Below are 121,896 nucleotides of genomic sequence, written 5' to 3'. Positions count from 1 at the left end.
AGTACTATTTTTTTGTTGTTGCTCAAATTATACAGAATCAAGGGTTGATTTACTCTGATCAAAAGGGCAATTAATTAAATTTTTAATAGCAAAACTAGTCTCAGAATCTTCCTCAGAAATCTTCCTCATGCTTTTTGAATGCATAACATTGCTTTGACTATATGTATTTAGCAAGAATGCAGAAAATGTTGTAAGTGTTTTCAATCTTCAGCTGTTACATGTTTTTTTATTAACTTGTTCATATATGCATATGACAATAACTGCTGTATTTCTGCTTTATGAATTATGTGTTACATAACAGTTAGAGATGGTTAAAGGGCACTTTTAAGCATAAATTATATTGTACAATCACTGATTGCAAAAGTTATTATGACTAGTCATGGTTATGAGAATACACACATCCCATATCTTATCTGTTCTTTGGGACGAGTACTCCCTGTTTTCTTTAATTCGCATTTTATCTAATCTGTTTAAATACAGTAATTCACGTTCAGTTTCACTTGAGGATGTTCGTCATATCCATAGTTTCAGAACTTTAAGGATATGATTGCTTGCAGCATAAAAACATAAACAAGCAGTTCATATACTCCAGCAACAGAGAACTAGACACTTTCTGTTGTATGTTCCAGGAAAATGGTGCAGAAGTCTACTGTGTTGGGCCTCACATTGCTGCTCCTGGCTGCAGTCGGGACATTTTTGGCCATATTCTTTTCCGTCCAGGGCAAGAAAGCCTCTCCTGAACCCGAAACTGGTTACTTCAAGGCAGCGGTGGCAGCAGACGCTGGGACATGCTCAGAGATCGGCAGGTTTGAGCTCCGTTCTCCTTAAATGCACATTCACTTTTTGCCATCTATGAATATTGAAGCTGAAGTCAAATTAGTTCATTCAAATCTCATTATATCAGAAATTATATTATTGTAAATAAATAGCAAAGCTGTTGAAGGTCATATGAGGAGCACTAAAAGATGTTTGGTTTGTTAACCTAAAAATGAACACGTTTTATTTACGTCAGAGATTTTATTTAAAGGCACAATATGTAAATAAAATATCCAAAAACTACTATCAATGTTATATATTTTGTTGACTTGTGTAGGGGAGAGCTAACGCGGGGTTAGGGTTAGTTGTAACACACATTGGTTTAACACTTTCTACACATGCCAGGATGACGAAACTTGGTGTATTTACTAGTTGCCATAGCAACTTTATTTAGAGAAAAAAATTGCGTCAAAATTAAACACATCTTTGGAAGATATCTCTGAACATTTATTTAACCTTAGCAAAAGTAAATTTCTGCATTACAATGAGCCCCTATTAGAACTACGCTATTATATTCTATACTTTTATGAATTCAAATGAGAGAGAAAAAGGTGAATAAAGACAGAGTCAATGTTCAGAAATGCTTTATTACTATTATTATTTTTTAACTATGCTGTATAGCTGTGTTTTGAAGTGTTTGTTGTCAAACTCAAAATTGAGATTTGTTTTTAATTATTAAAAAATGGAATTATTTTATTTGAAAAAGTTAATAATTGTATTTTATTGACAAAATATTTTAGTTTGTCTTGGATATTTTTTTGATTATATCAGATAACATTTTAAGCTGTCATTTGGTCATGTTATAACGTTCCCCTATGGGGCACGTTGTCACATTTCACTTCCATTATATCTGGGTAAATCATAGGGATGGGACGAAATATCGTTTGACAAAATATCGCGATACAAAACGTGATGAAACGCATCGAGGTCGAAAAAAATGGATCGCGAAATAAAGATAGATGGCACTGCTGCATGATTTGCGTAGTATATAAATAATTTAGTGTGTGTGTGTATGTATATGGGGCAGACATACAGTCTATGGTGGCAGGCTGGCAGCACCATCTGCTGATCAAGCAGGGTAAAAAAACTGAATGAAAAAAAAATTATATCCGGGGAACGGTGCGGTACGTCGTCACGTCAAGACAGCGCATGTTGCAACAACAACACTGCAGCGAGCTAACAAATATTAGCATTAGCACCAACTGCCTTGCCCCCAAACAGCCGACCATGGAGTCAAATGAGGTCGAAATTGAGGATGCTCCGCCTGGATACAAGTCATATGTCTGGCAGTATTTTGGCTTTCTCATTAAAAAAGACAAAGACGGCAATAGAGCAACTGACAAGACTAAGACTGTGTGTAAGCTATGCCATGCTGTCATTCCGTACACCACATCCAACACATCAAACATGAACCACCACCTTCAACGTCACCATAAAAATGTGAAGACGGCCCTGGAGAAAACGAGCCTACCGAAGGGACAGCTGACCATGAAACAAGCGCTGACACCAACTCTCCCTCCGTCAAGTCCGCGTGCAAAACAGATAACCAGGCTCATTGGCGAATTCATAGCGGACTATATGGCTCCATTTAACATGGTAGAGAACCGAAAATTCATCCTAATGTTCAATGTGCTGGAGCCCAAGTTTAAGATGCCATGTCGAGGAAATTTTTCAGAGAAGGTAATCCCGGAAATTTACAATGAAACCAAACAAAGCGTGAAAGAGTATCTAAAAAATGCCGACTGTGTCACCCTGACCACCGACAGCTGGACCTCACGTGCAACACAGAGTTATATAACCATCACGGCAGAAGTCATCAGAAAAAGCTTTGTGTTGCAAATATTTTCTTCTTTTTTGTTCTTTTTTGATATCGTATCGTGACGTATCGTATCGTAACCCTGGCATATCGAGGTGCATCGTATCGTGAGTTTAAGTGTATCGTCCCATCCCTAGTAAATCAGGAAAAAAAGTATACACTGTATTAATGAAACAAAACCACATATTTGTACTAGACACGTGTGCAATTAATGTGGGAAAAAATAAATAAACAAGTGGATTTACACAAACTGAGAATGTCAAAAAGCGTGCCCTGCCCTCCCCTACAATATCCCAAATGTTCTCAATAAAGTTTTAATCCAGAGAAGCTATTTTAACCAGAACATGCATCGTGTCCGTGTGTCGCCTCAATGACATCATACCCGCGTTACCCTCGATTTCTTTAAATATTGTAATAAATATAGACACTTTAATAACGTTTTATTAGACAGGCGAGCAAATGTTTGGAGACATTCATCGACAGAAAACGAATCATTGTTATATAGCTCAACAGTCTTCTTGTTTAAATCTAATTTTCTTGATTTACTGCGAGTACCATGTTTTATCATGCTTAATATCGATCTAGCTTGCTGCAGTGTGTAACAAGTGTCTCATAGTATCCGCCGAGTGAACACACAGAGTAGCATTATAACATAACTTTCAACACACTCAAATGTATCTAATATGATAAAACAGTGCTGCGTTACCCCACATACGCATAACCAGAAGAAGCGGAGGAGGTAATCTGAGGCATAATAAAAGCTCCACTGCTCTCAAGCCGTGTGTCGCACAATCGCTCCAGCGGCCTCGTTCCGCTCCACCCTGCTTCATACTACAGTAACGTTTATAAATCTTTAATACATTAGCTCATCCATGAATATGATTTCTGCCCGAGTCCCATAGGATTCTTTTCCACCGGCTGTAGAGGTGAAGACAATAATTCCGCGAAATCAAGGCGTCATCAAGCTATGCCATCCATCCATCCATCCATCTTCTTCCGCTTTATCCAGGGCCGGGTCGCGGGGGCAGCAGTCTAAGCAGAGATGCCCAGACTTCCCTCTCCCTAGACACTTCCTCCAGCTCTTCCGAGGGGACACCGAGGCGTTCCCAGGCCAGCCGGAAGACATAGTCCCTCCAGCGTGTCCTAGGTCTTCCCCGGGGCCTCCTCCCGGTTGGACATGCCCGAAACACCTTCCCGGGAAGGCGCTCAGGAGGCATCCGGAACAGATGCCCGAGCCACCTCAACTGACCCCTCTCGATGTGGAGGAGCAGCGGCTCTACTCCGAGTTCCTCCCGAGTGACTGAGCTCCTCACCCTATCTCTAAGGGAGCGCCCAGCCACCCTGCGGAGAAAACTCATTTCGGCCGCCTGTATCCGGGATCTTGTCCTTTCGGTCATGACCCAAAGCTCATGACCATAGGTGAGAGTAGGAATGTAGATTGACCGGTAAATCGAGAGCTTCGCCTTACGGCTTAGCTCTTTCTTCACCACAACAGACCGGTACATCGACCGCATTACTGCAGAAGCTGCACCGATCCGTTTGTCAATCTCCCGTTCCATCCTCCCCTCACTCGTGAACAAGACCCCTAGATACTTGAACTCCTCCACTTGAGGCAGGAACTCTCCACCAACCTGAAGTGGGCAAGCCACCCTTTTCCGACTGAGGACCATGGCCTCGGATTTGGAGGTGCTGATCCTCATCCCAGCCGCTTCACACTCGGCTGCAAACCGTCCCAGTGCATGCTGAAGGTCCTGGTTAGAAGGGGCCAACACGACAACGTCATCCGCAAAGAGCAGAGACGAAACCGCATGGTCCCCAAACCTGACACCCTCCGGCCCCTGGCTGCGCCTAGAAATTCTGTCCATAAAAATTATGAACAGAACCGGCGACAAAGGGCAGCCCTGCCGGAGTCCAACATGCACCGGGAACAAGTCTGACTTACTGCCGGCAATGCGGACCAAACTCCTGCTTTGGTCGTACAGGGACCGGACAGCCCTTAGCAAAGGACCCCGGACCCCATACTCCCTGAGCACCCTCCACAGGATGCCGCGAGGGACACAGTCGAATGCCTTCTCCAAATCCACAAAACACATGTGGACTGGTTGGGCAAACTCCCATGAACCCTCCAGCACCCTGTAGAGGGTATAGAGCTGGTCCAGTGTACCACGGCCCGGACGAAAACCAGACTGTTCCTCCTGAATCCGAGGTTCAACTATCGGCCGAATTCTCCTCTCCAGTACCCTGGCATAGACTTTCCCGGGGAGGCTGAGAAGTGTGATCCCCCTGTAGTTGGAACACACCCTCCGGTCCCCCTTCTTAAAAAGAGGGACCACCACCCCGGTCTGCCATCCCAGAGGCACTGTCCCCGACCGCCACGCGATGTTGCAGAGGCGTGTCAGCCAAGACAGCCCCACAACATCCAGAGACTTGAGGTACTCAGGGCGGATCTCATCCACCCCCGGTGCCTTGCCACCGAGGAGTTTCTTGACCACCTCGGTGACTTCAGCCCGGGTGATGGACGAGTCCTCCTCTGAGCCCCCAGCCTCTGCTTCCTCAATGGAAGGCGTGATGGCGGGATTGAGGAGATCCTCAAAGTATTCCTTCCACCGTCCGACGATATCCCCAGTTGAGGTCAACAGCCGCCCATCGCCACTGTAAACAGCGTTGGTAGGGCACTGCTTCCCCCTCCTGAGGCGCCGGACGGTTTGCCAGAATCTCTTCGAGGCCAGCCGATAGTCCTTTTCCATGGCCTCACCGAACTCCTCCCAGGCCCGAGTTTTTGCCTCCACAACCACCCGGGCTGCAGTCCGCTTAGCCTGCCGGTACATGTCAGCTGCCTCAAGAGTCCCACAAGCCAACCAGGCCCGATAGGACTCCTTCTTCAGCTTGACGGCATCCCTTACTTCCGGTGTCCACCACCGAGTTCGGGGATTGCCGCCTCGACATGCACCGGAGACCTTACGGCCACAGCTCCGAGCGGCAGCTTTGACAATGGAGGTGGAGAACATGGTCCATTCGGACTCAATATCTCCAGCCTCCCTCGGGATCCGGTCGAAGTTCTGCCGGAGGTGGGAGTTGAAGATCTCTCTGACAGGGGGCTCGGCCAAACGTTCCCAGCAGACCCTTACAGTACGCTTGGGTCTACCGGGTCTGTCCAGCTTCCTCCCCCGCCATCGGATCCAACTCACCACCAGGTGGTGATCAGTTGACAGCTCCGCCCCTCTCTTCACCCGAGTGTCCAAGACATACGGCCGCAGGTCAGATGAAACGACCACAAAGTCGATCATTGACCTACGACCTAGAGTGTCCTGGTGCCATGTGCACTGATGGACACTCTTATGCCTGAACATGGTGTTCGTTATGGACAAACCGTGACTAGCACAGAAGTCCAATAACTGAACACCACTCGGGTTCAGATCAGGGGGGCCGTTCCTCCCAATCACGCCCCTCCAGGTGTCACTGTCATTGCCCACGTGGGCGTTGAAGTCCCCCAGTAGAACGACGGAGTCCCCAGTCGGAGCACTTTCCAGCACCCCTCCCAGAGACACCAAAAAGGCCGGGTACTCTGCACTGCCGTTCGGCCCGTAGGCACAAACAACAGTGAGAGACCTATCCCTGAGCCGAAGCCGCAGGGAAACGACCCTCTCGTTCACCGGGGTAAACTCCAACACATGGCGGCAGAGCTGGGGGGCTATAAGCAAACCCACACCAGCCCGCCGCCTCTCACCATGGGAAACTCCAGAGTGGTGAAGAGTCCATCCTCTCTCGAGGAGTGTGGTTCCAGAGCCCAAGCCGTGCGTAGAGGTGATTCCGACTATCTCTAGTCGGAACCTCTCAACCTCACGCACAATCTCAGGCTCCTTCCCCGCCAGTGAGGTGACATTCCATGTCCCAAGAGCCAGTTTCCGTGTCCAGGGATCGGGTTGTCTAGGCTCCTGCCTTCGACTGCTGCCCGATCTTCTCCGCACCGGCCCCTTACGGTCCCTCCCGTGAGTGGTGGGCCCACGGGAAGGTGTCCCCACGTCGCTCCTTCGGGCTGAGCCCGGCCGGACCCCGTGGGGGAAGGCCCGGCCACCAGGCGCTCGCATACGAGCCCCAACCCCAGGCCTGGCTCCAGGGTGGGGCCCCGGCTGCGCCATACCGGGCGACGTCACGGTCCTCGTTGTCATTGTCGTCATAAGGGGTTTTTGAACTGCTCTTAGTCTGACCCGTCCCCTAGGACCTGTTTGCCTTGGGAGACCCTACCAGGGGCATATAGCCCCGGACAACATAGCTCCTAGGTTCATTCGGGTACTCAAACCCCTCCACCACGTTAAGGTGGCAGTTCAAGCTATGCCTTTGTTTTTAATAAGCGACCTCTAGTGGCATAAATTACATATTGTGCCTTTAATAGCTGAATTCTCCTCACTATATCCTCATTTACAGTATACCAACAAAAGTTATGAAACAAGTTGCAAAAGTCTTTTCTTCCCTGTTGAGGTGCATATCTGAGTGAAACGGCTTCTCGAACAAGAAAAAATTTAGGGTGGGACTTGGTTTTTTCCATCAGGAATTGATTGGATGGTTGTGGTTTGCTATTGGCTGATCTCATGTGAGTGACAGGTTGTCCCACCCTTACACCAGTAAACACATCATCAATGAAGATATTTGGCTGAAGAGGGAGGGGAAGTTAATTTGATTAAAGATTATGAGGGCACATGAATTAAAAAATGTCCATGGACAAATCATTTATAATAAAGACTGCAATATTCCATAGTAAAAGAAGAATGGTCAATTTTGTTTTCATGGTGATCTTTCATGGTGATCAGTCTAGGCTGGTCCCTGGAGAGTACGATCACACCAGTGTGATTTTAGTGGTCAGTGCATCACGTGATCAACTGCTAAATTCAAATGAGCTATCGCATGGTCATATATCACAACTATTCAGTGTTTACAGCCACATAATGTTTATTTTAGGCTTCAGACATTTAAATTAACAAAACAATACATTTAAATGGTGTAAAATTGGAATCTATGGAAGCGGCAATAATAATCCTTTCCATTATATTTAGACGACACGTTTTATTCATAACAGATACACATTGTGTGAGTAACTTTAATGAATTCACGTGTTGTCATTTCAATAGATCCGATTCTCTGAACTGGCGACGCCCATCACGCATATAGCACTAACGCGATCGTTATAAAGGTGTTTAAACAACAAAAAACATCCACTTGCCCATATTTGACAATCAGAATATCAGATATTTATGCTATAGTTAACCAATTTGTGAATGTTTTGAATAAAAAAGGAAAAGTGAAATAAAAGCAGATCATCGTCAGTCAGCACTGTTGTGGCTGCGGTGTCACATGACAAGCATGACACGTCATTATGGAAACAATAAACTGGGAACTGGGGGTCAGCCAGTGTGAAAGGGTTAAGGATCAAATCATGTCAAAATGTATCATTAAGCTATCAACTGCAAATTTTCACTTTTTGCAGTGCATAAAAATACTTTTCTTGTAGAATTTCTCTGTTGCCAGAGAGTTAATAGTTAATATAAAATATAACAAATGGTGCCCCAATTTTTTTCGGTCTATAGTCCCAATCCGTGCACTTATGCAGCATGCACTATTCTATGATGTTTTGTAGTATAAATAATGTGAATAGTTTGTTCACACTGAAAATTCCAAAAAGAAAAAGTAGGAAATACCCATGATGCACTTAATTAACTGAAAACTGTGCAGCTTTAATTACTAGTGGAGGGGGAGGGGCTTCAGACTCCAATCCCAGCAAGCAATTTTGTGTTTATAGATACCTAATACCCGTCCAAACCAAGGGGGTAGCCCAGCCCCCGGAAAGCGTACCACCCATAGGTGTGGCCATTGCTAACCAAGCCATCCCCTGTTGTTAGCATCCCATTGACTCCCATTCATTTTGGCCTCACTTTGACAGTGAATAACTTTACATCTGAGGCAATTAAAGACTCCATTCATCCATTGTTTATTTCTAAACAAACACGACAATGTATAAAAGGCTCCATTACCTTGTATCTTACACTATCGCCCCGTTGAAGCTGTTTTTGTAAAATATAGGCTAACGATTGCGTCATAACCACGCGACTGTGTCGCGTTATTGAGCAAATTACCATATAGACCCGAGGAGAATCTCGCAGGCAATCTTTTACTGTCTATGAGGCAATCGGGGGGACGTGGAGGCATAAACGCAGATAGAGATGTTGCAGATCCTGCTTCATTCATCAAAAGTTGCTCCTGCTCACCCTCTCTGTCTCTGCAAGATTCGCTGATTCAGATTTTACGTTGCACAACTACTAGAAGACTTGCCACTGTCAGACAGGTTGATCACGTCACATCTACGTCGTCAAGCTCAGTCTGAGGCTGCGCAGTACATCAGCCATCAGGAAGTGAGTGCTTCTATCCGACTTCAATTCTCCCCGTTGAAGTCTATGGAGTCGCTCTGTCCATTTCTTTTACTGTCTATGGTCCAAACACAACCCTGACGTCTAGGCTAAAACGCCGAAAAATTTGGACTGTCAGAGAAAATAGAATAGGCGTCTAACCATAGCCCAAGAGTAGACAAGTCATCAACAGATAGAACATGTCAAAAAAATGAAACAAAATGTCTTGTCATCATTGTTGACTTTGCTTAAATGATGGAATATCATACATCTGACAAGTTTTTTTGCCAAAAACCGCATGTAACCAAATTCAAGGTTATTTTGGCTAGAAGTGGGTTACTCCTAGCTGGACAATATCGGGTCTATAGTTAACCGAGATGCTGAAATGACGGCTATTGCTTGCTGGAATGTTGAATGACAAAATAACCTTATAAAATCCATACACTACACAGTTGAGTAACTACCGCATCAGAGTGTACTTACATTTTTTATGCATTTGGCAGACGCTTTTATCCAAAGCGACTTACAGTGCCCTTAATACAAGGACAATCCCCCTGGAGCAACATGGAGTAAAGTGCCTTGCTCAAGGACACACTGGTGGTGACCGCTGGGATCGAACCAGAAACCTTCTGCGTATCAGTTCCATGGTTTAACCCACTGTCCCACCATCTCACCATGTGTATAAGTGCATAGTGCGTCAATTTGGATACAACTGATGTTTTGTCAAGTAACAACAATTAGTCAGGTGAAAATCTGCTGCATGAAGTAAAATATACTTTAATCCTCATCCTTCCCTCGGGTCATTTTGACCAAAAACTCCATTTTTAATTTTTCAGTGTTCATTGGAGTGGTCCAAGATCCTAGGACTTTTTTTTTTTTTTTTACCACAAATGACTTGAACCACAAACCACAAATGCACCAAAAAGATTGACTGGATTCGAGGAGTTTTGTGGATTAAATTTTAAAAAGTAACAAATTCTTCCCTCACAATTTGACTGGAATGCGAGGAATGCTTCAGTACACCTAGATACAAAAACCTAAAAATGCTAAAAGTTTACCAAAGAATTATTTTATAATGTCTACATCTGTATCTGAATGCATACTGAAGAGAAAGAGACTTTAGGACCCAGCGGAACGGCTCATTTGCTCCAGCTATAAGGCCATATAGTGGCATGAGTCCTGAAATATCATGTTATATTCTTTTTTTTCCACAAGAGGTCGGAAAAGTACGGACACCCAATGTAAGATATTTTGAGCTGAATTAAAAGGATTATGCATGAAATTTTTAATTTAAGTTGAATATGCTTAAATTACTATTAATTTATTATAAATAATTATAAATGTATTGTTTATATATTTATTATAATATTTATTATTATTTATTGATAAAATCTAGTCATTTAAAGGTAAAATTTTTTTTTTTATAATAAAACTCAGATTGCATTAAAAATAGAAAAAAATATTATCAAAATTAAATTAAATAAGCTTTCTGGATGAGTTTTAGGGCTCCAGGTCATTCTGACCTGCGAGGGAAGGATTTGTTACAAAGTGCGAGGGAAGGATGAGGGTTTAATTGGTTTTATGTAAGTGAAAGATATTATTTAATACTGAATCAAAGAAGATTAACATCATTTTAAAGGTCATGTCAGGTAGTTATAAATCTTCATGATAATAACGGCACATTTTTACTTTTTACAGTGCAGAAAAACTGTTTTCATGGACAATTGCTTGGATTTAGGAGTATTGAGTAGTGAAAACACACACACACACACACACACACACACACACACACACACACACACACACACACACACACACACACACACACACACACACACACACAGGGATGGACTGGGACAAAAAAGCCCATCACACCTGCTCTGCAACACCCCTCACCATAAACCCACCAGCTCAAAAGTCAGCTTTTACAGGAATACATTTCATTTTACAATACATTCTCATAGAAAACAACTATGCCTATTGGAAATTGTATTAATATTTCTTAATATTTGTGGTTTTACTGTATTTTTGATCAAATAAATTCAGCCTTCTTTCAAAAACATTTTTAAACGTTTTTTCATTTTTTTTTTAAAACATTTTAATTATTTCAAACTTTTGATTACCAGTGCGTAAAATAATGCACGTGAACTAGCAAATTATATATTTATTTTAATATATGACACTTTTCTACACTGCACATAGGCTACTTGAATATGAAAGTTGCCAGTTTTACGGTTTTACCATGTATGTGTAGGCTAAGCCTATGAATCATTTGAAAATTATTGTGAAATTACTGTAGAAAGCCTGGAAACTGAAAGACAAACATTCCCTCTGATAACCTATGCTGAAAACTGCGACACCTGCGTTAATGTTTATTTGTGCACTGTGTGACAAATAACGTAAAAGGCATTCAAATCTGAGAAATTCTAAAAGCAGTAGTTTACATCCCTGGAAATTAATGTCCATCGTTTAACATTTTTAAAATCGTTAACAGTCTGGAAATATTGCTGTAGCCTATTGACTCATATTCAGCTGTTTATCTTACCTCAGATTGGATTCAATTGCTGCACTGCTCGGCTGCTGTGGACAGTAAATCCCGCCTCCTTCAATTTGATTGGATATCGCAAACATTTTGACATTGACGAGCGCTTTTGCACCACTGAGACTGATCAGGCTAAATAGATTAGAATTATGCCTCAGGTGGGCTGTGCGGGCCATTGGTCTGGGCTATAGACGGAAGGATATAGGCTACGTAATTTTACTATATTATGTCTTCATATATATTTACGTAGCAACGGGCCGGCCCACATTGTCCAGCGGCCCACCGGGAAAATGCCTGGTACGCCAGATTCAGTCCGCCCCTGCACACACACACATACACACACACGCACACATGTTTGTTTTTGTGAAATGTGAGGACATTCCATAGGCGTAATGGTTTTTATACTGTACAAACCGTATTTTCTATCCCCTTACACTGCCCCTGTCCCTAAACCTAGCCCTCAGGAGACTGTGCAGTTCACTTTCTGTGAAAAAAAACTTGTTCTGTGTGATTTATAAGCATTTTGAAAAGTGAGGACATGGGGAACGTCCTCATATTTCACCTTCTTTTTGTAATACCTATGTCATACCCATGTCATTATACACATTTGTGTCCTGATATTTCACGAAAACATGCCCACACGCACACGCACACGCACGCACGCACGCACGCACGCACGCACGCACACACACACACACACACACACACACACACACACACACACACAAAGGAACAGTGTTGGAGCAATTGGTTGTTGGGTGCCTTGCTCAAGGTCACCTTAGTCATTTCATCTTGAGAATCGAACCTGTGACCTTCAGATTACGGGTTCAAGTCAAGTCAAATCAAGCATTTTATTCAGTGGAACCACCAAATTAACTATTGTGTTTCATAAATGGCTTTTTTTGTCAGTGCATATTTTGTCACTTTTCTTGAAATATATATATAATTTTTTTTGCGTTCTGATATTTAAAATGATATACGCAGACTTGCATGCCAAATGCCCTTTCCGTGTTAACTCCATCCAGGGACATCCTGAAGAGAGGCGGCTCTGCTGTAGATTCTGCCATCGCTGCTCTGCTGTGTGTGGGATTGATGAATGCCCACAGCATGGGCATCGGAGGAGGGCTCTTCTTCACTATTTATGATGCCAAAACAGGTATGCAGTCACCATTATCTGTCTGATTCAACCTGACACACCAGTCTGCAGTGTCTGTGTGTATATGAAGAATTTGCGCACATTTTTTTTCTATAAAGATCTAATTTTATTACTTATGTACACACTGCCTACCCTCGACAAGTTGCTGTTTGGATTTAAATAGGCAAATGCGGAATCATTGAGCATGAAGAATCATTTTCACACATTTTTGCACCTCTGAATCCAGACCTTACATCACAACATTTATTTCCATCAAGCGGTGCATCAATTTTTGGTCAAGATCTTGTATTGACAATGCAAGAGTCCAGCACTCTGTAAAGTCTCCTCCAGCACATCCCAAAGACTTTCAATGACTTTAAAGGTCCTGTTCTTCGTGATCCCATTTTTCAAACTTTAGTTAGTGTGTAATGTTGCTGTTAGAGCATTTATAAAACCTGTAAAATTATAAAGCTCAAAGTTCAATGCCAAGCGAGATATTTTATTTAACAGAAGTTCCCTTTCAAAGCCTACAGCGAACGGCCGGTTTGGACTACATCCTGGTATTTCCTGCTTTAATTACGTCAGTAGAGCAGTATGTCGACTAACCTCCGCCCACAAGAATGCGCGAAAAAGGGGGCGTGGTCTTGTTGCTCCCACGTGGAGAAGAGGAAGTGTTGCGTTCGGTTGCGTTCGTATAGTTTGTTTGTTGCAATGTCGTCGAGGCGCTGTTATTTTCATCCCGGAGTCAAGTCACCTTTGTTTGGCTTTCCCAGGGACGCTGTACTTAGAGATCATTGAGCGCATGCATCCCCGTTATGGTGAGAGGCGTGACCTTTCCGGTAACGTGCGCTCTGCGTGCGCTAAGCTGCTGTCGAATCACAACACGGGAACTGCTGGCACAATCAGAACTCGTTACATATTTCTGAAGGAGGGACTTCATAGAACAGGGAAATCTTTCAAGCCGTTTTGAGGACAGTGAAAACAGCAGTATACAGATAAGTAAATTGTGTGAAAAATACTGTGTTTTTTTACACGCGAAACATGAACACATGTTATATTGCACTCTGTAAACACAATCAAAGCTTCAAAAAAACACGAAAAACGGGACCTTTAAGGTCTGGACTCAGAAGCGCCAATTCATGTATGAAAATGATTCTTCATGCTCCCTCCCAACCACTCTTTGCATTTAGGGTTAGAAGAACTGTTGCTAAACATACATCCATCAGGCATAACATTAGGTGAAGTGAATAACACATATTATCTCTTCATCACAGCACCTGTTAGTGGGTGGGATATATTAGGCAGCAAGTGGACATTTTGTCCTCAAAGTTGATGTGTTAGAAGCAGGAAAGAGGGGCAAATGTAAGGATTTGAGTGAGTTTGACAAGGGCCAAATTATGGCGGTTAGACAACTGGGTCAGAGCATTTCCAAAACTGCAGCTCTTGTGGGGTGTTCCCGGTCTGCAGTGGTCAGTGTCTATCAAAAGTGATCCAAGGAACTGTGGTGAACCGGCGACAGGGTCATGGACGGCCAAGGCTCATTGATGCACCTGGCCTGTGTGGTCAAATCAAACAGACGAGCTACTGTAGCTCAAATTGCTCAAGAAGTTAATGCTGGTTCTGACAGAAAGGTGTCAGAATACACAGTGCATCGCAGTTTGTTGTGTATGGGGCTGGATAAACCACAGACCAGTCAGAGTGCCCATGCTGACCCCTGTCCACGGCCGAAGCGTCAACAGTGGGCACGTGAGCATCAGAGCTGGACCACGGAGCAATGGTAGAAGGTTGCCTGGTCTGATGAATCACGTTTTCTTTTACATCACGCGGATGGCCGGGTGCGTCGCTTACCTGGGGAACACATGGCACCAGGATGCACTATGGGAAGAAGGCAAGCCAGTAGATACCACAGCACACCTTCAAGTGGAGTCCATGCTTCGACGGGTCAGGGCTGTTTTGGCAGCAAAAGGGGGACCAACACAATATTAGGAATGTTATGCCTGGTCGTTGTATAACATGCTAGAAACATAATCACTGTAATAATGATCCTAGCATAGACTCTTAAGAATTTGCCAATTTTAATCCTTTTTTTTTTGGCCGGGCAGTGTATAATTGATTTATTTCTTTTTGCAGGAAAAGTCGAAACCATCAATGCACGTGAGACAGCACCTGCAAATGCAACCAGAGACATGTTTGGAAATAGTACAGACCTTTCCCAGAAAGGTATACATTAACTACATTACATAAACTAGGGGGAATCATTGGTGAAACAGGATTCGCACAGTGGGTGGCCTTGAGATACGATGCCAGCATGCCAGAGAGATAAGCATCAAAAACTATCAACACAATGTCGACAATCAATAACTCAAGAGTAGAATGGGCTCTGCATATGTTTATGACTTTTCGAGGAAAGCCATAAAACTGTATCTCTGTAGAGTGTGCATATGGACATATGTCACAACAACATACTGTCATCAAGTGCATTTGGTGACATTTTATATAGTTTGGAAACATTGCATTTTTTTATTAATTATTATAGCTATTCTTATCATTCAAATAAGTACACTGACTGTCTTTTTAGATAATAGCACATGGAATCATGCCGGTGAAAATTAATCCACAGGTGGTTTGTCTGTCGCTGTTCCTGGAGAGATTCGGGGGTATGAGATGGCCCATAAACGGCATGGCAAGCTTCCATGGAGAGAGCTATTTCTACCAAGCATAAAACTGGCCAGGAACGGCTTTCCTGTTGGCAGCGCATTGGCCAGTGCCATTAGATCAAACAGAAATATCATTATGAATGATAAGATGTTATGGTGAGCACACGTGGATATTTTTAACCAAGATATTTAAAGGGGGGGTGAAATGCTGTTTTTTACACTGTTAAAGACTTGGATTTCCATGCTAAACATGGACAAAGTTTCAAAAAAGTTGGCCGTTTGATGGAGTATTTCTGTGCCAAAAAATACTCCTTCTGGTTTCTCACAAGTTTCGGAAAGTTTTTTTTCGAGTATGGGTCTGTGTGACGTCAAATGGGGCGGAATTTCCTTATACGGGGTCCTAAGGGCACTTCTCCTGGAAGGGCGCGCGCACCCATAGACCAGAGTGAGAGAGCGAAAGCAGTACGCCCATCAAAGCGCTTCGCTCAGCTGTGCTGCAGTCACAGGACTTCACGACATCAACAATGTCACCAAAGATGTGTTTTTCGGTTGTCAGGGCAAGACAACCCTGTACAGCTTTCCAAAGAACCCAGCGTTAATGGGACAGTGGATGGAGTTTGTTTTTCCGGAGCAGCAATGGAGTTGTGCCAGTGTTTTGTTTGTTCCCTGCATTTCGGCGACGATTGTTTTATAAACAAGGCCCAGTTCGACGCCGGATTTGTAGCTTGTCTAATGCTGAAAGATGGAGCGGTCCCAGCGATTAAGGTTCGCGGTCGTGACTCGTGTTTTGGAAGCAGGCGGTGAGTAAAACTGCTTCAAATGTCTTGGTGTTGTCAGCTATCGACTCGTTCATTCAAATGCGCTACTATTCCATTGTTTTTCTATGTAAACACGCACTAGTCTGACGTGCAAAACCGTTCTGCTTGCTACTGCTAACATTAAATCACATATAATAGTCCATAAACCAAATTATATCCTCATAAACCATGAGTAAACACACACAAATGTTGTAAAACTCGCGCATCACAAGCCGCTAAGCATATATAAATTACAGTACATACCATAGAAACGTCCTGCTGTAGTCGTTGCTGCTTCTCCTGTTCAATTTCAGTCTCTAGATCTGATTCTGGATCATATATGTATGGCTAAATCGGATTGATAGTCATGATTTATTTAGGATAACGTTTTTTTCCTCACGTTTAAGGATGTCAGAGCTTTCAGACGCACTCAACACAATAGCTGCGTGTGCTCGTGACTCTTTAACCCCGCCCACACGACACGCCTCCAGCCGCTCGTTTTTTTTCCGGAAAGACTTGGTACAGCGTATCTTTCTTTTATAAATATAATAAAACTAAAGACTTTTCGGAGATATGAAGGATGCAATACTACTCTATAGGTACTCAAGATTGACATGAGATTGACTGAAACTGAGTGTTTCACCCCCACCTTTAACATTCAAAAAAATATTTTTTGCACTTTTAACAAGGTGCACTGTCATTTTTATTTTTATATAATGTAATGTGTGATATTACCTACTTTTATTCACTAGCTTTATACATGAACATTTTCTGCTGATTGTTTGGTTTCTTAGTTCTGTGTACTGCAATTCCACTGGAAACTTCCTGCAGGAAAATGACACCATCACCTTTACAAAGCTGGCAGACACTTACGAGGTCATAGCAGAGAATGGGGCCGATGCGTTCTACAACGGACCGCTTGCTGAGAACCTTGTGAGGGACATCCAAGCTGCAGGTTTTTTCTATTCACACATATGTCAATCCATTATTTGGTATCAACAGCTTATGATATAATCTGGACCAATGTTGGGGAAGTTACTTTTAAAAGTAATGCATTACAATATTGTGTTATCCCCTTATAAAGTAACTAATTGTTTTACTTAGTTACAACCCCAAATCAGAAAAAGTTGGGACAGTATGGAAAACGCAAATAAATAAAAAAAGAAGGGATTTCTAAATTTACTTTGACTTGTATTTCATTGCAGACAATATGAACACAAAATATTTCATGTTTTGTCTGGTCAACTTCATGTAATTTGTAAATATGTATCCTTTCCTGTCATTCAGACCTGCAACACATTTCAAAAAAAGTTGGGACAGGAGCAATTTAGGGCTAGTATTGAGGTAAAATGGTTAAATAATGATGTGATTTGAAACAGGTGATGTCAACAGGTGATTGTAATTATGATTTGGTACAAAAGCAGCATCCAAGTAAGGTCTAATCCTTTAGGAGCAAAGATGAGCCGAGGATCGCCAGTTTGCCAACAAATACGTGAGAAAATTATTGAAATGTTTAAAAACAATGTTCCTCAAAGAAAGATAGGAAGAGATTTGGATATTTCACATTCAACAGTGCATAACATAATTAAAAGATTCAAGGAATCTGGAGGAATTTCAGTGCGTAAAGGACAAGGGCGCAAGTCTAAGCTGAACAACCGTGATCTCCGATCCCTCAGGCGGCACTGCATCAAGAATCGTCATTCATCTATAAGCGATATCACCACATGGGCTCAGGACTACTTTGGCAAACCTTTGTCAAGTACCACAATACGTAGTTACATCCACAAATGCCAGTTAAAACTGTACTGTGCCAAAAGGAAGCCCTATGTTAACAGTGTCCAGAAGCGCCGTCGACTTCTCTGGGCTCGGAGGCATCTGGGATGGACCATTACACAGTGGAAACGTGTACTGTGGTCAGATGAATCAGTATTTCAGGTATTTTTTGGGAGGAATGGACGCCGTGTGCTCCGGACCAAAGAAGAAAAGGATCATCCAGACTGTTACCAGCAACAAGTCCAAAAGCCAGGGTCTGTCATGGTATGGGGTTGTATCAGTGCCCTTGGCAAAGGTAACTTGCACTTCTGTGAAGGCACCATTAATGCTGAAAAGTACATAGAGATTTTGGAGCATAATATGCTGCCTTCAAGAAGAGATCTTTTCCAGGGACGTCCATGCATATTTCAACAAGACAATGCAAAACCACATTCTGCTCACATTACAAAGTCCTGGCTGCGGAGGAAGAGGGTACGGGTACTTGACTGGCCTGCCTGCAGTCCCGACCTGTCTCCAATAGAGAATGTGTGGCGCATTTTGAAGCGCAAAATGCGACAACGAAGACCCCGTACTGTTGCCCACCTTAAGACTTGTTTGCAGGAAGAATGGGACAAAATTACACCTGAAACACTTCATCACTTGGTGTCTTCAGTCCCTAAACGTCTTTTAAGTGTTGTGAAAAGGAATGGCAACATTACAAAGTGGTAAATGCTTTACTGTCCCAACTTTTTTTGAAATGTGTTGCAGGTCTGAATGACAGGAAAGGATGCATATTTACAAATGACATGAAGTTGACCAGACAAAACATGAAATATTTTGTGTTCATATTGTCTGCAATGAAATACAAGTCAAAGTAAATTTAGAAATCACTTTTTTTTTTTTTTTTTTTGCGTTTTCCATACTGTCCCAACTTTTTCTGATTTGGGGTTGTACTTTTTTGGGAAATAATGCAATATTCGTTACTTTTTTCTCACCTGGACTGGGCTGGCTTGTTTTTTTTTTGGATAATAAAAAAAAATAATTGGCTCTTTCACACCAAATGGTTGGTTGAATTGGATCATGGAAGTTCAGCAGCAAAGACATTGGTTAGTAAAGTGAGATTAAATACATAAAGTATAAATGTATTATTTACATATTAAATTATTGCAGTTAAAAAAAAAAAAAATCTGCAAGTGCTGTCAGTCAATAGCAATGAAAACAGTAACTTGCATTACTTATTTGAAAAAGTAACTCAGATATTTTGGTGTAAATTTAAAAGTAATGCGTTACTTTACTTTACTTTTGAAAAAAAAGTAATCTGGTTACGTAAACTCACGTTAATTGTAATGCGTTATTACCCCCAACACTAATCTGGACAATAAATTAAATCAAAATTGTGGTTGCATGATGTAATTTAGCCCAGGGGTTTTCAAACTACCCCAGGGGGCCAGAACAGGACACTAACGGTCAATGGAAAGAAATAAACACCAAAACTGCATAAAAAGCTACAGTTTTTATGCACACATTTATGCCAATTTAAAATCTATATTAATTTAAAGAATTTCTGAAGGATTGTGTGACACTCTGGACTGGAGTAATGGCTGCTGAAAAATCAGTTTTGCATCACAGGAATAAATTACATTTAAAATAGAAAACAGTTATTTTAAATTGCAATAATATTTTTGCCTCATTACTGTTTTACAGTATTTCTAATCAAATAAATACAGCTTTGGGGAGCATAAAGGCCCGTACACACCAACAACATTAATTATAACGATAACTATATTAGCGTGTACACCAGCAGACTATATCGTTCCGTTTAACCTTTTATAAGTGCGTGCTTGTCTGCCCCATAGCAGGATTGATTCTGATTGGCTGTCAGTGTTTTTATCATTTATCAGCTGGATAAAATCGCTCTGAAAGTGATTCCAACGATAATGTTTCTCTGTGCCATATAGTTATAGCTGTGGTGTGAACAGTGCTATTCTTTTATATCTAGAATGATTTTTAGAACTATATCTTTATCGTTATCTTTATAGTTATTGTACTTGGTGTACACGAGCCTTAAAGGGATAGTTCACCCAAAAATGAAAATTAGCCCATGATTTACTCACCCTCAAGTCATCCTAGGTGTATATGACATTCTTCTTTCAGACGAATAAAATCAGAGTTCTATTAAAAATGTCCTGACTCTTCCAAGCTTTATAATGCCAGTGAATTGTTGCCTCGTTTATGAAGTCTATAAAAGTGCATCTATCAATCATATAACTGCTCCACACGGCTCCGGAGGGTTAATAAAGGCCTTCTGAAGCGAATTGGCGCGTTTGTGTAAAAAAAAAACATATTTAAAAACTTTATAAAGTAAAAGATCGGCCGCCGAAACTTTACTTTATAAAGTTTTAAAGATATTTTTCTTACACAAATGCATCGATTTGCTTCAGAAGGCCTTTATTAACCTCCCGGAGCCGTGTGGAGCAGGTTATTTGACGGACAGATAAATTTTTTATGGATTTCAAAAACAGAGCAACTATTATTGCTATTATAAAGCTTGGATTAGCCAGGACTTTTTTAATATAACTCATATTTTATTCGTCTGAAAGAAGAATGCCATATACACCTAGGATGACTTGAGGGTGAGTAAAACATTGGGCTAATTTTAATTTTTGGGTGAACTATCCCTTTAAGACTTCTTTCAAAAACATGAAAAAAAAAACGTAATTGACCGGTAATCAAACACTGCACAAATGGGTCTGAAAAAAGAAAAGAAAAATGCAAATGTAGCTATCATATTTGGAGGTATGAAAACAGTTCCCATACAGAGAAAAACTGTAATAGATCTAACCTTATATTTAATGTAATTTTACATTCAAATACTGTAAAATGTACAGTGTTTTGGAAGTAAAAAGAACAAATTAACTTTACAGTGAAAACCCGTAAACTATTTTTTTTAGTAAATATGTTTCTTCTTAGTTTTTTGTTATCAGTTATGTAGTCTACATTTGGCTTTTATGGTAAATGATTGTTGATTGTGTTTGTGTTCATGACTCACCTTCTACATTAGTATGTACATCAACTTGTGGAAGAACGACTTGTGGTGAACTTTGATTCATCATGTGCTTTTCTCTTTACCACCTGTGTTTATCAGTATATGTAAAAGTAAAAGTTTAGGGGCAGCGTGGCCTTGCTAATTCAGCAGAAAAGGGCTATATATACAGTTTTAAATTGTAAAAATTGAAGGGCGTTCTGTAAATATTTTTACTGTATTTTTTTACCAAATTTGTAAAAACGATGGATTGTTTTTTACAGTGCATGTTATGGTAAACCACATTAAGCGTAGAGCGACATCTTTTATTTCATATCAGATGACTGCCCATGTTAGTGTTTTAAAGACGCTAAATTTCAGCTGTGGCTGTGGTGTTGTGGTTCATTGATTTGCAAATATTTTACATCCCACTAATTCCTGCAGTGCTGCCAATAGTCCACCCAGGCAGAGGTGTTGAAGGATGACACACAATTGGTTATTAATGACTAAATCGATTACTCAGTAGGTTTGATCTCATTAACTTGCATAGACTCATGAGTCATACAGGCATCTGTGTGTGTTGCAGAGGGGATTATAACTCTGGAGGACTTGAGAGATTACAAACCCTTGCTGGATGAAACCCCCCCCAGCGCTACCGTGGGAGAATTCACAATGGTGGCACCGAATTCGCCTGCCAGCGGCCCAGTCCTTACATTGATACTCAACATCCTGAGCGGTAGGTGCAGAGTTTAACCACTAAACAGTCTGTAATGAACTGCTCTGAGACACGAGAGCTGAGGATCCAAACGCAGCTTTATTAAAGTGTAATCCACAATCGTAGTCAAAAGGTCATACACAGGCAAGCAGTCCAAACAGGCAAACAAGACAGGAGAGACAGGCAAAAGGGTAATCCACGGAACGGGTGAGTAATCCAAAAACAAGAGACAAGAAACCAGGGAAGACGCTCAGAAGTAATACAACAAACAAGACTTTGCAATGAATGACTGGGTGAACAGGCTAGATATAGGCGTAGTAATGGTAATGAGGTAAATGAGACACAGGTGTAAACAGTGAGTCTGGGCAAATGATTATGGGTAATGTAGTCCTTGATGGAGTGACAGCTCGGGGTGGAGTGTCCTCTGGTGGTAATCACGGGGCACTCTCACTGGTGATCGTGACACAGTAGATCATGGACACAATTGTTTTTCTTCTTGAAATTGGAACGTTTAATATATACACTACAATTTAAAGGGGACCAATTTACAATTTATTATGCAAAATTCACTTTTATATCGTCTTTGAACATAATTATGTGTCCGCAGTGTGAGTATACAATCACCCTATTGTGGTAAAAATCCATCCAGTCCGTTATTTTCCCCAGATATCTGAAACCGAGCCGTTCAGGAATGTGCTCCAATGTGCTGCCGCGACTGGCACAGAATCTGCCCTATTAGCTTAGCTCCACCCCTGAGTGAACTGTATACAGTCTGCCATGTTTATCTCCTCGCCAGAGCATTTAACAGCATTCAAGTAAGAAATATATTATATTAAAGCTACTAAAGTTATTCAATGAAGATCAGTGAGTGATTTTCAGTGTTTCTTTTGTTGTTTGATTCATATTAACAGCATATAGCAGTAAGTACCGTATATTACGCTGGTTTCACTTTAATACACAAATTTAATATACACATGAAAATTTTTTTTACTTACTTTTTACGTTCACAGACATAACTGTGAACTTTGTGTTTTTGACAGAACCTTGCGTGTATTTGACAGTTTAAGTACGATAAGACGTGAAAGAGAACTTTTAAGACTCACAGGACGCGCCGTCTGACATCCATCTTTCTGTGCGTGTGCTTGGATGTGTGCACTCAGAAAAGTATATATCAGAAGTTTAAACTGATATGGCTTTAAAAAGCATGCAAATAATCAAAATAGACGAAAAACTAAAATCTCATGTGAGAGTGACCAAAATGATGACCAAATGGATAATCAAACCAAACAGATGTTTAGTTTCACCCAAGGTACAAACTGTAAAGGCTCCGCCCTCTTCTGGAAAGGGGGGCGGAGAGCAGCAGCTCATTTGCATTTAAAGAAACATGCACGAAAATAGCATGTTTTTTGCTTAAACTTAAAAATGGGCATTTACAACGTGGCATAATAAATGATCTGTGGGGTATTTTTGGCTGAAACTTCAGAGACACATTCTGGGGACACCTGAGACTTTTATATATAGATTTGAGAATTTAGATATTGTAAAAAGGGGCATAATCCCATAAAATAAATAACGTAACCTAAACTAGGGTGTTTTTCCTGTTGTAATTAGCATTCATTTGTTCCAGTATGTTGGATTTTACTCTAGTGATCATGATTTTTTTGTGCAATATAAATATGTACATTTTTTGAAGAATATTATGCTATTATATTTATTTACTAATCCAGGGTACGACTGAAATGGTCGTACATGTGACAAATAAATAAATAAATATAACAAACAAAAAAATATAACATAACATATGCTGGTGCACACTCAAACGAATACTTTCTCAAATGGATTTTATATTGTTGTATATGTTTATTATGTTATATATATTGTTTATTATTTTATGTTTGTTTTATGTCGCATTTACAACCATTTCAGTCGTAGTCTGAAGCCCTGAACGAAATCTTGTTTAATGTTTGGCATACTTTACCCTGAATTAGTAAATAATTATATTTAAGTCTTTTTTTTTTTCAGTAGGCCTATTAAAAAATGTGTCTATCTCAGATTAATGTGTAGATTATATGTGAGCCATTTGTAATTTGTAGCACTATTAACACATTATGACCAAACCTATCTCACAACCAGTATCATTTGTGACCCTGGACCACAAAACCAGTCATAAGTCAATAGCATCGTATGGGTCAAAATTATAGATTTTTCTTTTATGCCAAAAATCATTAGGATATTAAATAAAGATCATGATCCATGAAGATATTTAGTAAATTTTAAGATATTTAAATATATAAAAAAAATGCATTATCAGTAGTAATATGCATTGCTAAGGACTTCATTTGGACAACTTTTAAGGCGATTTTCTCAATATTTAGATTTTTTTGCACCCTCAGATTGCAGATCCAGAACTATTCAAACAGTTTTATCTCGGTCAAATATTGTCCTATCCTAACAAGCCATACATCAATGGAAAAATGATTTATCCAGCATCCCAATTTATGACTGGTTTTGTGGTCCAGGGTCACATTTTAGTGAAATACTGTTATAGTTTTTATTCATATTTTTAATCAGATTTGATTTAACATTTTCTGTTTTCATTTTAATTTTAGTTAAAGTTTTAGTAATTTTGTTGTTTTTGTCATTTAAATGATTACAATTTTTTATGTCTATATAATTTTTTATTTTAGTCTTACTAATTTTAGCACATCAAGTAGAATTAATTAAAATACGATATATACATATTGGCATCTAGCTGAAATAAAACAAGCTTAAGTTTTTTTTAAAATTTTATTTCAAGTAACAAAAGTGTTTTTTATGATTTTAGTTTCAACTTTAGTTTTCGTTAACTATAACAACCCTGCTCACAACTCCAACTTTACACAGTGTGACTTTATACCTTTCAATGTGAACTATTTTTACTCTGAGGCAGAAAAAAACTTCTATGATAATAACCAACGTTGACCAGCATGAAAATTCACACAAGAGGAAGCATCCAGTTGATACTGATTACAGAATGACCATTAGTCAATCTCTAATGTTCTTAACCGTTTCCTCATGTGGAACGGAGTCAGGGGAGGATGAGACTTCAGAACCTTCCAACTTCTGTTGCTATGAGCTATTAAAATCCCTCCACCCTTCACTCCACCATGCCTGTCCTCCTGTCTCCCACACCAACACTAACGTGGGCTGTTTGCCACTAATTGGACACAAACCAAGCATGGAAAAATCTATGCAGTCAGCGTGTTCCGACCCTTTCCTTGGGGTTCCACCAGCAGGGGATACTCTGAAGCAGCCTGTCATCTGAGATTCATCAGCTTTGCTTTCTTGCGGCGAGCTGGACGTTCTCCACGGCTCTGTGTCTATGTCTTTTTAAAACACCCACTCTGTAGCTTTACTGATGAGATACTTAGTCATTAAGTTGCTGCCAGACAGGGCATGGCTGTCGATAAACACGGTTAGCACTTGTTTTTTTTTTCACAATGTAGCTTGATTTATTCAGGAGTTATGAAACATCTTCCACGGCGAAACTCTCATAATTGTTCAATTATTTCGAACAGACATTTCTGCCATAAATGGGCGAGACAATTTGAGATGTTTTCTGACATTAAAGCTGGGTCAGTTGTCCAACATTAAAATAATAGTTGACCTAGAAATGAAAATCATATCATCATTTACTCATTTCCGAACCCATTTGAGTTATGTGGAACATGTAATGAGATGATTTGAAGAAAAATCTACAGAATTTTCTGTCTTTAAAGGGGCCATTATGCTTTTTTCCTTTAAATTTTCAACTGTCTTTAGTGTGTAATGCTGCTGTTTGAGCTTGGAAAGGGTCTGCAAAGTTATAAAAACACAAAGTCACTCCAAAGGGAGTTATTCTCTAAATCAGTGCGCACTGTTTCTGAACACCCTGAAACGCCTCCATTGTAGTCCATGGACTGTAGTCCATAGTCCACGCCTCCATTGAGTTTTTTTTATGAACGAACAGGTCACAATATCCCTCATTTAAATAATTCTTGCCCAAAACATATACCCAAAAAAAGGAGTGAGGCCTGGTTGAGTTGCATTTGAAGTGTGTTGGAACTCGCTGTTATAAGGGGAGTGACATTTCCGAAACATACTTAAGACGGTTGACCAATCACAACACACTGGTCCAGCCGTCCAATCAGAACACACTGTGCTTTTCGGAAGGAGGGGCTTCATCGAGTCAGGAGCTAAACAGAGTGTTACTGACAGATTGGGAAGATAGGTGCTGCAACAATGCAAAATATTTGAAAAATAAGGAATTTTTTATCATACACACGGTGCAATGCGACGCCAGGTGCGACACGTGTTTTTTGCTAGTGTAGCGAATTAGCTCTGAGGGGAAATATTAACAATTATTCAATTATGATTATTCATTATGATTAATTATGAATATTTGAATCAGTTAAATAGATTAACTTGATGTAGCTACATTAACATTGCAATCATTCAATCAGTTCGTCCTATGGACATTCAGTATTGATTATTAATTCTTAGAAAAGGATATTTTTCATGGCCACAGAAAAATAATTCTTTCTTTGTATTTGCATAAGAGCCTAGAGCGCATAACAAGATCGATCATTTAAGGGACAATTTGTTTGCAGGCAGGGAGTCAGGACCAAACATATATTGTGCACAAATTTGATTAACTAAAGCGCGGACAAGACTAAAACTAACATAAAACATATACAAAAACATACATGACAAGAGGTAAGGTTAAAGTGGATGGAGGGAAAGGGGTTAGAACAGATGGATGAAGTTATGCAAAGAGTCTAGACCTTGGGAAGAACCATCTTTGATAAACTCCTTTGTCTGAACGAAGGAGTTTACAGTTTTACTAACTACACAGCGATTTCTGTTTTGTACTTTACTTGCATTTAGCCTGAGCTGTAGAAGACCGTCCGAGGTGAAATCGCAGGAAAAAGTTTCGATGGTTCCGTCCCATGGCATTGAAGTGGCGATCAAGTTCTTCTGCATCGATTTAAGAAGAAATGATGAGCTTGCGTGGTTGTTTCGACTCCGTCAAGGTTGAGGAAGTTGCACAGGCCTTAAAGGGATAGTTCACTCAAAAATGAAAATTAGCCCATGTATATGACATTCTCCTTTCAGACGAATAAAATCTGAGTTATATTAAAAAAGTCCAGGCTAATCCGAGCTTTATAATAGCAGTAATACTTGCTCTGTTTTTGAAGTCCATTAAAAAATGCATCTGTCCGTCAAATAACGTGCTCCACGCGGCTCCGGGGTGTTAATAAAGGCCTTCTGAAGCGAATCGATGTGTTTGTGTAAGAAAAATATCCATATTTTAAAATTTATTTCATTTTTTTTCTATGGCTCTGCATCAGCCATCCCCACGCCATCACTTCCGGCGAATAAGGTCAAAATACATGCAAAATACCAGCACGATCATAGATATATACATAGATGCCTCATTAGTGCCTGCGCGGATCGGTCGAATGAGGCATCTACGTATATATTTCTTTGATTGCCCCATTATTTTGACCTTATTCGCCAGAAGTTATGGCGCTGGGAATACTAGATGACATTCATCTGATAAGAGGTAAAGAAATAACATAAATACCGCAGAAAACGATCGTTTCGTGTCTTAAGACATCAATGTGTCGCCACGAGCCGCATGGTTTAATATGGATTCGTATGTCGATGTGTTTTTACTCTCATAGCTCTCATGCTCTCATAGTTTTACGACCCTTTGTCTCAAGCAGATCATTTGGAGATTGGTTGCTTGATGGAGCCATTAAAGATTCTTGTTATACTAATATGTTGCGCAAGGGTCGACATATCATATACACAATCATTTAGACCTTTAAATTTCGACTTCATAGACACCAAACATGCCATACACATGATTTTCGTTAACAGTAGTATGCAATTCTGAAACATTAATCCAACAGAGATTGAATTAACACATAGACCAAACCCTATAAAAACAAATCATGAGATGGATATATGTTTATATATTTCTCAAGTGGTTATATATAGGCTATACGAGTTTAAGATGGTTTATTTGTCTTTTTCAGAAAGTTTCAGCTCTCTGCACATTCCTTTGAGTCGTAAAACAAGGGTTATCTGATGGTAACCCTGGTAACGGAGTATCCTGGTACCCTGTGCTATTGGGGGAAGGTCTGCTACTAAGCACAAAGCATTCGAAACATATTTGTTAAACGTAACCGGCGATTATGTGTCTGATTCGCCTCAGTCGCTTTCAGCCCCAACGCAGTTATCATTTTCACGTCCTGCCCCACGTTGTTTATATAGCAAATGCACTCGCGCCCATCTGTTCGCCCTACGGCGTGCTGGTCTGAAAACGAGGTGTGTTGCTATTTTGAAAACGCAGTATTTTTTGTATTATTTATATATCATGTTATTTATCATGTATCACGCGCATACACTCACAGGGACGCGCAGCAGCACACAAACATTTTTCAATATAAAAAATGAAAGGATTCCTCTCTGGAGAAGTGTTCAGTCTTTCCGCTCGCAAATTCCGCCATGTAAATAGCGAATCCGCCATGGTGCGAGCGCAACTGGCATTTAAAGGGAATGGGAGATGAGACTTTGATTGGTTTATTGCACGTTACACCCAAAACACACTCATGTCACATTAAGACACTTGGTACAACCCTTTTTGACCATGCGCCAACCGTTTTTTCCACCGTTAAAATAGCAAAAGTGGATTCGGACACGCCCTAAGTGCACATGCGCCACGCGCTTCAGACCATGCGCTCAGATTGTTAAAATAGGGCCCTTAAACATGAAAACCTATACTAGTAGACCCCAAAAACAAAACTAAGATTTTGAAAAAGGACTGAGGAAGAACTGAAATTGTCCATCTCATTTGTTCTTCTGCATATTCAGATTTGATAAGACAAATGCGAGAAACATTACATCAGGTTTCTGAAGACCTTTTTGTGGCAGCCATCTTGATGATTCGCAGTTCTATTCATATGACAACAACAGTTAACATGGTTGAGTAATCAATGTTGTGAATCTAACTGAACTCCCATTCTCTTTCCTCAGGTTACAACTTTAGTCCAGACAGTGTCTCCACCACGGAGAATAAAATCCTCACCTATCATCGCATAGTCGAGGCGTTCCGGTTTGCGTATGCAAAGAGGAGTGTCTTGGGGGATCCACAATTTCTCAACATCTCTGATGTAAGTTGTGAACAATGAAAGGGTTGCTTCATCCAAAAAAACTGAATCATTTAGTGGTTTCGAACCTGTATAACCTTTGCACAAACAAAATGCATTATTTTAATGTAAAACTGTTCATATATTTTACCGTAAAAATGCTCGTATGTATCTTCAGCAGTTGTTCAGGTTGACACAGATGGCATATGTTATCCTCTCTCGGTCAGTTGTGATCAAAGCCTTTATTGAAGCCGACATGCTGTATCTCACACTAATCACAGAGCATGAAAATAGTGCACTATTGAACGGCTCATTGTGCGTACGCTCTTTTGATCAGCTGTTCTTTCAAGCTGTAGATTATTGTGCCGCCAGCAGGGCCGCAGTAATGATCTGTGATCCTCTTTCTCTCTGGCAGTTCATCCAGAACATTACCTCGAAGGGCTATGCTGACATGATACTTCAGAAGATCACAGATAATACGACTCAGCAAGAGAGCTACTATGAACCCGAGTTCTATCTTCCCAACAATCACGGCACGTCGCATGTGTCAGTGGTGGCAGAAGACGGCAGTGCAGTCTCCGCCACCAGCACCATCAACCTATTGTGAGAATTTGCCTTTTTTCTTTGCCAATCGGAGGTTTTTCTCCAACATATGCATCAAAAATGATTTTGTCTCAGAGTTTACATTTTCAGGGGGAATTAGCATATGATTGGCAAATGTATGCTATAATATTATGCTAGGTTGCGCCACACCACTTCACAAGAGGGGTAACGTGGGGGTGCGACTTTCCAGGTGACTCATTTAGGAAGCTCCCATTTTAGGTTCTTAATTTTGTTTACGATGTCTTTAATCTCTCTAAACTCCTCCTTTCTGAGAGCCTACTCTGCTCTGATTGGTCAGATGGCCAAGACTGTTGTAATTGATTACTCTGCTCTGATTGGTCAGATGGCCCAGTCTGTTGTGATTGGTCTACTCTTCTCTGATTGGTCAGATGGCCAAGACTGTTGTAATTGGTCTATTCTGCTCTGATTGGTCAGATGGCCCAGTCTGTTGTGATTGGTCTGCTCTGCTCCAGACGGCCCAGTCTGTTGTGATTGGTCTATTCTGCTCTGATTGGTCAGACAGCCCAGTCTGTTGTGATTGGTCTGCTCTGCTCTGATTGGTCAGATGGCCCAGTCTGTTTTGATTGGTCTGCTCTGCTCTGCTGGTCAGATGGCCTAATCTGTTGTGATTGGTCTATTCTGCTCTGATTGGTCAGACGGCCCAGTCTGTTGTGATTGGTCTGCTCTCATTGGCCAGATGGCCCAGTCTGTTGTGATTGGTCTGCTCTGCTCTGATTGGTCTGTTGTGATTGGTCTGCTCTGCTCTGATTGGTCAGATGGCCCAGTCTGTTGTAATTGGTCTATTCTGCTCTGATTGGTCAGACGGCCCAGTCTGTTGTGATTGGTCTGCTTTGATTGGTCAGATGACCCAGTCTGTTGTGATTGGTCTGCTCTGCTCTGATTGGTCTGTTGTGATTGGTCTGCTCTGCTCTGACTGATCAGATGGCCCAGTCTGTTGTGATTGGTCTGCTCTGCTCTGATTGGTCAGATGGCCCAGTCTGTTGTGATTGGTCTATTCTGCTCTGATTGGTCAGATGGCCCAGTCTGTTATGATTGGACTGCTCTGATTGGTCAGATGGCCCAGTCTGTTGTGATTGGTCTGCTCTGCTCTGATTGGTCAGATGGCCCAGACTGTTGTGATTGGTCTGCTCTGCTCTGATTGGTCAGATGGCCCAGACTGTTGTGATTGGTCTGCTCTGCTCTGATTGGTCAGATGGCCCAGACTGTTGTGATTGGTCTGCTCTGCTCTGATTGGTCATACGGTCCAGTCTGTTGTGATTACTCTATTCTGTTCTGATTGGTCAGATGGCCCAGTCTGTTGTGATTGATCTGTTTTGATTGGTCAGATGGCCCAGTCTGCTGTGATTGGTCTGCTGTGCTCTGATTGTGTCAGATGGCCCAGTCTGTTGTGATTGGTCTACTCTGCTCTGATTGGTCATACGGTCCAGTCTGTTGTGATTACTCTATTCTGTTCTGATTGGTCAGATGGCCCAGTCTGTTGTGATTGATCTGTTTTGATTGGTCAGATGGCCCAGTCTGCTGTGATTGGTCTGCTGTGCTCTGATTGTGTCAGATGGCCCAGTCTGTTGTGATTGGTCTACTCTGCTCTGATTGGTCAGACGGCTCAGTCTGTTGTTATTGGTCTACCACTTACCGTGCATGTCAGAAACGAAATGGCTGCTACCATTTCTTTGGCTCCGGAGGTTGGTTTTAACATATCAATTTGAGCCCGAGTCCTCATCCTTCAGAAGTGCATGTGGATTTGCTTTTGCAGTTCAGAAAACAACTCCATTAATTTGTGCACTTTGCTGACCTTTTACATTCACAAACAGATATAATACACACTACATGAAAGATAATATATAAAAAACAGGGATAGAAGGTTTTAATTCCAATAAATAAATAAATCATGTTCTTTCTCTTTCCCAGTTTCGGCTCCAAGTTTATGTCAAATTCAACAGGAATTTTACTAAACAACGAGATGGATGACTTCAGTTCCCCCTTGATCACCAACAACTTTGGAGTTCCTCCATCTCCCAACAACTTCATTGTCCCACGTGAGAAAAACATGATTACAGCCATTGGCAATAGCATCCTACTCATTCAGTTTTTTTTACTTTTTTAATATAATTAAATATATACATATAAATATCAATAATAATAATTATAGAAATAATAGAATAGCAGTTATTATTTTAACATCTCATTCTTGATTTATTCAAAAGATCAAAATTGTACTGTTCCATTTTGCTGTTTCAAAATAATATTATTACAAATAGTAAGCATTTGCAAACACAGCCATGAACTTTAGTGAATCTTTGAAGATTTTGCTTTAATAGTTCGGTAACCCTGTTGCTTCTCATCTTTGCCCAGATAAAAGGCCCATGTCTTCTATGTGCCCCGCCATCCTGCTAGACAAAAACAATAAAGTTAAAATGGTAGTTGGAGCCTCTGGAGGAACAAAGATCACCACAGCTGTGGCCCAGGTGCATTTTCAATTTATTGTAGTCCAGATAGTTGTGCTGGACATAGTTCAAACCATATCACCTCATGTATTACTGACATCTGTGCAGGTGATCCTAAATGCACTGTTCTTCGAATATGACCTGAAGAAAGCGATAGTAGACCCAAGAATTCATAATCAACTCAGTCCAAACACCACGCAGGGAGAGCCTGACTTTGACAAGGTGAGTGAAGTATACAAGTGTCATTTTAAGTCAGAATTGCGTTACTTAAAGTCAGAATTGAGAGATATAAAGTCAGAATTATGAGATATAAAGTCAGAATTGTGAGATATAAAGTGAAAATTGCGAGATATAAAGTCAGAATTGTGAGATATAAAGTCAGAATTGTGAGATATAAAGTCAGAATTGTGAGATAGAAAGTCAGAATTGCGAGATATAAAGTCAGAATTGTGAGATATAAAGTCAGAATTGTGAGATATAAAGTCAGAATTGTGAGATATAAAGTCAGAATTGTGAGATATAAAGTCAGAATTGCGAGATATAAAGTCAGAATTGCATGATATAAAGTCAGAATTGTGTGATATAAAGTCAGAATTGTGAGATATAAAGTCAGAATTTTGAGATATAAAGTGAGAATTGTGAGATATAAAGTCAGAATTGTGAGATATAAAGTCAGAATTGTGAGATATAAAGTCAGAATTGCGAGATATAAAGTCAGAATTGTGAGATATAAAGTCAGAATTGCGAGATATAAAGTCAGAATTGCATGATATAAAGTCAGAATTGCATGATATGAAGTCAGAATTGTGAGATATAAAGTCAGAATTGCGAGATATAAAGTCAGAATTGTGAGATATAAAGTCAGAATTGTGAGATATAAAGTCAGAATTGTGAGATATAAAGTCAGAATTGCGAGATATAAAGTCAGAATTGCGAGATATAAAGTCAGAATTGTGAGATATAAAGTCAAAATTGCAAGATATAAAGTCAGAATTGTGTGATATAAAGTCAGAATTTTGAGATATAAAGTCAAAATTGCAAGATATAAAGTCAGAATTGTGTGATATAAAGTCAGAATTGTGAGATATAAAGTCAAAATTGCAAGATATAAAGTCAGAATTGTGTGATATAAAGTCAGAATTGTGAGATATAAAGTCAAAATTGCAAGATATAAAGTCAGAATTGCGAGATATAAAGTCAGAATTTTGAGATATAAAGTGAGAATTGTGAGATATAAAGTCAGAATTGCATGATATAAAGTCAGAATTGTGAGATATAAAGTGAGAATTTTGAGATATAAAGTGAGAATTGCGAGATATAAAGTCAGAATTGCATGATATAAAGTCAGATTCGCGAGATTTAAAGTCAGAATTGCGAGATATAAAGTCAGAATTGCGAGATATAAAGTCAGAATTGTGAGATATAAAGTCAGAATTGTGAGATATAAAGTCAGAATTGTGTGATATAAAGTCAGAATTGTGAGATATAAAGTCAGAATTGCCTTGTAAAGTCAAAAATGTGTGATACAGTTGCAATTGCGAGTTATAAAGTCAGGATAATGAGATATAAACTCACAATATAAGCTTGTTTATATCTCGCAATTGACCTATCGGTAAGCCCCGCCCCCCTTAGTTACTGTTGCTAACTCGGACAAACAAACGGAGTTGCTATATCTTACAATGTACAGCTGTCAGTGTGAAAACCTTATCCCAAGATGTTTTTGGACACAGAATGTAGCGCATACCCCGTCCGAATGATGGCCAAACTTTACTGATGGTTTATGAAGTTTATTACATCGTTTTCCACTCAAAAAAAATTATCGTAAGAGCTGTACAAACAAACAAAGCATAAGTGCGCATTAACGTCTCATTCACAAACTCTCTCTCTCTAGCCCTCTCTCCGTGGCATTACCATTAACATACACAGCAAATTACACAAAAACACTCACAGTGAACAAACATATACACAGACCTTATGCTTTTCGGGGGTGCAGTTAATAACTGGTGAACTTTGTATCTGCAAAACAACTCTGATATACTGCGTGTGAGCTTTCCCTGTCACTACCCGTAGACTATAACACCCATCAAAATAGGAGTCCTCCTTATAAGACAGATAATGCAGACCTTTAAACATATCTAAACTCACAGAAATAAAATAAATATGGTGAGAGATTAATTTGGAAGCGATGGTTTACAGATCTCAATGCAAACGGGAGAAGCCTCTTGTTACGACCGCAGATGATAACATCCAGGATCAACACTGTTCATGTACCGCAGGGTAAGATTACATAAATTCACATTTAATCAGTTTAATATGGAGATGCACTGAAATGTAGACCTTCATGTTTCTGACCTAACGTTACACCGTTGCATGAGAACAGTTAGTTATAGTTAGTCGGTTTGTACGTTAGCAGGGAATTACTAACTTTAATAGTAACTTAATGAGAGTATGACAACCAGAAAATCCTCTCAGGATCCCTGGAATCCGTGTTGCAGTACCTCAGGCACGACGTTTACCATTTTTGTAGCATAAACACCATCAAACCGATGACAGCTTCGGGTTTTCCAATGTTTCTCTATGGTGCTGAAACCTAAAGATGTCCGAGTTCCGGTCCCAGCGCAACTGATACTCAACTGCCATTGGCTCATCTGCGTTCGATGGGAGGGGCTTACCGATTTTTTGCAGTGGTGACTACTTTATATTCTTCAATTCTGACTTTATAACTTGCAATTGCGATTTTACCTTATATCACGCAGTTCTGAGTTAAAAAAAAGTTGATATTTTCTTTGGTTGTTCTGAAAACACATGCGTTTTTGGCTAAGCACAACCCACTCAACCCACAGGCCGTTTTGGAGGGTCTTGCCCAGAAGAACCATGTTACAGAGGTGTTGAAGTCCACAGGCGCAGTGGTTCAAGCCGTGGTGCGGTACAGTGCTGGCCTCAGCGCTGAGTCAGACCCCCGTAAGGGAGGATATGCAGCTGGGTACTGACCTCCGACTCAGCGATCCAAGTCTCCAGGCCAGCTGGAGGCAATCGAGATGATACTGCTCTGAAACAACCAAGTGCCTCCATCAGAGATCCGACAGGCGAATCAGTTCTGGACAATAAAAAGTGCTGTCAATGTTGATCTCTGACAACCCCACATTCAGTGAATGAGGAGTAAGCTGTTTCTTCCGATGACATCCAACACAATCTGTACTGATCATGATATTTATTTCTGCAAATAAACGTGTTGTGATAGCGATTATGAACTCTCTCTCTTGTCTTCTGTCTGTACTGAGATTTACATCCAAGCAATTTTTGCAAGACTTAGAGGGAGTGTCTCAGGGGAGGAGGTTTTAATCAAGCCTCTAATAAGAGCTGAAGCATGAACAAGAAAATGCGGGTTTTAATGTCCCACGAGTATGTGGTCCTGCCCACAGGCACCGGCCCAACATCAAGCAGCATCATTTATGCTGAAGTTGTGGGGGACAGAGAAAAATCACATAAACAGCTCTTAAAGGTCCCATGGCATGAAATTTTCATTTTATGAGGTATTTCAACATTAATATGAGTTCCCCTAGCCTGAATATTGTCCCCAAGTGGATAGAAATGTTGATCGGTGTAAAACCGAGTTCTGGCTGTCTCTCTCTGCCTTTGAGAAAATGACAGGCCAGACGAGCCAATCCTGAAGCCTCCTGGTTTGACGTCCAAGCAGGAACGGTTTCCTCCCTTTCCCCCGCCCAGAGAATCTGGCACGCCCATGCAAACACTCGAGAGATCATTAACGTTACTTGTGAACGAGTGAACTGGCAGTTTCTCAGTGTTTGGATGTACAAATGAAAACAGAAGTCTTTCTTCAGTTCCTTCTGATCTGTGATCATTGATTTCTGATGTGTAGCTAATTATTTATTATTCGTGCACACGCTGCGGCTTCTCTCTCTCCCTACAGAACGGTGTTTTCGTGTTTTCTATCTTGTGAGTCAGTGTTTTGTACGTCCTCGTCGCGTCTATCTGTTCTAAAATGTGCATACAGTCTTTTCTGTTTAACATCAGCAGTAACATCTTTAGAGATAAACCTCACACACGCCGAAGCTCGGCCTTCAACATCCCCGACCCCCAGTACTGCATCTGGCCCACAGCGGAGGCACCAAACGCGGCGTGAGATTAAGCAGAAGGGGGGTAAGCGTGAGGGTATCTGGGCTAGGCTAGCTAGCTTTCCCCACAATAAACTGGATTACATTCGATTACTGCTGTTGTGTCTTTGTTTGCGCTGTGTAAGTTACTCAATGCGCATCACTGACGCTATTCATATGATTGGAACATATCTAGAAATAATGCTTTAATCAAACTTACTAACTCGTTCATCTCGCTGTAATGGTACATTGCATGTGTTACAAAGTTGGTAGAATAATGATGAAGAGGACTCGGTGTGACTGGGACTCGTGTTTATTCAGAACTCTCAGATACAAACACAATAAACTCGCGCTGACAGACAACGCTCTCATAACTCAGTAGTTACTATAAATAACTTTGTTAGCAATCGCTCCGTCTCCGTGATGTCCTGTTCGCGAACGAATCATTCTTTTGAATCGGTTCTTTTTAGTGAACCGAACCAGTTCACCAAATCGGACTGAATCGTTCTAAACGGTTCGCGTCTCGAGTCAGCGCTGATCCATAATTTACTAACTTTCTGACATGAGTGACAGCCCCTCTGACTAGAAATAAACTAATAACCTGAAGTATATTCTAGTAACTACAACAGTTCACCCTGAACTGAGACATGCTGAGAGAACTGATGTGAAGTGAACACAGGTCCATCTGTCTCTGGCAGACTCGTGCCTGCTCGTGCCTCGTTAAACCACGCCCCCTCCGCTCATTTAAAATGCAAAGATGTCAGCCAATCACAACAGTGGGCGTTTTTCCTGAAGTCTCACAGCAGACACGCCTCTTGAAGCAGGGCAGTCAGCCACAGGGCAAACAGCAGTATAGAAAAAATGCCTTTTATTTCTAAATTATGACATTTTATGATGTAAAAATCATACTAACAATATAAGTACACCTCAGGAAACACTATAAAATAATAGAAAAATGCCATGCCATGGGACCTTTAATTAAACTTTCAAACTTTGTCTGTACTGAACTATAAGAAAAGAGTGAGGTAAGATGTGTCACACTTTTGAACAAATTGAACATAATTTTTGTCACACTAGTAGTGATGGGAATAACGGCGTTACAGATAAACGGCGTTACTAACGGAATTATTTTTTTCAGTAACGAGTAATCAAACGAATTACTGTTCCTCCCGTTACAACGCCGTTAGCGTTACTGAGGGGAAAAAAAGCGGCGTTAGTCGCGTTACTATAATTGAGCTCACTGAAGCGCTTTTCATCCGAACAGGCTCTCTATCAGTCGGACCTGCAACGTGTGTGTGTGTGTGTGTGTGTGCGCGCGCACCATCCATGCGTGTTGGGGGTGGGTGTGGTGGTGCACATAACTGATGATGATTGGTGGGTGGGAGACAAGGTTGAAGTTGATAGGTTGAGTTCACACCTATTTTTTTCACGGTCTATGGTTCACACACACACACACACCAATGACGCACACGCATATGCACATTCAGCGATGGTCCAACGACTTCAAAGGTAGCTTTCGCAAACTGGAAGTATAAGCGCTACTTTTCCCTCGTTGAGGTGAAAGGTAAGAATATTTATGTAACATGCAACTTATGCCCAGGAAGAAAGAGTCTCTACACGCCGGTGGCAAGTGATTCTGAAGCGCCTCACATCATCATATGCCACAAAATTAGTGGCTAAAAACCCAGGTGATAACGTGAGCTCCACTACCAAAGGAAAGTATAGTACTGATAATATTTACACAATATTTACACTATAGTAGGCCTACTGATAATATTTACAATAATGCATTGAATTTGATAGGTGTCTCTTACATTGTCCCACAGCAACATTACAATAGTGTACATTAATGTACAATGTTTTATAATAATAATTTATTCTATTTAGTGTCCAATTCATTCATTCAACATATCTAATATTGGGGGCATCCAAGTTATTTGACATATTTGAACATTTGGGGAAAAAAAAAAAAGTAACGCAGTAATTACTTTCCCTGGTAATTAGTTACTTTTATAATGATGTAACTCAGTTACTAACTCAGTTACTATTTGTAAGAAGTAACTAGTAACTATAACTAATTACTTTTTTAAAGTAACGTGCCCAACACTGCACACTACAATATTTCGAAACGTCTGATCAAATACAGCTGCCTGGCTGAGAGATGCACATGAGAAAAATGAGTAACATTTTTAATCTGACATTTGACAAAGTACATTTTCTACATGTCGGATCAAATTTCGTGTCAAAACAAATGTATTCAGATCTAAAAATATACGTCAAATGTGTAAAGCCATGTAACTAGATTATTAATAGCCATTTTTTGTCCTAAAATGGCAGCCTATCTGTGGGGTAAAGTGGCTGAAATAAAAGCGGTCTCCAATGCATGAATTATATATAACAGAAATACTATTATTATTATAAATTAGTGCTGGGAATCGATGCAAAAAGTTAACTAATCAATCTATTTTTTTTAATTAATCGCGATTAATCGAAAGGGAGTTTTTTATATTTTGAAATTGTATTCATTTCCGTTTCAAACAATTTAAAGACAGCATATTTTAAATATTTGTCGTAATGGCATCTTTTTATGAATGAAGGCCAGTATGTCTCTATGAAACATTAATGACGTTACATTACAGTATAACTGAAAGCTACCAATTTCAACATTTATTAGGCTTTATAATTTTTTTTACCGTTATTTAACTAATTTAAGACTCCTATTATGAGAATACTCGACAAAACTTGCATTTTGGCAACATTCTCTGTGTTGTTGTTATTGTTTGTTCAAGAGCGAAAGAGAACTTGATGTGTGCACGAGACTAGTGCTCCCTCGATTAGCTCCCTTCCTAGGTGGTGAATCAGTATATCTTGTACATGAATGTGGCGACTCCCTGATCAGTGCCCTGACTACTGAACTAGGGATCTGATTGAGACGCACCCACACAGACAGGACATTGACATACAGCGCGTTCTAATGTATAAGGTCTATAATGTAACGCTGTTCTAATGTATAAGGTCTATAATGTAACGCTGTTCTAATGTATAAGGTCTATAATGTAACGCTGTTCTAATGTATAAGGTCTATAATGTAACGCTGGGCAAAAATGGATATAAAAATGTCCGCTGCGTTAAATGCCCATGTTAACACGTTAATTTGCCCAGCACTATTATAAATACAATTGCAATTGTTAAATTGTTTTACTAAATTATAATATTCTAAATATTACTGCTTTTTCTGGCTGGTTTGTGAATAATGTGCAACACATGAAAGGATTAGTTCACTTCAAAATGAAAATGTCCTGATATTTTACTCACCCCCATCTCATCCAAGATGTTCATGTCTTTCTTTCTTCAGTCGAAAAGAAATTAAGTTGAGGAAAACATTCCAGGATTTTTCTCCACACCATTGACTTCCATCAGGCACGTGCACAGGTAGGGCGTTGAGCCCTACCTGTGCAGAGCACATGCCCTTTTTGCCCTTACACTCCGAAGTGCCCTTTTTTTGGTGGTAGTGTTTTTTGTTCCTGCTTCAATAAATCAATAGTTTTGGTAACTGCATTTGAGTTTGACTTTTGTAAAATGTTAATAATATATTGATAAGTAATACAACCACATTTAATTTGTTTTTGCCACCGAAAAATCATAAATAAGCAAAGGTGCGCCCATAGACCGCCAAGAGCGCCCGCGCTGTTTCCTACTGGAACTTACACAAAGTGACTGAGTGATCCCCGTCATCTAGGTCAAATATATTTCGTAGAAATTTGTTCTTGGATTTATGATTGCTAATACAATTAATTTGTTAACATGTAATAATATCATGGTCGCATGTTTAATTAATTTACGTTGTTGATATATGCACATATTTGCTAATTTTTGAATCTCTATACTCTCTCGTTTTCACATGTGTAGTAAAAGATGGTTACAGTAATGTTGTCGTTACATTAAGTGCAAATAGGCCGTCTTTTTCACAAAAGGTCTGGTTGGGTCAGTCAGAATTGCAGAAGACACAATGTAAATGATATCCGTGATAGTGCAGGGGTAAAGCGCATGGCTTGAAGTTTTGACGCAAATTGATCACGGTTCGAATCCGCGTTTTGCCGAACTTGCTCTACTTCATTTTCCCATCACACAAAAATTCAAAAAGGCATTTTTCCCCCCAATAAAAATAGTGAAAATCTTCAAAAAATGTAAATAAAGCATGTCATGTGTGTTTGATAATAAAGTGTTAAGGCCTTTGCACACTGAGTCCGAAATTCGCATGCGAAATTTTCGCACGTCAAAAAATAAATTCGACCTCACGTTATGTCAATCACGCTTGCACACTGCCTCCGAAACTTTCGTCCGTCAAAAAAAAAAAATCGGAACAGGTTCGATTTTCTGCGTTTTTCGCATCCGTTTTCCCATCTACAGTGCTGATGCCCAACCTAAAACTGCTGGCAATGGTGGTGAATGAATCGCCAGTGCTCCTCAGATACCTACAATTAAATATACAAATATTATTGTATCACAAATACTACAATATCACAGCTATAATTATAGCACACCAACTCCCTGTAAACCGCGTGTGTGTGTGTGTGTGCGCGCGGATCCTACACATACTGCCAGTCTCTGTTCAGGATTGGTAATTGGTGGTCTTCTTTTTAATATGTGGCTCCAGTATCGCTAGCAAAGCATCAAACAGAGCCACTGACGTTCAACTTTGAATCGGTCTGGATAATCCGCAGCTCCTTGATAAGCAGGTGGAAGACGGCATTTTGTGTTGTTTTGCGTTTTTTTCCGTAACGCATTCATTAATACGCATCGGACTCCGTGTGCAAGGTCTCTGTGCGTGACAAATTTTTCGGATCACGAATACGAAAAAACGCATGCGAACATTTCGGACTCAGTGTGAAAAGGCCTTTAGGGGCGGGTGAACAGAGGGGGTGCCCTTTTTCAGTTTCAGCACATGCCCCTCTAAAGGTCTGTGCACGGCCCTGACTTCCATGGCAACCAAAATGTTGAAGATCCAAATCAATGTAGTTTCAAAGCGCTTCGAAGGGCTTCAGAGGCTCTGTGCGATCCCATACGAGGAATAGGGTCTTATCTAGCGGAACGATCTGTGATTTAACAAAAATTAATAAAAATGAATATACATTTTAACCTAAATTGCTCATCTTACGCTGCTCTGCGACGTACCAGATTGCGCAATCATGTCGTAAAGGTCACACTAGACGTAGGCAGAAAATGACAGATCATTTCGCTAGATAAGATATTTGTCTGGGATCGCGCAGAGCCTCAGAAGCCCTTCGAATCGCTTTGAAACTGCATTGATTTGGACCTTCAACATTTTGGTTGCCATGGAAGTCAATGATGGGGAGAAAAATCCTGTAATGTTTTCCTGCTTTCTGGTAACCGATATTGATTTCAAATCAAACCAAAACAAACACGCCCCTATTTTGATTGCTCCGCCCCACACATACGTAACCCAGGCCATGACTATGGCGGTGCTGTGCCAGCCAGCCGAGGGTATGATGTCATCAATAAGTGAAAACAATGTGTGTTACTATGGTAATCCATTTTAGACTGTTCAGTGAAAAAGTAATCTATTCCATCCCAGAAACACAAACACAGTTCTCATGAACAGCACGAGCACGACAGTCCAACTTATGAACATAATACAATTATGACAACATTAGAGGGTTATATCAATCAAGAAAAGAGGAACAAAAGGAAACAAACATATAGGAGTATATTATCTTACTTTTCGGACACACTTTGGGAGCTGATGCTTGAAACAGACAGTGAGGAGGCTTATACGGTGTGCAAATGAATGGGTAATTTTCATAGCTGAAGTGAACGACAAGGCAATTGCAATGGACAAGCAAGCAAACATGAGCATATTCAAGCAAAAGCCAGCATATATTAGTTATGTGAAACAAAAAAAAAGTCAATGTTACTCGTATATCAAAGAGAAATAAAGCAACCTCAGCCTTCGCTCCTTGAGTTCTCTGAACTCAAGCTGATCTTGCCTGATCATAAGCCGCCTTTTGTTCCATAGACATATTCCACATTTGTTTTTTATCTGCCATCTCTCTCTTTCTGTCGTCGCTCGGCTAATGTCCATCCTGTGTCGTGTCTTTTGAATAATGATGTGCACCGAGCGCTCTCTTCCTGTCATTAGTAGACACGCCCCTTACTGCTGATTGGCTATACGTTTGTTTTGGTACTCGGCCCGGGACACTTTTCTAAAGCATTTAAAAAAAAAAAACTTACCCCACCTTGGCTTTAAAGTGGCAGTTCATTATAAAGATCTTCATTTGGGTTCCGAAGATGAACGCAAGTCCTGCATGCCACACGAGTCCTGAAAACCGAAGCCAAAGGTCGCCCCCAGGTGACTGTATGCAGTATAGGTCATAAAGCCCGCCCTCTCCATGGAATGCAATGGGACACAGACAAACTAAACAATTAAAGTACACTTCAAATACATTTTTCCAAAGATAGTTTCTGTCATTTTAGGCAGTTTTTAATCATGCTGATATTAGTTCAAGTGTTCAGACTTTATAACTCGCAACTGTGAGTTTATATCCCAATTCTGAGGGGAAAAAAGTCAGAATTGCGGGATATAAACTCTGATACTGCTCCATTGGGCTGTGATTATGAGGCGTGTTTCAGCCGAACCAGGAAAGAAAATGCCTCAACAGAACTCAACTGCACACACTGGAAGAAGTAGAAGAAGAAGATGAGTGTAAACGATTTTTGCCGGTGTTGTAAAAAATAATTCAAGGATACACGGAGTAGCCTACTTACCAACATGATCTACATTTTTGAGAGAAATAGTAAAGGAGAATGCATATACGAACAAGTTCTCCGTTTAGGATTAGAACGAATTCAACCCAAGCGTTCTTTGGTGACGTGGATGATTACGTTACTGTTGATCATCTGTCCATCATCGAATAAAGCCCGCCCTGACAATTTCATTGGTCCGAACAGCTTTGGTTTGAGCATAGTTGCTCCACAACGGATGAAGTCCAGACCGAACTTCCCAATCTCAAATGTTGTGGGCGGGGCTAAATTCGGCTGCCATCCAGGCTACCAAATAACGAGTATATCTCACAATTCTGTCTATCCTTCTAAAAATTGTGAGATAAAAACTCAGATTTGCGAGAAAAAAGTCGAATAAACTCGAAATTTACTTTTTTAATTATTTTATTCCGTGGCTTCCACAGATTGCTACTGCAGGACTGTCATTTTCTGCCACCAGGTAGGCTCCACCCACAAAAAAACACAATCACTGTTTGCAAACACAAAATAGGTCTATTTAAAGAGATGGGAGCTGCACTTGCATGCCAGAGAGGCGTTTCAAAGATGGCTGTCGGGTGAAATGACTTGTCTTAAGGGACTTTGATGAGGGTGAGTAATTAATGACATCATTTAAATTTTTGGGTGAACTAACCCGTTAAAAAATAAAATTGCTTCAAAAGTGTACAATATGTGCCCCTTGTAACCAACTGCTCCGAGGCTTGAATGGTTGAGAATTTCCAAATGCAGCTTTATTGAAGGGTAATCCACAATCGTAGTCGAAAACAGGCAAAAGATCATACACAGACAAGCAGTCCAAACAAGGAGAGACGGGTAAAAGGGTAATCCAAGACCAAGAAACAAGAAAACAGGGCAACTGCTCAGAAATGACAGTATTACACTTAAAAATAAAAGACTTCGCAGTGAATGACAAGGTGAACATGGTTTATATAGGCAGAGGAAATTAGGTAAATGAGACACAGGTGTAAACAATGAGGGATGATGAGTCCGTGCAAAGGATTATGGGTAATGTAGTCCTTGATGGACTGGCAGTCCGGAGTTGAGTGCCCTCTGGTGGTAATCAGGGTACTCTCACTGGTGAATCGTGACACCCTTAAAGTGTTTTGCAAATAAGTGTACCTACAGATGCTAATGTTTATGTTAACCAGGTTCTCATGCTAATATTAGTAGCTTATACCAAATCAATAATTGGTATGCATGTGTCTTGTTTACAGCCATCAGAAGTTATAAACACCTCCATTTGTCGCCTATGTGACTTATTTTTTTAATCTATTTCAGTATCAGTAACTAAATTTTTAGGTCAGAAGCAGGATATTTCAGGAAAGGAAAGCTGATTTGCATTTTAAATAGATGTTCAAAGCTTGTTGTTATTATAGCAGTTCGTGTTATTATAGGTCATGTTGTGAAGTCTGAACATGTTCTGCAAACTCTACGCAAGTGCACAGACATGTTTTGAGCGCAGTCCCTGCCTCCTCATTTGCCAATATTTTATCATTGTCTTGTGTTTTTCAGTAAGGGGCGTTTGTTCCCGTTGGGTGGCTTTGAGAGCTGCTGGGTTCGTGCTGCTAGGAAAAGGTCAGGCTCTTTCACTGTTCCCGGCTCTCCCATAGGGGCTGACAATAAAGCCCGGTCACATGGCACTTGTCACTACAGCGGCACCACAATTTACCCCAGGCCACTACCCAGACTTTTAGTCTAATTTTTGAGGTGGAACACAGTTTGAGACTATACAGCCCTAGACGGTAGGTTCAGACATTGGTCTGCTAATGATTTTATGGCAGTTGAGAACAGCTGGTATTCGCAGCATTCACATCCAGTTGACAAATTGTAAAGTTATGGCAGATAATATCGAGTTTAAAGGTTGTTCACCTGTTAAGCGGAGACATCCTTTTGAAATGAAAGAGTACATTAAAAAACCATGCAGCTTTCTGAACCTGTTGAGAAAACTGTGTGGGGAAATCTTTCACCTCGCATGAAATTCCAGAGTGTGTTGATTCCTTCGCTGTGTCCGAAATCGAATACTTCCTTACTATATAGTGTGCAAAAAACAGTATATCAGCAGAGTAGAATGTCGGAATTCAAAAACAGTAGGTGAAAAGTACCCGGATGACCTACAACTTCCTCCGAGATTCTAAAGTGTGCATTCAATGGACACTTTACTATCCCAAGAGGCCATGGCAGAGGATTTGTGAATGGCAGTGAAGTGACACAACTGATGCTGTAGGTCACATGACAGTGACAACATAGTGGATGTAATAGACTATGTCCGAATTTCATACATACTGCAAACATTCATACTATATATAGAATGTTGGACAAGAAGGTCTGGCTTGCACTCTCCACTCTAATTCATCCCAAAGGTGTTCTATCGGGTTGAGGTCAGGACCAGTCAAGTTCAAACACACCAAACTCACTCATCCATGTATGTAAAGACCTTGCTTTGTGCACTGATGCGCAGTCATGTTGGAACAGGAAGGGGCTGGAATCCCCAAACTGTTCCCACAAATTTGGGAGTGTGAAATTGTCCAAAATGTCTTGGTATGCTGAAGCATTAAGAGTTCCTTTCACTGGCCAAGCCCAAACCATGAAAAACAACCCACACCATAATCCCTCCTCCACCAAACTTTACACTTGGCACAATGCAGTCAGACAAGTATCGTTCTACTGGAAACCGCCAAACCCAGACTCGTCCATCGGATTGCCAGACAGAGAATCGTGATTCGTCACTCCAGAGAACACGTCTCCTCTGCTCTAGAGTCCAGTGGTGGTGTGCTTTACACCACTGCATCCGACGCTTTGCATTGCACTCGGTGATGTAAGGCTTGGATAAAGCTGCTCGGCCATGGAAACCCATGAAGCTCTCTACGCACTGTTCTTGAGCTAATCTGTTCTCGGCTATTTTCATACATTTCATACATTCATACTATATATAGAATGTAGCTTTTTTTAAGGTTGTGAAGTGTTTCAAATCAAGTTGGGCTACATATACAGGAGGCGATTTCGGATGCAAGGCTTAACTTTATCAAACTTGTTGTGATGTCACAACCTGACAATGTTAACATACGAAGACCCATACGCTTAAAGGGGTACTTCAGCTCTAGGAAGATGAATGTGTACTTAAACTGGGTCATTTATGTAGTAGAAATGTGAAATTATTTTTGAATTTGGTGCCTTCACTCTAAAAAATGCTGAGTTCAAAATAACCCTAGTTGGGTTGAAAATGGACTAACCCAGCAATTGGGTTGTTTTAATCCAGCGGTTGGGTTAAATGTTTCCTTAAAACAACCCAATTGCTGGGTTAGTCCATTTTCAACCCAACTTGGGTTATTTTTAAGCCAGCATTTTTTAGAGTGAATTCTAGACTGAGAAAAGATGTATTTTTGTCTCATGTGGATGAAAGACAACAACTCCCAGAATGCACTTGCTTCGCTGCCCTACGGGGCCACTCCTTACACCGCCCCCAAAATTGTTTTGATCTTCATAATAATACAATAATTTCGTTCAGTTAGAGAATAAACACTACAATTAAAAACTGAACGTGTATTTTCAATAAAGTGTGAGTGAGCTGAATGAAGTCACAGGACAAACGCAGCAGGAGTCAGATTTTTATTCAGCACGAGAGGAAAGTAAGAGCTGAGGTAAGCGCGGCTGTCATTCTCAGCACTTGTCCAGTCTGGCGCGTTTTCTGATCGCATATGGAAAGCTAAACTTTCATAGGAATTCATTGAGAAGTTGAAACACTCACTTTTCTCTGCACTGCTCCGTTATGAATGCCCGAGGCCGAACCGAGCGCATTTACATTCTGTGCGTGAGATCTCTCCCCTGTGGGCGGGTTGATAACATGCGGAACAGCTCCCTCTACTGGCTGTAGTTTTTAGCCTCTGGCCAAAAAATCCTCCAATGACGCAAAATGACGATATTTGCGTCATCGGAGGATTTTTTCCAGAAATAAAATGCATAATTCTCTCGTCTCAGGGGGAAATGTGGGGGGAAAGTACCATAATTCAAATATACTACAGGGTTTCTACTGATACAAAGCTTAATGCTAAATCATTGAAGTGACCTTTTAACTGGTTTGGGGGAAAGTTAAGTCACATTTGGTATATTACTAGCCTAGTTAATAGTTATTAAATGCCATTTGGCCACATAGACCTAGATTAAGGTGACCAGATATCTGAGATGGAAACATGGGGACATTTCCTATTTGAGTAGTCAAAATATCACTGAAATCTCATTTGTTATAATCTATTAATTAAAAAACAGGGGAACAATACATTTTTGAATATTTTTTTTTTTTTTTAATTGTTGTGGGTTCACTATATTATTATTAACATTAATAATTATGATGATTCAGGTTGATTATTAGGATTTTTGGCCTGGTTTTATTACAATTCACCGCACCCGAGAAAACCCCCCAAAACAAAACACAACCAAGCGGCAACCTCCCCCAGTTTCTCTTGAAGCCAATACGGAAGTGACTTAAACTGCAATTCATCGACTGGCTGCTAGAGACAGACTCCAGAAGGGAGCAGAATCTCATTGAGCCCCATGTTAAAATGCCCAACTTTACAGCAGAAAAAAAAACATGTTTGCAGCCTGGTACAAATTTTGCCCTTCATGACAACTGTGAGGGGGTGAATTTTTTATAACTCAATCGTTTACATTCTATAAAGCTTAAAGTTCTGCATAATTAAGGGCGTGGCCACTTTGAGTGACAGGTGGATTGCCGTTTGTCTGTTAGTCATCACGTCACCTCAGCTCCGCCCACGTCCCGCCTCTTTGCCCATTTTCAGTTATCCGGGAGTGACGTGACGTGCGGTAAGCTTCAAAACTGCTCTTCAAAATCCTATGGGTGACGTCACGGACACTACAGCCATATTTTTTTACAGTCTATGCTTAAAAGAGTTAATAGTAACCATTGTAAATAGCAAGCATTTCAAAACAATGCGACTGCGAGCCAGGCCCTCTCGTCCCACATCAGTGCCTGACCTCACAAATGAGCTTCTAGAAGAAAGGTCAAAAATTCCCATAAACACACTACTAAACCTTGTGGAAAGCCTCCCCAGAAGAGCTGAAGGTGTTATATTAAACCCATATTAAACCCTACGGATATAGAAGGTGTAAAAAAAAGGCTCACAAAACTAAAATATGTCCACCAAAAATGAGGCAAGAATTAAGATTTGTGATTAAACCGAGTATAAAGCACAAGAAGAGGAACAAATTCATCCCTCTGTGTGCCTCCTGCCCCACAGGTGCGTGAACGAGGATTATTTGCATGTTTTAATAATGCATATCTTCTTCCCTTCGAGGGAAAGCCGTTTGCATTCAGCTCACTGTGAACACACATAAAACTGAATTTAATCACATTACGCTTTGTGGACTATAACGTCTCCCGTGTTCATGATTTATGCACGGTCTCATTTGAGCCTGTTCCTGGACGTCGGACAGCGAGGGGTAATTCAGAATCTTGAACCATTTTCGTCGAGAATAAATGTCAATTACAAGAGCAATTTAAAGACATTAGAAAGGATTTATTTTGACATATCAAGCAAAAAGGTGTACATTGCACTTAAATGTGACTCAGTTATATTATGTCGTATTCTGTAGTCTTCCATCTTCAACTTCCAACTCTGAATAGGTCCAATAAAACAATAAAAAAGTATAAAATACAGAATATAGTAAATATTGTTGGTAGTGAAGTTCAACCAGCATATGCTATTAAAAATATTTATAAAAATATCATTATGGGAAATATATAAAAGTGCATATAAAAACTAGAACATTCACAGGTAATAAAACAATGAATGCTAAAATATATTTGCACTTGCAGTGCATTCACATTTAGATTTTCTTAAAAAAAAAAAGTTTTCAGTTTTCCCGACATTTATAGTAACAACCTTAGAAACTTTAGTAAATTATTTGTATTTAGAAACACTTTCCTTAAGTTAATTGCTATTAGCTCTCATAGGAAACATTACAAAATGCTTCTTTGTAAGAAATTGGAAAATGGCAGGGACAAGCTGTCACACTTTCTATCCAATCAATATTCCTCAGCATAGATACATTTTTATATAGACACAAACTGTATAGCTACAAGACTTGGCTACAGAAAAAAACATATTACTGGCCAGGGGGAAAAAAAGATACAGTAGAAAAATCAAAGTAGCCGTCACAAAACATCAGAAAAAAGGTCAAAGGTATCATACAAAAATATTGAACAAATGTTTTAGCCAACAAATAGAATGTAACAGAGATGATGTATTTTGTAGGCCATAACCTGGAAAAGAGTTGGCATTTTAGCACTCCCGGCTCCATCTTCATCTTCCCAAACTCAATGGGTTTTTGGTTAAATGCCTGAAATAAGGTCTGTGCTTAACACAAGCTTAAGATTTTTCACGTTTCACGTTTTTTACCTCCTTGGGATTTAAAGCTTTTACTTTTCTTGAAAAAGGTGGTTTCTAACGAGTGGCTAAATGGGACATTAAACATCACATTGAACTGGTAAACTCATCACTAATCTGCTTTCACAGCTTCATTGCATTTATAGTCGCAGTCGCACATTTGCAACTATTCTAACTCAAATTTTCAGGGAAAATGATTTTAAAGAGAGACTGAAAGAGTTAACGGTGGTGATATCTAAAGGTCTGTTCACACCGGGATGATTTTCGGCGTTTAACGCCTCGTGACTAAACAAAGAGCGCCAATGTGAGTGTGCACACCGACGCGCAAAACGGCAGGCGTGAAAGCGTCATTTAAAAATGCCTTGGGTTAGTTTTTTTGTTTTGACGCGGCGCGTTAAAAACTGGCCGACCAATGAGATCGGCGCTTTTGTTCGCGTGCCTGGAGCTGCTGAAGTTACAGTAAAACACGACTTGGTGGCACTCAAGCACAAAACGGTCTTGCCGAGCACACATTGATACGACGAAGAAGAAGTACGTTCACAAAGAAGAAGATGAGCTGCTAATGCTGCTTGCCAGTTAGAAAAAAGTGTGTGAATGGTTTTGGCAAGCACGTTAATACGGTCTCTCTTCTTCTTCTGTGTGACAAGCGAGTGTCAGAAGCGTAAAGTGCCGCAACACCACCTTGTGTACTGGGAGCACCATCTACTGAATTTGCACGTTCACTCGGCGCATCGCCAGTGAAAATATCTTGGGTGTGAACACTCGATACGCGCCGAAAAACGCTGGCGATAAGCTCGCACGATATTCATCCCGATGTGTACAGGCCTTAAGGGTGAGTTTACACTTGGCATGTTTGGTTTGATTAAGACGAACCCTAGTACGATTGCTCTGTTAGTGCGGTTCATTTGAAAAAGTGTGAACCCTGGTGGGCACCGAACAACACCAAACAAACTCTGGTGCGGTTCGAATGAAATATGAATGCAACAAGGACCAAATGTACCCTGTCCTACTTGACCCGGTCAGAGTAACATTCGAACTGGGGTCTCCAACGTGGGCGTGGCCGTGCTAACAAGGACGCTGAAGACTGCATCATATCAGTCGCTAGAGTGCCTCTTGAGATCAGGGAAGTGAGGATTTACACGCACAGCTCTTACTGGCCAACGACAGTTACACCGTTCTAAACCTCGCTCCCATCCGGGTCACGGCACCAAATGTAACCGGTCCTACTTGACCCGGTCAGAGTCGCATTCGAACTGGGGTCTCCGGTGTGGGCGTGCTAACAAGGGCGCTAAAGACTGCATCTTATAATATCAGTCGCTAGAGTGCCTCTTGAGATCAGGGAAGTGAGGATTTACACGCACAGCTCTTACTGGCCAACGACAGTTACACCGTTCTAAACCTCGCTCCCATCCGGGTCACGGCACCAAATGTAACCGGTCCTACTTGACCCAGTCAGAGTGGCATTCGAACTGGGGTCTCCGTCGTGGGCGTGCTAACAAGGACGCTAAAGACTGCATCTTCTAATATCAGTCGCTAGAGTGCCACTTGAGATCAGGGAAGTGAGGATTTACACGCACAGCTCTTACTGGCCTACTACAGTTACACCCCTCTAAACCTCACTCCCAACCGGGTCACGGCACCAAATGTAACCGGTCCTCCTTGACCCGGTCAGAGTCGCATTCGAACTGGGGTCTCCATCGTGGGCGTGCTAACAAGGACGCTAAAGACTGCATCTTCTAATATCAGTCGCTAGAGTGCCACTTGAGATCAGGGAAGTGAGGATTTACACGCACAGCTTTTACTGGCCGACTACAGTTACACCCTTCTAAACCTCACTCCCATCCGGGTCACGGCACCAAATGTAACCGGTCCTACTTGACCCGCTGCGAGCGGGATTCGAACTGGGGTCTCCAGGGTGGGAGGTGGCCGTGGTAACAAGGATGCTAAAGACTGCAGCCTATAGCATTTGTCGCCTCTTGAGGCCTACGACAGTTACACAAAGACATGTAAACGAACCAAAAACGGGACATGATGTTGCAAGATGCGACCCTAAAATGTACAGAATGCTCAAGCATATCTGTTTTTTCTCATCATAGTCGTGATGTTGCCTATAACAGTTCGGTGCAGGTGTCAGAACCGCGTCTCCTCGCAGCAGAGCTTGGTTTGTGTGCGTGACGGAGGGATTCCTGCCTCTGTTTTGACTCCTTTACACATTTTATCAGCTCTTCAAGAGTTCTCAGTCAAAATACGTATGCTATGCACATACAATGTAGGCTACGCACATACAACGAGCGCATTTATCCCAGCACACAGGTTGTGAACATATCCCCATGCCTTTAATTTAAATGTTAAAAAGGACAATGTGAACACTAAGCGGAACCAAACTCAGAACCAAACAAACCAAGTGTGAACACACTCCAAGTCATGTGACTGTAATATAATTGGTTTGAAGCCAACGTCTAGAGTTTTACTTCTAACAATAGTATTTAGGCTTCAAAATTCTTAAAAGTTGTGTTAATTTGTGAAGATTGTCATGATGAACAAAATGTGTCAGAATCATAATCTTTTGTTGGTCACAGAGCTTATTTTCTGCAATAATACAAAAGCCAATGGAAAAATTCTATTGTGTTTTTGTCGAGGCAATCAGGGTTATGCGAACTTGCAGGTTGGCCTAAAAACACGTCACCACTGCAATGCTCTATAACATTGGCAACTCCTGACAACTTGCACCAACCTGACATGTATGGTACAAAAAAAACATGTCCTAATAACAGTTTAACCTTAAAATCGACCAATATTATATAGTTGACTCTTGTTTAAACGTATCCCAGTGTTGTTTCTGAGATTCTTCCCTTGTGACAACTTCCTCCATGTGACAACTAGCCCGGTCTCCCTCATTCATACAAGACATATTCACATGCACACAAATCTTACAGTAATTCTCTTTTGTAAAGTCCAACAAAAGTGGACATGGACGGAAACAACGTGCACCCCTGTGCACAATCACCCCGTGTTTGAATTTATGGTGTCTACAGGCGTCGCTGAAAGAGTGCGCTGACCCTTTGCTTCCACCCTCACTTCCTCCCGGGCCTGATGAATCACAACTAATTTCTAGCAGCTGACGGCACAAACAGAGGCAGGGTCAGTATCCCGCCGACCTGCCGAGCTTCCTGGCGTCAGACACAGCACTGAAGCACTCTCCTTCTTTCGATATGCCGTTGACCACATTGAAAAAGTATGTGTAGTTCCCCACGTTGTGTCTTAAGGCCTTCATCGCCTTATTAGCAGACTGAGAAGAAAAGTACAATATGTTACTACTTAAAAGTCACTTTTGATTCAAATGATGATTATAATCAGTGACCGGGGGCGTTTCTAGAGGAGGTAAGAGCAATTTCTATCAGTACATCCACACTAACAACATGCGATTATGGGAGTGTGATTCGTGGTGACATCCAGGGCTTGACATTAACTTTTTTTCCCAAAGTTAGCCACAATTTTGACATCAATACCTTGGGGGAAAACTGCCATATAGATATGTTTAATATGATCTCATAATTTAGGGTGCTGTCACGTTAAGACCTGACACATAAATCTATTATACCGTTACACTGGGCATTTTCTTACTCAACTGTTTACGTTTACTTAAAACATAACTGACTGTTATGCCAGACCAGCATTTTGACATTATTTTGTGTGTATTTGACTGTTTAAGCGGAATAAGCAGCGAAAAAGAACTAAATTTACTACTGAGAGGCGGCTTATGTGTATGCACTTTGGGTAATACACACAATCCCAGGGCTAAATTCAAGCCCTGTAACACCAACAATGTTCATCCAAATGAAACGAGTGAGTGAGGGGAGGCGGGTTTGCGTGTCAACTCGCTGTCGGAGAGATGAGAGAGCGAGAAGAGCAGCTGGTATTGTGTATCTATTCTGCATGGAATTAAGTATTGGAAGCATTTCAGATATTTCAGTATTGATTAGGGATGCCACAATTCTCAATATAATATTGAACCGTTCGGTACGGCATTCACGGTTCAATACGCGCCTGTGAATTGCGTTTTTTCCGGTTTCGCATTTAATTAATTATTTTTCTACAAATTCTATAATTTGCCTCCATCCCAATACTGAACAACGCGACATACATTCACATCAAAGGTTAGTGGTAGAGTTATACTCACGGGACACTAGAGTTATTCACAATCATGAATGCGCGCGCACTAAAAGCCTGTCAAACACGTGAATACTGAACTAAGTAGTCGTCTTACTGCGTTAATACTGTCAAATACACACAAGGTTAACATAAACACAGTCGGTTATGTCTAAAGTGAAAGTAAAATCGCAATCGTGTCTGTATATTAGATGTGTAGAGTAGAGGTCTCAAACTGACAGCAGCGCAGACAGTGAACACGCGGTCCTTAAAGGGACAGTTCACCTATAAAATTATGTCATTATTTACTCACTCTAATATTGTTTCAAACCTGTATTCATTTCTCAATGACAGAATTTTCAGTTTTGAGTGAAATATCCCTTTAATGTTAATACAACAACAAAAGAGAGAAAATCACTCACTGCTCTTGACTGAAAAACTAATACAGTAGCTAAGAATCAGTGTATATTTTATAGTGAAGTCTATGTAGTGTTTTATTTTTACATTCATTCATTCAATTTCATACTTAAATGCTGCTGTACAGCTCTGAACTGCCAGTGTAAATCTTTATATATATTTATTTTATATTATCCAATACACTCGGAATGTGTACAAGGGTTTTTTTTAAGTAAAGTTTTAAGTTTAAGTAAGGTTTTTCAATTCTTTTAAGTAAAATAAAGAAAGAGTATTGCAATAAAAAAATAGTCTTTTTTCTCTTTAACCTCTTGCGGTTCCTGTCGCCTAAGAATAGAATAACAAAAAATTTATGTGACAAGCCATCAGAACCGAACCGAACCGAACCGAAAACCGTGGGTAAAAACCGAGGTATGTATTGAACCGTGGACTAACTGTATTGTTGCATCCCTAGTATCGATATGTATCGAAAAAGCAATATTTTTTTTACAACACTACATTGCACTTAGTTTATTACATCAGATGTCTTTTTAAAAGACTAATATTGAAAAATGTATGTATTATATATAAAATTAAACCCGCCAAAGTGGCTAGTAGGAGTGACTACGCTACACAGAAGGGTGTTAATGTCAAGCCCTGGTGATATCATAATGTAAGTGCGAAATTCTAAATTCCAAAGGACTTACTTCGTTGTATCCAAGCTCAAAGTTGACACTGTTTTCGGAGTTCACAAATACTATTTTAGCAGCAATAGATTCAGTAAGGTTCATCCCAAACCACAAGTGGTTCATAATGGACTGAAAGAGAAAGAGAAGGTTATTCAGGTTATTTTCTAAAAGGACATCTCTGCACTGCATCTGAGTTGACTGTGTTTTAATGCAGCCAATTGTATAGCTCAAGTTACGTTTTTTTGTGGTTTAACAGAAATGTGATTTTAAAGTGATGCACACTTCTAACATTTTTCTAGGTGAAACAGGATATTCAATGACAAGAGGCAAAGCAAACTATTAGGGCCCTATTTTAACGATCTAAGTGCATGGCATTTAGGCCGTGTCCGAATCACCTTTTGCTAGTTTAACAACGGGAAAAATGGTCGGTGTGCCAGACGCATGGTCCAAAAGGGTTGTACCTAGTCTCTTAATGAGTAATGGGTGTATTTTGGGCTTAACATGCTATAAACCAATCAGATTCTCATCTCCCATTCCCTTTAAAAGCCAGTTGTGCTCATGCCATGGCGGATTGCTAATTACATGGTGGAATTTGCAAGCGGAAAAATGTAACACTTCTCTAGCAAGGAAACGGATCTGCTTGTCATTACTGCAAATAGGCAGGCTAATTCTGATACATGCAATGACTATCCATTATGACATGTAGGCATTTTATGTACACAATAATAATCTTTTACATCATAATCATATATTTAAAAATGTTTGTGTGCTGCTGCACGTCCCTGTGTGTAATAAGCAGAGTGTACATACGTTGTGGTCCCACTTATAGGCGAATATTACTAACGTGACCAGGTTTTTGTTGGTCAATGGTGCAATTGTTTTCAGTTGCCTCAAAATAGCAATGTGCCAACAATGCCCTGGACACAACTCATTTCCAGACTAGTATGCCCATGGGTGCACAAATTGGTGCAAATGCATTTGCTTTTTAAACAGCGTGGCGCAGGACATGAAAATGATAATTGCGTCGGGTTGACACTAGAAAAAAACACTTGCGTGTCACGTCTGGCGCCACATTGCACCGGGTGTATGATAGGGCCCATAAGGCGATAAAAGATTACAAAACAATTTTTTAAAATAGGCTGAATATTGATAACCCTGATAATTTCAAATCCAATGTGACTCTAAGGGCCCTGTTTTCAAGATCGCATGGTCTGAAGCGCATGGTGCACTTATGGCTGCATCACACGAGGCGTCGGCGTTAACGCTTCTCATTTACTTTGAATGGGTGACGTCATGCGCTGCCGAACTGAATTTGTCGCGTAGCTTCTCTCACATTCATCAAGCGGCAGTTGAAGATTTCTCAACTGTTCAAGCGCTAACGCAGGCGTCATCCAATCAGATCGCCCTATGCAAATACCCTAGAGCAGACACTAGCCAATAGCGTTCATGCAACCCTAGAGCTGACACTAGCAAATTGCGTTCATGCAACCCTAGAGCAGACGCTAGCCAATTGCGTTCATGCAACCCTAGAGCTGACACTAGCCAATTGCGTTCATGCAACCCTAAAGCAGACGCTAGCCAATTGCGTTCATGCAACCCTAGAGCTGACACTAGCCAATTGTGTTCATGCAACCCTAGAGCAGACGCTAGCCAATTGCGTCCATGCAACCCTAGAGCAGACGCTAGCCAATTGCATTCATGCAACCCTAAAGCAGACGCTAGCCAATTGCGTTCATGCAACCCTAGAGCAGACACTAGCCAATTGCATTCATGCAACCCTAAAGCAGACGCTAGCCAATTGCGTTCATGCAACCATTGAGCAGACACTAGCCAATTGCGTTCATGCAACCCTAGAGCAGACACTAGCCAATTGCATTCATGCAACCCTAAAGCAGACGCTAGTCAATTGCATTCATGCAACCCTAAAGCAGACGCTAGCCAATTGCGTTCATGCAACCCTAGAGCAGACACTAGCCAATTGCGTTCATGCAACCCTAGAGCAGACACTAGCCAATTGCATTCATGCAACCCTAAAGCAGACGCTAGTCAATTGCATTCATGCAACCCTAAAGCAGACGCTAGCCAATTGCGTTCATGCAACCATTGAGCAGACACTAGCCAATTGCGTTCATGCAACCCTAGAGCAGACACTAGCCAATTGCGTTCATGCAACCCTAGAGCAGACGCTAGCCAATTGCGTTCATGCAACCCTAGAGCAGACGCTAGCCAATTGCGTTCATGCAACCCTAGAGCAGACACTAGCCAATTGCGTTCATGCAACCCTAGAGCAGACACTAGCCAATTGTGTTCATGCAACCCTAGAGCAGACACTAGCCAATTGCGTTCATGCAACCCTAGAGCAGACACTAGCCAATTGTGTTCATGCAACCCTAGAGCAGACACTAGCCAATTGTGTTCATGCAACCCTAGAGCAGACACTAGCCAATTGCGTTCATGCAACCCTAGAGCAGACACTAGCCAATTGTGTTCATGCAACCCATGCAACCCTAGAGCAGACACTAGCCAATTGCGTTCATGCAACCCTAGAGCAGACACTAGCCAATTGTGTTCATGCAACCCATGCAACCCTAGAGCAGACACTAGCCAATTGCGTTCATGCAACCCTAAAGCAGACGCTAGCCAATTGCGTTCATGCAACCATTGAGGAGAAACTAGCCAATTGCGTTCATGCAACCCTAGAGCAGACACTAGCCAATTGCGTTCATGCAACCCTAGAGCAGACGCTAGCCAATTGCGTTCATGCAACCCTAGAGCAGACGCTAGCCAATTGCATTCATGCAACCCTAGAGCAGACACTAGCCAATTGTGTTCATGCAACCCTAGAGCAGACACTAGCCAATTGCATTCATGCAACCCTAGAGCAGACACTAGCCAATTGCGTTCATGCAACCCTAAAGCAGACGCTAGCCAATTGCGTTCATGCAACCATTGAGCAGACACTAGCCAATTGCGTTCATGCAACCCTAGAGCAGACACTAGCCAATTGCATTCATGCAACCCTAGAGCTGACGCTAGCCAATTGCGTTCATGCAACCCTAGAGCTGACGCTAGCCAATTGCGTTCATGCAACCCTAGAGCAGACGCTAGCCAATTGCTTTCATTTAAAACACAGGTGAATGAAGAACGATCAAAATGGAGGAAAAACTGATAATTGTGGTGGGTACCCGGTTCTGTACGACCAATCTTTGTATACATGCCGGGACACAAACACGGAGAGACCAGGCCTGGAAGGAGGTGGCAGAGACGGTTGGTGAATCTGGTATGTATCGTGCTTGTATTGTGTCCATGTACTCTGTTTATCATTGAATGAAAGGCAACCAAATCGGCATCCATTTCGTCTCACAGACTAGCTGTCAAAAGGCGCCTTTTTTGTGTTGTGTCGTGTTGTGGTCCAAGCGGCAAGTAATGTGATTGGCTGTTGTCACTATGATGGTTGCATCAGCACCAAGCTTCAGCCATGCCCTCCATCAAGCGTTAACGCCGACGCCCCATCTGAATGCAGCGTTAGGGTGTTCTTCCCAATCCACTTTTGCTAGTTTAATGATGTAAAAAACGGTTGGCAAGCCAGGCACATGGTCCAAAAGGGTACCTAGTATCTTAATGAGTAATGGGTGTGTTTTGGGTATAACGTGCAATAAACCAATCAGAGTCTCATCTCCCATTCCACATGGCGCACCATGGCGGATTCGCTATTTACATGGCGGAATTTGCGAGTGGAAAGACTGAACACTTCTCCAAGGAGGAATCCTTTTGTTTTTAATATTTAAAAATGTTTGTGTGCTACTGCACGTCGCAATTTAGACCAGGTTTTTGTTGGTCAATGGCGCTTTCGTTTTCGTTTCGTTTTCAGTTGCCTCAAAATAGCAATGCACCAACAATGCGCCTCAACGCAACTCGTTTTCAGACCAGCAAGGCCATGGCCGAACAGATGTGAGTGAGTGTATTTGCTATTTAAACAACGTGGGGCTGGACGTGAAAATGATAACTGCATCAGGGCTGAAACTAGCAAAAAACACTTGGCGTCGCATTGCTATGAAAAGGCCCTAACTCACCAAGGCCATAGCTGTGGTGATCATACTTCCTCCTGATCCACCAATCACAAGAGTCTTCTTCTGGGACACGGACTGCAGGATGGCAGGAGCCATGGAGGAGGGAGGCTGTTCACCTGGAGAGAAAAAAAAGACAATATGGTGAGAAGAAGATTCAAGACATGCCAAATGTAAGAAGATATAGTGGGTGAAAGATCTTCACCTGGTGTGATGGAATCTGCTTGGCCACAGAAGTCAACAAGCTCGTTGTTGAGGATGATACCCGTTTTAGGAGAGTAAACAGCTGACCCAAACCTGAAGACAGATGATTTTAAAAAGATTCGCTTTTATAAATAGAGCAGGGGTCGGGAACCTTTTTTGACCAAAGAGCCATTTTTCCATTTTTGGTTAATGCATTTTTCCAAAAGAGCCACAGTAAAAAATAATATTAAATTATTATTAAAAAACATGCTTTTTTCCCCAATAAAATTTCAACAATAGTAATTATTAGGTCCATAACTAAAAACAAACACATATGCAGCGAACAATAAATAAGTTGCAATATGGAATTAATTGTGCAGGGCTTTGTGAGGTTGAGTTATAAATCCTCTTTGTGTGTGTGAACATCTACTATGTTTACGTGAATACTCGACTTGGCATTTTGATATATTTCTGTAGCCTATTAATTTGACGTGCAGCCAGAACAAAGCTGTGCTTTTCCGTGTTGCGCTCGGAGCGCGTGCACAGCATCCTGTCACTAATTCAGTTGTTTTTCGCGACTTATCGCGCGTTTATCATTAATTTTCGTCAACTGAAATCTGCGTGGATTATCATAAATACACATTTATTTATCACAAGGGTCTCTGCGGCAAAAGCGAAAGTACCCACGTGTGAAATGTTTCGAAATGTCTTTTTCCACAGCAGACCACCAGTTTCAATAAAAGGATATATTCAAGTTTGTATAGCCTACTTTTACATTTTCGTTGCTGTTCTAAAAATGGTTTTCGGTTACCTTAAACAACCCACAGCTGCTTGAATCCCAGAGTAGAAGCTGTTACCACAGAAACGTAAGTGGGTTTTGATTGCTGTCGCGACTCGTGACACTCGTGAACAGCACTGAACGCGCACGGCCGGCACAATTTGAATATTAGTTATTAATTATCATACGTTTCATTAACTTCGGTAGGCTGTTCAACAAGGGAATTGTAATTGGCTGCTTTTTTCTGCAGAGAGTGGATCTCTGTTGATGTGTCTAATTTCTTTTATCGATCATTTGTTGGTAAAGGTTGAGAGACCTGAGCCACATTATTTTTGTCAAAGAGCCAGGTGTGGCTCGCGAGCCATAGGTTCCCGACCACTGAAATAGAGGATTATTTATGAGTTAAATTATTAATAATATTATTTATTTAAATTTTTTTTAAAGGAGATATAACATGCTATGGTTTGTAAGTATTATTGAAAAAGTCTTTATTATGCTTTATTATAATAAAAAAACTGTAATATTGTGAAATATGATTACAATTTAAAAATATAGCTGCAAGCAGCAATACCGGGGCCAAGCACAACAGAAGCAAACAAGGAAGCTAGCAGCAGACCAACTGAAAAAATGAGTGAAGACATTTGAAGATAATTTCAAGAAAAATTTTTAAAACCCCAAACATTGAGTTGTATAGAGCCAATGTCATGTTTTGTTTAATTATAGCACCACCAAGAGAAACAATCCTACAATTTTTTGTATGAGTCTTCGGAGTGAGCCCATACTTATGTGTCAATTTTGGTGAAAATATCTAATTTCGTTTTGGAGTTATAGACATTTACATGAAAAAACCTGTAAAAAATTACTGACACCTGACATTGATTGGATTTAACTACCCCTTACTATCAATATTTTGACATTTGGGCATGGGTGCAGAGCTATCAACCTATGTTTCCGATTTTCTGGCGCTGGTTTCGTCTCGATCGGACTAGCGGTTTCGAAGATATCAGCTAATGTTTTATAAGCACTAAATTACTGCGCTGCACAAACCATATGCCGAAACCTGGCAAGTCTGATATCGTTGGACTCGGCAAGGATTCAGGAGACAAAAAGCTTTACTCCCATGAAAATAAGTCAACCCCACCCAAAATTATAAGCGTTTGAAAAAAAAAATAGCCTTAAGTGTATTTTGGCAACCGCTAAGTAAAATTTGTTTGGCCGTTTATCGAAAACGATTTGACAAATCAACTTGAATTCCATAACTTTTTGTCAGCATGGTCTGAAGATGATCTGGTAAAATTTTTGTGAAAATTGGAGCAACGGCCTAGTTTGCAAAAGTAAGTTTTTTGGTTAATTAAAAATGGCTGGAAAATTATTATGACGGAAAATGACGTCATATGGTGCAATCGAATCGGCAAAAGAATTTTGTTTCTAGCCCTTAAGGTTCAAAAGTTATTAGCATAAACATGAGTGCAACTTTGGACAGGTGGTGGCGCTAGAGGGATTGAGTCAGAGACTCAAAATGTGCAATAGTGACAGTTGGAACTATCCTCTATCTGTGTGCCAAATTTCATAACTTTCCCGAAAGCGGTTCTATGTGCTGCCATAGACTCCCATGGCGGAAGAAGGGAGAATAATAATAATAAGAACGCTAATGATTTCAATAGGTGCCTTTGCACCTTCAGTGCTTGGCCCCTAATAACTGTTTCCTTCTTGAGTCTGTTATAATGCCATTTATTCCTGTGACGTCAAAGCTGAATTTTCAGCATTATTACTCCAGTCTTCAGTGTCATATGATCCTTCAGAAATCATTCTAATAAGCTGATTTGGTCCTCAAGAATAACTTATTATTATTATTATTATTATGAATGTTTAATCTTTTTTGTGAAAACTGTAATAAGTTTTTTTCAGGTTTCTTTGATGAACAGAAAGTTCAAAAGAACAGCATTTATTTGAAATACAATTCTTTTGTAATAATATAAAATCTTTACTGTTGCATTTGATCAATTTACATCCCTGCTGAATAAAAGTATGTGTATATAAATTCACATACTATCCCTTTTAAACTTCATTTTAACCGGATCTCTGATGAACTGTAAAAGTGCCTCACATGTGGTTGATGGTGCTGGTGACTGACACAGCAGTGCCATCTGCTGCCATCACTGAAACATGCGTGGTGCCAAAGCGGTCGACTGACGGGGTGATGTTGTAGTAAGAGGCGTCGTGCGTGGGGCCGTCAGTGATCAGAGCCCTGATACGCTCAATGAACTTCTCATCTGTGATGTACGTCATCTGCATTCACAAGGCACAAGAAAAACATCAATAAATCTAGAATAATAATAATGTCTCAGGGAAATTGATTCAGTTTAGTCTGATATTTACTTTCTTTTTCTATGCCAGATTTGGAATTGTTTGTTATGTTGCTAAATTAAATCAAATTCTTGCTTTGAATGCATGATTAGTTAAACATTTTGATTTCATTTCAACCATTAATTGTTTGCATTTGTATGGTGTGGCCTTAATATGAAACAACATCCGGTTCTCATAGTATTTACTCAACCCTACACAGACGTCCAGTGATATTGTGCTTACTACAGCCAAAAAAAGCAAATATAACAGAAGCAAATTGAGGGAAACTCAATTTAATTTTTAAATGAATGTTCCAGACATAAAAGCATGCCATTTTGATTATAATAGGAACCCAGGCACCACAGTATGATAAATGAAGCTAGAGCCATACATCTCTGGAGCTGAAGAGGGGGTCTTTGAGGTAACGCTTTTGTCCATTTGCAAACTTGACCGCCTCCAGGTAGCGATGCAAAGTCAAGGTTTTCTGGTCTCCTTGGTTGGAGGCTGGAGAGAGCCCGAAACCTGAGGAAAACAAAGGGTTGCTGAATATTTATTGGTAATGGCAACAGTTGAAACCATGGTAAATTTTTTGTCATTTACTACTAGACCAGGGGTGGTCAACGTCAATCCTGGAGAGCCACAATCCTGCAGATTTTTGCTCCGACCCTAATCAAAGTCAAACACACCTAATCAACAAGCTAAACAAGGTCTGAAGGGTTACTAGAAAGCTACAGTCAGATGAGTTTGATCAGAGTTAGAGCAAAACTCTGCAGGACTGTGTCTCTCCAGTAGAGGTCTGCCACCCTACCCAAGCCTGACGGGTCCCGAAAAACTTGCAGGTTTCGGGCTAATGTTTAATGAACAGCCTCGGTTTTGTAACTAAGAAAAACTAAATAGTATATAATATAGTTTGCGTGCCGTGTGCTTTGCCTGCTTGCTGTGTTGTGACCAAAAGAGCACGTGAAAGAGAGAAAGCACATGCGCAGATTAATACATACATACACACACACACACACACATACACAGGCATAGGCTAAATATACACCATTTTTTAAATTTAATTTGATCATTATAATAGGCTATATCATTTGTATCACAAAACCTTTGCACATGTGCTACCATTTTGGTCACAACACAGCAGACAACAGAAAGCAAACAATAACCATGAGTGCGATAATGCAAAAAATTACCAATTAAATAAAATGACCAAATAATGCAGGAAAATCTGCACTCTGGAAGAATTATGATCAACTGTCGATGCCGTTCTCTTCCTTCGTAACTCGTAGGCTACTTAGAAGGATATATTTGTGTAAATAGTTTAGCAACACTGCGTGAACCTTTTGAAGTTTAAAGTTTGAGTTCCAGAGAAATGTGTGACTGTTACACTTGGTCGACCACAGCAAAGTTAAATGATCTCAGGTAAGGGCCGGGTTCAGGCTTCAGTTTAAAGGAACACTCCACTTTTTTGAAAATAGGCTCATTTTCCAACTCCCCTAGAGTTAAACAGTTGAGTTTTACCGTTTTCGTATCCATTAAGCTGATCTCCGGGTCTGGTGGTAGCACTTTTAGCATTGCTTAGCATAACTCATTGATTCTGATTAGACCGTTAGCATCTCGCTCAAAAATGACCAGTTTTGATATTTTTCCTATTTAAAACTTGACTCTTCTGTAGTTACATCGTGTACTAAGACCGACGGAAAATGAAAAGTTGTGATTATGTAGACCGATATGGTTAGGAACTATATCTCATTCCTGCGTAATAATTAAGGAACTTTGCTGCCGTACCATGGGTGCAGCGGCACAATGATATTACGCAGCGCCTGAAAATAGGCTAACTTCCGTCAACATAACCAACATGACAACCTGCTTGCACAAGGAGCGCGCCTTGTAACCATGGAGACGTTTGTGAGAGACGATTCAGAAGATATTTACTTCGCAATACACTGAAGATGAGCTTTTGGAACGTGAAAGGCAAGAAAGTGTGGCTGATCAGACTGGGGCAGAATGGAGGAGGAGAGCAGATTCGAACCTTTACAAAGTTCCTTGATTATTACGCAGGAATGAGAGTATAGTTCCTAGCCATATCAGCCTAGAAAATCACAAATTTTAATTTTCCGTTGGTCTAAGTACATGATTAACAGGAAAAATATAGAAACTCTTCGGTCATTTTTGAGCGAGATGCTAACGGTCTAATCTGATTCAATGAATTATGCTAAGCTATGCTAAAAGTGCTACCACCAGATCCGTCTGAATGGATTCGAAAATGGTAAAACTCAACTGTTTAACTCTAGGAGAGTTGGAAAATGAGCCTATTTTCAGTGGAGTGTTCCTTTAAAGCCAGTGCAGACCTCTACTATCCAGGACAGACATTAGCCACCGCTGCACTAGACCCTACCATGCATTATTTTCAGGATAAAGCTGAGTATCGCTCCCCCTGCTGGTGGAGGGGGGAAGTACATCTTATAGTCTCCTAGTTGGACTGTCCACGCATCACTCTCTCTGACCTTGAAAGTCTTTAGATCTTCTAATGATAAAGTTCCATCTGTAAAACCCAAAAGTAAACTGTGTAAACAAGCACACCTGCCAAAAAAAAATTGTATTTTGGAAGCACCACATCTGTTGTAATTACAGCGACTGCAGTTTGTATACAAAAAGTACATACTTTTCGCTTGTATATCCTGTATCAAGTCCTCAGCGATTTGTCCAGTGTAAAAGGCCTTGGCTCCTCCTTTGGCAATAGTTTCCATGGTTTTCGCCAGCTGGGGGTACTTCAGGATATCCCCTGGGCCAAAAACGGTCTTGTTCTTGTGGCAGAACAGTTTACTAGAGAACAAACAGTATACAAAGAAATTAGCTTCTAAAACCAGACAGAAAACAAGTCCATAATTAAATGAAGCAAATATGCGCATATGCATTCTTCACGTAACAAGCCAACTAGTTGAAACAAAATGTGGTGAAACCTGCCAAGAACATGTCTGGATCATATTTCACACCACAATAATGATGATAATAATAATATATGAACCCGCTACTGCTCAAATGTTTGGGGTCGGTAAGATATGTTTTTGAAAAAGAAGTCTCTAATCCTCACTTAGGTTGCATTAATTTGATAATATTATTTTTTTACATTTTAAAACAACAGTATTATTATTTTATATTTTAAAATGAAACGTATGTGATGGCAAACCTGTATTTCCTGCTGTTTAATATTCCTGTGGACACAGTGATACAGTTTTTTCCCAAAATTCTTTGATTCATAGAAAGTCAGAACAGCATTTATTTGAAATAGATTTTATAAATGATTATTAATGAATGACGTCTTTACTGTAACTTTTGCTCAATTTAATGTCGTTGCTGAATAAAAGTAATGATTGTTAAAAAAAACAACAACTTTTGAATGGTATAAATTATCATTTAAAACATTACTACACACACACACACACACACACACACACACACACACACACACACACACACACACACACACACACACACACACACACACACACACACACACACACACACACACACACACACACACACACACACACACACACACACACACACACACACACACACACACACACACACAATATTGCCAAACGTATTGGGACACCCCTCCAAATCATTGAATTCAGGTGTTCCAATCACTTCCATGGCCACAGGTGTATAAAATCAAGCACTAGGGATGCAGACGCTTCTACAAACATTTGTGAAAGAATGGGCCGCTCTCAGGAGCTCATTGAATACAAACAAGATACTGTGATAGGTTGCCACCTGTGCAATAAGTACATTCATGAAATTTCCTCACTACTAAATATCCCACGGTCAACTGTTAGTGGTATTATAACAAAGTGGAAGCAATTGGGAAAAACAGCCGTGTAAAATCACAGAGTGGGGTCAGCGCATACTGAGGCGCACAGTGTGCAGAAGTCGCCAACTTTCTGCAGAGTCAATAGCTACAGACCTCCAAACTTCATGTGACCTTCAGATCAGCTCAAGAACAGTGTGTAGAGAGCTTCATGGAATGGGTTTCCATGGCCGAGCAGCTGCATCCAAGCCTTACACCACCAAGTGCAATGCAAAGCGTCAGATGTAAAGCACGCCGCCACTGGACCCTAGAGCAGCGGAGACGTGTTCTCTTGATTGACAAATCACGCTTCTCTGTCTGCCAATCTGAAGGATGAGTTTGGTTTGGCGGATGCAAGGAGAACGATACTTGTCTGACTGCATTGTCAAGTCAACTTTGTTTATATAGTGCTTTTTACAATGCAGATTGTTTCAAAGCAGCTTCATAGTGTTAAACAGGAAAATAATGCAACAGAATTTTATTCGGCCATACAGCCGTTCCGGAGAAAACGATAATGTCATCTAGCTCATTTCAATTATCATATAGTGACAATGTGGGCATTAGATCAGTAATTTAGTTTATATGGTTAATTTAGTTGAAAAATGTATTGTCCCCAACTGAGCAAGCCAAGCCAATTGGCATTGTGCCAAGTTTTAAGTTTGGTGGAGGGGGGATTATGGTGTGGGGTTGTTTTTCAGGGGCTGGGATTGGCCCCTTAGTTCCAGTGAAAGGAACTCTTAATGCGTCAGCATACCAAGACATTTTGGATAATTTCATGCTCCCAACTTTGTGGGAACAGTTTGGGGATGGCCCCTTCCTGTTCCAACATGACTGCGCACCAGTGCACAAAGCAAGGTCTATAAAGACATGGATGAGCGAATTTGGTGTGGAGGAACTTGACTGGCCTGCACAGAGTCCTGACCTCAACCCGACAGAACACCTTTGGGGTGAATTAGAGCGGAGACTGTGAGCCAGGCCTTCTCGTCCAACATCATGTCTGAGCTCACAAATGCGCTTCTAGAAGAATGGTCAACAATTCCCATAAACACACTCCTAAAACTTGAGGAAAGCCTTCCCAGAAGAGTTGAAGCTGTTATAGCTGCAATGGGTGGGCCAACTCCATATTAAACCCTACGGATTAAGAATGGGATGTCATTAAAGTTCATGTGCATGTTAAGGCAGGCGACCCAAAACTTTTGGCAATATAGTGTATTTACTGAGTTACAGTATATAATTCAGCAAATGACATGACAAAAGACAAAAAAGCGTATTTAATAGAAAACTGGTAATGGAATCAATGCTGTCATTATTCTTGCAACAGAAAGAATCTCTTTACACAATTTTTCTGTGGTTTGCCTGCGGCTAAATCATAACCTACTTCTTTGACATTGAGCACTAGGAATGTTCTTCAAGGTTCATCATAATGGAACATTTAAATAAACTATTACATTGAGTTGTCAGTCATAACAAACAGTAGTGTACATGTTAATGTGTATGTATTTGTTTGGAGTAGATACAGTACCAGAGTTCAGAGCCTTGAATTAGCTGTTTAATTAATGTTTTCTGCAAGAATTGACCGAGGTAGACTGGCATGCGGAAGCCCTCTCGTGCCAGCTTGATGGAGGGCTCGAACAGTTTGTCCCAGGGCAGCTTTCCATACAACTGATGAGCCCGTTCATAGCCGAGGATTTCTCCTGGTACGCCAATCCAGTGACTTCCTATGAGGTGCATTACTGTTAATTTTGTACCATTTAATTATTTAATTATTATTATTATTTATTTCAATTTTGCTTACACACTAAAATCAAAACTTTCCCACAATTAGCAAAACCTTACGCTCAATGAGCAAAACACCAGCCTAGATTTGCGCAACTGTAAGCACACTGTCAGCTTCACACTTTTTGCAAAACATTACACACAGTGATTTGCAAAACACTAAACACACTTGCATTCATTTGACACAGGAATTTATCATGATGTAATTTCCTTGCAATTTCAAAGCAAAGGCTTTCAAATAAACACACCCATGAACAATTGGTTAAACACAGCCACCAGCTGAGTACACACACTGGTGCTTGTAGACACACCAATCAGGTTTAAGGACTATAAAAAGGCAACAGGTAAGTTCACCTGTCTTCAACAAAAATGGAAGGCAATGTCGCAATAATAGGAAGAGTGAGGGTGAGAGCGGGAGCCTGTGGAGGAAGAGGGGTAGAGAAGGGTAGGAAGAGGTAGACCTTGAGTAGGATGGGGACAAAGAAGACAGGGACCAAATTTATCAGATGCGATTCGCGCAACCTTGGTTGACCATGAGTACTGAGCACCCATGGGTTGACATTGAGAGAGGCTGGACAGAGACTTCAGCCCAACCTCAGCAGATATAAAAAAACAAACCTGTGAAAATACATGAATGAATCGAATGATTTTACAATGTGAAGAGAAATAAATATTTTCATCAATATGCAGTACTGGTCTTGTGTGTACTGTTTGGTCAATATATTCATACACTTTACTCTAACAATATCTCTGAAACAAATCCAACCCAGATTATATCATTAGAAAAGTGTTTAAGATTGAGAACAGCAGTGTGTAAATGAATCAAACAGAATCAGATTGTATGAACCAACTGTGTGCCGTACGGTGTCAAAATTGGGTTTTGTTAAATTATTGTAAAATTTTGCAAGATGGGTTTCATTTTACAAAAGAACTGGGGTTTTCTGCTACTTGTGTGTGTGGGTGTGTGAATTGTGTGAAGTGTTTTGACAAAAGTATGAGCAATAGAAGAGACAAATTTCAAGACTTATACTGTAAGTGAAACTGGTCTTAAACAAAAGAGAAAAGCCCATATTTTGGCTTATAGGAATGCTGCCAAATCAGATTATTCCCAGCTTTAAAACACTTTCAGTGTGGTTTCGTTCTTTTACAAGTTACATAAACTACCACCTTTGGGAAAGAAACTAATCTCTTTTTTTAACAAATCTGGGAAATACAAATATTACAAAAATACAGTCATTAGAGTCACATTACGCATGAAGAGCGTGTGAACATTTAGACAACCGCATAATTTGTTAACAGTTCATTTTGGGTAAATATATTTGGCGACTATCGAGTCAATCTGGCATTTTAGCTGTCCAGGAAGTACACGTAAGTATGTGAAACAGGCAAAACAAGTCCACTTTAGTACATAATTTCCCCTAAGACAAAATTCCCCTCTCCTGCAAACAATGCTCCCTTGTACTTTCTACATCTTCAACATGCTCATATGTTATTTTACACAATATGATAAGATCTAATACAAAACAAATGACATGCTTATGAAGTCCAACGATTCCATAAAAAAGTTGTGTCATCGGTTACTCATACCAGCTAAAATGTCCTCCTTCTGTGAATCACAAAAGGAGAAGTCAGCTTGGATGGAAAGTGGATGGGGATTTATACAGCCAAACTCCAAAAAAGAATTATTTTGGAAGAATTTTAAATGGAAGAAAAAGAACAATGTGGGGTTGGAATAACATTAGGTTGAATACATGATGTAAATAATAACAACATATTTAGACATTTCACTTCCTGTCTAAATGAAAGGCTAATATGGAATAAGTTTACCCTGCTTCCATGTAGTAGAGCTTTACCTGGTTCTAACATCAATGTTTTTGGACACTTATTCAGCAAATCCGCCCGGACACCTTTTGGGGCTGTTTCTCTTGAGCTGATGATTTTCACTTTGCCTTGAAAAAAAAAAAAAACAGAGGTGTACTTATGCAGATTTTATTTATCAAAATTATAGTATCAATCCTCTTTATTTACACTATACCAGCACTCTCCCAGCTAACAGGGAACATTCTCAGAACGTTCTCTCAAAGTTATGAGCAAACATTCTTCCAGTAACGTTAATAGAACGTTCAGTCAGAGTTATCTGGTCTTTAATAATGTTAGGACAAAATTGTTCATGTATAATTTAATCATTTTTTTCTGAAATGTTTTAGTTGGATGATCGTCTAATGATTTTCAAATGTTTCAGAATGTTCAAAGGACATTCAAAATTAACATTACCATAATGTTTGCAAAATGATAAAATGGAATGTTCCCTAAATGTAAAAAAAAAAAGTTTTGAATCTAATGGGAATGTTAGCAAAATGTTCTTAGAACATATTTTGGTTACACTTTATAAATGTATTCATTACAGTTGAAAATTAGCCAAGTTAGCTAAATGGCACATTTGCATAAATGTTTATTAATGTGCACTGTCCCTGTAACTCTAAACTGTATAAATAAATAAATAACTGGACGTTTTAAACTTAATGGGAATGTTAGTAAAACGTTCTTAGACCATATTTTGGTTACACTTTATTATAACTGGACCTTTTAAACCTAATGGGAACGTTAGCAAAACGTTCTTAGACCATATTTTGGTTACTCTTTATAATAACTGGACGTTTTAAACCTAATGGTAATGTTAGCAAAACGTTCTAAGACCATAATTTGGGTAACACTTTATTTTGATGGTCCACTTTAGACATTTTACTAACTACTAGTAAACTACATGTCAACTAAATCTCCTTAGAGTATTAGTAGACTATTAGACTGTTAGGTTAGGGTTAGATGTTCGGGTTCAGGTTAGTACAATAAGTTGACATGTATAGTTGTAAAGTTACTTATAGTCAGTAGAATGTTATAGTCTGTTGGGAGACCATCAAAATAAACTGGAGATATTAACTAAGCAGACAGATTAAGAGTCTACTAATACTTTAATGAGAGTTAGTTGACATGTACTTGCAAAGTTACTTTAGTCGAACATCTAAAGTGGACCATCGAAATAAAGTATTACCAATATTTTTGGTAGCAGGGATACCAGCTCTAAACAGCATAAACAAGCCTGGACCAATCCTGCTGGTTTATGCTGGATTCTTCAACAGGGAGCTTATTAAACTTCTTGAGAATCAGTCATACTGGTGTCGTTTTATCTAATTTATTCTCTTGAAGCCAATACGGAAGTGACTTAAACTGCAATTCATCGACTGGCCGCTAGAGACAGGCTCCAGAAGGGAGCAGAATCTCATTGAGCCCCATGTTAAAATGCCCAACTTTATAGCAGAAAAACATGTTTACAGCCTGGTTCAAATTGTGGTTTTGGTCTATACGGCTAATTTTGCCCTTCATGACAACTGTGAGAGGGGTGAATTTTTTTATAACTCATTCGTATACATTATATAAAGCATTAAAGTTATCATAATCAAGGGCGTGGCCACTTCGAGTGGCAGGTAGATAGCCATTTGACTGCTGTCTATTAGTCATCACGTCACTTCAGCTCCGCCCACTTTGCCCATTTTCTGTTATCCGGGAGTGATGCACGATGATGCGCTGCCAAGATGGCAACGGCCATCTCGTCCCAACTTTGTGCTTCAAAACGGCTCATCAGAATCCTATGGGTGACGTCACGGACACTACGTCCATATATTTTTTTACAGTCTATGCATTTTATGACTCCGTATGATGCAATTTTTACAGCAAAGGCCAAAACAAACATAACTGTAATACTCCCAAATTACTTGACAGTGCTTTTCACAATACATAGCCTATACAAAGACATACCTGTTTTGTCCATAATGGTAAAGATGGCCCCTCCACCCAAGCCCATGCTCTGTGGGTTGACCAGTCCAGTGCAGAGCAGCGCTGCGATGGCTGCGTCCACCGCGGAGCCCCCCTGAAGCAGCATGTCCCTGCGACCAGAAGACATATCTCATCGTAACTTTAGCATAGGGTTACAATCGGTTTTCACTCCAAAATAACAAGAAATTATATTTTGCTTTTGTGACAGAAAAATGTAATCAACGAAGGAGATTAATAATTATGCATGAGAAGTGTATTGATTTACATATATTCACACAACAAAGAATCATTATGTATGTTTGAGTTAATTTACAGTTCATCTTTAGGAGTTAATATTCTGCCACAAAGACACTTTTCTTAACTTAGTGGACACTGTGACTACTAGCATGTGATCATAGGGGTCACCGGACGAACTTGAGGGTTTTTCTGACCCTGGAGTCAGCAGATTTAATTCAGAGGGCCTGAGGGTCACACCAAAAGACAAATGTTATGTGTGTGCTGAGCGTGAAACTTTTGTAATGTGTGGAAAGTTAAAGGAGGAGAACAGCGGAGACCTTGAGAAAACCTATAAAGTAAGCACTGCTACTTTCTTACACTTTTCAGTACCCTAATGAACCAGGTATAATAATCATTGAATATGATTTAGAAAAATACGTTTACAAATAATATTATGTTGAGTAGACTATCATAATATACAGTGCATCCGTGAAGTATTCACAGCGCTTCACTTTTTCCACATTTATTTATGTAAGAGCCTTTTTCCAAAATTGATGAAATTAATTATTTTCCTCAAAATTCTACAAACAATACCCCATAATGTGTCACAGGGTGTTTTGGTGTTGGTTCATGTTCATGTTTCATGTTCTTAGTTTATCATGTTCACTGTTCAATGTTAAGTCTGTTTATGTCACGTTTTGCCAAGCCAAGTCTTTGTTTCTGTTGAAGTTTAGTCAAGTCAAGTCAAGTCAAGTCAAGTCTTTGTTTTATGTTTTGGATTTTGTTAATAAAAGCTGCACTTGGGTTCTAAAACTTGCCTCTCCAGTAGAGTATGTTACAGAATATCAAACTGCCAAACATGGACCCAGCAGCTTCCAAGTTTTTGACTCCTCAAGCAGGAAGATCCATTGAGGAATATGTTAAGATTTTTTGCATTCCATGGATTTTTTGCCTTGGGATGAGGTCCACCTGAAGAGGTGTTTTTGGTTTGGACCCTGACCTCTCAGAATTCATGCCCTCAGTAGAGCACCCTTCTACTCTTTGGCAGTTTATTGATTTTATTTTATTTTTAAGTGGTTCAAGTTTCACAGTGGGGGAGGCAGAGGACGATTATTTGTCTAGGCCTTTCCATGTCCAGAGACCTGTCCATGCCCTGAATCCAGAGACCACGTGTCCTGTTCACGTCCATGCTCCACCCCACGAGCCCGCTCCAGCCTACGAGCACGAGAGGACTCCTGACCATGACCACATAGTCCCCATTGAGGCCACGCCTCTGTGGCCCCCTGAACTGCCGTTACTGCCATGGCCCCTTGAAATGCCTGATCCGCCATGGCATCCCACGGCTCCTGATCCGCCATGGCCGCCCATACCTGAGAGTCCAGGTCCACCCACGCCTGAGGGTCCAGGTCCGCCCATGCCTCAGGGTCCAGGTCCGCCCACGCCTCAGGGTCCGGGTCCGCCCACGCCTCAGGGTCCAGGTCCGCCCACGCCTCAGGGTCCAGGTCCGCCCACGCCTCAGGGTCCAGGTCCGCCCATGCCTGAGAGTCCAGGTCCGCCCACGCCACAGGGTCCAGGTCCGCCCACGCCTCAGGGTCCAGGTCCGCCCACGCCTCAGGGTCCAGGTCCGCCCACGCCTCAGGGTCCGGGTCCGCCCACGCCTCAGGGTCCAGGTCCGCCCATGCCTGAGAGTCCAGGTCCGCCCACGCCACAGGGTCCAGGTCCGCCCACGCCACAGGATCCAGGTCCGCCCACGCCACAGAGTCCAGGTCCGCCCATGCTACAGGGTCCAGGTCCGCCCACGCCACAGGATCCAGGTCCGCCCACGCCACAGGGTCCAGGTCCGCCCAAGCCTCAGGGTCCAGGTCCGCCCACGCTCCCAGGCCCGACCTTGCTGCGCCTGAGTCTGCGTCCGGTGCCCCTGCATGGGCCTGGCCCACCATCCCTCCCCCAAGACCGCCCCCCAAGACTTTTGTTGGTGCTTTGATTTTGTTTGGGCGTCTGGGGACGCCCATAGAGGGGGGGAACTGTCACAGGGTGTTTTGGTGTTGGTTCATGTTCATGTTCTTAGTTTATCATGTTCACTGTCATGTTTCTGAGTTGTCATGTTCTGTCATGCACTTCCTGGTCTTGTCATGTGATTCCCTTGCCCTCATGTGATTCTGCCATGTGTTCTTGTCATGTCATTGGTTCATTGTCTTATCATTGTTTACAGGTGTCCCTTGTCTTGTCATTAGTCTCTGTGTATTTAATTCCAATGTGGGTCTTCATGTTGAAAGTTGTTATAATGTTACTCTACTTTTTGCACATCATTAGCTCAGTAGCTGGTAAGAGGCACTTATTGTACATTGTAGTAAGCTAGATCGATTTTAGAATATCATATTAATAAAAGCTTGGATGACTTGTGTTGCTAAATGGCATGCAATTAATTTGAGAATATTTTGTATGATGGAGAAAATTATGTATTATGCTGTTGTTCCCAATTGCTTCCACTTTGTTATAATACCACTAACAGTTGACCATGGAATATTTCGTAGTGAGGAAATTTCACTAATGGACTAATGGACTTACACAGGTGGCAACCTATCACGATACCACGCTTGAATTCACTGAGCTCCTGAGAGCGATAATAATATATTATAATTTTCTTGCGTCTTGAGATTTGCGTCTCAAAGTGCACAGACAAAACATTATAAACGCATTTTGGAGGAAGATATGCACATAAAAGTAAGTGGGTGGAAACAGCTACTGACAGACGACGCAATGTCATGCAATGTTTCCATCCAAACATGAAGCAAATCTTTTCAAAGTTTGCAAAAAGAAAGAAAGAAAGAAAGGAATTAGGTGCATTTCCATTAAGTTGACGGATGATGGTGGTTTTGGTAACCTAGTAACCAAAAAAAGTTAACACCTTCAGCAGAAACAGCCGATTATTCACATGGGTTTAATGTTCGCTATATTTATTTAGCAACTGCATTTCCATCTCCCATTACTCGCATTAACTCATTTGCACAGTCAAAAAGACAAAAACTACCTCAAGTGAGCGTAAAAACTGTGTGAATTAAGGGAATTTTCGTTGTTGTTGAAATTTGCCATTTCAATCATTTGTTTCTGATGCAATACTTTAAAATGTGCATAAAAACATGTGATGGAAACATAGCTACTGTTTAAAATGGCTGATTTCTCTAGATTTAAACGTTGGAAACATTTGGGATAATGCAAGTACACAAGTCAAAATATATAACATTGTTCTAGTAGTTTTTGTATATTTAATCCAACAATCTTACATACTGTTCCTTTAGAAAAATCAAGGCTTAGGGAATATGACACATTCAAGCACATTTCCTGCTGATATATCACTGTTCCTTTATGTGTTCGTGTCAGTATGAAAAATGAGAATCTTGAGGCAAGTCTGAGCCAGAGGAGAAGTGATACCCGAGAGCTCAATGAACCTTGAGGAGTTCCAGCCTTCACACACACGCACCCAAAACATGTGCACAATCGGGCAGAATTCTGAAATTTTGTGCTAGATTAGGGTTAGCACTCTCTTGTGTTTTAAGCACTATATGGGTCAAACTTGTGTCTCTTCACGCAGCAGTGATTTGTAAGGAAAATACGCCACAAAGGATGATCTCTGATGTCTGATCTCACAGGGTGTCATGTAAGATAAAAGGAAATGTGAGATATTTCAGAGACAGTGATGGAAGGAATCAAATATGTGAAACATAAGAGAACTTCTTATAAGAGTACCACAGTCTTTATATCACTGGTAAGTGATACGACCTTGACCATCAATCACACAATGACGCATCACTCAACACTCGTATTCATGACAATTAATAGTCCTTGAAAGCATATTATCAGATTGTCATGGTATGTGCATGAAGTTAACAACACCGTCAAGATGATAACAATTCAGTGTTTGCAGTTAAATTTGATGGATGGAGATTAAAGATTAGATCAGTGTTACAGTGCAAGAAAAGAAATCCCAATAGGATTTAATTTGTCACTCCATGACAGCAAAGGGAACAAATGAAGAGAATATTCCAATCCTACAAGTGCTCGCTCCAAGCCTGTTATGATCTGAACAAACCACCTTGTTGTTCCTTCACAAAGTCCCTCTCCAGAACCTTCACCCTCCCCGCTCCTCACTGCTAACCTCCACTCTATTTTTCATCATCTTCTACTCAGATTTTTTTTTAATTCTGCACTCGCGCACATCATTTTAAAAAAATCAAAATGCCCTCGTAATCTTTCATCAAAATAATTATTCTCTGATGATGTGTTTACTGGCGCAAAGGCTGGGCAACCTGCCACTCACATGACATCACAACAGCAAATCACAATGATCCAAAGCATCCAATCAATTTCCAAAATCAAGTCCTTCCGTAGATTTTTTTGTTGTTCGAGAAGTCGTTTGACATGGATATACATATAGGGAAGATAAGATTATTGCAACTTCCGTTTACAGGCCAACATAGTTCTATAAACAAGAACAATTAACAGACAATTAACAAACCAAACAAGGTATATTAAAATAAATCATAATATGCTGATGACAACATGATAAAAACGATCAACAAAATTGAAGAAATAATACTTGAATTAGCAGTAGGACTTAAAGAAAAAGTAATGTTTTCATACATATATATATATACTAACCTAAAGGATAATTAGGAACACCATACTAATACTGTGTTTGACCCCCTTTCACCTTCAGAACTGCCTTCATTCTATGTGGCATTGATTTAACAAGGTGCTGAAAGCATTCTTTAGAAATGTTGGCCCATATTGATAGGATAGCATCTTGCAGTTGATGGAGATTTGTGGGATGCACATCCAGGGCACGAAGCTCCCGTTCCACCACATCCCAAAGATGCTCTATTGGGTTGAGATCTGGTGACTGTGGGGGCCATTTTGAAAACAGTGAACTCATTGTCATGTTCAAGAAACCAATTTGAAATGATTCGAGCTTTGTGACATGGTGCATTATCCTGCTGGAAGTAGCCATCAGAGGATGGGTACATGGTGGTCATAAAGGGATGGACATGGTCAGAAACAATGCTCAGGTAGGCCGTGGCATTTAAACGATGCCCAATTGGCACTAAGGGGCCTAAAGTGTGCCAAGAAAACATCCCCCACACCATTACACCACCACCACCAGCCTGCACAGTGGTAACAAGGCATGATGGATCCATGTTCTTATTCTGTTTACGCCAAATTCTGACTCTACCATCTGAATGTCTCAACAGAAATCGAGACTCATCGGACCAGGCAACATTTTTCCAGTTTTCAACTGTCCAATTTTGGTGAGCTTGTGCAAATTGTAGCCTCTTTTTCCTTTTGTAGTGGAGATGAGTGGTACCCGGTGGGGTCTTCTGCTGTTGTAGCCCATCCGCCTCAAGGTTGTGCGTGTTGTGGCTTCACAAATGCTTTGCTGCATACCTCGGTTGTAACGATTGGTTATTTCAGTCAAAGTTGCTCTTCTATCAGCTTGAATCAGTCGGCCCATTCTCCTCTGACCTCTAGCATCAACAAGGCTTTTTCGCCCACAGGACTGCCGCATTCTGGATGTTTTTCCCTTTTCACAACATTCTTTGTAAACCCTAGAAATGGTTGTGCGTGAAAATCCCAGTAACTGAGCAGATTGTGAAATACTCAGACCGGCCCGTCTGGCACCAACAACCATGCCACGCTCAAAATTGCTTAAATCACCTTTCTTTCCCATTCTGACATTCAGTTTGGAGTTCAGGAGATTGTCTTGACCAGGACCACACCCCTAAATGCATTGAAGCAACTGCCATGTGATTGGTTGATTAGATAATTGCATTCATGAGAAATTGAACAAGTGTTCCTAATAATCCTTTAGGTGAGGGTTGGTCATATACACACAGTCATATACACACAATCCACACACAGGGGTTGGTCATATAATTAGAATATCATCAAAAGGTTGATTTATTTAACTAATTCCATTCAAAAAGTGAAACTTGTATATTATATTCATTCATTACACACAGACTGATATATTTCAAATGTTTATTTCTTTAAATTTTGATGATTATAACTGACAACTAAGGAAAATCCCAAATTCAGTATCTCAGAAAATTAGAATATTACTTAAGACCAATACAAATAAAGGATTTTTAGAAATCTTGGCCAACTGAAAAGTATGAATATGAAAAGTATGAGCATGTACAGCACTCCTTTTGCCTGAATTACTGCAGCAATGCGGCGTGGAGTCGATCAGTCTGTGGCACTGCTCATGTGTTATGAGAGCCCAGGTTGCTCTGATAGTGGCCTTCAGCTCTTCTGCATTTTTGGGTCTGGCATATCGCATCTTCCTCTTCACATCTATGGGGTTAAGATCAGGCGAGTTTGCTGGCCAATTAAGAACAGGGATACCATGGTCCTTAAACCAGGTACTGGTTGCTTTGGCACTGTGTGCAGGTGCCAAGTCCTGTTGGAAAATTAAATCTGCATCTCCATAAAGTTGGTCAGCAGCAGGAAGCATGAAGTGCTCTAAAACTTCCTGGTATACGGCTGCGTTGACCTTGGACCTCTGAAAACACAGTGGACCAACACCAGCAGATGACATGGCACCCCAAACCATCACTGACTGTGGAAACTTTACACTGGACCACAAACAATGTGGATTGTGTGCCTCTCCTCTCTTCCTCCAGACTCTGGGACTCCTCCCACCTGGACTATTTACATTTTTCAGGCTACAACTGAGTTCCCACGGGACTTCAGCGTGAGTCTACAGCTAGCCATCTAAAACACTATTTAGGTGAATTTAAACAATGGCTAAGTTGCTAAACGCATCTCGTTGCCCTGTTCATGTTGGACAGACATTTTAATTGCAATGTGTCTGTTAAGAGGCACAAAGACACTCTTTATGTATATGCCCCCATAACTGCCATTTTAGCTGAGTGGGAGCTCTGGGCATTAACTGTAACAGCTCCGTGTTGCAAGCACCAATCCGGTTCGTTTTTTTTCTTTTCTTCTATAGACAGTACTCACAAAGTTACAAAAGATTAACTTAAAAATTCCCCAGAGTTCTCCTTTAAAGAATCTGCTGCTAACATCTTGGTGCCAGATACCACCCATCTTTTTTTAAATGAGGCCTGTTCCAGCCTACTGTACTGTACTGTCATTTTGGATCAATCTGCCTGTTAAATTAATAAAATGTAAAACTTTTACTAAGTCTCATGCTTCTTAAATGTTTCTCGTTTAAAAAAAACGCTCAGTTTCAGAAGATCTCAACAATGTTTCAAATTGTGCTCGGGGACCTCAATATGAACTCAAACATTTCATCAAATTCTTTAGGAGAAACATTTGAAAGTTCATACTTGCATACTTAAATCATCAAGTAATGTCAAGTCACCTTTATTTATATAGCACTTTATACAATACAGATGGTTTCAAATTAGCTTTACAGTGATAAACAGAAAAATAATGATTCAATGATGCAAACAGAATTCAATTCTGCTGGAAAGCAGCTCTAAAAAAAGACTTGATTTTGAAATAACTTCAGTGTTAATTCGGTTTGGTTATGTGTAAAATTTGTCAATTATGGAATGAGTTTAATTCAATTATAAAGCAGCGCTGGAGAAAACAGTGATGCCATCATACAGCTCAGTTCAACTCTCATCCAATAGTGTTTGTGCATTCAACTCAACAAAATTGCTGAATATTAAGTGTCCCCAAGCAAGCCAAAAGGCAGCAGTGGCAAGTAATCCAAACATTGGAGACAGAATGGAGGAGGACATAAAAACTTGGGAGAAACGAAGCTGAGTCGGGGGGCCAGTTCTCCTCTGGCCAAATGAACAAACAGATTCAAAATTAGATTAATTTGAGATTTGAAATTGTTAAATGTAGTAACTGTTTAGAAAAAGTATGTAAATAAAAATAGTAACCTATAGTGAAACATCTACATATATTTTTCTGACTCAGGGCCAGTGAAAATATTGGCAAAGCAAGAACAAAAAAAAAAACACTTGGCACGGTCCGAATGAGCCAGCAAAAAGTATTTACTTAAGCCTTGCAGTGGTTGAATACAGAATAACAGCTTTCATTAAGACATTGTGTCAACGACTGCATGTCTGCATAATAATAATGCCACAGAAAAACACCTCAGTCCCTTTTATTTGATGCAGGCAAGTGAGACAAAACTATTAGATCAGCACCAGACTGAAGTAACTGTGGGTAACGGCAGTGTCTGTGAAGACCAAACAGAATTTTCTTTACTTCTTTCACATTCAGAAAAAGGTTTTTTTTTTTTTTTTTTTTTTTTTTTTTACAAAATGTGTGAATTCAAGTTCCAAGCAGCACATGCCATAAATCCAAAAGAAGACAAATGCCTCCTCTATCCAGGATATGCCCGACAACTGTAACTAACTCCTCTCTGTATCCTTTTACAGCAGGTTAAAGCGTGACCCCAGATGAAATACCAAAGTCAAGTTCTTTGAAATGCAGTCATAAAACACTTCACACATCGAAACAAGAAAACACAAAGTACGTTTGGCATGAAATGCAGGAAACGTGGACGAAGGACAGAAAATGTGCCAATATAGGGTTTTGTGAAGCTGGTTGATCCTGTTTTGACTGGCAGACGTTTGATCCGTTTGTCAGTTTGTTAATGTTCAGAAAAAAAAACCTCTTGGACATGTTTTTTTTACAACATCACTGAGGGTTTAAGTGGTTGCAGAAATATTTTAGACAGCATCCAAGTTCAAATGTCAACAATGTACACAAGTATATACACGATTGGAGTGAAGAATCACGCTTCTCTGTCTGGCAATCCGATGGACGACTCTGGGTTTGACGGTTGCCAGGAGAACGGCACTTGTCTAACTGCATTGTGCCAAGTGTAAAGTTTGGTGGAGGGGGATTATGGTGTGGGGGTTGTTTTTCAGGGGTTGGGCTTGGCCCTTTAGTTCCAGTGAAAGGAACTCTTAATGCGTCAGAATACCAAGACTTTTTGGACAATTTCATGCTCTCAACTTTGCGGGAACAGTTTGGGGATGGCCCCTTCCTGTTCCAACATGACTGCACACCAGTGCACAAAAGCAAGGTCCATAAAGACATGGATGAGCGAGTTTGGTGTGGAGGAACTTGACTGGCCTGCACAGAGTCCTGACCTCGACCCGATAGAACACCTTTGGAATGAATTAGAGCGGAGACTGCGAGCCAGGCCTTCTCGTCCAACATCAGTGCCTGACCTCACAAATGCACTTCTAGAAGAAGCACTAATTTGATCAAATATTTGATGTTTTTAAAAATGTTGTAGATTTAAGTAGCAAATAAGAATCGCTAAAATTATAGGATATATAGGATATAAGGTAATTAAAGCAACAGTTTTTCAATAATGGAAGAATATGTAAAAGTGTGGTAATTGGGGTAAAATGTGCCGCTTCTGTTGGGGTGAAAGACACAATAATTAACATGATAATAAACAGCTGGCTGACTTTTCCATTAGTTGACATGACATGGTTAGATTCAGATGGTAAATGTTATATATTAAGTTGGGTGTCCACCTTAGAGATAATCACCATAATTATAATGAAACCATCATATTTAAAAAATATATGAATGATATCATATAATAAAATATTTGTTTTGTTACTACTGTAAATCTATATTAAATTATTATGGGATCTCCTTCAATGCTTTCAGAATCTCTACTTTTTAAAATGATTTTGTTTCTATATTTTAAAAATATATTTCTATATGAACATATTTTAACGGCAGCATATTTATTGAACAAAAATTAATTTTTGTTTATCAAAATAAACAGAAAATAGTTCAAACTTTTCTAAAGTGGTTGTTTTGAACAAGTAACTTTGAAAAGCATTATTAAAAACATTATTTTGGCTAAAGTATTTGTATCAATACTGTGTGCCTTTTGCCCCATGCTGGTGAGAGCCTTTTACCTCATACATTTATTAGATTTTTAAACAAATTAAACCACTTTTATGATTTATTTTCACACAAAACCTGTTGCTCTATAAATGTTCATTACAAACAGATATATATACATGTTTTTTCTGTTTTTATTTCTGCAATCATACAATATGGGGGTAATGAAAAGCACATGTTTCTTAAAGGGGTGGTAAACCACGATTTCACTATTCTAACTTTAGCTAACGTGTAATGTTGCTGCTTGAGCATAAACAACATCTGCAAAGTTACAACGTTCAAAGTTTAAAGCAAAGGGAGATATTTGCTTTTAAAGAAATCAGTTTCTAAGGACTACAGCAAACGGCCGCTAGGGACTACTACACATTCACCCAGGTTTTGCTGACATCACCAGGCCCAATATTTACATAAACCCCTCCTCCGGGGAATATGAAATAAGGGGGGGTGAGGCCATTTTGTATCGCAGCGCTGTTGTGGTATAGTAGGCTGGAGTGTTGTTGCCGCGATGCCAAGGAAACGCTGTTATTTTCATCCGGATTGCAGGTCTGGGGTACTTGCTCTGTTCAGCCTTCATAGGGACGGGGGTGCGTTGCAGAGCGTTTAAAATAAAACATGTTATATGCACGTGTGTTTGAGTCAGCGGGGAATCAGGCACGCGCAGGGCTCCCTGCAGCACATCCACGGAGGAGAACATCCACCGTCTTCGCGATTTCAATGCCAGATTTGCACAACGTCAGCTGCGTGAAAAAAACACTGCCGGTGCGTGGATGCATGACGCGCGCGCTGCACATTTCACGGAGGACAACACAAACTTCCACAAACTTCGCGAGTTCAATACAGGATATGCACAAAGGCTTGTCCTGAAAGCTGGATTTACAAACAGAAGCTGTTCACGGGCCACAACCTGTAAGTCTGATTTATTTTTCATCGATGTGTTTTCCTGTAATAGGTTGTAGCAAGGAAGTAAACAGATGACAGTGCTGTTCTGCAAACCAGTCTGTTAAATGCTCATTCATACTTAACGTTATCCGACGAACACCTATCGTTACAAACACTAACGTTAAAATCTCAACAGCGAACCTGGCATTAGTGTAAATGATTCTTTGATTAGAGCTTTTATGTATTGTTTGTCTACAGGCATGCTAAACATGGTTCTGTGTGTGATTTGGCTAACTTACTAGTTTAAGCCAGTGCTTAGTGTTTGTTTTGGGTTAGTTCTTGTGACAGATATTTGGCTATAATCGTTCTAAAAATACAAAAGTTAAAGTGCCATTCAGTAGCGATCATTATAGATCCGCAGTCTTTACTCTTGAGGACTGAACAGGTTCTGCTCGATCATCTTCACTCAAATGTTCTGGGTCTGATTCGGGCTCAGATTGGTGTGGTTTTATTGACGCCGTTGTTTCTAACACTGACCAAAGCACAGCCTCTGGTAAAGGTAAGGGGCGTGATGTTTCCGACATACGTGCACTAGGCGTTTAGCGAATCACAACACACTGGGCCAGCTAACCAATCTGAGCCCACTGCGTATTTTTGAGGGACTGGCTTCATACAACCCGGAAAGCATCAGACCGTTTTACAAGGAGGGACAGAGCAGTGTAGAATAAAGGTCAAATATATGAAAAATAAGGCAATTTTTTTTAAAACGAAGCATGAACACATGTTACAGTGCACCCCACAAACACAGTCAAGCCTTCAAAAGAATGTGTTTTACCACCCCTTTAAGGTGTGCCTTTAGCCCCGTTGTACCCTACACACACATACACATACACACACACACACACACACACACACACACACACACACACACACACACACACACACACACACACACACACACACATACACACACACTTAAATAAATATAAGCATGTTAAAGTGCATTTATGATGCAGATGGTAGAAGAGTCAGTGCAAAAAAGTAATAGTAGCCTATATCAAAAGATGTGCTCTGGTTGTGAAGGAGTTAGAAATGGTAGATATTGATTGTTATTCAGGGCCGTGCACAGACCTTTAGAGGGGCATGTGCTGAAACTGAAAAAGGGCACCCCCTCTGTTCACCCGCCCCTAAAGGCCTTTTCACACTGAGTCCGAAATGTTCGCATGCGTTTTTTCGTATTCGTGATCCGAAAAATTTGTCACCAACAGAGACCTTGCACACGGAGTCCGATGCGTATTAATGAATGCGTTACGGAAAAAAATGCAAAACAACACAAAATGCCGTCTTCCACCTGCTTATCAGGAGCTGCGGATTATCCAGACCGATTCAAAGTTGAACGTCAGTGGCTCTGTTTGATGCTTTGCTAGCGATACTGGAGCCACATATTAAAAAGAAGACCACCAATTACCAATCCTGAACAGAGACTGGCAGTATGTGTAGGATCCGCGCGCACACACACACACACACACACGCGGTTTACAGGGAGTTGGTGTGCTATAATTATAGCTGTGATATTGTAGTATTTGTGATACAATAATATTTGTATATTTAATTGTAGGTATCTGAGGAGCACTGGCGATTCATTCACCACCATTGCCAGCAGTTTTAGGTTGGGCATCAGCACTGTAGATGGGAAAACGGATGCGAAAAACGCAGAAAATCGAACCTGTTCCGATTTTTTTTTTTTGACGGACGAAAGTTTCGGAGGCAGTGTGCAAGCGTGATTGACATAACGTGAGGTCGAATTTATTTTTTGACGTGCGAAAATTTCGCATGCGAATTTCGGACTCAGTGTGCAAAGGCCTTAACACTTTATTATCAAACACACATGACATGCTTTATTTACATTTTTTGAAGATTTTCACTATTTTTATTGGGGGGAAAAATGCCTTTTTGAATTTTTTTGTGATGGGAAAATGAAGTCGAGCAAGTTCGGCAAAACGCGGATTCGAACCGTGATCAATTTGCGTCAAAACTTCAAGCCATGCGCTTTACCCCTGCACTATCGCGGATATCATTTACATTATGTCTTCTGGAATTCTGACTGACCCAACCAGACCTTCTGTGAAAAAGACGGCCTATTTGCACTTAATGTAACGACAACATTACTGTAACCATCTTTTACTACACATGTGAAAACGAGAGAGTATAGAGATTCAAAAATTAGCAAATATGTGCATATATCAACAACGTAAATGAATTAAACATGCGACCATGATATTATTACATGTTAACAAATTAATTGTATTAGCAATCATAAATCCAAGAACAAATTTCTACGAAATATATTTGACCTAGATGACGAGGATCACTCAGTCACTTTGTGTAAGTTCCAGTAGGAAACAGCGCGGGCGCTCTTGGCGAAAACAAATTAAATGTGGTTCGGTGGCAAAAACAAATTAAATGTGGTTGTATTACTTATCAATATATTATTAACATTTTACAAAAGTCAAACTCAAATGCAGTTACCAAAACTATTGATTTATTGAAGCAGGAACAAAAAACACTACCACCAAAAAAAGGGCACTTCGGAGTGTAAGGGCAAAAAGGGCATGTGCTCTGCACAGGTTGAGCCCTACCTGTGCACGTGCCTGTTGTTATTGTATGCATATGTAAGATCCGTCCAAACGCAACTGTTTGTCCAACCACCTGTTCAACTTGCAAGGCTGCATTATCTAATCTCCTTAACTGATTATCTCTCTACATTGATCATTGTGGATCACTGTTTGAATCACTTACAGCATTGTTTCATATCCGCCTAAGACCCAGGAAAACAGGCTTTTGAATTTAGATTTTTTTCATGTCTTTACATTGTTTAGAGAATAAGAAACAAATAGGATTTTTTTAATGATAATTTATTCATATATGCTATGTCCTCGTAAGTGGATACAGGGACTGAGTTGACATGACATGACATGTATAGGCAAAAAAATTTGATTTTTTTTTTTTCATTCACCAATCAATTTTCAGGTTTCAGGATTCTTTTTAACTAAACTTTGTTTAAAGATAATTCTCAACTACGTTATGAACGATATAACGGAATGAACGGATATACATATATACATTTTAGGCTACTTTACGCAATATGTGGGTAAAATGGCCATACATGGGTTTTCCCATTCAATGCAATGTATCTATACACTATCTAATTTGCATATTAATGCGTTCTTGGAGCAACACGTAAAAATGAGTGTAATAATGGAAGTAATAACAGGCAACATTTTCATAATAATATCTTATATTTTATAGTAACATTGATATGTAAGTTCTTTCCCTATTCACTTGTTATGTCTCCTAAACTGTCTAATAAGCATTGTTCAAGTCCCGGTGTCCTCTGTGGAGGACATGTCAACGCTAGCTGTTTTGAAACAGAAAGTCATATTTTGATATTTATAACCCCATAACGTTTTCCTGAGATGTTGATTTATAACAAACTATTAGAAAATTAGTCCGATTTAAATGATAATAATTACAAAATATTTTAATATTTCCATAAGAGTGCTAAATCTGATAATTCAGTCAGTTTTAAAGACAAAGGAGAAGTTGTTGTCCTGGTGAAAATCTCAAAACAAATGGCATCTATGGATGTGCTCTTCACGGGACATCCGGACTTAAAACTGTGTAGGCCTATGGTGTCAGAGAAATTCACAAAAATATAATGTCCTCCTACGAGGACAGTGGCACCCAGGTCAATTTTTGAAAGTCAATTTTAATGTTTTCGATGCCGAAAGATTCAGATTTGAATGTCTTACCTGCCGATGTCGGAGCACATAAGAGAGTCCGCAGCAACAGCACCGTGTGTGAAGGCGCATCTCTGTTTGGTGGCTAAAATTATGCAAATGCAGATAATTGCAATAGAGGACAGTAAAGCGAGTACGCACAGGCAGCAGCGTCTTGACTGAGATTTGGCCATGCTTTGATCAGCGCGTGAGCAGCAGGTAGAATGAAGCGCTCGCGCTGCTCACTCAATACTTTCACTGCTGGGGGCGGAGAAGAGTCTCGCGACTTTACAAATCAGAGGCTGTTATAAACTTACTTGAGAGATTAACGTTACATTCGGAGGAGTCAAAATGAAAACAAGCCTGGAGAGAAGTGAGCCCGCTGCCCCTTGCTGCTAAAACAGTGACTGACAACCAAAATATGGTATAAAAACATATTCAATAAATGTTTACATTAATTATGTTTAATAATTCGGTAACACTTTACAATAAGGTTGTATTAGTTAACATTAGTTAATGTATAGTTAACATGAATTACCATGAACAACATGTAGGGGAGACGGGGCACAACCTAAAGCTTTTTGACTTTCTCAGTTTGTGTAAATCCACTTGGGGTTCAGAGTATTTATTTTCCCCCACATTAATTGCACACATGTCTAGTACATGTGTATGTGGGTTTGTTTCATTAATACTTTTTTCTTGATTTACCCCGAAAGAATGGAAGAGAAATGTTACAACATGGCCCATAGGGGTACATTGTAACATGTGGTGGGGCACAATGTAACATGACCAAATAACAGCTTAAAATGTTACCTGATATAATCCCAAAAATATACAAGACAAACTAAAATATTTTGTCAATAAAATACAATTATTAACTTTTTAAAATAAAAAAATGGCATTTTTTAATCATTAAAAATATAAGCATTTTTGAGTTTGACTACAAACACATCGCTAAATACACCTAGGCCTACAGTTCAAAACATAATAATAATTCATAATTTCTGAACCTTAACTCTCAGATATTATTCACCCTTTTCTCATGGTTTCTCAAAAGAATACATAAAAGTATAGAATATAATGGCATATTTCTAATAGGGGCCCACCCACTTGCGCAACTGGGATTTAAATCGCGGCTCGTGTCTTCTGCTGGTTAGATCAGCATTAAAGAACGATCTCAACTGTTAAATAACAGATTTAAAATAATATCGGATTTGTCTTGTAGCGGACAGCATATTCCAGGGCCCAGTTTATGGCCGGGCCACTCTCTGTCCATAACAGTGGACAAAGGTTTGCTTCGTTTTGATTGGATCTTGGTGGACTGACACAAACAAACTGTCCAACGCCATCAGATAAAGATGCTAGGACAACATCCAGACACCTCTTAGAGGGCAATAAGAAGAACTCTTGTACCAAGCCCAGGAAGGACAAGACATCTCATTGGTCCACATGCAGTTTCTGCCCTTCACCCAAATCCCTAGTGTCCTGGTCTATGACTGCCATAAAAACTCCACAGGACCTTAGCAGCAGTGGGTGAAACAAAGACCACAATGATTCATCTAAATCCATTCATAACTATGTTTGGAAACCTTAAGACTGATGTAAACTACACACATCCATTTCATACTTATTCAGAGAAATAAGTATTCTCAGTGACAGCTATTTGTAATGCAGCATCGTACACAGAATCAGCTGTTAATGAACAAATTAATGAACAGTTCAATCCTTTCCCATCATGTTTGGTTTCTTTTTGTTTAGAATATTGCCATGGGTATTCTGATGGTGGTTTGGAAAGTGAGAAATGCATTGGTAAACTTTAAAGACACTTTAAAGACTTCTAACTGTGTACAGTATGCAAATGATTTCCACAGGAGAAAGGAGGCTGAATCTCACGGATCAGTAGAATGAGGCATCTACGATCGATATATCTATGACCACAATCGTATTTGACCTCACTTGGCGGAAGTAATGGCTGAGCTCAGAGATTATCACGTTTGTCTGTTAAGAGGTAAAATGATAGCATAAATACTGCTCGGTTTCTCGCAGAAACTGATCGTTTCGCTAGATAAGACCCTTATTCATCGTTTGGTATCGTTTAAAGCCCTTTGAAGCTGCACTGAAACTGTCATTTGGACCTTGAACCGTTTGGAGCCCATTGAAGTGCATTATATGGAGAAAACCCCTGGAATGTTTTCATCCAAAACCTTCATTTCTTTTCGACTGCAGAAAGAAAGACATGGACATCTTGGATGACATGGGGGTGAGCAAATACATGTTCAGTAATATCTTCCAGGGATTTTTTAATTTTGGCGCTATTTTTTTCTTGAAATAATGTTGATATGGCAACTAGTAAATACACTAAGTTTCGTCATTCTGGCATGTGTGGAAAGGGTTCAAACATGCGTGTTACAACCCCGCGTTAGGTTGTGCCCAGCGCTCCCCTACCCCTGTTCAGCATTATCTTTGTTAACGTTAGTTAATAAAAATACAGCTGTTCATGGTTTGTTCATGTGAGTTCACAGTGCATTAACTAATGTTAACAAGATTTTTAATAATGCATTAGTAAATGTTGAAATTAAGATTAACAAAGATAAATAAATGCTTCAAAAGTGCAGTTCATTATTAGTTAATGTTAACTAATGTAGTTAACTAATGTTAACTAATGAACCTTATTGTAAAGTGTCAGGCCTACCAATTATTCAGATAAACAACAACAATTCTTCCACCAATTAATATTGTTCGTTGGTGGTTGCCAAGCTGCGGGCTTCAGCGAAATTGCGGTCACTTACCTGCATTTATCGCTGTTTACGAATTCAAACGCGTTTATTCTTTTAGACGAAACTACACATTTTATTACATAAATAGTATATTAGACATAAAAGTCACAATGTAGTTAGAGGTCGCCTAATCGAAACAAAGGTCTAGTCTGATGACGCAGAGATTAAGCGCCAAATCTTGGGAGTTGTTGGCTGCATCCGAAACCTGGAAAATGACACATTTAAAGGTAGGAAGGCACTTATCAAGGCATGTCCGAATCTAATGTTAGCTTCACTTCCTGTCTCCTGAGATGCCTTCATCTGATCGATTTTTGAAGGCAGCATAGATGTATCCTTCGCTGCCTTTGATATCCCACAATCCTGTGCGTTCCGTTCTGTGACAGACAGTTGAGCTAGAAAAAAAAGATGGCATCCGAAAGTTGCGTTTGCTGGTCAGGTTGTGTGTAAATGTACGTTTTTGACCAACATTTTCCACTTCCAATGTCATTTCTAGCAAGAAATTACTAATGTAGTAATTATATATTTGCTTAGTTCTCACCAAAGCTCTCTCTATTTTGCTGTAGATCATTAAACTGTTACGCTCCCTTAGAAGTCTGTCCGAAATCAATTTCGTGAGGTGCCTTCATGCACAAACGTCTAGGTTTTCGGACGCAGCCATCTTCACCTCACAGCAGGTGAGGACGGAAATCTGGTAACGTGGGAATGATGTCATTGATAGGCAACGTTCCGTGTCCTGGTTAAAATGGCTAATTTCTCTGGATTTAAACATTCTTGGAAACATTTGGGATAATGTAAGAACATAAGTCAACAAAATATATAACATTGTTCTAGTGGTTTTTGGATATTTTAATCCAAAAATCTTACATATTGTGCCTTTAAGTGTAATATAAGTGTAACAGTAAACATTAAGTGCACAAACTAGTTCACAATTATGTTTCTCATTTGTCCTGCAGCTGTACTATAAGTGAACTTATAAGTATACAAGTAGTTTACGATTTTAATACTTGTAGCACATTTTTTTGTTTACATTTTGAAGGGTAATCTCAGTAAACTACTAGTGTAAGTCGTGCAAGTTTTCTTTAAGTGAACATAACATCATAATTATCGTTTAATATTTATATATAATATATATTATTTTTGTACTTTAAGTAGCCTATACTACTATGCTCCTTCCTATTTAGGTTTTAGTTTTTTGACTTAAAATATACCTTTAACTCTTTCCATTTAAAAAACACTTTTTCTAGCTTCATGCATACTTTTTTATCAACACGTGAATGTGGGTAAGTTCCATAAAAAGCAAAATTTTAAACAAAAAGCTGAGAAAATCACATTTTTAAAAAAAGACTAGACATCCGGATCAGATTCGGAACGATGTTCAAATCGCAGATGGAGTTGATCGAGTCCATCAACACTCACAAAGCTTCACAGTTATTTCCTCTTCATGGGTTTGACATTTCATTCGGTAACATTTGGCAGTTTTGATTTATGCTGTGTATTGTTTGATCTTGATTTTACATTTGCATAAGCAATCACTTGGGGCCAGTTTAAAAGTAATCTGATCGGATTTCGGCTATCGGATTGGATCAAATCGTAAAAATGGGTTGTTCAAAAGAAAAAAAGAATTCTGAAATCAGATTAGATCACAAAATCCAATCTTGGTTTTGATCTGGATCAAATCATCAGTGTGTTGTTCAAAACTTTTTAGGGATACCTTTGATTCAAAAACAGGATTATACTGTTCCCAGCAGAAGGGTGGATTTCAGGAACAAAAATTTTATAAAACTTTAAAACTGGTCAAAAAATACCAGTTATTTTTCATATTTTTCCCCTCACCATGTCCATTTAGGGCAATAAACTCAAGCCCCTCTTCTATTATATCAAAATTCTCTGCCATTTCTCTTTAAAAATTCTCGTTTTAGACTCTAATTCATGACCAGTGTTTTGTTTTGCTCTATCCTCTGCTCTTCGCAGTTCGTCAATATGCATGTGTTAAGGGTTCAATGTTCAAGGGTTACTCTTTCGCCGTAAATCGATGTGTAGCAAGCAGCCATATCACCTGTAACCCAAGACTGGTTTTCCACTGATGCGAAGCAGGGCTGAGCCTGGTCAGTACCTGGATGGGAGACCTCCTGGGACAACTTATTTATGGGACTTATTTAAGTCTATAAAGTTTTAAATATGGATATTTTTCTTACACAAATGCATCACTTCGCTTCAGAAGGCCTTTATTAATCCCCCGGATCCGTGTGGAGCAGTTATATGATGGATAGATGTACTTTTATGGACTTCAAAAACGACCCATTAAGTCATTGCCATTATAAAGCTTGGAAGAGCCAGGACATTTTTTAATACAACTCCGATTTTATTTGTCTGAAAGAAGAATGTCATATACAGGATGACTCGAGGGTGGGTAAATCATGGGTTAAGTGGCTATATAAAGTATTTTTCTGAAACGTACATAAAAAGTAGACTGAAAATATACAAATATTTAGTTTAAAATAAGCATACGAATAGCACACTTATTTTTCAAGTTCTTTTTCGTTGGATGTTGAGTTCTGCCTGGCTTTTTTAACAAATAGTCTTTCTGTTTATTTTCTGATTTATTTAAAAAAAAAAAAAAATTCAATTCTTGAATCTAGTCCGTTAACATTGTTCCAGCCAACCAACCCCCGTATTAAATTATACCTTTAGTCATTAATTAACTGAAGTTAAGAAATATGTTGTGACTTGATTATGACTGTTCTCGTGTCAAACTCGCCTATTAACTGTAAATATTATGATTGTGATTACTAAAGATAAGCAGATGGCGATGAGTTGATTGAAGTGAGTTCACAGACACTTCTTGGCAAATTTGAGTGCATTGTGAGAAATAATTTCAATTAAATTCTAGGTGAGACGGTTACAAGATCACCAAAGTCTTTCTCAGGAAACAAACCTGAGAAACATATGACTTCAACTTGTTCAAATGATTACTCATAATGCACTCAGATTTTCCAAGAAGATTCTGTGAACGCATTTAAATCAACTCATCACCATCTGCTTATCTTTAATGATCACAACCATAATATTTACAGTTGATAGGTGTTGATAACATGAGAAAAAATGTATCGGTGGGAGTTTGTCACATTCCAGAAGCCGACAAGCACCTTGAAACCTTTTTCAACCTTTTTCAACCTTTTTTTCAACCAAACCTCTTTTGTTTTACCCGAAAAAAATAAAGAAGTATAGAAACTGCACTGAGAGAGAAATATTGCATATTTTCCCTTAAAGTCATAGTGAAAAAGATTTCAGTGTTAATGCTCAGAACAAGCATGCAACATTGACACGTCTTACTATTTATTCAACACAGCTGCCTTCCTGTCACTTCCTTGGAAGGTTGACAGGTCAGAATCATCACAAACAATTAAAGTAAAGTGTCTCTATTTTCATTTCTCAAGAAAAGATTATTAACATGAGCTTTTGAATTGACCTATTGTTTCATCCCATACAGAGGAAAACCTTTATTTTTAACAGTGAAGAATAATTTTTTTCACTGTAAAGGGTTCTTGAGTTGGTTCTCTGGAGATGAAAAAGTTCTTAATGTTAATTGATAGGTTTTTAGTGCACACTTTTAAACATAAAGGTTCTTTATTGACATCAATGGTTTCACAAAGTACCTTTAACATTCATGGAACCTTTCCATTCCATTTCACAGACAAATGGTTCTTTTAAGTACTGTTTACTGAAAGTTTCATTGGGGAACCAAATCCCTCTTTGGGAACCTTTATTTTTAAGAGGGCAGCGTATTGGTTTCTCTGTTCTTTAAAGTACCAGTACATAGATGTTTTTTCTTAAGAACTCCAGAATAAAAAGAACTTAAAGGGTTAGTTCACCCAAAAATGGAAATTCTGTCATTATTACTAGAGATGCTCCGATCAGCATTTTTGGGGCCGATCACCGATTACCGATCATCAAGATCATGATCTGCCGATTGCCGATCACAGAATGGCAGGAGAATGGCAAACTTTTATCTATAATCTCGCAGAGTTTGCATCATTTGTAGAAATGAAACTAACTCTAACTGAGTCAAGATCTTGAAGAACCAACAAGTGTTTATTTTAGAAAATGAGAACTTAAGGCTACTTAGGCCATCTTTCCCAAATAAATGTATATATTAAATGTATATAATTATCTCACTTAAATATTTGATCATGCAGTGCACTTTTGTTTTAAAAAACTATTTTTCAGGTAGGTCTAACATTAGTATTAAGATAAGAAATACCAAAGACATTTAATAAGAAATCAAATGTAAATTAATATTGGTCTTCCCTGAATAAATTAAATTAGTTTAATCCTTACACTTAAGGTTGCAAAAGTTAGTCATTCAAGAGCAGTGAGTGTCATAAAGGTTCAACACAAGACAAAGAGAAACTCAGAGACAGCAGCAGTTTATTCGACAGCTGTCACTTTAAGAGCGAACAAGGAGTACATACATTTGTGTGTATCTGACCATTTCAACGCAATTTGTACTCGCAAGCTTTTTGTGAGATGGCCTGTGTGTGTGTGTGTGTGTGTGTGTGTGTGTGTGTGTGTGTGTGTGTGTGTGTGTGTGTGTGTGTGTGTGACCGTCCAGACCGTGCGCGCGCGTGCTGAGTTAACGTTTTTTTTTGAACACTGGCAAGACTTAAAAATAAATGCAAATGATAAACTTTAGTGACCATGCGATACTGCCTCGATTGTGCAAAGTGGCAAATCCTGTCAACTGTGCAGCTTGATTTTAGTGCAGATGCGATGCGCTGATGTGAAGCCATTTGAGCATTTGCAAGAGAGCGCGCGCTCACGCGGTGATTTCACCTGCGCTGTTTGTGAACTTACATCCCACAGAAAGTTTTCAAATGACTGCGTAAGTTATTTAATATAGAAATATGAATTGTACCTCACCTTCAGCATTATAATTATTTTACCCGCGCTGGAAAGAGAATGAGACGGTGTCGCTGCATATCATGCCCTAGCTCTCACGGCAGGTGCGGGTTTTATGTGTCGTCAGCTGCGATCGGTTCATGAGATCGGCCTTTTTGGAGACCGCCGATCAACCATCCCAAAGCGATTATCGACCGATCGAGATCGGTTGCCGATCGATCGGAGCACCCCTAAATTATTACTCACCCTCATGTATTTCCAAACCAGACTTTCGTTCATCTTCGGATCACATATGAAGATCTTTTTGATGAAATCTGAGAGCTCTCGGTCCCTCCATTGAGGAATGCAACTACCACTTTGATGTTTCAAAAAGTTCATAAAGAGATCATAAAACGAATTCATATGAATTGAGCGGTTTAGTCCAAATTTTCTGAAGACTGTGTTGTTTTATATGATGAACAGATTTAATTTAGTCTTTTATTTTCCTATAAACATTGATAACAACACTGTTTCTTGAGGAAGCTCAAGCGTGCTGCGTAATACGAGAATTAACCTCATTGGTTCTTGTGGAAGCTCAAATGTCTGGTGTAACATGAGAATGAACCTAATCGGTTCTTGAGGAAGCTCAAACGTGATGTGTAACACACAAGAATGAAACACTGGTTCTTGCGGAAGCTCAAACGTGATGCGTAACACGAGAATGAACCTCATTGGTTCTTGCAGAAGCTCAAACGTGATGCGTAAAACAAGAATGAACCTCATTGGTTCTTGCGGAAGCTCAAACATGCTGCGTAACATGAGAATGAACCTCATTGGTTCTTGAGGATGCCCAAACGTGCTGCGTAACATGAGAATGAACCTCATTGGTTCTTGTAGAAGCTCAAACGTGCCGCATAACACAAGAATGAACATCATTGGTTCTCATACGTGCAGCGAACATGCTTGAGCTTCCTTTTACCACAAGTCATATGTGATCATGTGTTGATGTGTCTCTTCAGAAAATTTGGACTAAAAATTCATATGGATTAGTTTTTCAATCTCTTTTTGAATCGTCAAAGTCAAAATTTTCCTTTTTGGGTGAACTTCAATGGCATTAGGTTATAAAACCATTTCTATCAGGACCACTATCGTCAAAGATGATTTACACTTAGCGTATAATTATTCTGGGCAAGAACTCCCTGCGCATTCATGCAGCCTAGCATGGATGAGAGCAGGGAGAGAAGCGATGCCCCAAGAGGAATCAGAGTGCAAAATCCTGACCGATGAGAGGAGGAGCTGAGGATGGAGGAGGGTAATTAGCTTCGGAGAAACGCGATAGCTTATATACACTCATTATTAGGAACACTATACTAATACTGTGTTTGACCCCCTTTCGCCTTCAGAACTGCCTTAATTCTACGTGGCATTGATTCAGCAAGGTGCTGAAAGCATTCTTTAGAAATGTTGGCCCATATTGATAGGATAGCATCTTGCAGTTGATGGTGATTTGTGGGATGCACTTCCAGGGCATGAAGCTCCCGTTCCACCACATCCCAAAGATGCTCTATTGGGTTGAGATCTGGTGACTGTGGGGGCCATTTTAGTACAGTGAACTCATTGTCATGTTCAAGAAACCAATTTGAAATGATTTGAGCTTTGTGACATGGTGCATTATCCTGCTGGAAGTAGCCATCAGAGGATGGGTATGTGGTGGTCATAAAGGGATGGACATGGTCAGAAACAATGCTCAGGTAGGCCGTGGCATTTAAACGATGCCCAATTGGCACTAAGGGGCCTAAAGTGTGCCAAGAAAACATCCCCCACACCATTACACCACCACCACCAGCCTGCACAGTGGTAACAAGGCATGATGGATCCATGTTCTCATTCTATTTACGCCAAATTCTGACTCTACCATCTGAATGTCTCAACAGAAATCGAGACTCATCAGACCAGGCAACATTTTTCCAGTCTTCAACTGTCCAATTTTGGTGAGCTTGTGCAAATTGTAGCCTCTTTTTCCTTTTGTAGTGGAGATGAGTGGTACCCGGTGGGGTCTTCTGCTGTTGTAGCCCATCCGCCTCAAGGTTGTGCGTGTTGTGGCTTCACAAATGCTTTGCTGCATACCTCGGTTGTAACGAGTGGTTATTTCAGTCAAAGTTGCTCTTCTATCAGCTTGAATCAGTCGGCCCATTCTCCTCTGACCTCTAGCATCAACAAGGCATTTTCGCCCACAGGACTGCCGCATTCTGGATGTTTTTCCCTTTTCACACCATTCTTTGTAAACCCTAGAAATGGTGTGTGTGAAAATCCCAGTAACTGAGCAGATTGTGAAATACTCAGACCGGCCCGTCTGGCACCAACAACCATGCCACGCTCAAAATTGCTTAAATCACCTTTCTTTCCCATTCTGACATTCAGTTTGCAGTTCAAGTCAAGTCAAGTCAACTTTATTTATATAGCGCTTTTAACAATGCAGATTGTTTCAAAGCATCTTTACAGTGTTAAACAGGAAAATAATGCAGCATAATTTTATTCAGCCGTCTAGCCATTCTGGAGAAAACGGTGATGTCATCAGTTCATTTCAATTGTCATACAGTGACAATGTGGGCTTTAGATCAGTAATTTAGTTTATATGGTTAATTTAGTTTAATAATTAGATTTATTTCGATATTTAGTTGAAAAAATTTGTGTCCCCAACTGAGCACGCCAAGCCAGAGGCAACAGTGGCAAGAAAACCAAAACCCCATCAGGTGACCTAATGGAGAAAAATAAACCTTGGGAGAAACCAGGCTCAGTCGGGTGCCAGTTCTCCTCTGGCCAATTAACAAACAGCGTATTATTATTATTCTGGAAACTTTACAGGTCAGAGGTCATAATAGATCGGAATATTCGAACGATCGGAGGCAACACGCCGAAGACGGGTTTATTGAGGATGACATATCGATTTAAGTATTATTAAATTGTAATATTCGAACAATCGGAGTCATCACGCCATAGACGGGTTTATTGAGGATGCTGTGTCGACGATGCAATTTCAGGGGGAGTCTAATTGACACGGTCTCTGCAGACACTTCAGGGTCCTGCGTTGGTCTTGTCTGGGCGCAGGTCCACCATCTGATCTGGATACGGCCCGGATCCGGCTGGCTGCAGTAAACCTCGGGATAAAACAGACAGACTATCATTAGCGTAGATGCCATTCTTCTGATGATGTAACGAGTACATCAGGTGTTATAGGAAGTGTTCCTGGTTCCGGCTGACCTAGTTAATGCAGCCTAACAATCATTTAATTTAAAAAGTGTTTTATGTGTATGCCATAGTAAAGAGATGTGTTTTTAGTCTAGATTTAAACTGACAGAGTGTGTCTGCTTCCAGTACAATGTAAGGAAGACTGTTCCAGAGTTTAGGTGCTAAATAGGAAAAAGATTGACCACCTGCAGTTGATTTGGATGTAACCCTTTCTACCATAGGCTCGTGACGAGGCAAGTACGTTATACAGCAGCGTATAAAGTGTTGAACCCTCTTAACCCTAATGCTTGGTAAAATGGTGAAAGAGACATTCCATTGTATAATAATCCTGTCTAGGAACACTATGATTCTCACTATCTCTTTGCTTATCAATGAGAACCTTAAAGAATATTCTTGGTTTTAAGACATAGAATATTACCACAGAAAATACAGAGCTAAACAAATACAATAGCTGGTGAAAGAATGAACAACAAGAACACCATAGCTCAATTTCCTCTTTTTGTATTATCCAAACTCACATAACAGTCGAACAGCAAAGAGCAAATATGAAAATAAAACCCAATTTAAAGGAAAAAAAAACCCTGGGTAAGGAAGTCAATAGTCTGTGGTAACCTGAGTGCACTCTTATTTTTCAGTTCTTTTAGCAGGCCTGCATTAAGTTAGTTCGTTGGCGCGCTTAATGTTGGAGCTCATGAAGTGAAGAAAGCAACAATACCTCCTGATGTAGAGTGAAAAAACCCCGGATCCTACCGCGATTGTAACTCTATCTCTTGTCAGGTGAACTCCGGTTGCAAACGGCACAGCGAGGGTTAATCGGCGTCATCCGTCCAGCATCGCCAGCCAAACGATCCCCAATGAAGAAAACATCTGCGTCAGCCAGCGAATCTCTTCTCGACGTCGTCTTCTCTCGTCCAGCAGGCAAACGATATGTATGCGGTCACTCCCGCGACCGTATGACAGTCACGTTACTGCAAAACCACGAGCTAAATTTAGCCAGAGAGGCTAACAGACCTAAACTCGCGTCACAGTCCAAAACTCCCGCACCTCTGGTAGTATTTCACTTTCCCTCAGTCACAAACTCCTACGCAGAGAGCGCGGTTTCTGATAAAACAAATTATAGTCCAACTTAAAACGTTAAGCCCACAAACTCTGTGTTAAAAGCAGACTATTCTTTCTTAATCACTAAATCTCTAACATTAACAGATTGATTAGTGAGCTTCTCTTATGTAATGAATAGGGGTGTAACGATTCGTTTTAACAACGATACGATTCATATCACGATTTGAGGTTGTCGATACGATTCAAGGACGATATTGGTTCATTTAGAACGATACGATCCGAAACGATTCAGTGACTTGAAATCGATTCAGTAACTTTTTAGCCAAAAATTGTGTGACTGAAATAAATATCTGGATACTGGTCAGTGCAGGTGAGGTTTCCAAGATTCCTGTTGTTTCTTGTAAGGGAATCTGGTATATCAATTAATTATGGATATAAACAAACAAGTAAACAACAATTAATGGCAAATGCATTCAAATTTTATTTGAATAAAGTGCAACCAACAGTTTAGGTTGAATTAACAGGAAGTTAACCTTTTCTGCTCTCATTTTAAATATTCAATACATTTTCAGTAAAAGCACAGTAGGCCTAAGTGCAACCAACATTTCAACAGTAGGTTAACCTGCTACTTCTGCTTTTGTTTTCCAACATAAAAATATTACAATATTAATATCAAAAATAAAGTGCAACTAACTTCTCTTCAGGTTTAATTAATAGTAGGTTTACCTGCTACTTTTGCTGTTGTTTTTCAACATTAAAACAATACAAATACAATATTAATATCAAAAATAAAGTGCAACTAACTTCTCTTCAGATTTAATTAATAGTAGGTTTACCTGCTACTTTTGCTGTTGTTTTTCAACATTAAAATAATACAAATACAATATTAATATCAAAAATAAAGTGCAACCAAAATTTCTTCAGGTTGAATAAACTGGCTGAACCTGCTACTACTCTCAGTTTAATAAACAAACAACATTTAACAAAAGATAAAATGTAACCAACTACTCTTCAATGACTCTACAGATTTCTTTTTCAAAAATATCAACATGATCTGACCGCAGAACACTTCTCTGTGCGTTCACTATGTCGCCATCTGTACTAAAAACTTGCTCTGCTGGCACACTGGTGCCAGGAATGCACAGGTAACAAGCAAGGGTTGAAAGTACAGGTAGCTCTTTCTCTTGGTGGCTTGATAATTTCTCGCTCGTTGGCTTCTCCTCTGCCATGCGCCATGCTATGTTTTGTTTTCTCAAGCCCCGTTCACACCGCCAGCGACACGCAGCGACAAAGCGCTGCTGCTGGTGCGTTGCGATGATGTCACAGATAGGCAGACTGAATCGAGTAACGTTTAACGCCTTTATCATTAAAAGTGCTAAGAAAAAACATCCATATAAAGTCTGACGTGCTTAAATCCAATACGTTATTTCCTATGATCGATACAATCGATTGATTACCTTTTAAAACGATGTTAGATCGATATATGTCGTCCGGAAGGCCAACTTGCCGAGCACAGATCGATGTAGTTAGATCATAGGAAAATAAATCGATACATCGATGTAGTAGATGAATCGTTACACCCCTAGTAATGAACCATCCTTAAAACATTTTAAAGAAACAACTCAACTGTTAAATTACCAGGCACATCTGAACAGCACAAAGTATTAAATGATAAATCTTCTTGCATATGCATCAAGCACTTTATCAAACAAAATACAATAACCCATATATTTCAGAAATAACAAAATAACAAAAAGACTGATATTGATCAGGTCATTACACTCTCCCCCCACCAATATAAGACATGCCCTCATGACTTGGTGCTGTAGCAATGTAAACACAACATATTAGTGAGTATAACCTTAAGGGACTTACACCTAAAAGATTACTGGGCACCTAACCACTTATAAAGGCAAGAAACATATCTCGTAATAGGAGCTTTTATGACACTTGGATATCCTAGTGTGTCATATGTAATATGGATGGAGCTCTTCTGACTCTCTGAGTTCTGCTGGTCAGAGTTTCAGGTTTTGTACCATCTGGTAACATTTGAGTTTCCTCATTAGCAACTTCATTTCTTGGAGTCTTTCCTCTCATTTCACCTGCTTCATGTGTCCCTGTTTCTCGACTTGTCATCTCAGCAGACTCTGATTGAGACCCTCCTTTGTCTGTTACGGTTTCCTCTGTAACCTCTTGGATCGCTTCTGGCTGTGTCACCTCTTGACGTTCAGTCACTTCATCCCACACCATATCCAGGTCCAAGCTAAATGGTTCTGACATTTCTTTTTCTACTCCAGTCTTGTTAGCTTGGGCAGATAAGTCATAGCACATCTCACTTCCTTCATCATCAGAATCTGTGTACTCTTTCCCATGACAATTATCTGTTTTTTCTTCTTTGTCTTTGTTCTTTAATGTCTCCGATGCAACCTTGCTTCTCTCTGACACACAGTTTTGAAGTTTATTAAGTCTCTTTCGTTTCTTCCGAAGGACTCTCACACCAGGTACAGAGTCAACATCAGGTGTCAGACCCAGGCATGCATTTTGTCCAAGAGGCAGGATGTGATTTCGATGGAGAATTTTGATAGGTCCATTTCCAACTTCTGGTTTCAACCGAAACTCTGGTAAGTTTGGCATCTGACTGTCCACCACATAAGGATTTGAAGCCCAGCGGTCTGCTAACTTATGCTTGCCCTGCAACCCTAGGTTCCTTATCAAGACTCTGTCCCCAGGTAACAGCTGTGAACACCGAATCTTCTTGTCATACCTCCGTTTATTTCCTTCGTTCTGCTTGGCAGCAATGGACTCAGCAAGTTCATAGGCAGCTTTTAACTCCCTTCTCATCTCAGTTACATACTTTAGGTAAGTTTCCTGCCGTGTGTCATCACTGGATGTCCCAAAACACAAATCCACTGGGAGCCTTGCCTCACGCCCGAACATAAGGTAATAGGGCGAAAACCCAGTAGCCTCATTCGAAGTACAGTTGTAGGCATGGACAAGGTGTCCAATGTGCTGACTCCACTTCCTCTTGCTGCTTGGCTCCAGGGTCCCGAGCATGTTTAACAAAGTCCTATTAAACCTCTCAGGCTGGGGATCTCCTTGAGGATGGTAGGGCGTAGTTCTTGATTTTTCAATCCCAAGTGTGCCAAGTACCTCATGTACTAGCCGACTCTCAAAATCTCTCCCTTGATCACTGTGCATCCTCCTTGGCAATCCATAATGGACAAAGTACTTCTCTATCAACACCTTCGCCACCGTAGAGGCTTTCTGGTCTCTTGTTGGAAAAGCTTGGGCATAGCGGGTGTAGTGATCAGTAATAACCAGAACATTTTCTGTATTGCTTGAATCGGGTTCAATGGACAAAAAGTCCATACAGACAAGGTCCAGTGGTCCATCACTTTGCAAATGAGACAGCGGAGCAGCTTTCGTGGGTAGCGTCTTTCTCTTTATACAACGGATACAGGACTTGCAGTAGTCTTCCACATCTGACTTCATCCGTGGCCAGTAGAATCTATCTTTAATTAGGCCGTAGGTTTTGTCAAGGCCTAAATGACCACAGTCATCATGCAGAGATGTGGTTACCATCTTCCTATACTTTTCTGGCAAAACTAGCTGAGAGCGAGGGGTTTTTCCAGGAGGACATGTGACTCGATACATGACTCCTTCCCGTATCTTTAACCGATGCCATTCTCTCATCAACAGAGAACAGATTGGATGCCTGGTCTTGTCAACTCGTGTCAAATCTCCTTTGTTGAGAGCTGACCATATCTCGCCAATGCCAGGACATTCCTGCTGAGCATTTGACAGCACAGTAGAACTCAGAATGGGCATCTCCTTGACACTCAAGGTAGACACATTACAGTAGGCTTGCGGGATAGCATGTGAAGAGGGTCCCAATTGGTCAATTGCCCTACTAGGACATGGATGTCTACGTTTATTCACTTCAGTCATCTGACACATGGCTCTCACACCGGCTGCAGGTATGTCTTTCCGTTCCGGTACTTGAGTGTGTGTAGGATGTGGCCGACGAGACAGAGCATCTGCATCAATGTTTTGAACTCCTGACCTGTACTTGAGACTGAAGTCATACGTGGACAATGCCGCAAGCCAATGGTGACCTGTGGCATCCAGCTTGGCCGACGTCAGCACATAGGTCAACGGGTTGTTGTCCGTTCTCACCTCAAACTTCGTTCCATACAGGTAATCGTGCAGTTTGTCCACTACCGCCCACTTCAAAGCCAGAAACTCTAATTTATGAGCAGGGTAATGTCGCTCAGATGGGGTTAGGCTTCTACTGACGAAAGCAACGGGTCTTAACCCTTCACCTTGATCCTGGTATAACACGCCACCTAGCCCTTCTTGGCTGGCGTCCACATGTAACACATAGGGAAGCTGAGGGTTTGCAAAAGCTAGCACAGGGGCTTGAGTAAGTCTCTGCTTCAACTCTACAAAGGCTGCCTCACACTTGTCATCCCACCTACTACCAAAAGGCTCTGATGGGTTCAGGTAGAGGTTATCCTTTCTTCCCTTGGATTTCTTGGCAGCTGGTGGGTAACCGGACAACAGTTGGTTCAACGGATAGGCAACTTTGGAGTAATCTTTCACAAAGCGCCTATAGTATCCACAGAAGCCAAGAAATGATCGCAAAGCAGTCACAGTGTGTTGTGTCCCGTAAGACTATGTAAGTACTTCAGTATAAAGACGAGGTAAGTATATTGATTTTAACTTCTTTATTTCACACTACTTTACGAGTACACATTAACCATGACTATCTCGCTTCTCTCTTCTTTCTCCCTCTCTTCTCCCACCTTGTACTCACTAGTGCCCTCTAGTGCAATTACACAGAACATAACATTCCCCCCTTACATAAAGTCAGTAGGTGACTTATTCAGTATGTAACCCATAAGGCAATATGTTGTTTAAGACATCAGCATAACAATTGTAAAACTTCAAATCTCTTGATTAACCTAAACAGCATTAATTAGACACATCACTCTAAATACCAATCCAGTACTTTAACAGAATAGAACAAGTACATGTGATTTTCACCTTTTTTTTTTCACAATACTTTTTCACAATCATGTTGTCTTTAGACTTCTACTTTATGAAGTCTTTCATCCACACTGGTGGTTTAACGACTCTTTCACTCCTCCTGGGAGTGATTGGACAGCTTTGAGCAGGCGGTTTTGATCCCTGGACAGTTTTCTCAGTTTGATCTGGAAATTTAGTCAGTCTCAGTCCATTCCATTTCTTTCCATCGCTAAGCAAGAATGAACTTGGTCCAATCTTTTCTCGAATCGACAACGGTAAAGTATACTTAGGACTTCCTTTAGGAACATGCTCTGGCTTTCTGATTCTTACTTGTTCCCCCACCTTGAAAGAAACAGGTTTGGCTCTCCTCTTCCTGTCTGTGTATTTCTTACTTTTTTCCTGTCTTTCCTTGACAGCATCTCGTACACCAGCACATTTGTCACTTTTCCCCCTCACAGGAAAAATGTCTACCTTCGTTCTCATTTTCCGGTTATGCAAAAGTTCAGATGGAGATACACCGGTAGTAGCATGAGGAGTAGCACGGTAACTCTGAAGAAACTCGACTACTGACGGTCTCCACGCTTTTCTCATTTGCTCCGCAGATAAGATACACTCTTTCAGCACTCTGTTCCAGCGTTCAACTGCACCATTTCCTTGTGGATGATACACACTTGTACGTAGGTGTTTGATACCACGTTCAGAAAGGAAATCCGAAAAAGCTGAAGATAGGAACTGAGGTCCATTGTCTGTAACGATAAACAAAGGGTTTCCTTTAGGGCTGTGCAATTAATCGAATTTCGATTTCGATTTCGATTTTGCCTCCCAACGATCACCAAAATAGTACAATCGAGAAAAAACGATTATTTTGCCTTGCGTTCTGAATGAAACGCGCATGCGCTCATCCGCCCCTCCCGAAGCCACAAACTTTCTCAGATCGGGAGTCTCGTGTCTCGTGTGCATATCATCAGCTGGAATTTAAAAACTCGGCGCGAGTAAAGATGGCAGAAGGAGGGCAGTTACAGCAGCGTTTGGTGAGCAAAAAAGGCAAAACCAACTCCGTTGTCTGGGAACCGTTGTCACGTTGTTTGGCTTCGAGGAATCAGACGACGAGCAGAAACATGCTACGTGCAAGATTTGCTACATGGTAGTGGCTGCAACTCAAGGGAACATCACAAATTTGTTTAACCACTTGAAAATTAAACAGAGTGACCTATGACAATCTAATAAAGAAACAAAAACTGACGAGAGCAGGGGTGCCGTGTAAACGTCCTTTTTCCCCTCATATTTTTCAAATAATTCTCTCTTTGTAAACTTTGTTCAATGCATGCGAGTGCTGCCGTATGTTTGAATATGACCAGTCGTTTTCACCGTCATCACCCGGGTTTAGTGCCAGAAGACGCGAATGAGAAGCCGCGCGCGCTGTGAGGAAATGTATCTCTGTGCGCTCATCCGAGAGCGCGCACACGTCTCTCAGCGCGCAAATATTGAGTTCTCTTTCAAGTCTTGCTCTTGAACGGACAAACTCACACAAAACGTATGTCAACATGTCCATCTTGATGAGTATCCTAGCAGACATAGTCTGTATATGCCTTAAGTGAACTTTATACAGTCGATAAAGACGACGCATATCCGATTCGGATTGAATAGCTTTTGTAAGTTTAATAGGATTCATCTTTAATTTATGCACTCAAATATGCAATGTTATTTTACATTTGAGACATTTCTGTACCTGAAAACTAAGGTTAGACGTACCTGAAAAGCATATCTAGCCGAACCATAGGCCTATTGTTGATCTTATTTATTTGTGATTATCATTTTTACATGAATACTTTTATACTTTGATTTGAATATGTTATATTATTTATTTTAATAGTTCAAAAAGTACAACAAATGTTACAATTTCAATTGAATTGTTGAAAGGTGTATTTTTAATAAATACAACACATTCCCAAAGTCATGTGAAATAATCGTGTTACATAATCGTGATTTCAATATTGACCAAAATAATCGTGATTATGATTTTTTCCATAATCGAGCAGCCCTAGTTTCCTTCTCGTGCAAACACAGAGTGTAAGAAAGAAGTAACAACCTCAGTAGTGACATGTGAAGAAAAAGCTACTTCTGGCCATTTGCTGTAATAGTCCACCACTGAAATTGCGAAACGACAGCCTGATGCAGCATGTTCAAAAGGTCAGACGATATCAAGACCCAGTTTTTGCCAAGGTCCATCCGGCAAATCTACAGGTTGTAATGGAGCAGGCTCAGTTTTTGCAGATTTGTCATTGAGTTGACAAGTAAGGCAGGTTGAAATCACTGAGTGAACCAACGAATCCATTTTCGGCCACCAGTACAGTTCACGTAACCTTTGTTTGGTTCTGACCAAACCTTGGTGTGTTTCGTGAGCCAGTTTCACCAGATTTGAACGAAGAGCGACAGGAATGACTCGATGTTCACCTCGCATGATCAATCCGTTGTATATGGACAGTTCATCACGAATGAAAAAAAATGATGATAGAGCTGGATCTACATCCTTCTTTTTGTGCGGCCAGCCCTTCAGTATTTGCGTTCTAAGTACACTCAGCTCAGGACAAGATTCAGAAGCTTTTGTAAAGTCCTCCATGGACACAGAACGTAACCCGGAAAAGACCGCGGCAACCATTTCTGGTTCTTCCGTGAGTTCAGTCATCACTGGTAAGGGTATTCTTGATAAGCAATCTGCGGCCTGGTTTTGAGCACCAGGGCGGTATTCAATGTCATACGAAAAACACAGCAACCGGGCTGACCACCTGGCTACTCTCATTCCAGCACGTCCGATTCCTTTTGTAGCCAGCAAGGTAGTTAATGCTTTGTGGTCCGTACGTAACGTAAAGTGATGACCCCATAAGTACGGGCGCCATTTCTCAACAGCAAACACGCAAGCTAAAGCCTCTTTTTCCACTGTAGAGTATTTTCTCTCGGCCGCGCTAAGCGTACGTGAAGCGAAAGCAACCGTGCGTTCTACACCATCTGCATGGAGTTGTGTCAGTACTCCCCCAAGACCATAGTCCGAAGCATCAGTTGACACAATAGTAGGAAGTAAAGGGTCAAAAAGTGCAAGCACTGGGCTCTCCACCAACACAGCTTTCAGTTTGTTAAAACAGCGGTCTGCTTCTGCAGTCCATTCAAACAAAGTTTCAGGAGCATTTCTCAGGAGAGCACGTAACGGTTCCACCTCCGTGGCAAAGTTTGGGAAGAATTTACTATACCACGAGATCAATCCAAGGAATGAACGAAGAGACGAGACATCATGTGGGGTAGGAGCATCGACTATAGCTTCGATGTGAGCAGTGTCTGGTAGAATTCCTTCCTTTGAGATCACGTGACCCAGGAATTTGAGGGACGTTCGGTTGAATGTGCATTTCTGCATATTCAGTGTCAGACCAGCATCTGTCAGTTTCTGAATGACAGTGTGGAGAGTTTTGTCATGTTCAATCTGTGAAGTGGCATAGACTATTATATCGTCCAAATAGTTTCTCACGCCTGGAACGCCTTTTAGCACCGTCTCCATCATTTTCTGGAATGCTGAAGGAGCCGAAGCTAATCCGTAAGGAACACGACAGAATCTGAAAAGACCCTCATGCGTAATAAAGGCAGTGTAGTCACGGCTGTCAGCATGTAAGGGTAGTTGATGGTACGCGCATGTTAGATCAATAGTTGAAAATATAGCTGCACCCCTTAACTCACTCAACAGCTCATCCATGTGGGGTAATGGATGTGTGTCAACTTTTAGTGCTTTGTTCGGTTCTCGAAGGTCAACACAAAGTCTAATTTTCCCTCCTTTCTTTGTAGTGACTACTATTGGTGAAACCCAGGGGGAAGCATCGATTCGCTCAATAATCCCTTGATTCAGCAGAGATTGTAGTTCCTCTGAAACTGCATTACGCACAGAAAAGGGAAGTCGTCTGAGTTTTTGTTGAACTGGAACTGCATCATCACGAGCTTTGACCTTGTGCACGAAGCCCTTCACACACCCCACGGGGTCAGCGTTTGCAACACTGTGTACTGAAGCAGAGGTAGTAGAAACAGTAACAGTACAGTCATGGCTAATTGTACATTTCAGTGCTTTAAGAACATCCATGCCTAATAAGGCAGTTCCGTTTTCCACAACGTAGAGTGAAACGGTAGCAGATACTCCATGTAATGACACATTAGCTGTGAGACATCCTAGAACTGGAATGTGTCCTCTCATGTACGTGACCAATTGAACACTCGGCGCAGACAGTGGAGATGTACTGAAATAATGCCTGTACAAAGTCTCTGGCAAAATCGAAACTGCAGAGCCTGTATCCACGACAAACTCGATCTCCCTATACTGGCCTGTGTCAGTAGAAATGTGCACACAACACTTAATCCTGTCATCAGAATTTACACAGTTCATATTGCATATTTGTACTTCGGGCAGAACTGCACGCACGGAAGTTGTCGAACGGCATACTTTCGCAAAATGTCCTGGTTTGCCACATGAATTGCATTTAGCTTTAGATGCTGGACAATCCGATGCATTTGCCAAGTGCTTATTAGAGCCACATCTGTAACAAGTACGCTGTGACGCAGTAGGCTTAGTAGTAGTTTTAGGTCTGTCCTTTGTAGTCGATCGGTAATGAGAAGTCTTTGAACTCACCGCCTGTACCGGAGCAATATCTCGAAGTAAATTCGCGTTGTGTAAGGCTTGTTCAATCTGGCATGCAACAGTTACAGCAGCCTCCAACGAAGCGGGCTGATCCATTAGAAGTTTCTCGCGCACTGTTGTAGCGTACGCTTTCTCGATGAGCTGATCCCGGATCATTTCTTCCTCTACTGTACCATAAGCACAATTGACTGCCAATTCTCGTAGCGCTGAAGTGTATTGTGCAATCGTTTCATCCGCACGTTGAGCTCTCTGTCTGAACTGGTGACGTGCAACAACAACGTTGACTTTCGGAACGAAATGCGCTTCCAAAGCGGACATTGCGTCGTCATAAGTCGTACCCGTATTTTGCAAGGTGTAAAAAATACGTTGTCCTTCTGTCCCCAAGCAATGTAAAAGGACTGCGCGTCTTCGAGCAGGTGTCCAGGAATCTCCTGACGCGTTAATAGCCAGCATGTAGTTCTCGAAAATTCGTTTCCACGTGCAGAAGGGTATCGGTGGATCAGAAGCACATGGCAGGAACGGAGCAGGTGTGGGAAGACTCGCCATCGTCGCCAATGTTGTGTCCCGTAAGACTATGTAAGTACTTCAGTATAAAGACGAGGTAAGTATATTGATTTTAACTTCTTTATTTCACACTACTTTACGAGTACACATTAACCATGACTATCTCGCTTCTCTCTTCTTTCTCCCTCTCTTCTCCCACCTTGTACTCACTAGTGCCCTCTAGTGCAATTACACAGAACATAACACAGTGTTTGGTCGGGGCCATGTGGTTACTGCTTCAGTCTTCTCTGGATCAGTAGACACTCCGTCTTGAGATATAATATGCCCCACGTAAGTCACTGATGGTTGACAAAACTGGCACTTATCCAGGGACAACTTGAGACCCTCATCCTTCAAGCGGTCCAGAACCTTTAACAACCTATCCTCATGCTCTTCGAGTGTCGCTCCAAACACGATGAGATCATCCAGATATACCAAGACTTCCAGCAAGTTCATATCCCAAACAGTTTGTTCCATGATCCGTTGAAAGGTTGCTGGAGCCCCTGACACTCCTTGTGGCATCCTTTCAAATTGGTAGAATCCCGCTGGGCAGATGAAGGCTGTCTTCTCTTTATCAGAGTCACTCATAGGCACCTGATAATATCCGCTCCGGAGGTCTAACACACTAAACCACTTGCTTCCGTTGAGACAGGCCAGTGCGTCTTCGATCCTCGGTACTGTGTACTGATCTGGATGATGTGCACTTTTACAGCAACCAACATCAAACTCATGGGTAGAGAAAACCTCATGTCGTTCCATCATTTTGCCCACCAATCTCTCCTTCCACTCCTCAGGGACTGGTGAATCTCCGAAGTTAAAGGAAGATGGGGTCAATTTTCCTGCCGACTCCGTGTTAGGCTTTTGGCTTACAGAAGATGAGGACACCACATCTACTGGAAACAGGTGAGCAACCGGCATACCTCGGGTCAATGTAACTTCTTTTTTCGATACATTCCTGACCAGCACAGTGATTTTCTTTGACATTACAACAGTGGGTACCTGTAACTCTGGTCTGACCAAAAACTCTCCTGAAAACCTTGGATCATCGTCGGGTTCTTCAGGTGAGTCCACAAGAATGGCTTGAGCACATGGAATCCCTTGAAACCTTGGCACACCTGTCACTCGAGCTACCCCTCCAGGGCGCACAGTAATGGATTTACTTTGTGTGAACCACACAGTTCCTCTCTTGTGGTTGTCATCATCATCAGGTAGGAATTCTAACAGCTGTTCAAAAGCCCTTTTGAAAGCGGGATGAATGTGCATGCTACCAACGAAATTCTCTCCTATTCTCTCTTTACAGCTCTTCAGTAATAGTCTCACTGTCGGTGTGTTCGTGCCAACGAGTATGAATGCTTCACCTCTCACAACTGGGTCAGGACACACCAACACAAGGGCATCAATAATCTCAGTCACTCCAACGTCAGCTTCCAAAAACTCCAGTTTAAGTGACAAATAGCCATCATATGGGTAATCAGCAGGACTGAGGCCCCATATCTGCAAGGCACTGATAGGTGTCAATGGCAGATGTGTCAAGTATCTGTCGTAGAAGGATCTGTACAGCAAAGTCACTTGAGAACCAGTATCGAGTATGGCTTTAGCATAGATGCCTTCAATCTGTACTGGTACAGCAGAACTTGGCCCCACTAAGCCCTCAGGTATAGTGTCCTCCACTTTCTCATCTGGTTTAATGCACTTGGTGGAACGTGTTTTCACCACAGGGAAGCCAGGACGTTCCTTTACTGGTTCCCGCGGTAGTTTCCAGACTTCTTTGTCAGTTTGATGAGGCGCTTGTTGACCCTCTTGAGATTTTCTTCACCATCACATTCCCTTTTGAAATGTCCATCCTCCCCACATCTATAGCAAAATATCCCTGGTCTATCTTCCTCAGTGCCAGCTCTTTGCAAGGTTTCACTCCTCCTGTGTCTAACCTGAGCAGGGATTTCAAATTGTGGACCTTGGGTATTTGGCGGGGTTGTTACTGTAGCAGCTTTAAGGCTAATCATTTCTGCTTTCATAACAGTAATGTCTCTTCTGAGTTGTTCCACTTCAGGATCAACTTTAGTTGCAGGAGTGGTCCTGGGGACAGGAGTAACAGTCAGTGACGTCACTGGGCTTTTGGCATCATTCCTACTCTGAAGCATATCCTCTTCCTCTCTGACCTCTTTCAATAAGTCACTGAAGGTAGGTGGTTCACGCAGCTTATGTGTCATGCGAATGCGGAGGGCAATCATGTCTTGTGGCAAAGCACCTCTCACAATCTGCTCGATGCGAAGTCGATTCATTTCCAACAGCTGCACCCCTCCTTTCCTGAACACACAGTGTAACAGTTTATCTAGCCTCATCAAATAGGCGGACAGCTTCTCACCTTCACATTGAAGTGTGTGTCGGAATCTAATAAGAAGATCAGACGGACTTTCAGTTGTTCCAAAAGCTGTCTCCAAAGCTTGTATGTAGTCATATGTAAAACCCCGCCCACTGGTCCAATTCTCGGCGTCCAATGGCAGGGAGAAGGTGTTTCTGCGTATCGCTGTCTTTCCTTTTACACAATAAAACAGTTCAATTTAAACACATTCTTTTGTATGTATTTACCTTGTTGTTTCATCTGACTCCATTAAATGAAAAGGTGTTAAATTATTTTGTTAACCATTAACTTTAGATTTATACTTTGTCTTTCAATTTAAATCGTTTATCTTATGTTATACTCAGCATTCAAGATTCCAGTAACGGTTAGAGTTTCGCACCGGCCGGGTTTACGATCTCTGTTACGGACCAGTCAGTCTTGGTCATCTAGGCAGAGGCGACACACTGATATTCTGGACGCCCGTGCAATACGTTGATCATTCCAGAATATTTTTATTCAGTTCCCTTAGATCTGAATTCACTTAATTAATGCAAAACTGCTTCTAATCAGAGGCCATGACCATTATCACAGAATCAAGCGACCAACTTGCTAATTCTGATGATAACTTTCTATAATCATGCCGTGGTTTCCCACGTATACGTTAATTAGAACAATATTGCAACAATCAGGAATTGAGGTTGCCCTATTTAGATTGGTCTAACAATTTACTATTGTTCTAAACGGAAAGACTTGTTTAGCCTATCAACCTCTACAGTCCAAGTATACGTTACCTAGTGCCAATGTGTTAGTCGGAGCTCTAAAGCATCGATCCGGTGTGCTCTTTAAGCTTCACCAAAACCGTTTCTTAGTCCGTGTTAAACTAACCTGAGCAGATATCCGTACTGTTATGGTTATAACATGAAATACTGAGTTAATAACACAAAATGCGTTGCAGTAAGTTTAAAGCATAACGATTTATTAACCAGGTAAGAAACATCAATCAAAAGTCAACTCAAAGAGTAAAAAAGCATCAATCAATCATATACAGAAACAATAATTCAAGAATCAAGGATTCTAGAAATCTTTACCTGGTCATGAAAAACTACACACAAGCAGTGTGGGAAATCTCAATACAGACTCCACGATTCTTGTATCACCTTCCCTTAAATACCCAGATAATTCAATAAGACCACAAATGGTGGTGTTTGAGGTTATAATTAGATTTTGGTCCCTCATCCAGGGGGGTCACAAATGGGCAATCAGGATCTGTGTTTGAATGGGTTCTAGACATCTGCAAAGGAGGGCATTTATTTACATACAGGAGGCACTTGAGTAGATGATCTGTGGGGGGTCACCTTTTGGTGAGACATAGTATTTTTGTCAACTTACATAACTTCTTGGAGGTTTGCATTATGATTAGGAGAATGAGACCATTTTACCAGACGCACTGATACGTTTCAAATGATACTAAACATGCATAGTTACACATTGTATACATTTAACGTTGCATAGATTTTGAATGAGTTTTCAGTGTGGGTGAGAGTGAGTTATACAGAGGGTGCTGTGCAGGGTGTGGATGTGTGGTGTGTGTGTCTCAGTGTGATGCGTCTCGGGTGGGGCTGTTGTGTATTTGGGGAAGTGTTCAGATGGTAATCTTTGGAAAAGTCCTTTGTTTCCGGGAAATCACGGTCTCTCTGTTCAGACTGAACGGCATCTCTCGGCCCAGACCGATCGGCACCACCTTACACATATGAAGTAGCAGAAGGGTTCTGTGCTCGTAGAAACCTCACTATGTCAGCAGCTGGACCTTTAAGACTTTCCACTACCCTCTGTTTTTTTACATTGTCACTGCATTGCCATTCCTCCAATAAATGCATTGTCTGCTCTGCCCAAGCGTCATACTCTTCTTCCCCACTGGGGGTAGGCCTCACACCAGAAAACATGCGCAGCTTCCTGTAACTTTGAGTATCAGCAGGTGCAGTGTTACATTTGTCCACCAGGGAACTTATGGCATTGATTAGAGCAGTGTTCACGTCAAGAGGCGAAGGTTTAAGCATGCCTTTAACATCAGTGATAGTCTTTCCTTCATGCTTCAAAAAGGACAACGGCTTGGCTTCGAAGCCTTCACCTTCCGCGAGAACAGGGAGCACATGAACAGGCCAAGGCCCAGCTTTTCCAGGGAGCCCAACACAGTCAGGTATAGTCTGCTTAGTAACATCAGTGGATGTCTGAATCAGCACAAACTGGGTTTTGGAAGCTACATCTAGACAGCGATCCACTATTTCAGCAATTCCAAGAGCTTTAACAAGACTCAAAGCTTGAAGCAGAACATAATCTGTGACATGGGCATCAACACCACTTAACACTACTGCATTCTCACAAGCTATTTGATTCCTTTTACACCAAGCTTCAATCTCATCAACATCCATCTTGTGTGCTTAGAATAGATAAGTGACAACTGAGGGATATTACAAATCTACTTTTTATCCCGGACGAGCCCCCAAAAATGTAACCCTTTCTACCATAGGCTCGTGACGAGGCAAGTACGTTATACAGCAGCGTATAAAGTGTTGAACCTTCTTAACCCTAATGCTTGGTAAAATGGTGAAAGAGACATTCCATTGTATAATAATCCTGTCTAGGAACACTATGATTCTCACTATCTCTTTGCTTATCAATGAGAACCTTAAAGAATATTCTTGGTTTTAAGACATAGAATATTACCACAGAAAATACAGAGCTAAACAAATACAATGGCTGGTGAAAGAATGAACAACAAGAACACCATAGCTCAATTTCCTCTTTTTGTATTATCCAAACTCACATAACAGTCGAACAGCAAAGAGCAAATATGAAAATAAAACCCAATTTAAAGGAAAAAAGGAAGTCAATAGTCTGTGGTAACCTGAGTGCACTCTTATTTTTCAGTTCTTTTAGCAGGCCTGCATTAAGTTAGTTCGTTGGCGCGCTTAATGTTGGAGCTCATGAAGTGAAGAAAGCAACAATACCTCCTGATGTAGAGTGAAAAAACCCCGGATCCTACCGCGATTGTAACTCTATCTCTTGTCAGGTGAACTCCGGTTGCAAACGGCACAGCGAGGGTTAATCGGCGTCATCCGTCCAGCATCGCCAGCCAAACGATCCCCAATGAAGAAAACATCTGCGTCAGCCAGCGAATCTCTTCTCGACGTCGTCTTCTCTCGTCCAGCAGGCAAACAATATGTATGCGGTCACTCCCGCGACTGTATGACAGTCACGTTACTGCAAAACCACGAGCTAAATTTAGCCAGAGAGGCTAACAGACCTAAACTCGCGTCACAGTCCAAAACTCCCGCACCTCTGGTAGTATTTCACTTTCCCTCAGTCACAAACTCCTACGCAGAGAGCGCGGTTTCTGATAAAACAAATTATAGTCCAACTTAAAACGTTAAGCCCACAAACTCTGTGTTAAAAGCAGACTATTCCTCCTGCTTAATCTCGTGCTCAGTTTCTGTTTTTTTCCCTTCCCGTTTTTTCGTTCTCGCGTCTCTCGCGGGATTTCACATAGTTCAACAGAATACTTTCTTAATCACTAAATCTCTAACATTAACAGATTGATTAGTGAGCTTCTCTTATGTAATGAACCATCCTTAAAACGTTTTAAAGAAACAACTCAACTGTTAAATTACCAGGCACATCTGAACAGCACAAAGTATTAAATGATAAATCTTCTTGCATATGCATCAAGCACTTTATCAAACAAAATACAATAACCCATATATTTCAGAAATAACAAAATAACAAAAAGACTGATATTGATCAGGTCATTACAGGATATTCTCTGGCTGCGTCCCAATTCGCCTACTTATACTACGTCCTAAAAGTATGGACTCTTTTTGTGAAGAAAAAGTACATACTTTTGAGTGTGTAGCAGAAGAGTATGCAAGCTTTGGGACATACTACTTCGTCATCTTTAACGGACTCTGTTACGTGCGTCCCGTCACCCTTTAAACTGTCAATCATCGTCACAGTTAAAATCCCCCACTTTAAATTTAATTTCCTACCGTATCGGAGAGAAATGTAGTCGCTCGTTGATCTGCCTTTCGTGGGTCTTTAATGCAGAGACTCCTCTCATGTGTTTGCAAAGTTAATGGCCAAACGTATCATTACAAAAGTTCTCAATGCTGCTGCAGGTGAAATATAATGTGGATAATATTGAATAAAAATATCTTTTCGTCAGGTTCAATACTGATAATTGCTCACTCAAACCACTTTATCTAACCCTCTCCACTTAACCGTCAGACTCGCGTAACCGTCATGTTTGTAGTTTTTTAACACTTTTTATCTGCGTTTGTAGTTCTAATCGAATCCTCGTCCATCTCGCAATGGGTTGTGGGCAATATCAGCCGTTAGAGTGCGCCTCGATCTGCACTTCAGATTCTGACCGGAAAAAGTAGACCATCCGGGAATCTTTGGAATACTCTTTTCAACATACTACGATTTGGGACATACTAATTCTTTTTTCGAATACTATTTAGTACGGATAGTATGCGAATTGGGACGCAGCATCTGTATTATCAACTGGCCAGAATTTTGAGACCGCAGTAGACGGGATGGAATATAATATGTTAAGAGCTCGCTCAAATATTGGGGAGCTAAACCATTTAGTGCTTTGTATGTAATAAGCAAGATTTTAAAATGTATGCAATGTTTAATAGGCAGCCAGTGCAGTGTTGACAGAACCGGGCTAATATGGTCATACTTCCTGGTTCTAGTAAGAACTCGAGCTGCTGCGTTTTGGACCAGCTGGAGTTTATTTATTAAGCGAGCAGGGCAACCACCCAGTAGAGCATTACAATAATCTAGCCTTGAGGTCATGAACGCATGAACTAACTGTCCAGCATTTTGCATTGAGAGCATGTGCCGTAATTTAGATATATTTTTAAGATGGTAGAATGCCGTTTTACAGATGCTAGAAACGTGGCTTTCAAACGAAAGATTGGTATCAAAGAGCTCACCCAGGTTCCTCACTGACGACGAGGACTTGACAGAGCAGCCATCAAGTGTTAGACAGTATTCTAGGTTACTACTTGTGGCACTTTTTTGTCCAATAATTAAAAATTAATTTTTTTCTGAATTGAGTTGCAGGAAATTACTGGTCATCCAATGTTTTATATCAGCTATGCATTCCGTTAATATTGTGAATTGGTAAGTTTCTTCAGGAGAAGAGTTCAGGAGATTGTCTTGACCAGTACCACACCCCTAAATGCATTGAAGCAACTGTGATTGGTTGATTAGATATTGCATTAATGAGAAATTGAACAGGTGTTCCTAATAATCCTTTAGGTGAGTGTATGGCTGCGTCCCAATTCGCATATTATCCGTACTAAATAGTATTCGAAAAAATAATTAGTATGTCCCAAATCTTAGTATGTTGAAAAAAGTATTCCAAAGATTCCCGGATGGTTTACTATTTCCGGTCAGAATCCGAAGTGCAGATCGAGGCGCACTCTAACGGCTGATATTGCCCACAACCCATTGCGAGATGGACGAGGATTCGTTTAGAACTACAAACGCGGATAAAGTGTTAAAAAACTACAAACATGACGGTTACGCGAGTCTGACGGTTAAGTGGAGAGGATAAAGTGGTTTGAGTGAGCAATTATCAGTATTTAACCTGACGAAAAGATATTTATTCAATATTATCCACATTATACTTCTCCTTCAGCAGCATTGAGAACTTTTGTAATGATACGTTTGGCCATTAACTTTGCAAACACATGAGAGGAGTCTCTGCATTAAAGACCCACGAAAGACAGACCAACAAGCGACTACATTTCTCTCCGATACGGTAGGAAATTAAATTGAAAGTGGGGGATTTGAACTGTGACGATGATTGACAGGGCAGTTTAAACGGTGACGGGACGCACGTAACAGAGTCCGTTAAAGATGACGAAGTAGTATGTCCCAAAGCTTGCATACTCTTCTGCTACACACTCAAAAGTATGTACTTTTTCTTCACAAAAAGAGTACATACTTTTAGGACGTAGTATAAGTAGGCGAATTGGGACGCAGCCTATGTATGCTGTGATAGACATCGTATTCCTATAGGTAGACATGATCAGCAGACAGTCAGGTGATGCGAGCTTGACTAACGTGACCCTTACATTTTTTAACCTTTATTTTTATATAAAGAAATTGGGCACAAAGAGTTATTATTTAATTTTATTCTGTTGGACAAATACTGTGCAATGCTAGTCATATGTATGTTGTTATATGAAGACTGAAAGTAAAGTAATTGTTGTGTCCTTGGACTGAAGGCATTTGTTTTGATTTAGATCACTCTGTCTGTCACATCTGTGCATGTTCCCATGACAAGACGCAGACATCTGAGAGAAACATAAAGAAGGTTCTAGAAAGATCAAGTGTTGGATATGCGACAAATATGGGTTTGGAAAAAAGATTAATTGTACAGTCAGCAGGTAATTTTATATATTACCTAGCTATTTTACCTAGCATTTTATATATCACCTAGCTAGTAGTTGTGTCAACAGTGATCTATTTGAACACTTGGAAAGCCCCAAAGTGTGTTTTGTAAATCTTGGCAAAGATAATAGTAATGATTAGAATGTTAAACATGGGGGTTGATCTGTTGATGAGTGATTTTCTGTATTGCCAGTTTTAAGAGGAAGATACGAGATAGATATGACGAATAGAAACAGTCGCTAAGTGAAACTAGCATCTGCTGCCAAATCAAAGTTGGCTAGTAAGTTTCTTTAAAGCAGGGTTATTCAAATCTTGCCCTGGAGGTCCAATGCGCTGCAGAGTTTAGCTCTGACCCTGATCAAACTCACCTACCTGTGATTTTCTAATGAACCTGAAGACATTGATTAGCATGTTCAGGTGTGTTTGATCAGGGTCAGAGCTAAACTCTGCAGCGCATTGGCCCTCCAGGGCAAGATTTGAATAACCCTGCTTTAAAGAGTCTTAATGTTTTGCAATTTCCTGCAAATCCATTACTGAGCTAAAACGTGTTTGAACACCAAACAAATGCCATATTGAGTTCTCTAACACAAAGGCAAACACATAACTTTCAAATTGACACCTATTGTGTTGCCTATATTTCAAGGGATATTATTACTCCCAAACAGGGGCGTAAATTTCATCTAACAGTTGGGGGGGACGATAAACATGAAATTTCTCAAGAGCAATTTTTGAAGGGGACACAAATAATACAGCCAAAATCGTACTTGTAAGGATATGTGTACCACAAAAAAAATATATAATAAAAAATAAAAAATAAAAAAACATTTTGTGCTTATTTGGCGTTTTGGTGCACTGAAAAATGATCTAATGTCCGTTTTTCTTTTCTCTGTCATTTTATCTGACCAACAACACAAAGCGATAGTTGTTTAAATATGAGTAAGGTTCCCCACGCAGTCATATTATAATTATTAAATTATCTCGTATCCTACACATAGTATTTTATACTATGATATTCAGATCTTTAGATATTCAACTGCAGCAAGCCCAACACAGATCTGGCGGAGCGGCCGTCCGCATATACTTTAGATTTAGAATTAGCGCCAATTCGAGGGCGGGTTCGGGTTGCTTGAATTATGGGTTCATTAGCCTATTATTCTTAATGAAAAACACAGCAAGAAAACAGTACAATGACACACTCCCTTAAATAGGCACTTTTACATGTCGCTTTGAAACCAAATGTTCCGCGATCATCTTGTCTGTCAGCTGTTTGCTCTGGTGATTAATGAAATCTGACTCTCGTTCGGCTCGTGCTGTATTGAGCAGACACATTCAGTTTTTAATTGTTGTGTCTGTTCTCTAACTAAACAAAATTATTTTATTACTATAAAAATGAAAACGAGGGTGGCCCGGGGCGGTGCCGCGGTGGGCAAGTGATGTTAACAGCTGTTTTGCCTAATCTGTATTAAAGAGAAAAGAGTCCGAAAGAGTTCATCTGATGTTTAAAGTGAATAAAATAGTATTGACAGCTTACTGGAGTTTCATAACTGCTGTCTGAAGGGCTTGTCTCCCCAAACTTGTGTTGTAGTTTTTTTTACGTTCTATGGGTAACGTTAAGTTAGTTGAGGTGCGCGGTGGATCAAACCACTGTGGGGCAAGGGGGGAGGGGGAACTCAACATTTTTCTAAACTTAAACGCATTTTTTTGTCCTGTTTGCTTTTGTATTGTTTTACTACTTACACATGTATTTTAAGTATATATCATTATATTATTTACAATGCTCAGCATGGTTTTTAGGGGGGGACAGCCCTCAGATTGGGGGGGTCCTGTACCCCCCGTCCCCCCCGTGATTTACGCCCCTGCTCCCAAACCCATGACTAACAGGGATGATTGAGAAATGCTTTAAGTTTTTCTTTTATGTCCTTTTTTTTTGTCTGTTTTGTTGACAGAAAGAAAGAAAAAAAAGTCCGATGTTTGTAATGAGGGGAAGTAAATGATGACAGATTTTTTTTTTTTTTTTTGGTGAACTATCCCTTTAAGCAATATCATGCTGTTGTATTCGGTGTCATATGTGGTTCAGTCAGCTCAAAACTAGGATACTTCTCATTTCTTGGAAAACTGTTTCATTTAGCGTTTCATTACATAAGCCTGTCAATCACGGAACAGCTTAGTGTACAAAAGTTTAGCAGCACCTGATCCAAACCACTTTTCATTCTATTAATAATAAACCCACATCTTCAACACAAGCCCGATTTCAAAGCAAAGCAAAGCAAAGAGTGAAAGAGAACTGCAGGTGTAGGGCTTCAACATTCTACACCATATCTATTCACAGAAAATACTGCTGATCCTGGAATTGTAGCTTTCAGCTGACAGCAAACAGACATAGAAACCCAAATCCAGAGAGCTTATGAAAGTTAAGTTGAGGATGATAAAAAAACTTCACTTTTGTTTGAAATGCATTTGAGCACAATGAGACAGAAGAGGGCAGTAGTGTCTAGTATAGTTCCTCATAGAGAAAAAAGATATGAGATCTTATATGCCATTTTAGAGCTCTATAGTCTTACCATATAATAACTATTGTCTCATTTATTTTTTCTTCTAAGAAATTTGAGGAGAAACGTAGAAGAATTGAGATCAAGTTTATACTTAAAGGGACAGTTCACCCAAAAATGACAATTCCATCATCAGTTACTCGCCCTAAAGTTGTCCCAAACCTGTGTGAATTTCTTTCTTCTGTGGAACTGTTGAAGATATGTTGCTAAACAGTTTCGGTGACTTCCATTGCATGGACAAAAGATAATGTTCTTCAAAATGTCTCCAGCTGAAGAAATACCGGTTTTGAATGACATGAGGGTCAGTAATTGATGACAATCTTCTGAAGCGAAACGATAGGTGTGTGTATGAGAAATGAGAAATTCTAATGTTTTTAACTTTTTAACTATAAATCAATACGACCGTTCATGAGAGGGACTTTGTGACATGTGACGTAAGTGCGCTGTGAAGCTGCCTTCTGCGTTACTTCTGACGTGAAGTAATTTACTATTTTTCTTGCACAGCTACCGTTTCGCTTTAGAAGACATTTATTCATTCTCTAGAGTTATTTGAATTACTATGGAAGCTTGTATCCACCATGGAATAAAACAATTTAAAAGATAATTGTGACTTTTTCTCTCTCAATATTGTGAGTTTACATCTCGCAAAAAGATTTACTTCACATTTTTCTCATTTTAAACTCACAATTGTGATATATCACAATTTATATCACGCAATTCTGACTTTATATCACACAATTCTGAGTTTATATCACGCAATTCTGACTTTATATCACACAATTCTGACTTTATATCTCACAATTCTGACTTTATATCTCACAATTCTGACTTTATATCACGCAATTCTGACTTTATATCTCGCAATTCTGACTTTATATCACGCAATTCTGACTTTATATCACACAATTCTGACTTTATATCTCGCAATTCTGACTTTATATCACGCAATTCTGACTTTATATCACGCAATTCTGACTTTATATCTCACAATTCTGACTTTATATCTCACAATTCTGACTTTATATCTCGCAATTCTGACTTTATATCACGCAATTCTGACTTTATATCACGCAATTCTGACTTTATATCACACAATTCTGACTTTATATCTCAAAATTCTGACTTTATATCTCACAATTCTGACTTTATATCTCGCAATTCTGACTTTATATCTCGCAATTCTAACTTTATATCTCACAATTCTGACTTTATATCACAAAATTCTGACTTTATATCTCACAATTCTGACTTTATTTCTCGCAATTCTGACTTTATAGCTCGCAATTCGGACTTTATAGCTCACAATTCGGACTTTATATCTCACAATTCAGACTTTATATCAGACAATTCTGACTTTATATCTCGCAATTCTGACTTTATATCTCGCAATTCTGACTTTATATCTCACAATTCTGATTTTATATCTCGCAATTCTGACTTTATATCTCACAATTCTGACTTTATATCTCGCAATTCTGACTTTATATCTCACAATTCTGACTTTATATCTCACAATTCTGACTTTATATCTCACAATTCTGACTTTATATCACACAATTCTGACTTTATATCTCACAATTCTGATTTTATATCTCGCAATTCTGACTTTATATCTCACAATTCTGAAAAACATTGTAACTGCCACTTATAATTTCTAAAGAAATATATATATAAAAAATATATTTTTTTATATATATATTTCTTTAGAAATTATAAGTGGCAGTTACAATGTTTTTGTCATTTCTAGGGTGTTCTGGGAGTATTTAGGTGGTTGTTTACTGGCCCATGTCTTAAGAGACGTTTTACCTGTTTTATGGTCTGTCTGAAACACGAAAACTGGCTCTTATATTCATTAGTTTGACATAAATCATGTTGTGTACATTTGTTCAGAACCTGATGAAACGAGGGTGCACTAGCAGTTCAGTGGTGTCGGGTATCACGTTCACATCATTTGCTCTAATGGTTAAACCATGAGGGGATTTGCTCCCTAATTGCTTGAGTGCAAACCGATGCCTGCACAACACACTGATATGGGCCATTGATGAAAATCGGATATCTCTCTCCTTCCTCGTTCTCCTTCAGACTCACACAAGTACACACACACACACACACACACACACACACACACACACACACACACACACACACACACACACACACACAGGTCATACCATATGTACTGCATGTGCTCTTTAAAAAGCAACATGGCCTAGTTCATCCTCGCTGTAAATAAACTGACCTCACCTTCAGCACAGCATTCACCCTCAGGTAAAAAAC

General features: G+C 40.3%; 3 protein-coding genes across 4 annotated transcripts; 1 reads left to right on the top strand and 2 right to left on the bottom strand.

The window, feature by feature from the left end:
* Nucleotides 1-633: 633 nt before the first annotated feature.
* On the top strand, nt 634-35,139 carry ggt1b (gamma-glutamyltransferase 1b; the record flags this gene model as incomplete). Its single annotated transcript, XM_079804291.1, has 12 exons — nt 634-806; nt 12,598-12,728; nt 14,838-14,927; nt 15,328-15,520; nt 16,956-17,116; nt 21,522-21,671; nt 28,713-28,849; nt 29,241-29,428; nt 31,358-31,485; nt 31,802-31,914; nt 32,002-32,115; nt 34,737-35,139. 12 exons carry the CDS (start codon nt 634-636, stop codon nt 34,881-34,883), a joined length of 1,725 nt encoding a protein of 574 aa, XP_079660417.1. The 3' UTR covers nt 34,884-35,139.
* Nucleotides 35,140-48,318: 13,179 nt separating this feature from the next.
* ggt5b (gamma-glutamyltransferase 5b) lies at nt 48,319-86,281 on the bottom strand. 2 transcript variants are annotated; one of them, XR_013815560.1, is made up of 13 exons: nt 86,095-86,281; nt 71,252-71,379; nt 69,292-69,387; nt 67,185-67,380; nt 64,475-64,635; nt 64,208-64,354; nt 62,204-62,334; nt 61,574-61,755; nt 58,711-58,802; nt 58,512-58,624; nt 54,457-54,567; nt 50,416-52,496; nt 48,319-50,360 (listed from the first exon to the last, which is right to left on the bottom strand). XR_013815560.1 is itself a non-coding variant. In XM_079804290.1 (12 exons), exons 1-12 carry the CDS (start codon nt 86,253-86,255, stop codon nt 52,350-52,352), a joined length of 1,665 nt encoding a protein of 554 aa, XP_079660416.1. In that variant the 5' UTR covers nt 86,256-86,281; the 3' UTR covers nt 48,320-52,349. The 2 variants fall into 2 exon arrangements, 1 of the variants encoding a protein (XP_079660416.1); XM_079804290.1 differs by having other exon boundaries at nt 48,320-52,496.
* A 26,066-nt stretch (nt 86,282-112,347) lies between these two features.
* On the bottom strand, nt 112,348-113,034 carry LOC307118420 (paraneoplastic antigen Ma1 homolog; the record flags this gene model as incomplete). The annotated part of the gene is made up of 1 exon (XM_079804028.1): nt 112,348-113,034. One exon carries the CDS (start codon nt 113,032-113,034, stop codon nt 112,348-112,350), a length of 687 nt encoding a protein of 228 aa, XP_079660154.1.
* Nucleotides 113,035-121,896: the final 8,862 nt, after the last annotated feature.

This window comes from Gobio gobio (genome assembly GCF_949357685.1).
Source record: "Gobio gobio genome assembly, chromosome: 22".
NCBI lineage: Eukaryota > Metazoa > Chordata > Actinopteri > Cypriniformes > Gobionidae > Gobio > Gobio gobio.
The sequence above is the reverse complement of the archived record's forward strand: the minus strand, read 5'-3'. Positions and strand labels throughout refer to the sequence as shown.

Excerpts from the sequence above, each read along its gene's own strand:
- ggt5b (XM_079804290.1), bottom strand. The coding sequence starts at position 86,255 with ATGGCCAAATCTCAGTCAAGACGCTGCTGCCTGTGCGTACTCGCTTTA. Across the intron at positions 64,355-64,474 it reads ACAGGATATACAAGCGAAAA|ATGGAACTTTATCATTAGAA; the intron begins GTATGTACTTTT and ends TGGGTTTTACAG. Across the intron at positions 52,497-54,456 it reads TTGAGCTTGGATACAACGAA|TCTGCTAATAAGGCGATGAA; the intron begins GTAAGTCCTTTG and ends TTTTCTTCTCAG.